The sequence below is a fragment of the Scyliorhinus canicula genome, chromosome 20 (assembly GCF_902713615.1).
Source record: "Scyliorhinus canicula chromosome 20, sScyCan1.1, whole genome shotgun sequence".
Taxonomy (NCBI): domain Eukaryota; kingdom Metazoa; phylum Chordata; class Chondrichthyes; order Carcharhiniformes; family Scyliorhinidae; genus Scyliorhinus; species Scyliorhinus canicula.
Genome location: NC_052165.1, coordinates 94,702,683 through 94,846,861, shown reverse-complemented (window position 1 = coordinate 94,846,861; position 144,179 = coordinate 94,702,683). Strand labels below are relative to the sequence as shown.

The 144,179-nt window shown below is 53.4% G+C and overlaps 2 protein-coding genes across 2 annotated transcripts; one reads left to right on the top strand and one right to left on the bottom strand.

Moving 5' to 3' along the window:
* Positions 1-41,117: 41,117 nt before the first annotated feature.
* LOC119954814 (interferon-inducible GTPase 5-like) lies at positions 41,118-44,453 on the top strand. The gene is made up of 2 exons (XM_038780356.1): positions 41,118-41,223; positions 42,658-44,453. Exons 1-2 carry the CDS (start codon positions 41,118-41,120, stop codon positions 43,821-43,823), a joined length of 1,272 nt encoding a protein of 423 aa, XP_038636284.1. The 3' UTR covers positions 43,824-44,453.
* A 27,927-nt stretch (positions 44,454-72,380) lies between these two features.
* LOC119954954 (asialoglycoprotein receptor 1-like) lies at positions 72,381-115,324 on the bottom strand. The gene is made up of 6 exons (XM_038780702.1): positions 115,106-115,324; positions 99,660-99,746; positions 87,672-88,109; positions 86,413-86,564; positions 77,672-77,775; positions 72,381-72,887 (listed from the first exon to the last, which is right to left on the bottom strand). Exons 1-6 carry the CDS (start codon positions 115,200-115,202, stop codon positions 72,704-72,706), a joined length of 1,062 nt encoding a protein of 353 aa, XP_038636630.1. The 5' UTR covers positions 115,203-115,324; the 3' UTR covers positions 72,381-72,703.
* Positions 115,325-144,179: the final 28,855 nt, after the last annotated feature.

Below are 144,179 nucleotides of genomic sequence, written 5' to 3'. Positions count from 1 at the left end.
GATGTGAAAGTATTGGCTAAGTTGTTGGCGAGGAGGATGGAGGATTGTGGCCCGGGGGTGGTTGCAGAAGATCAAACAGGTTTTGTGAAGGGCAGGCAGCTGCCAAGTAATATAAGAAGGCTGGTAAATGTGGTGATGAATCCGTTGAGGGCTCTGGGTACCGGAGGTGGTGGTGTCCATGGACGCGGAGGAAGCATTTGATCGGGTGGAGTGGCGGGTACTTGTTTGAAGTTTTGGGAAGATTTGGGTTTGGGCCGAGATTTGTGGCATGGGTACAGTTGCTGTATGTGGCACCAAGGGCGAGGGTGAGGAGGAATGATATGAGCTTACGTAGCTTTGACTTACACAGGGGTACAAGGCAGGGGTGCCCGCTGTCGCCGCTGCTGTTTGTGCTGGCCATAGAGCCATTGGCGATGGCTCTCAGGGGGTCGGCAGAGTGGCAGGGGATAATGAGGGGACAGAGGGAGCATCGGGTGTTGCTCTATGCCGATGACCTCTTGCTGTATGTTTCAGATCCGTTGGAGAGTATGGGAAGGATTATGGGCCTATTGGGGAGGTTTGGGGGGTTCCCGGGATACAAGCTGAATGTCGGGAAAAGCGAGGTATTCCCGGTGAATGAGCTGGCACAGCGGGCTAATTTAGGGGGGGTGCCATTTACGGTAGCGAGGGATAGGTTTAGGTACTTGGGGATTCAGGTAGCGAGGGAATGGACGGAGCCCCATCAGTGGAACTTGACGAAGCTGGTGGAGGAGGCCAGGGAGGATCTTAAGGAGGAGGGAGACACGGCACTTAACGTTGGCGGGGAGGGTCCAAGTGGTGAAAATGAATATTCTGCAGAGATTCTTCTTTATCTTTCAGGCTCTCCCGATCTTTATACCAAAGGCCTTTTTTTGGAAAGTGGACACGATCATCTTTCACTTTGTATGGGTGGGGGAAATGCCGAGGGTGGGGAGGACCCTGCTACAGAGGCAGAGGCAGCAGGGGGGTGGGGGGTTGGCATTGCCGAATCTGCTTCATTATTATTGGGCAGCGAATGTGGACAAGGTGCGGCGGTGGTGGGAAGGAGAAGGGGTAGAGTGGGTTAGGATGGAGGAGGAATCTGCTAAGGGGTCTAGTTTGAGGGCTATGGTGATGGCAGCATTGCCAATGGCTCCGAGTAGGTATTCAGGGAGCCCAGTGGTGCAGTCCACGGTGAAGATATGGAATCAGCTGAGGAGGCATTTTAGGGGGGAAGGGATGTCGGTGCTATCGCTGCTGTGTGAGAATTATGGGTTTGAGCCGGGGTGGGAGGGGGGGGGGAGGGGATGGATAGTGTAGACAGGAGGTGGAGGGAAGTGGGGCTGGTCAAGGTGAGGGATCTGTATTTGGAGGAAGGGTTCGCCAGTCTAGAGGAGCTAAGGGAGAGGGTAGAGCTGCCGAGGGGGAGTGAGTTCAGGTATCTACAGGTTAGGGACTTTGCGTGAAAGGTCAGGAAGGGGTTCCCTAGATTGCCAGGTTACACCCTGCTGGAGCGACTGCTGCTTCCGGATGTGGAAGGGTAGGGAAGAATTGGGGATATATATATATAAGTGGCTGGGGGAACAGGGAGGCGAGTGGGTGGTGAAGATCAAGGAGAAATGGGAAGCGGAGTTGGGAATGGCGATCAGTTGGGGAGTATAGAGTGAGCCACTACAAAGGGTAAACGGGACCTCCTCTTGTGCAAGGATGAGCCTGATACAGTTTAAGGTGGTGCACAGGGTGCATATGACTCGGGCGAGAATAAGAAGTGGGTTCTTGCATGGTAGCAGATGTCATGTGAGAGTACCTTTAAGAAATGGGGGGCTAGAAAATAGCTGTAGTGGATGTACCTTTGAGAAATGGGTGTTTATCAGTGATGTCAGAGTGTGGGTGGAGCTGGGCTGTCTGTCTGCTTTTACATTCGCTTTGGGCTGTCTGCTACAGGATGTGTTTAGTTTTGTTTTAGATTTGGAGAAGCTGCCAATCACAGCAAGATGTGTACAAATCTCTGCAGCTTATGAATGCCCATTTTGGTGATTTCAAAGTGTTCTCAGTAGTGAAGTTAAATCTGATGTTTTTCTGTAAAAAGTGTTCTTTTTATGTTATGGATGTTGCAAGGAAAGATTAAGAGTTACTTAGAGAGTACTGTATTCTTTAGGGATTTATTGGTGTTGATAGTTGTTAAGATATTTACTGTGGGTTTATAAAGTGTTAATTGGTTCCATAGAATAAACATTGTTTTACTTTTAAAAATACTTTTCCATTTCTGCTGCCCCACACCTGTAGAGTGGGCCGTGTGCTCCCCATACCACAATCTATTAAACGTTGTGGGTCAGGTGAACTCCATGATACACTTTGGGGTTCTCTAAACCCTGGCCCATAACATAGATGAGTGTGAGAGGTGTGGGCGGGGGCCAGCGAATCACACGCACATGTTTTGGAGTTGTGAAATATTGGGAAGATTCTGGGTGGGAGTGTTCGCCGTCTTAGCCAGGATAGTGGAGGAGGGAATGGACTCGGTACCTTTGGTGGTGATAATTGGGGTTTCAGAGAAGCCGAAGCTCATGGAGAGGAGGAAGGCCGATGTCGTGGTCTTCGCCTCTCTGATTGCACGGCGACGAAAAAGGGGAATACATTTGTAGAGACTGTATAGCTGATGGGTGAGAAGTATATTTCTGGGTGTTTATGTATTGTAACCTGTTTTAATCCATGTTTGTAATCAAATACATTTTTAAAATGTTACAGAGTAAAGCTCCCTCTACACTGTCCCCATCAAACACTCCCAGGACAGGGACAGCACGGGGTTAGATACAGAGTAAAGCTCCCTCTACACTGTCCCCATCAAACACTCCCAGGACAGGTACAGCAAAGGGTTAGATACAGAGTAAAGCTCCCTCTACACTGTCCCCATCAAACACTCCCAGGACAGGTACAGGAAAGGGTTAGATACAGAGTAAAGCTCCCTCTACACTGTCCCCATCAAACACTCCCAGAACAGGTACAGCACGGGGTTAGATACAGAGTAAAGCTCCCTCCACACTGTCCCCATCAAACACTCCCAGGACAAGTACAGCACAGGGTTAGATACAGAGTAAAGCTCCCTCTACACTGTCCCCATCAAACACTCACAGGACAGGGACAGCACAGGGTTAGATACAGAGTAAAGCTCCCTCTACACTGTCCCCATCAAACACTCCCAGGACAGGTACAGCAAAGGGTTAGATACAGAGTAAAGCTCCCTCTACACTGTCCCCATCAAACACTCCCAGGACAGGTACAGGAAAGGGTTAGATACAGAGTAAAGCTCCCTCTACACTGTCCCCATCAAACACTCCCAGAACAGGTACAGCACGGGGTTAGATACAGAGTAAAGCTCCCTCCACACAGTCCCCATCAAACACTCCCAGGACAAGTACAGCACAGGGTTAGATACAGAGTAAAGCTCCCTCTACACTGTCCCCATCAAACACTCCCAGGACAGGTACAGCACGGAGTCAGATACAGAGTAAAGCTCCCTCTGCACTGTCCCCATCAAACACTCCCAGGACAGGTACAGCCGGGGTTAGATACAGAGTAAAGCTCCCTCTACACTGTCCCCATCAAACACTCCCAGGACAGGTACAGCCGGGGTTAGATACAGAGTAAAGCTCCCTCCACACTGTCCCCATCAAACACTCCTAGGACAAACTATGGTGATGTTGGGACACTTTCCGTACCCCCTCTCTCTCAGCAGCCATGGGTTTTTCAAAGTACAAGTGAAGCTCGCTGTCGGGACTTCCCCCCCCCCCCCATTGGAGGTGGAGAATCGTGGAGAATACCGAGTCAGACCCGCTAACGATATACAAATGGCATTTATAGAACATGCGGAGTGGAACGCATTGACCCATCTGTCGCGGCAAATTGCGATTCGGCGTGAAACCAGCGCTGGCCATGATTTCCGCGTCAGGACCGATTCTCCGCCCAATCGCCTTCCCCAATTTCAACGTCACCCAACGGGGAATCCTGGCCCATTAATATCGACCTCTCATGGATTTCGGGGCATACAGGGAATGGGAAACCTCAAATGGCGGAGAGATTTGGGAAAAGTAAGTTTGAAAATCACCCGTGTCTCCGGAATATAATATTAGCCACAGGTCTTGTCTGCACTTTAATTGACGTACTGGGTCTGAGCGTCACTGGCTGGGTCTGCATTTATTGCCCGTCACTAATTGCCCTTGAAAAGGTGCTACTGAGCTGCATTCCTGAACCACCGCAATACTCAACGTTCGAAGTTGTGATTTTATCGAAAATGGTGCCCCAGAATCAGATTTTGCTGCTCTATCTACTTAATCCTTCCCACAGTGTCCACCTCTTCATTCTGCATTACTCAATTCAAAGGTCCCAAACTGCCCTGTCTTGGTATCAAGTTCTCATTTCCCTGACTGTTTGCGGTGCTGAAGAACAGGATAATAATTAACTCTAATGATGGGGAGCTGGATATTGTTCATTGGGAGCAGCTTGAAGTCTTATCCGATTTTCCAATCCTCACTTTCTAAATGTGTATGTTTTTCTAATTAGTCCTGAACTTTGTCCAAACCACTCCTCCCAGTTTCTACAATCCGTTTCCGAAAGGTAGTTTTCCCCAGAGGCCTGGACAGCTCACGGAGACCTGCCACCACTCTCAGACTGATTGAAGAGCACAGTCTGTAGTTCTGCCATGCCTGGGTTTGCTCAGTGTTGAACCTATTCTCCCTGATCCTTCACCCAGCCAGGACTTTACTGAATGAGGCAGCATGCTTGAGGGACCGAATGGCCAGTCCTGCCCCAGTGGTCAATGTTCTTTTGTTCTCATGCTGAGGCTGCGCATCATAAGTAACGATGGCATTGATTTGCCCATCTATAGTTGCCCGTGAGAAGTGGATGGTGAATCTCACCCTTTAATGTGTTGAACACAAGAAGGTATTTTACACGTTGACATTAAACTATCAGAAGTCCAAAATATCCACAGGAACATAAACCCCCCCCACCTCTCGGATACCAGCACCCTAACACACCCCTCCTTCCTAATTCCCCTCCCCCCCCCAGCTCCTCCATCCCCCGCCCCCCCCCCCCCCCCCCCAACCTCTCGCATACCAGCACCCTAACACACCCCTCCTTCCTAATTCCCCTCCCCCCCCCAGCTCCTCCATCCCCCGCCCCCTCCCCCCACCCCCCAACCTCTCGCATACCAGCACCCTAACACACCCCTCCTTCCTAATTCCCCTCACCCCCCCTCCCCACTGACCCCTCAATCCACCTTGAAGAAATCAATCAACAGTTTCCATCTCACTCAGTGAAGTAAACTACTTTTAAATAGTGCCCTTCTGTAAACCGACTCTATTGAAAGTGCCCGACAGTAAATCGACTCGATTGAAACGCTGCCTTGCAGTAATCAGTCTACTTATAGAATATAGAACTGTACAGGACAGTACAGGCCCTTCGGACCATGATGTTGTGCCGAATTAGTCTGAAAGTAAGATCAAATCAACATACTCCTAATCATTCTCGTCGATTCCATCTGCCTATCCAATAACCGCATGAAAGTTCATAAAGTGTCCAATTCCACTACTTTTGCTGGGAGTGCGTTCTACGCCCCACACTCTCCGAGTAAACAACTTAAATCTGACATCTCCTTTTTCTTCCACCACGAAGCTCTTAGTTATGCCCCCTTATAACAACTTCATCCATCAAAGGAAAAAGTCACTGAACGTCCACTCTATCTATCCCTCTCCTCATCTTATACATCTCAATTAAGTCAGTTCTCATCCTCCTTCGCTCCAATGAGAAAAGCCCTACTTATCTCAACCTTTCCTCAGAAAACCTACGCTCCAATCCAGGCAACATCCTGGTGAATCTACTTTGCACTGTTTTCAATGCTTCCACGTCCTACCTATAATGAGGTGGTCACAACTGCACAGAATACTCCAGATGTCGTCCAACCAAGGTCCTGAACAGTTGCAGCATAGCTCCGTGGCTCTGAAAATCAATCTCCCTTTTAATAAATGCTAACACACAATAGGATTTCTTCACGGCTCGATCCACTTGGGAGGCAACTTTCAGAGGTCTACGGACATGAACTCCGAGATCTCTCTGCTCCCCCTCATTCTTCAGAACCATACCGTTAACCCTGTGATCCGCATCATAACAAAATTAATCACCTCACACTTATCAGGGTTAAACTCCATCTGCCACTTTTCAGACCAACTCTGCATCTATCAATGTCTCTTTGCAGCCTACAACAGCCCTCCACATTATCAACAACTCCACCAATCTTGGTGTCATCATCAAATTTACTAACCCAACCTTCAACTCCATCATGTAGATCATTGATAAAAAACACAAATAGCAGAGGACCCAGCACTGATCCCTGTGGTACACCACTGGTGACTGGGCTCCAGGATGAAAATTTACCATCTACCACCACCCTTTATCTTCTATGTGATAGCCAGTTACTGATCCAATCGGCAAAATGTCCCTATATGCCATGCCTCCTTACTTTTGGGCACACATCATCAAATGCCTTACTAATGTCCATGTATCCGACATCAACTGCTCTACCTTCATCTATGTATTTAGTTACCACCTCAGAGAATACAATCAAACTTGTGAGGCAATACTTACCCCTCACAAATCCGTGCTGACTATCCTGGATTAAGCTGTATCTTTCCAAATGATTATACATCCTATCCCTCTCAGCACGGTGGCACAGTGGTTAGCATTGCTGCCTACTGTGCTGAGGACCCGGGTTCGAATCCCGGCTCTGGGTCACTGTCAATGGGTCAATGAGTTTGCTAATTCTCCCCGTGTTTGCGTGGGTTTCACCCCCACAACTCAAAAGATGTGTGGGCTAGGTGGATTGGCCATACTAAATTGTCCCTTAATTGGAAAAATAATTGGGTATTCTAAAGTTAAGAAAAATAAATAAAATAAATCCTATCCCTCAGGAGCCTTTCCAATAATTTACCTATGACCGAAGTAAGACTATCCGGGCTATAATTCCCAGGGTTATACCGATTCCCTTCCTTGAACTGCAGAGAACTGTAGTGCCGATTGGAAATTAAATACTTCAGGTACCGACAGTGTGCATTTGTGCACATAGGACAACTCGTTCAGCTCCCAGGATGACAAAAGAACCAAAGTGTAAAATGAAGCAGAAACAGGGCGATCGACATCAGCCCAACAATCAGGCAAGAAACAGGCCGAACAAAGAAAACTCAGAGGCATCGATGAAAGAAACAAGGAGGGTAAAGCGAAGCCACGAGACGAAACTGGCATCCAAACCCCCACGGAATCCAAAGACCGTCCAGGCACACACACACTCATATACACAGACACACTCATTCACACACACAGACACACACACTGCCACACTGACACACACACTTACACACATACACTTTCACACATATATGCTCTCTCACAAACAGACACACACTCACTCGTGCACACTTACACATGCACCTTCACACACATTGACGCAGACAGACACACACAAACTGGCATACACTCACACACACATACTCTCGCACACACTCACACAGACAAACACTCGCACACATTCTCATTTACACTCACATATACTAATAGATACTCAGTGTGTGTGCGCCTGTATGTGTGAGTCTGTGAATGAGTGTCTGTGTGTGTGTATGTGAGTATGTGAGAGTTTATGTCAGTGCGCGTGTGTCTATGTGTGTGCTTGTGTGATTGTCTGAGCGTGTGTGTCGATGTGAGCGTGTGTGAGTGTCTGTGTGTGTCTGTGTCATGTTTGAATGGCTGAGCAGGCTCGATGGGCCAAATGGCCTCCAGTTGCTGTCATGTTCTTTTAAGTTTGAAATACATATGCACGTGTGCGCACGCATGCACACGTCCAAACACGCACAGAAACACTCACACGCACACAAAAATGCTCAAACACAAACACTTACACACACATACAAACATAAACAAACACACACACAAATACACACAACCACAGAGACAGACACACACAAACACATATACATATACATACAAGAAAACTCACACACGCACAAACATCTACATACACAAACATACACACGCGGGCATACACACAAACACTTGTATGTGCACAGGCACGCACACACACACACAGACGCATCACACACTAACAAGCTCTCACAAGCTCACACACAGACAAGCAAACACACTCACACATGCCCAAACACTCAAACGTTTGCCACTTTATTATTAAACCACAAGCTGCAAGTCCGTTTCTTGTATTGACCAAATGACCACACAACCAGTATCAACTAAGATAACCTTGAATTGGCTTCTGGCTGACCGGATCTGTGCGGGTAGATAAGGATAGGAGATGGGGGGTCCTAGGGGAAGGGGGGTCCTAGTCTTTACTGTTCCAAATATTATGGTCCAGGCTTTAGAGAACCCCAAAGTGTATCCTGGTGTTCACCTGACCCACAACGTTTAATAGAATATGGAATGGGGAGCACACGACCCACTCTACAGGTGTGGTACAGCAGAAATGGAAAAGTATTTTTAAAGCAAATCAATGTTTATTCTATGAACTCAAGTTAACCTGTTTAAAACATACAGTCAACATCTTAGCAACCATCAATTCAAATACAATCCCCGAAGGATACAACACAATCTAATCCTTAATAACTTCCCAAATAACATCCAGAAGACAGAAGAAACACCTTTAAACAGAAGCACATCAGGTTTACATTCACTACTGAGAACATTTATAATTCTGAATTCACCAAATGATCGAGAGATAGTCTTTTAATGGCAATGAGATCTGCTGTGTCTGGCTTCAGCTCCAATACTGAAAATGAAACTAAAACACACCCTGAAGCAAACAGCCTGAAACAAAAGTAAAAAGCTGTCAGACAGCTCAGCTCCACCCACTCTCTGACGTCACAGCAGCAATATGAGCTGCCAAACATTTCTTAAAGCGACATTCACATGACAACTCCCCCGAGAAAAAAAACCCATCAACTTCAAGATGGTTTCATTTGTCACCTTGTCACTATTCGTTTAACAAATGCACAGGGGAAATATGCTTTTACATTTCAAAAAAACAACACACGCAAACAGGTATAATAATATAGTCCTTTTTGGTTTTTGTTGTTCTTCCTCCAACTTAAACTGCTTCCACGCATCACATGTGTGACAAAGCATCGGCTCTCACATTTTTGCGTCCTGCCACATGTACTATTTATAAATGAAAAGGTTGTAACAATAGACTTCAGTGAAAAGGCCTTGCATTCTTATTCCGGAATTGCTCCAAAAGCGCCAACGGATTGAGATCAGTATAAAAACTGTGTCAGACGGATTGCTGGTCATATAAATGTGAAAATGTTGCAAAACAGTACCAAACTCAAAGTCTCCTTCTCAATCATGGAATACATTTTCTTGTGAGAATTCAATTCCTTTGAAAACTAAACAATATCCACTCTCGCCCTCCGTCATTGTCTTGTAGACGCAAGGCGCCCACATCACTAGCATCAACAGCCAGTTTGAATGATTTAGTATAGTTTGGGTGGCTAACAGAGGAGCAGTGATTAACATAGCCTTCAGGCCGTCAAATGCCTGTTGACCATCCGCTGTCCATTGAAATTTATTACGGTCCTTGAGCAAGTCCATCAGTGGAGCGACCACACTGCTAAAATTGGTAACACATTTCCGGTAATATACAAACGTACGAAGAAATTGCATTATTTCCTGCTGTGTCGAGGGTATCGGGAACTACGAAAAACCTTTGTTTTTACATCCCGTGGGACGATTCGACCCTGTCCGATTGTATGGCCAAGGAAAGTGACTTGGGCCTTTCCAAATTTAGCTTTGATTAGGTTTATCACCAAACCCGCCTCCTGAAGTCGATCGAATAACTCCATCAGATGTTTTAAATGTTCTTTCCATGTCTGGATGAAAATTACCAGATAGTCAATGTATACCGCACAATTGCGTAATCCTGAATCAACATTGTGAGTTAACCGTTGAAATGTGGCTGGGGCGTTTTTCATGCCAAATGGCATAACTCTGAATTGGTGTATACCATTGTTATGCGGAGCGGCATTTTCTGAACACCAAAATGTATCATGGAGTTCAACCAACCTCTCCCTTTAATATATTGTTGTTTTTGAATCACACGGCTTGGTTTCCAGGTGAGGTATTACAGTTATGGACACGTGGGTTTTTAAACACAAAACAATGTTTATTCCATGAATTCAACTTACCCTTTTAAAATAAACATTGGATCATTTGCCATCCCTTACTTCAAAGTTAACCACGAAAATAATACAATAAATAATGCCTCAAAATGTTTCTTCAAAACTCCAAAAGACTTAACACCTTTAAAAAGAAACACAGCAGGTTAAATACATTACTATTATGAGTTTAAATCACCCAAATGATTCAGAGATAGTCTTTTATGGCAGAGATCACAGCAGATCCAGCTCACTGCAAACACAGACACACCCATGCTCTTTTCCTCTAAACTGGCTTTTCCTTTCAAACAGCTCACAGCAAACCAGTCAGGCACTTTTCAGCTGCTCTCTCTCAAACTGAAACTAAAAAATCCCAAAAAGCAGAAGAGAGCTGAACTCAGCTATCCCCATCCTGTGACATCACTTCAATAATATGCACCATTTCTTAAAGATACATTGCTTAAACATGCATTTCTTAAAGGTACTCTCACATGACACCGCCCCCCAAGAAAAAAAGAAACCATCAACTTCAAAATGGTTCCACTTTTCACTTTTGCACCATCCACGATGAAATGTACACAGTAAATATACTTCTTCATTTCACAAAAAAACAACACACGCCAACAAGCATAATAATAAAGTCCTAAAGGGTGAATCCCTCCTCCGACCCCCGCAAAGCAGCGCGGTCGCACAGTGGTTAGCACAATCGTTTCACGGCTCCAGGGTACCAGGTTCGATTCCCGGCTTGGGTCACTGTCTGTGCGGAGTCTGCAGGTTCTCCCCGTGTCTGCGTGGGTTTCCTCCGGGTGCTCCGGTTTCCTCCCACAGTCCAAAGACGTGCAGGTTAGGTGGATTGGCCATGATAAATTGCCCTTGGTGACTAAAAATGGCTCGGAGGGGTTATTGGGTTACAGGGATAGGGTGGAAGTGAGGGCTTAAGTGGGTCGGTGCAGACTCGATGGGCCGAATGGCATCCTTCTACACTGTATGTTCTATTTAAGAATCACTCGACGAGGAGGCATCACCCTCCGCAGGGCCACGGCCCAGTCCTCACCTCCCCTACCCAACCCCTCCCATTTACACAATGGGTGAGATTCTCCCAACGGGAGACTAAGTGCCGTTGCCGGATGCGCGGTTGCCGTCCTCCCTGCGGGCGCCCCGGGGTGATATCGGATTGATCTTGCGGGGCGGCGGAGGAAAGGAGGTCCTCCTTCGGAGAGGTCGGCCCGCCGATCGGTGGGCACCAAACCCGGGCCAGACCCCTTTTGAGGCCCCTCCGGTGCTGGATCCCCCTTCCCCCCCTTACAGGCCACCCCGCCCCCAGCGTTCCCGCGCTGTTCCCGCCGGCAGCGACCAGGTGTGGACGGCGCCGGCGGGAACCCGTCGTATTGGGCAGGCCGCTCGGCCCGTCCGGGCTGGAGAATCGCCGCTCACCCGTTACAAACGATTCTCCGAGCGGCCAGCCGTGAATCTCGCCGGTTTGGGGGGGGGGGGGAGAATTGCCTGCGGGTGCCGGGGCGGCGTGGCGATACTCGCCCGGTCGCCCCGACGATTCTCCAACCCGGCGTCGGTGGGGGGGGGGGGGGAGGGGAGAATTGCGCCCATAATCCCCTCCACTGGAGTGACCTTCCTTGTGGTGTTCTTTATGATCCTTGTTATCAGGGTGGATGTTGTGGCTTCACAAAGCCCACAGAAGCTCAGTTCATTAACAAAGATTACATTTATTTACACTACTTATTAAAGCTCGACCACTTACTCCGAGAGTAAAGAACAATCTCCACCCTACTAACGCTGGTCTTACACTCTGGGCTGGATTCTCCCCCAGCCAGCGGGGCGGGGGGTCCCGGCGGGATGGGGGGTCCCGGCGGGGCGGGGGGTCCCGGCGGGGCGGGGGGTCCCAGCGGGGCGGGGGGTCCCAGCAGGGCGGGGGGTCCCAGCGGGGCGGGGGTCCCGGCGGGGCGGGGGGTCCCGGCGGGGCGGGGGGTCCCAGCGGGGCAGGGGGGTCCCAGCGGGGCGGGGGGGTCCCAGCGGGGCGGGGGGTCTCAGCGGGGCGGGGGGGTCCAAGCGGGGTGGGGGGTCCCAGCGGGGCGGGGGTTCCCAGCGGGGGGGGGGTCCCGGCGGGGCGGGGGGTCCCGGCGGGGCGGGGGGGTCACAGCGGGGCGGGGGGTCCCAGCGGGGCGGGGGGTCCCGGTGAGGCGGGAGGTCCTGGCGGGCGGGGGGGTCCCAGCGGGGCGGGGGGTCCCAGCGGGGCGGGGGGTCCCAGCGGGGCGGAGTTCCCAGCGGGGCGGGGGGGTCCCAGCGCGGCGGGGGTCCCAGCGGGGCGGGGGGTCTCAGCGGGGCGGGGGTGTCCCAGCGGGGTGGGGGGTCCCTGCGGGGAGGGGGGTCCCGGCGGGGCGGGGGGTCCCGGTGAGGCGGGGTGTCCCGGCGGGGCAGGGGGTCCCAACAGGGCGGGGGGTCCCAGCGGGGCGGGGGGTCTCAGCGGGGCGGGGGGGTCCCAGCGGGGTGGGGGGTCCCAGCAGGGCGGGGGGTCCCGGCGCGGCGGGGGGTCCCGGCGGGGCGGGGGGTCCCGGTGAGGCGGGGGGTCCCGGCGGGGCAGGGGGTCCCAGCGGGGCGGGGGGTCCCGGCGGGGGGGGGGGCCCCCGGCGGGGCGGGGGGTCCCGGCGGGGCGGGGGGTCCCGGCGGGGCGGGGGTCCCAGCGGGGCGGGGTGTCCCGGCGGGGCGGGGGGGGTCCCAGTGGGGCGGGGTGTCACAGGGAGGGGGGGCTCCCGGCGGGCGGGGGTCCCAGCGGGGCGGGCGTCCCAGCGGGGCGGGGGGGTCCCGGCGGGGCGGGGGGTCCCGGCGGGGCGGGGGGGGGTCCCGGTGGGGCGGGGGGGTCCCGGCGGGGCGGGGGGGTCCCAGCGGGGCGGGGGGTCCCAGCGGGGCGGGGGATCCCGGCGGGGCGGGGGGGTCCCAGCGGGGCAGGGGTCCCAGCGGGGTGGGGGGGCCCAGCGGGATGGGGGGGTCCCAGCGGGGCGGGGGGTCCCAGCGGGATGGAGTGGAGTGATCCACTCCGGCGTCGGGCCTCCCCAAAGGTGCGGAAGTCCCGGCACCTTTAGGGGCCAAGCCCTAACATTGAGGGGCTAGGCCCGCGCCGGAGTGGTTGGCGCTCTGCCGGCCGGCATGGACGGCCTTTGGCACCCCCCCAGCCGTGGCATAAGGGATTTCGCCGGCCGGCGGAATTCCGCGCATGCGCCGGAGAATCAGCGGCTACTGACGTCATCCCCGATCACGCGCAGGGGAGGGGGTCACTTCCGCGTCGGCCATGGTGTAGGCTATGACCAACGTGGAAGGAAAAGAGTGCACCCACGGCACAGGCCCGCCCGCCGATCAGTGGGCCCCGATCACGGGCCAGACCACCATGGGGGCCACCCCCCGGGGCCAGATCGCCCCCCCCCCCCACTCCCGTGGGACCTCGGAGCCCGCCCGAGCCGCCAGTCCCGCCGGTAAGGGAGGTGGTTTGATTCACCCCGGCGGGATCGGCATTACAGCAGCAGGACTTCGGCCCATCACGGGCGAAAATCCGGTGCCTGGAGAATTCGGCGGCCAGCAGGGGCAGGATTTGCGCCGGCCCCCAGCGATTCTCCGACCTGGCGGGGGGTCGCTGAATCCAGCCCTCTGTCTATACCTGGACTGTACTCTCTATCGTTGCTCGCTCGAGCTCTCAACTCTCACCTTCTACCAGAAATCTGTGAGTCAGTGCTTCATATCGTTCTGCATCTACTTCCATCTAGTGGTTATTTATGATATGACATTAACCCTATGCATTCAGGGGCGGCACGGTGGCACAGTGATTAGCATTGCTGCCTACGGCGCTGAGGACCCGGGTTCGATTCCCGGCCCTGGGTCACTGTCTGTGAGGAGTTTGCACGTTGTCCCTGTGTCTGCGTGGGTTTCACCCCCACAACCCAAAGATGTGCAGGTTAGGTGGATTGGCCACGTTAAATTGCCCCTTAATTGGAAAAAATGAATTGGATATTCTAAATTAAAAAAAAAAAACCCTATGCATTCTGAATACTCCCATAATGTCACATCCCCCTTTCTTTGAGAAATAAAATGGTTGAAATCCTTCCTAACATTTTTTTACGTACATATTTGAAAATGCTGTTATACTTTTCATGCTTTAATGTTATTTTGCATATCATAATTTCACTTTCAGAGTTACAGTCCTTGTTGTTTCTACAAATTCAGTCTATTAGGTGGTTTCCTTTTGATCTTTATCAACAGGGGGCTTGAGTTTAAGAGCCGCGGGGTTATGCTGCAACTATACAGGACCTGGTGAGACCACATTTGGAGTGTTGCGTGCAGTTCTGGTCACCTCATTATAGGAAGGATATGGAAGCATTGGAAAGGGTGCAAAGGAGATTTACCAGGGTGCTGCCTGGTTTGGAGGGTAGGTCTAATGAGGAAAGGTTGAGGGAGCTAGGGCTTCTGTCTTCGGAGCGGAGAAGGATGAGGGGCAACTTAATAGCGATTTCTAAGATGATGACGAGGATAGATAGAGTGGACGTTCAGAGACTATTTCCTCAGGTGGATGTAGCTGTTACAAGGGGGCATAACTATAAGATTCAGGTTGGGAGATACAGGAGGGATGTCCGAGGTAGGTTCTTTACTCAGAGAGTGGTTAGAGTGTGGAATGGACTGCCTGCTGTGATAGTGGGAGTCGGACACTTTAGGAACTTTCAAGCGGTTATTGGATAGGCCCATGGAGCCCACCAGAATGACAGGGAGTGGGATAGCTTGATCTTGGTTTCGGACAATGCTCCGAATTCGAGGGCCGAAGGGCCTGTTCTGTGCTATGTTCTATGTTCTCAATGCTCTTTCAGTGTCATTGGAGTTGTCTGTTGTTTGTTCTGTATGTGTAGCCGATGACAATGCTGTTGGTGAGTCAATATTACTGAACATGGTGGTTGGCTCCGGAAACTGCAGCCATTTCTGAACTCTGAGTAATGCTGGTGAAGCATCAGTCCTGCCGCAGTCTGTACCGCATACGATCGTACTGCAACCTCATTTCACACCTTTGCAACGTCTGACCAACCACCATTTGGATGACATATCCTGACGATATCTCCTTCTTTGAGTGGTGGTAATTGTTTTGCATGCCTGTCATTAGGGATTATGTGGAGTTCAATCAGAACGGCGGTCACTTTTTTAGCAAGCGCTGAAGCCAGTGGTCCGGGGAGAAATTATTTTGTTTAAGGCTCGTGGGTATAAGGGAAGGAGGGAGGAACATGACCACCCAGTGAGCGAGATGGTGGAGGTGGACAGGGAATATTCGAGGGTGCCCACCGTGGAGGGATTGGCAAGGAGGGATTTTGCTGCATCCAGGGAAATATTGAAGATCCGGACTGGGTCTGGGGATGTGGTGTCAGAGCCAGGGAAGATAAATGAGGCATTTAGAGAGTATTACCAGGGATTTTATGAGGCTGACCCAGGAGGAGAGGAGGGGGATATGGTGTGGTTTCTGGATGAGCTGGAATTTCCCCAGGTGGAGGAAGCAAATAGGCAGGCATTGGAGGAGCCCCTGGGGCTGAGGGAGGTGCTGGAGAGTATGAGGGGTATGAAGTCGGGGAAGGCCCCTGGGCCGGATGGGTACCCGGCAGAATTTTATAAGGAATTTTCGGCGGACCAGGCATCACATCTGTTGGGGGCGTTTAATGAAGCTGGAGAAGGGGAGGGTTGCCGGAGACGATGGTGCAGACAGTCATCACACTAACCCTTCAAAAAAAGGGAAGGATCCGGTGGAATGTGGGTTGTATAGACCCATATCTCTATTGAACACGGATGTGAAAGTATTGGCTAAGTTGTTGGCGAGGAGGATGGAGGATTGTGGCCCGGGGGTGGTTGCAGAAGATCAAACAGGCTTCGTGAAGGGCAGGCAGCTGCCAAGTAATATAAGACGGCTGGTAAATGTGGTGATGAATCCGTTGAGGGCTCTGGGTACCCGAGGTGGTGGTGTCCATGGACGCGGAGGAAGCATTTGATCGGGTGGAGTGGCGGGTACTTGTTTGAAGTTTTCGGAAGGTTTGGATTTGGGCTGAGATTTGTGGCATGGGTGCAGTTGCTGTATGTGGCACCAAGGGCGAGGGTGAGGATGAATGATATGAGCTTACGTAGCTTTGACTTACACAGGGGTACGAGGCAGGGGTGCCCGCTGTCGCCGCTGCTGTTTGCGCTGGCCATAGAACCATTGGCGATGGCTCTCAGGGGGTCGGCAGAGTGGCAGGGGATAATGAGGGGACAGAGGGAGCATTGGGTGTTGCTCTATGCCGATGACCTCTTGCTGTATGTTTCAGATCCGTTGGAGAGTATGGGAAGGATTATGGGCCTGTTGGGGAGGTTTGGAGGGTTCCCGGGATACAAGCTGAATGTCGGAAAAAGCGAGGTATTCCCGGTGAATGAGCTGGCACAGCGGGCTAATTTAGGGGGGGTGCCATTTACGGTAGCGAAGGATAGGTTTAGGTACTTGGGGATTCAGGTAGCGAGGGAATGGACGGAGCCCCATCAGTGGAACTTGACGAAGCTGGTGGAGGAGGCCAGGGAGGATCTTAAGGAGGTGGGAGACACGGCACTTAACGTTGGCGGGGAGGGTCCAAGTGGTGAAAATGAATATTCTGCAGAGATTCTTCTTTATCTTTCAGGCTCTCCCGATCTTTATACCAAAGGCCTTTTTTTGGAAAGTGGACACGATCATCTTTCACTTTGTATGGGTGGGGGAAATGCCGAGGGTGGGGAGGACCCTGCTACAGAGGCAGAGGCAGCAGGGGGGTGGGGGGTTGGCATTGCCGAATCTGCTTCATTATTATTGGGCAGCGAATGTGGACAAGGTGCGGCGGTGGTGGGAAGGAGAAGGGGTAGAGTGGGTTAGGATGGAGGAGGAATCTGCTAAGGGGTCTAGTTTGAGGGCTATGGTGATGGCAGCATTGCCAATGGCTCCGAGTAGGTATTCAGGGAGCCCAGCGGTGCAGTCCACGGTGAAGATATGGAATCAGCTGAGGAGGCATTTTAGGGGGGAAGGGATGTCGGTGCTATCGCTGCTGTGTGAGAATTATGGGTTTGAGCCGGGGTGGGGGGGGGGGGGGGGAGGGGATGGATAGTGTAGACAGGAGGTGGAGGGAAGTGGGGCTGGTCAAGGTGAGGGATCTGTATTTGGAGGAAGGGTTCGCCAGTCTAGAGGAGCTAAGGGAGAGGGTAGAGCTGCCGAGGGGGAGTGAGTTCAGGTATCTACAGGTTAGGGACTTTGCGTGAAAGGTCTGGAAGGGGTTCCCTAGATTGCCGGGATACACCCTGCTGGAGCGACTGCTGATTCCGGATGTGGAAGGGTAGGGATGAATTGGGGATATATATATAAGTGGCTGGAGGAGCAGGGAGGCGAGCGCGTGGTGAAGGTCAAAGAGAAATGGGAAGCGGAGTTGGGAATGGCGATCAGTTGGGGAGTATGGAGTGAGCCACTACAAAGGGTAAACGGGACTTCCTCTTGTGCAAGGATGAGCCTGATACAGTTTAAGGTGGTGCACAGGGTGCATATGACTCGGGCGAGAATAAGAAGTGGGTTCTTGCATGGTAGCAGATGTCATGTGAGAGTACCTTTAAGAAATGGGGGGCTAGAAAATAGCTGTAGTGGATGTACCTTTGAGAAATGGGTGTTTATCAGTGATGTCAGAGTGTGGGTGGAGCTGGGCTGTCCGTCTGCTTTTACATTCGCTTTGGGCTGTCTGCCACAGGATGTGTTTAGTTTTGTTTTAGATTTGGAGAAGCTGCCAATCACAGCAAGATGTGTACAAATCTCTGCAGCTTATAAATGCCCATTTTGGTGATTTCAAAGTGTTCTCAGTAGTGAAGTTAAATCTGATGTTTTTCTGTAAAAAGTGTTCTTTTTATCTTATGGATGTTGCAAGGAAAGATTAAGAGTTACTTAGAGAGTACTGTATTCTTTAGGGATTTATTGGTGTTGATAGTTGTTAAGATGTTTACTGTGGGTTTATAAAGTGTTAATTGGTTCCATAGAATAAACATTGTTTTACTTTTAAAAATACTTTTCCATTTCTGCTGTCCCACACCTGTAGAGTGGGCTGTGTGCTCCCCATAACCACAATCTAGTAAAAGTTGTGGGTCAGGTGAACTCCATGATACACTTTGGGGTTCTGTAAACACTGGCCCATAACATAGATGAGTGTGAGAGGTGTGGGCGGGGGCCAGCGAATCACACGCACATGTTTTGGAGTTGTGAAATATTGGGAAGATTCTGGGTGGGAGTGTTCGCCCTCTTAGCCAGGATAGTGGAGGAGGGAGTGGACTTGGTACCTTTGGTGGTGATAATTGGGGTTTCAGAGAAGCCGGAGCTCATGGAGAGGAGGAAGGCCGATGTCATGGTCTTCGCCTCTCTGATTGCACGGCGACGCAAAAGGGGAATAAATTTGTGCAGACTGTATAGCTGATGGGTGAGAAGTATGTTTCTGGGTGTTTATGTGTTGTAACCTGTTTTAATCCATGTTTGTAATCAAATACATTTTTAAAATGTTACAGAGTAAAGCTCCCTCTACACTGTCCCCATCAAACACTCCCAGGACAGGGACAGCACGGTGTTAGATAGAGTAAAGCTCCCTCCACACTGTTCCCATCAAACACTCCCAGGACAGGTACAGCACGGGGTTAGATACAGAGTAAAGCTCCCTCCACACTGTCCCCATCAAACACTCCCAGGACAGGTACAGCACGGGGTTAGATACAGAGTAAAGCTCCCTCTACACTGTCCCATCAAACACTCCCAGGACAGGTACAGCACGGGGTTAGATACAGAGTAAAGCTCCCTCTACACTGTCCCCATCAAACACTCCCAGGACAGGTACAGCACGGGGTTAGATACAGAGTAAAGCTCCCCCTACACTGTCCCCATCAAACAGTCCCAGGACAGGTACAGCACGGGGTTAGATACAGAGTAAAGCTCCCTCTACACTGTCCCCATCAAACACTCCCAGGACAGGTACAGCACGGGGTTAGATACAGAGTAAAGCTCCCTCCACACTGTCCCCATCAAACACTCCCAGGACAAACTATGGTGATGTTGGGACACTTTCCGTACCCCCTCTCTCTCAGCAGCCATGGGTTTTTCAAAGTACAAGTGAAGCTCGCTGTCGGGACTTCCCCCCCCCCCCCCCCCCCCCATTGGAGGTGGAGAATCGTGGAGAATACCGAGTCAGACCCGCTAACGATATACAAACGGCATTTATAGAACATGCGGAGTGGAACGCATTGACCCATCTGTCGCGGCAAATTGCGATTCGGCGTGAAACCAGCGCTGGCCATGATTTCGGCGTCAGAACCGATTCTTCGCCCAATCGCCTTCCCCGATTTCAAAGTCGCCCAACGGGGAATCCTGGCCCATTAATATCGACCTCTCATGGATTTCGGGGCATACAGGGAATGGGAAACCTCAAATGGCGGAGAGATTTGGGAAAAGTAAGTTTGAAAATCACCCGTGTCTCCGGAATATAATATTAGCCACAGGTCTTGTCTGCACTTTAATTGACGTACTGGGTCTGAGCGTCACTGGCTGGGTCTGCATTTATTGCCCGTCACTAATTGCCCTTGAAAAGGTGCTACTGAGCTGCATTCTTGAACCACCGCAATACTCAACGTTCGAAGTTGTGATTTTATCGAAAATGGTGCCCCAGAATCAGATTTTGCTGCTCTATCTACTTAATCCTTCCCACGGTGTCCACCTCTTCATTCTGCGTTACTCAATTCAAAGGTCCCAAACTGCCCTGTCTTAGTATCAAGTTCTCATTTCCCTGACTGTTTGCGGTGCTGAAGAACAGGATAATAATTAACTCTAATGATGGGGAGCTGGACATTGTTCATTGGGAGCAGCTTGAAGTCTTATCCGATTTTCCAATCCTCACTTTCTAAATGTGTATGTTTTTCTAATTAGTCCTGAACTTTGTCCAAACCACTCCTCCCAGTTTCTACAATCCGTTTCCGAAAGGTAGTTTTCCCCAGAGGCCTGGACAGCTCACGGAGACCTGCCACCACTCTCACTGATTGAAGAGCACAGTCTGTAGTTCTGCCATGCCTGGGTTTGCTCAGTGTTGAACCTATTCTCCCAGATCCTTTACCCAGCCAAGACTTTACTGAATGAGGCAGCATGCTTGAGGGACCGAATGGCCAGTCCTGCCCCAGTGGTCAATGTTCTTTTGTTCTCATGCTGAGGATGCGCATCATAAGTAAGGATGGCATTGATTTGCCCATCTATAGTTGCCCGTGAGAAGTGGATGGTGAATCTCACCCTTTAATGTGTTGAACACAAGAAGGTATTTTACATGTTGACATTAAACTATCAGAAGTCCAAAATATCCACAGGAACATAAACCCCCCCAACCTCTCGCATACCAGCACCCTAACACGCCCCTCCTTCCTAATTCCCCTCCCCCCCAGCTCCTCCCTCCCCCGCCCCCTCCTCCCACCCCCCCAACCTCTCGCATACCAGCACCCTAACACGCCCCTCCTTCCTAATTCCCCTCCCCCAGCTTCTCCCTCCCCCGCCCCCTCCTCCCACCCCCCCAACCTCTCGCATACCAGCACCCTAACATGCCCCTCCTTCCTAATTCCCCTCCCCCAGCTACTCCGACCCCCGCAAAGCAGCACAGTCGCACAGTGGTTAGCACAGTTGATTCACAGCTCCAGGGTCCCAGGTTCGATTCCCCGCTTGGGTCACTGTCTGTGCGGAGTCTGCAGGTTCTCCCCGTGTGTGCGTGGGTTTCTTCCGGGTGCTCCGGTTTCCTCCCACAGTCCAAAGACGTGCAGGTTAGGTGGATTGGCCGTGATAAATTGCCCTTAGTGACTAAAAATAGTTAGGAGGGGTTATTGGGTTACGGGGATAGGGTGGAAGTGAGGGCTTAAGTGGGTCGGTGCAGACTCGATGGGCCGAATGGCCTCCTTCTACACTGTATGTTCTATGTAAGAATCACTCGACGAGGAGGCATCACCCTCCGCAGGGCCACGGCCCAGTCCTCACCTCCCCTACCCAACCCCTCCCATTTACACAATGGCCGAGATTCTCCCAACGGGAGACTAAGTGCCGACGCCGGAGTGAAAACCGGAATGTTTCATTCCGGCGTCAGAGGCCACTCCTCGCCCTCTATTCTCCCGCCCCCGGGGGGTAGGAGCGGCGCCGCACCATTTACGCGTGCCGGGCCTTGGCGCCGCGTAAATGACATCACCCGCGCATACGCGGTTACCGTCCTCCCTGCGGGCGCCCCGGAGTGATATCGGATGGATCTTGCGGGGTGGCGGAGGAAAGGAGGTCCTCCTTCGGAGAGGCCGGCCCGCCGATCGGTGGGCACCGATCGTGGGCCAGACCCCTTTTGAGGCCCCTCCGGTGCTGGATCCCCCTTCCCCCCCCTCACAGGCCCCCCCCCCCCCCCCCCCCCCCAGCGTTCCAGCGCTGTTCCCACCGGCAGCGACCAGGTGTGGACGGCGCCGGCGGGAACCCGTCGTATTGGGCAGGCCGCTCGGCCCATCCGGGCTGGAGAATCGCCGCTCGCCCGTTGCAAACAGCGAGCGGCGATTCTCCGAGCAGCCAGCCGTGAATCTCGCCGCGCCGGTTTGGGGGGGAGGGGGGGGGGGGGGGGAGAATTGCCTGCGGGTGCCGGGGTGGCGTGGCGGACTCGCCCGGTGCCCCGACGATTCTCCAACCCGGCGTGGGGGGGGAGGGGAGAATTGCGCCCATAATCCCCTCCACTGGAGTGACCTTCCTTGTGGTGTTCTTTATGATCCTTGTTACCAGGGTGGACGTTGTGGCTTCACAAAGCCCACAGAAGCTCAGTTCATTAACAAAGATTACATTTATTTACGCTACCTATTAAAGCTCGACCACTTACTCCGAGAGTAAAGAACAATCTACAATCTACACCCTACTAACGCTGGTCTTACACTCTGGGCTGGATTCTCCCCCAGCCAGCGGGGCGGGGGGTCCCAGCGGGGCGGGGGGTTCCAGCAGGGCGGGGGGTCCCAGCGGGGCGGGGGGTCCTAGCGGGGCGGGGGGGGTCCCAGCAGGGCGGGGGGGGTCCCAGCGGGGTGGGGGGTCCCAGCGGGGCGGGGGGTCGCAGTGGGGCGGGGGGGGGTCCCAGCGGGGAGGGGGGTCGCAGCGGGGCGGGGTGTCCCAGCGGGGCGGGGGGGGTCCCAGCGGGGCGGGGGGTCGCAGCGGGGCGGGGGGTCCCGGCGGGCGGGGGGTCCCAGCGGGGTGGGGGGGTCCCAGCGGGGCGGGGGGGCGTCCCAGCGGGGCGGGGGGGTCCCAGCGGGGCGGGGGGTGTCCCAGCGGGGCGGGGGGTCCAGGCGGGGCGGGGGGTCCCGGCGGGCGGGGGGTCCTGGCGGGCGGGGGGTCCGAGCGGGCGGGGGGTCCCAGCGGGGCGGGGGGTCCCAGCGGGGCGGGGGTCCCAGCGGGGCGGGGGGTCCCGGCGTGTGGAGGGTCCCAGCGGGGCGGGGGTCCCGGCGGGTGGGGGATCCCGGCGGGGCGGGGGGTCCCAGCGGGGCAGGGGGCCCTGGCGGGGCGGGGGTCCCAGCGGGATGGAGTGGCGTGATCCACTCCGGCATTGGGCCTCCCCAAAGGTGCGGAAGTCCCGGCACCTTTAGGGGCCAAGCCCTAACATTGAGGGGCTAGGCCTGCGCCGGAGTGGTTGGCGCTCTGCCGCTGGCGTGGATGGCCTTTGGCACCCCGCCATCCGTGGCATAAGGGATTGCGCCGGCCGGCAGAACTCCGCGCATGCGCCGGGGAGGGGGTCACTTCCGCGTCAGCCATCATGTAGGCTATGGCCAACGTGGAAGGAAAAGAGTGCCCCCGCGGCACAGGCCCGCCCGCCGATCGGTGGGCCCCGATCATGGGCCAGACCACCATGGGGCCACCCCCCGGGGCCAGATCGCCCCCCCCCCCTCTCCCGTGGGACCTCGGAGCCCGCCCGCACCGCCAGTCCCGCCGGTAATGGAGGTGGTTTGATTCACCCCGGCGGGACTGGCATTATAGCAGCAGGACTTCGGCCCATCGCGGGCCGCAGAATCACCGGGGAGGGGCCCGCCAATCGGCGCGGTGCGATTCCCGTCCCAGCCGAATATCCAGTGCCTGGAGAATTCGGCGGCCGGCGGGGGCGGGATTCGCGCCGGCCCCCAGCGATTCTCCGACCCGGCGGGGGGTCGGTGAATCCAGCCCTTTATCTATACCTGGTCTGTACTCTCTATCATTGCTCGCTCTAGCTCTCAACTCTCACCTTCTACCAGAAATCTGTGAGTCAGTGCTTCATATCGTTCTGCATCTACTTCCATCTAGCGGTTATTTATGATATGACATTAACCCTATGCATTCTGAATACTCCCATAATGTCACATCCCCCTTTCTTTGAGATATAAAATGGTTGAAATCCTTTCTAACTTTTTTTACGGACATATTTGAGAATGCTGTTATACATTTCAGGCTTTAATGTTATTTTGCATATCATAATTTCACTTTCAGAGTTACAGTCCTTTGTGTTTCTACAAATTCAGTCTATTAGGTGGTTTCCTTTTGATCTTTATCAACAGGGGGCTTGAGTTTAAGAGCCGCGGGGTTATGCTGCAACTATACAGGACCTGGTGAGACCACATTTGGAGTCTTGCGTGCAGTTCTGGTCACCTCATTATAGGAAGGATGTGGAAGCATTGGAAAGGGTGCAAAGGAGATTTACCAGGGTGCTGCCTGGTTTGGAGGGTAGGTCTAATGAGGAAAGGTTGAGGGAGCTAGGGCTTTTCTCTTCGGAGCGGAGAAGGATGAGGGGCAACTTAATAGCGATTTCTAAGATGATGACGAGGATAGATAGAGTGGACGTTCAGAGACTATTTCCTCAGGTGGATGTAGCTGTTACAAGGGGGCATAACTATAAGATTCAGGGTGGGAGATACAGGAGGGATGTCCGAGGTAGGTTCTTTACTCAGAGAGTGGTTAGAGTGTGGAATGGACTGCCTGCTGTGATAGTGGGAGTCGGACACTTTAGGAACTTTCAAGCGGTTATTGGATAGGCCCATGGAGCCCACCAGAATGACAGGGAGTGGGATAGCTTGATCTTGGTTTCGGACAATGCTCCGACATCGAGGGCCGAAGGGCCTGTTCTGTGCTCTGTTCTATGTTCTCAATGCTCTTTCAGTGTCATTGGAGTTGTCTGTTGTTTGTTCTGTATGTGTAGCCGATGACAATGCTGTTGGTGAGTCAATATTACTGAACATGGTGGTTGGCTCCGGAAACTGCAGCCATTTCTGAACTCTGAGTAATGCTGGTGAAGCATCAGTCCTGCCGCAGTCTGTACCGCATACGATCGTACTGTAACCTCATTTCACACCTTTGCAACGTCTGACCAACCACCATTTGGATGACATATCCTGACGATATCTCCTTCTTTGAGTGGCGGTAATTGTTTTGCATGCCTGTCATTAGGGATTATGTGGAGTTCAATCAGAACGGCGGTCACTTTTTTAGCAAGCGCTGAAGGCAGTGGTCCGGGGAGAAATTATTTTGTTTAAGGCTCGTGGGTATAAGGGAAGGAGGGAGGAACATGACCGTCTCGTGAGCGAGATGGTGGAGGTGGACAGGGAATATTCGAGGGTGCCCACCGTGGAGGGATTGGCAAGGAGGGATTTTGCTGCATCCAGGGAAATATTGAAGATCCGGACTGGTTCTGGGGATGTGGTGTCAGAGCCAGGGAAGATAAATGAGGCATTTAGAGAGTATTACCAGGGACTTTATGAGGCAGACCCAGGAGGAGAGGAGGGGGATATGGTGTGGTTTCTGGATGAGCTGGAATTTCCCCAGGTGGAGGAAGCAAAGAGGCAGGAGTTGGAGGAGCCCCTGGGGCTGAGGGAGGTGCTGGAGAGTATGAGGGGTATGAAGTCGGGGAAGGCCCCTGGGCCGGATGGGTACCCGGCAGAATTTTATAAGGAATTTTCGGCGGACCAGGCATCACATCTGTTGGGGGCGTTTAATGAAGCTGGAGAAGGGGAGGGTTGCCGGAGACGATGAAGCAGGCAGTCATCGCACTAACCCCCCCAAAAAAGGGAAGGGTCCGGTGGAATGTGGGTTGTATAGACCCATATCACTATTGAACACAGATGTGAAAGTATTGGCTTAGTTGTTGGCGAGGAGGATGGAGGATTGTGGCCCGGGGGTGGTTGCAGAAGATTAAACAGGCTTCGTGAAGGGCAGGCAGCTGCCGAGTAATATAAGACGGCTGGTAAATTTGGTGTTGAATCCGTTGAGGGCTCTGGGTACCGGAGGTGGTGGTGTCCATGGACGCGGAGGAAGCATTTGATCGGGTGGAGTGTCGGGTACTTGTTTGAAGTTTTCGGAAGGTTTGGATTTGGCTGAGATTTGTGGCATGGGTGCGGTTGCTGTATGTGTCACCAAGGGCGAGGGTGAGGATGAATAATATGAGCTCACGAAGCTTTGACTTACACAGGGGTACGAGGCAGGGGTGCCCGCTGTCGCCGCTGCTGTTTGCGCTGACCACAGGGCCATTGGCGATGGCTCTCAGGGGGTCGGCAGAGTGGCAGGAGATAATGAGGGGACAGAGGGAGCGTCGGGTGTCGCTCTATGCCGATGACCTCTTGCTGTATGTTTCGGATCCGTTGGAGAGTATGGGAAGGATTATGGGCCTGTTGGGGAGGTTTGGAGGTTTCCCGGGATACAAGCTGAATTTAGGGAAAAGCGAAATATTCCCGGTGAATGAGCTGGCACAGCGGGCTAATTTAAGGGGAATGCCCTTTACAGTAGCGAGGGATAGGTTTAGGTATTTGGGGATTCAGGTAGTGAGGGAATGGACGGGGCTCCATCAGTGGAACTTAACAAAGCTGGTGGAGGAGGCCAGGGAGGATCTTAAGAGGTGGGATACACGGCACTTAACGTTGGCGGGGAGGGTCCAAGTGGTGAAAATGAAGATTCTGCCGAGGCTCTTGTTTATCTTTCAGGCTCTCCCGATCTTTATACCAAAGGCCTTTTTTTGGAAAGTGGACATGATCATCTCGGACTTTGTATGGGCAGGGGCGATGCCGAGGGTGGGGAGGACCCTGCTACAGAGGCAAAGGCAGCAGGGGGTGTGGGGGGGGGGGGGGGGGGGTGATTTGGCATTGCCAATCTCGCTTCATTATTATTGGGCGGAGAATGTGGACAAGGTGCGGCGGTGGTGGGAAGGAGAAGGGGTAGAGTGGGTTAGGATGGAGGAGGAATCTTGTAAGGGGTCTAGTTTGAGGGCTATGGTGACGGCAGCATTGCCAATGGCTCCGAGTAGGTATTCAAGGTGGTGCAGTCCACGGTGAAGATATGGAATCAGTTGAGGAGACATTTTAGAGTTGGTGCTAACGGCGCTGTGTGAGAATTAAAGGTTTGAGGACGGTGGGGGATGGATAGTGTATACAGGAGGTGGAGGGAAGTGGGGCTGCTCAAGGTGAGGGATCTGTATTTGGAGGAAGGAATCGCCAGTCTGGAGGAGCTAAGGGGGAGGGTAGAGCTGCCGAGGGGGAGTGAGTTCAGGTATCTACAGGTTAGTGACTTTGCATGAAAGGTTTGGAAGGGGTTCCCTAGATTGCCAGGATACACCCTGCTGGAGCGACCTGCTTCCGGGTGTGGAAGGGGAGGGAAGAATTGGGGATATATATAAGTGGCTGGGGGAGCAGGGAGGCGAGTGGGTGGTGAAGATTAAGGACAAATGGGAAGCGGAGTTGGGAATGGCGATCAGTTGGGGAGTATGGAGTGAGCCACTACAAAGGGTAAATGGGACCTACTCTTGTGCAAGGATGAGCCTGATACAGTTTAAGGTGGTGCACAGGGTGCATATGACTCGGGCGAGAATAAGAAGTGGGTTCTTTCAGGGTAGCAGATGTCATGTGAGAGTACCTTTAAGAAATGATGGTTTAGAAAATAGCTGTAGCGGATGTACCTTTAAGAAATGGGTGTTTATCAGTGATGTCAGAGTGTGGGTGGAGCTGGGCTGTCCGTCTGCTTTTACATTCGCTTTGGGCTGTCTGCTACAGGATGTGTTTAGTTTTGTTTTAGGTTTGGAGAAGCTTCAATCACAGCAAGGTGTGTACAAATCTCTGCAGCTTATGCAGTAGTGAAGTTAAACCTGATGTCTTTCTGTAAAAAGTGTTCTTTTTATGTTATGGATGTTGCAAGGAAAGATTAAGAGTTACTTAGAGAGTACTGTATTCTTTGGGGATTTATTGGTGTTGATAGTTGTTAAGATATTTACTGTGGGTTTATAAAGTGTTAATTGGTTTCATAGAATAAACATTATTTTACTTTAAAAAATACTTTTCCATTTCTGCTGCCCCACACCTGTAGAGTGGGCTGTGTGCTCCACATAACCACAATCTAGTAAAAGTTGTGGGTCAGGTAAACTCCATGATACACTTTGGGGTTCTCTAAACCCTGGCCCATAACACAGATGAGTGTGAGAGGTGTGGGCGGGGGCCAGCGAATCACACGCACATGTTTTGGAGTTGTGAAATATTGGGAAGATTCTGGGTGGGAGTGTTCGCCGTCTTAGCCAGGATAGTGGAGGAGGGAATGGACTCGGTACCTTTGGTGGTGATAATTGGGGTTTCAGAGAAGCCGGAGCTCATGGAGAGGAGAAGGCCGATGTCATGGTCTTCATCTCTCTGATTGCACGGCGACGCAAAAGGGGAATAAATTTGTACAGACTGTATATCTGATGGGTGAGAATTATGTTTCTGGGTGTTTTTGTGTTGTAACCTGTTTTAATCCATGTTTGTAATCAAATACATTTTTAAAATGTTACAGAGCAAAGCTCCCTCTACACTGTCCCCATGAAACACTCCCAGGACAGGTACAGCACGGGGTTAGATACAGAGTAAAGCTCCCTCAACACTGTCCCCATGAAACACTCCCAGGACAGGTACAGCATGGGGTTAGATACAGAGTAAAGCACCCTCCACACTGTCCCCATCAAACACTCCCAGGACAGGTACAGCACGGGGTTAGTTACAGAGTAAAGCTCCCGCTACACTGTCCCCATCAAACACTCCCAGGACAGGTACAGCACGGGGTTAGATACAGAGAAAAGCTCCCTCTACACTTTCCCCATCAAACACTCCCAGGACAGGTACAGCACGGGGTTAGATACAGAGTAAAGCTCCCTCTACACTGTCCCCATCAAACACGGGGTTAGATACAGAGAAAAGCTCCTTCTACACTTTCCCCATCAAACACTCCCAGGACAGGTACAGCACGGAGTTAGATACAGAGTAAAGCTCCCTCCACACTGTCCCCATCAAACACACCCAGGACAGGTAGAGCACGGGGTTAGATGCAGAGAAAAGCTCCCTCTACACTGTCCCCATCAAACACTCCCAGGACAGCTACAGCACGGGGTTAGATACAGAGTAAAGCTCCCTCTACACTGTCCCCATCAAACACTCCCAGGACAGGTACAGCACGGAGTTAGATACAGAGTAAAGCTCCCTCTACACTGTCCCCATCAAACACTCCCAGGACAGGTAGAGCACGGGGTTAGATACAGAGTAAAGCTCCCTCTACACTGTCCCCATCAAACACTCCCAGGACAGGTACAGCACGGGGTTACATACAGAGTAAAGCTCCCTCTACACTGTCCCCATCAAACACTCCCAGGACAGGTACAGCACGGGGTTAGATACAGAGTAAAGCTCCCTCTACACTGTCCCCATCAAACACTCCCAGGACAGGTACAGCACGGGGTTAGATACAGAGTAAAGCTCCCTCTACACTGTCCCCATCAAACACTCCCAGGACAGGTACAGCACGGGGTTAGATACAGAGTAACGCTCCCTCTTCACTGTCCCCATCAAACACTCCCAGGACAGGTACAGCACAGGGTTAGATACAGAGTAAAGCTCCCTCCACACTGTCCCCAACAAACACTCCCAGGACAGGTACTGCACAGGGTTAGATACAGAGTAAAGCTCCCTCTACACTATCCTTATCAAACACTCCCAGGACAGGTACAGCACGGGGTTAGATACAGAGTAAATCTCCCTCTTCACTGTCCCCATCAAACACTCCCAGGACAGGTACAGCACGGGGTTAGATACAGAGTAAAGCTCCCTCTACACTGTCCCCATCAAACTGTCCCAGGTCAGTGTGGAGTCCTGCTTTAGGTGTCTGCAAGTTGGAATTTAAACCGCAGACTAACTTGGCAGTCTAAGAATATAATATTAAATCTATCCAAAGGTAAGAATCTTAAGTCGTGTAATATTGCCCATTCATGAGTTAAGTGGCAGGTTACCAAGCAGTGGCTGTGTCTCAGGTCAAAATTCACTGTTGGAGAGCTGGATGGTGGGTGTTAAAGCCTCTGCGGGTATAACGAGTTTCAATGTTTCTCCTTTTGTTTTGGACCAGGCTAAGTGAACAGGTGACCTAATGGCCCCTGCTGTCCTTGATCGTACAGTGTCCTCGCAATGAGATTTGGGATTCAACCTGATTGAGGCTTACGCTGTTGTCCTGTAACTGCTGTCGGAAGCTTCCAGAAATTATTCTTCAGCAATGTGAAACGTACAGCTCGATGGGAATTTGCCATTGAAAATTAACATCAATTTAATTGAGTAATACTGATTGAAAAGTTAAAAACTGTGGAAGGTATGAACTGCAAAAGAGAAATTTAAATCCAGACAAATTGTCAGTGCATTAACAACTTTGACCAAAGGGATTTAGAATCAGAGAGGTTTAGTAACTCTTTCAGGGAGCAGGGGGTAAACTTTAATGGTGAGTTGCCTCCCTCATACTCACGGGCTGCAGACTGGGGAAAGTGTAATTAAACTCGTTCATAAAACCGATACCCTGATTGGAGATTGCTAGAACTCAGATTTTGTATCCTCTACAGCAGAGACCAGAGGATACAATCACCTGTTCTTCCCGACTATCCTGGGTGGGATTTTCCGTTCTCCGGAGAATTTCATAATTGGCGATCGGGCGGAGAATCCCTTTTGATGATGGAATCGGGGGCGGGACCTGGTTTCGGACACTCCGCCCCCTCCGAAACGGCGTCATCGAGGATCGCAGCGCACACCATTGGGGCAGCCTCAGGACGTCACCTGAAGGCCCTCCCCCGATGTTCCGCTCCCGATGGGCCGAGTTCCCGATGGCACAGTTGAGTCATGGTCTCTGCGGTCAGGGACCCGGTGTGACGGGTGAGGACTGTGTCCTGCACAGCCACAGGTGGCCAGGAGCCATGTTGCTGGTTGGGGAAGGGGTGGGGCTTCGGCGAGGGCTGGGGGGAGACTGGTGTGGGTGTAGCAAGCGGGTGGCAATGGGGTATCCAGGTGGACACTATCTGGCAGGTCAGGTCCCCGCATGGCCAGCGCCATGTTGTACTGTGCCACCGCTGCAGGTCACCGACTTGCGCATGCGCAGCCACGGACCCGGCAATCGTCCGGTCGGTATTGTCGTGGAGTCCTGCGTTTTACACGGCGCAGATGCTGGCTCCTAACCGGATCGGTGCCAGGGCAGCACCAATTTCTCCCACGTAAAACGCCACGGCTCTTGCGGACATCGCCTCCAAATCGGAGAATCCCATACATTTACCACAGAACATGTGAGACAGGATTCTCCGTCCCCAGTGACGCCGGAATCACAGAGCACGATCGAGCGGAGAATTGCCTTGACGGAATGCCATGCTCCGGGGCCTCGAATGCAGCGTGAAGGCGTTCTACACCGCACGTGAACGCCGTTGGCGTATCGTTATCTGGGTATTCTCTGGGACCTCCCGTGATTCACCGTCTCCGACAGGAGGAACTACCGACTGCGAGGTTCACTTGTGGTTTTAAAAGTCGGGGAAGGAGGTGCCATGGCTGTTGTGGGAGAGCGAGGGGGTCGGTCATGTTACCATATGGGTGGCCGTGGACTGGCAGCCCAGCCACTGGCAGGGTTGGCTCGGGACCGAGGCCGGGCGGAGTAGCGGGGTTGACCAGGGGATGGGCCGCGGGGTTGGGGCACCTTCCGTGGTACTGGGGTGCCCTGTCACGGACTGTCATTGCTGCAGCCTGCTGCTCAACCCATTGAACACCCACGTTGCCCATCCAAGGGGGAAGGCCACAGTTGCCTCTACCCTCTCCCATGTCCACACTCCCTGCACCTAACCCCCCCCCCCCCCCACTCCACTCCACACCTACAACCCTTTGCGTGACTCCATCACACGCTCCCATCAAACCCTTGGGGTTGCGGAGGTGGGGACGGTGTGGTGTGGGGTGAGGGTGGAGAGGGAAGGGGTACTGGGGCGATGTGCAGTGGCTCACCTGGGGGGGCTCCTGACACGGGCCCACCTCCAACAGCTGCTCCTCCCCACCTACCTCCCCCCCACCTCCAGCACCCCTCTGCAGCCCAGCCCAGCCCGTCCCTCACACCCTCCTGACAGGGCACCAAGGCAGCTTGGAACATCTGTGAACAGCTGTTTATTGTGAAGAGGTGAACATTCCGATAGGTTTGTGCCCTAACCCCTAAGGCTATCCTGTCTGCTGCACCATTGCCAACTTAGGGCAGCATAGTGGTTAGCACAGTTGCTTCACAGCTCCAGGGTCCCAGGTTCCATTCCCGGCTCTGGGTCACTCTCTGTGCGGAGTCTGCACATCCTCCCCGTGTGTGCGTGGGTTTCCTCCGGGTGCTCCGGTTTCCTCTCACAGTCCAAAGATGTGCAGGTTAGGTGGATTGGCCATGATAAATTGCCCTTAGTGTTGGGTGGTGTTACTGGGTTACGGGGATAGGGTGGAGGAGTTGACCTCGGGTAGGATGCTCTTTCCAAGAGCCGGTGCAGACTCGATGGGCCGAATGGCCTCCTTCTGCACTGTAAATTCTATGATTCTTAACTGATGTTTAATTTCTGGCCTCAGGGTCCCTAACGGTCCGTCAAGGTGGTCCCTCAGGTGTATCAGGCATGGAGGCAGCCTGGGGCTGTTCCTACCCTGTGGCCTGCTTCCCTTTGGTAACCGTCCCTGGATGGGCCCGCCAGTCTCTCGAGTGTTTCAGGTGGCGTGGTGCCAACCTGTTCTGCCCGCCACCCATGCGCCAGGGATGGGGGGGTGACGAGGGGAGTCCAAGGCACTGTAGTGTTGCGGCACCTCACCTGCGTGGGTCACTGGCACGGACCCCAACACCTCCTCCTCCCTCAGGGTGCCGAATGGCCCCTGATGTACCGCCGCACGTGGGCACCAGATAGTGTCCCAGGAGCCTCTTCACTAACACCACCCAACCAAGGTGAGTGTCTCTGGGAGGGGCTGTGCTGGAAAGCTGGCGTCATCCACGGTCTGGTGCCCCGGCGAGTCGCGGGCTCGCGGTGAGTGGCTCAGATCGCATCAGGCCCGGCCTCATCGCTAGTCGGGCTCTGGGGTTGTGGCCGGGGTGGGGAGTGGGGAGGGGGGGGGGGCACCAGAAGGTCCTGCCTCGTCGCCAGGTGATCCTTAAAGATACAAGACGTGATGCTTGATTGGGTTGTGGGTTGGGGTGGTGGAGGGGTGATGGGGTGGGGGATGTAGGGAGGTGGTGGGGTGGGGGGGGTGGAGTGGTGTGGGGGGGTGGTGTGGGGGTGAGGTGGGGGGTGGGGGGGTGGTGGAGTGGTGTGGGGGGGTGGGGTGGGGGTGGGGGGGTGGTGGAGTGGTGTGGGGGGGGGTGGGGTGGTGTGGGGTATGGTGGGGTGGTGGAGTGGTGTGGGGTGGTGGAGTGGTGTGGGGGGGTGGAGTGGTGTGGGGGATGGTGGGGTGGTGGAGTGGTGTGGGGGGGTGGGGTGGTGTGGGGGATGGTGTGCAGGTGGTGGAGGGGTGTGGGGGGTGGTGGCTTGGTGTGGGGGGGTGGGGTGGTGTGGGGTATGGTGGAGTGGTGTGGGGTGGTGGAGTGGTGTGGGGGGGTGGAGTGGTGTGGGGGATGGTGGGGTGGTGGAGTGGTGTGGGGGGGTGGGGTGGTGTGGGGGATGGTATGCAGGTGGTGGAGTGGTGTGGGGGTGTGGGGGGTGGTGGCTTGGTGTGGGGGGGTGGGGGGGTGGCGCGGTGTAGGGGGGTGGGGAGTGGTGTGGGGTGGTGGAGTGGTGTGGGGGGGTGGAGTGGTGTGGGGGATGGTGGGGTGGTGGAGTGGTGTGGGGGGGTGGGGTGGTGTGGGGGATGGTGTGCAGGTGGTGGAGTGGTGTGGGGGTGTGGGGGGTGGTGGCTTGGTGTGGGGGGGTGGGGGGGTGGCGCGGTGTAGGGGGGTGGTGGAGTGGTGTGGGGTGGTGGAGTGGTGTGGGGGGGTGGAGTGGTGTGGGGGATGGTGGGGTGGTGGAGTGGTGTGGGGGGGTGGGGTGGTGTGGGGGATGGTGTGCAGGTGGTGGAGTGGTGTGGGGGTGTGGGGGGTGGTGGCTTGGTGAGGGGGGGTGGGGGGGTGGCGCGGTGTAGGGGGGTGGGGAGTGGTGTGGGGGATGGTGTGGGGGGGTGGAGTGGTGTGGGGGGGTGGGGTGGGGGGTGGGGGGGTGGTGGAGTGGTGTGGGGGGGTGGGGTGGTGTGGGGTATGGTGGGGTGGTGGAGTGGTGTGGGGGGGTGGAGTGGTGTGGGGGATGGTGGGGTGGTGGAGTGGTGTGGGGGGGTGGGGTGGTGTGGGGGATGGTGCGCAGGTGGTGGAGTGGTGTGGGGGTGTGGGGGGTGGTGGCTTGGTGTGGGGGGGTGGGGGGGTGGCGCGGTGCAGGGGGGTGGGGAGTGGTGGGGGGGTGGTGTGGGGGATGGTGTGGGGGGGTGGAGAGGGGGGTGGTGGAGTGGGGGGGTGGTGGAGGGGTGTGGGGGGGTGGTGTGGGGGGTGGTGGAGTGGGGGGGGTGGTGGGGTGGGGTGGTGTGGGGGATGGTGTGGGGGGTGGTGTGGTGTAGGAGAGGTGGGGGGGGTGGGGTGGTGTGGGGTGGGGGAGGTGGGGGGGTGGTGGGGTGGTGTGGGGTGGGGTGGTGTGGGGGGATGGAGTGGTGTGGAGGATGGTGTGGGGGGGTGGTGGAGTGGTGTGGGGGGTGGTGGAGTGGTGTGGGTGGGTGGTGGAGTGGTGTGAGTGGGTGGTGGGGTGTGGGTGGGTGGTGGGGTGTGGGGGATGGTGGGGGGTGGTGTGGGGGGGTGGTGGAGTGGTGTGGGGGGGGCTGGGGGGGGTATGGGGGGGGTAGTGTGTGGGGGGGGGGGTCCTACACCCCATAAGGACGCCACAACTCAGCGGGGGCTCCCTTGATTTCCCGATGCTGCCCTCCACCTTGTTGACTGCCTGCTCTCCGAGCCCACCGACCAGGTTCAATGCCCGCTTGCTCCACGATGCCGAGGGGCCGCAGGTCTGACGACCCCGTCCAGTCTTCTCTCTCCCCCTGCCTTGTCCGAGGGGGGGGGGGAAACAGAAAATGCACAGTGTTCGGCAGTCGGACACGAGCAGGTGGCAGAGCACCCGGCCATGGCTGGTGTATGGGTGCTGGCTCACTGTGCAGGGTGGGGTGTGAGCAGACTACCGGAATGGGGGATTTGGTCGACCACTGGGTATCGGGGGAGGGGGGGGGGGGGGGTACGGATGTGTGAGACAAGAGTTGGTGCCAGGGGCATAGTGCTGGTCGTGCAGCTGTTTCTGGGACTGCTGGCCGGTCCACATGCTGGAGCCCACGGCACACACAGCATCCCCCAACTGCGCCCAGGCCCGATGTACGGCGGTGGGTGGCAGCCCCCTTCCTGCCTTGGGAAACAGGGTGCTGCACGGCATCCAGCAGGGGCTGGAGCTCTCTATCTGCAAACTGCGGTCTCGCTCTTCGAGCTTCCATCTTGTCAGCTGGAATAATTGCGTGTGGCGTTAGGAGACTGTGATAAAGCCATTGTCTGTTCTGTGTTTCCTTATTCATTCCTGTCCTGGCTGCCTTGAATCTACAATCTTCTTGTTAGCTGCTGCAAACCGAAACACCCCTGGTCTAATGGACTAGCCCAGGACTTACCTCTCGGTTCTGTGGCAGAGCGCACGATGTCTTGGTAAGCAGCCAATCAGGAAGGCTGAAATTCTAAGCCATCCCCTGTTGTGGTTTGCGATTGGTGGAGCCATTGAGAATCCTCATGAAGAGAGGTGGGTCATGGGAACATTGTCTTGAGTTGAAGGGGTTCAGTTTGGAGGCAGTTGGAAAGCACACTCTCTTTCTGCCCTCTCTCTCTCTCTCTCTGCCAGACGTGTAAAGACACTCTGATTTAAAAGACAGACAGGAATCACAACAGCAAAGGAAACCTCGAGAGTGAAAGTTTGCAAGCAATTTCCCGTCAGGTCTGTGATTTTTTAAATTCTCTGTCTGAATGGCTGGGAAGAACCCAAACTGAGAACGTTCTTCAGTGTTTCTGCTCAAGGATCAGGTGAAAGGAAAAATCCTCAGGTGCAAAGTACCAGCAATATCTCAGAGAGATAGCGCTCCATCTGGTGGTCGAAGGTCAGCATTGCATTAACCTGAATACCTCCTGCGGATAGCTCCGTCTGGTGGTCAGAGGTCAGATTTGCACCAATCTCAATCTCTGATAGCACGGTAGCATAGTGGTTAGCACAAATGCTTCCCTGAACAGGCGCCGGAATGTGGCGACTAGGGGCTTTTCACAGTAACTCCATTTGAGCCCTACTCGTGACAATAAGCGATTTTCATTTCATTTCATACAGAGCAGAAGGAGGCCATTCGACCCACCAGGTCTGCACCGACCCACTTAAGCCCTCACTTCCACCCTATTCCCGTAACTCAATAACCCCTCCTAACCTTTTTGGACACTCAGGGCAATTTAGCATGGCCAATCCACCTAACCTGCACGACTTTGAACTGTGGGAGGAAACCGGAGCACCCGGAGGAAACCCACACAGACACGGGGAGAACGTGCAGACTCCGCACAGACAGTGACCCAAGTTGGGAATTGAACCTGGGACCCTGGAGCTGTGAAGCCACAGTGCTAACCACTGTGCTACTGTGCTGCCTGAATTTGCACGGAAAAGGTTCTCCCGGATGGAACTTATAAGGCAAAGGCCAGGCTTGTGGTAAGGGGATTTGAAGAAAACCTAGAAGATCAGGATTTAAGGGTAGATTCACCTTCAGCAGGAAAGGTTATTTTAAAGATCTTCGTGGCTCTATTAGCCACAAAGGCATGGGAATGCAAATCTATAGATATAAAAGCTGCCTTTTTGCAGGGGCATCAGCTCCAAAGAGACATTTTTCTCCGTCCTTTGAAAGAGGCAGCTAACACAGAAGGGGTACTCTGGAAGTTGAACAAATGTGTATGTGGAGTGAATGATGCATCTAGAGTCTGGTACTTTTCAGTAAGGTCAGTCTTGTTAAAGTTAGGCTGTTGCCAGTTGAAAGCAGATCCTGCAATGTTTTACTGGCATTATTTTTTTTTTTTTTTTTTTTTTTATAAATTTAGAGTACCCAATTAATTTTTTCCAATTAAGGGGCAATTTAGCGTGTTCAATCCACCTACCTTGCACATCTTTGGGTTGTGGGGGCGAAACCCACGCAAACACGGGGAGAATGTGCAAACTCCACACGGACAGTGACCCAGAGCCGGGATCGAACCTGGGACCTCAGCGCCGTGAGACTGCAGTGCTAACCTACTGAGCCACCGTGCTGCCCATTTACTGGCATTATAAAGGAAATCTTTCTGGCATCTTTATGATGCATGTCGATGATTTTTTGTGGGGTGGGACTAGTGATTTTGAAGCTATTGTAATCTCTGGTTTGAGAAAAGTATTCAGGGTTGGAAGTCAGGCTTCCGGTGCATTTAAATATATTGGACTGGAAATCGGACAGACTAAGTTAGGGGCAACTTTGTGTCAGCAATCTTACTTGGAAAGCATCAGTCCAATAGCAATTAGTCGTGGCCGGGTTTCACAAAAAGACGCAATGGTTTTGAAGATGGAAAAAGAGCAATTGCGAAGTTTAATTGGGCAGCTGGATTGGTTAGGTAGACAGACTAGACCGGACGTGAGTTTTGATGTCTTAGAGTTGAATACAAAAATGAATGATCCCAAAGTGGAAGACATAATAAGAGCAAATAAAGCGTTGGCCAAACTAAAAATGCAGGTTTGTGTTTTGAAGTTCCCGGTTTTAGGTGACCTTAGGCAAATTAAACTCGTAGCTTACAGTGATGCGTCCGATGCAAATTTATGTGATGGGGCTTCAAGCGCAGGAGGTTTTATAATTTTCCTTTTGGGGAACAATGGTAAATGTTGCCCTCTTGTGTGGGAAACAAAGAAAACAAGGAGAGGGTCAAAAGCACTTTGGCTGCTGAGACGTTAAGCCTTGTAGAGGCGGGGGATATGGCCTTTTATATATCTCAGATATTGACAGAAATATTGGGATTAGGGGATTTGGGAAATATACCTATTGACTGTCACATTGACAATAAACCCGTATGGGAAAATGTGCACTCTAACAAAAAGTGTAAATGAGAAAAGATGAAGAATAGACATCGTAAGTTTGAAGCAGATGTTGGACAGAGGGGAAATAGCAAAAATTAAATGGGTCGACACCTAGCTATCAACTGTCAGACTGTTTTACGAAAAGAGGGGCGAGTACACAGAAACTTTTGGATATTATTAATGAAGGGCGCCTGTTTCTGTGACTGTTTCAAAAAAAAGGGGGAGTAAATTGCGTGTGGTTTTGAGTTTCTTGTATTTTTGTTTTTCCGGGGGAAACTAACATTTACAAAATTATTTATTTCTGCAAGGAAGGGGAGACTGTTAAGGGATGGGTTGAGAGACATTCCAATCAGTTGTCCCATTTATGTTAAGTATCCAATAATTGACACTGATATGTAAAAGGGTCACAGGTGGCTCTTGTGGCATGTGATGTGGTGATAGTTTTGTACAGAGTGTGTTCAAGGAAAATAAAGGTGTTTGTGAAAAGGAGAAGAACTCTTGACTCTTCACTCAACAGCAGCCAGCAGCTAACACCTGCCCGGGATCTCACAGACCTCGGTGCACAGGTGTATCCGCGGATCACAGGGAGTGGCCCATCTCCGTCTGGGATTGTGCCACATCACGCTGCGCCTGTACCACCATCCTGAGGGTCTGTGCCACGCCGGCTAGTGACTGGGCCGCCTCCCTCTAGGACTGGTCCCTCTGGGACTGGGCCACCTCCTTCTGGGACTGGGCTACCTCCTTCTGGGACTGGGCCACCTCCTTCTGGGACTGGGCCACCTCCCTCTGGGACTAAGCCGCCTCCTTCTGGGACTGGGCCACCTCCCTCTGGGACTGGGCCACCTCCCTCTGGGACTGGGCCGCCTCCCTCTGGGACTGGGCCACCTCCTTCTGGGACTGGGCCACCTCCTTCTGGACTGGGCCACCTCCCTCTGGGACTGAGCCACCTCCCTCTGGGACTGAGCCACCTCCCTCTGGGACTGGGCCACCTCCCTCTGGGACTGAGCCACCTCCCTCTGGGACTGAGCCACTTCCCCCTGGGACTGGGCCACCTCCCTCTGGGACTGGGCCACCTCCCTCTGGGACTGAGCCGCCGCCTTCTGGGACTGGGCCACCTCCCTCTGGGACTGGGCCTCCCTCTGGGACTGGGCCTCCCTCTGGGACAGGGCCACCTCCCTCTGGGACTGGACCTCCCTCTGGGACTGGGCCCTCTGGGACTGGGCCTCCCTCTGGGATTGGGCCACCCTCTGGGACTGGGCCGCCTCCCTCTGGGACTGGGCCTCCCTCTGGGACTGGGTCCCCTCCCTCTGGGACTGGGTCCCCTCCCTCTGGGACTGGGTCCCCTCCCTCTGGGACTGGGCCTCCCTCTGGGACTGGGTCCCCTCCCTCTGGGACTGGGCCTCCCTCTGGGACTGGGCCTCCCTCTGGGACTGGGTCCCCTCCCTCTGGGACTGGGCCTCCCTCTGGGACTGGGCCTCCCTCTGGGACTGGGTCCCCTCCCTCTGGGACTGGGTCCCCTCCCTCTGGGACTGGGCCTCCCTCTGGGACTGGGTCCCCTCCCTCTGGGACTGGGCCTCCCTCTGGGACTGGGCCTCCCTCTGGGACTGGGTCCCCTCCCTCTGGGACTGGGCCTCCCTCTGGGACTGGGCCTCCCTCTGGGACTGGGTCCCCTCCCTCTGGGACTGGGCCGCCCTCTGGGACTGGGCCACCCTCTGGGACTGGGTCCCCTCCCTCTGGGACTGGGCCACCCTCTGGGACTGGGTCCCCTCCCTCTGGGATTGGACCGCCTCCCTCTGGGACTGGGCCTCCCTCTGGGAGTGGGTCACCTCCCTCTGGGACTGGGTCACCTCCCTCTGGGACTGGGTCACCTCCCTCTGGGACTGGGTCACCTCCCTCTGGGACTGGGCCTCCCTCTGGGACTGGGCCTCCCTCTGGCACTGGGCCTCCCTCTGGGACTGGGCTTCCCTCTGGGACTGGGCCGCTTCCCTCTGGGACTGGGCCTCCCTCTGGGACTGGGCCTCCCTCTGGGACTGGGCTTCCCTCTGGGACTGGGCCGCCTCCCTCTGGGACTGGGCCTCCCTCTGGGACTGGGCCTCCCTCTGGGACTGGGCCTCCCTCTGGGACTGGGCCTCCCTCTGGGACTGGGCCTCCCTCTGGGACTGGGTCCCCTCCCTCTGGGACTGGGCCGCTTCCCTCTGGGTCTGCGAACGCCGGCCTCCGCCTAGGAAATGCCGCCAACGTTCCCAGCCACGGCCCGCTGTGACTGGGCCAGACTGCGGAGCGCCGCTGCGATGTCCAGGTGGCTCTGGGACATGGCTGCCTGTGAGAGGGCAGCGCTGTCCTGAGTCTCGGGCAGAGGGCTGGTGTTTGGGCTGCTCTCCCCGTCAGTGCTCGGCCCTCTGGGAGGCACCGGCCCTGGCACTGGCTGGGAGGGGGGGCTCCCGATGGACCCACCCATCTCCCGCAGGTCCTGCAAGAGACAAGACGGCATGTATGGTTAGACCGTGGAGGGGTGGGGGTGTTGGAGGTGGAGGTGTGGGGAGGGTCATGGGCAACCGCAACTCAGCAGGGTCTCACAACCCATGACCCCACTCCACCCCGGTGACCTCCCTTTCCTCTGGGCCACCGGCCACGCTCAGTGCCCTCTGCTCGGGCACGGTGAGGGGACGCAGGTCTGGTGGTGCCCCTCGGGTCATCTCCCGCTCCCGGTGGTTGTGCGCGGCCTTTTCCGGGGGGTGGGTGGGTGAAAACACATGCAACAAAACGTTTAGATGGTCAAACGCTTGCAGCCTGGGGGTTGGGTAGATGGCGGCCTCAATGGCCAGGGTACCCGGCCATGGCGGATGGCATGGATGCGGGCATGTGGGGCAGGGTGGGGGGGGGGGGGGTCGGCTGTCCCCCACCCTCAGGATGTCGTGAAGTTTGTTTCCTGCACTGCATGCCAGTCCGGACGATGTTACCCACGGCGCTGACCACCTCAACCACCTGCGCCCAGGTACGGCGAACGGCGGCGCCTGGCGGCTTTCCTCCCGGGACGGGGTACAGGGTCACCCGCCTCTCCTCTGCGGCGTCCAGGAGGGTTTCCAGCTCAGCGTCCCTGATCCATGGCGCTGCTCTCCTCCCCGCCATCTTGTTGATCAGGACAGTGTGTGTGGGGGGATGGACCGTTTAAGTGCGGCTGCGGCGTGTGAGACTCACGTGCGCCAGTCACGAACACGACGAATCCGGCACCTTTTCTCGTGGAATTGATCGTGTTCCACGTGGCGATGGTGCAGGTGTTGCGCTGATTCTTTTGTTGCAAAACTCCACACGTCCTCCGCTGGCTCCAACACTCAGTCTCAGAAACAGAGAATCCAGCCCATTGTGTTTCTCTGCCTGAACCTGGCCTTTCAATGATACAGCTGTGTCCTTGTTATATCTTTCCACTTGTCAGAACACAGTCTGACTTGAACAATTCAACTTGCTCTGTAAAATGGTGGAACTGCGGGTTTTCAAATGGTTGCAGTCTGCTATCTCAGAACTGAGGATGCCCAAATTGTCGTCTTCAATGCATTTTTGCAAGAACAAAGAGAACTCCAGTGAGCAGTGTGGTGATGTGCATCGCTGTAGATACACAAGGGGTTAATGTAAGTACACGTAGACCAGCTAGACACTAGAGGGAGCACCGACACACAGACACTCAACCAATAGATCAGTAAGATAGGACACAACCAATGGGCATTCACGATACAGAGGTGACACTACCACAGGGGGGCATTACACCAACCCATATATAAAAGACACAACACACATGATCTTCCTCTTTCCAGTGGAGACACTCAGTGAGTACAGACACAGGGTTGATTGAACATCACACCCACCACGTGGATTGTAGCAGACTGGTTTGTCAGCCTGAGTAACTATAGAAGGATTAACAGTAGAGGCAAATCCGAGTAGGAGAATTGTTAATAGTTTAATAAACGTGTTGAAGTTATCTCCACGTCTGAACCTTCCTTTGTCAGAATGAACATCAAGGAAGCAGCTTGTGCTACGCCAAGAGCAGAACAAAACAAACAAATGTCAATATTTTGGCCATTTGGTTAAAGCTGAAAAGATTCTTCGGGAGGCAATGTGGAGGGCAACAAAGCGATGGGGGACCCAGACTTAATTGGCTGTCAATCGGCACAGGGCGAATTTCGACGAGCGACATTGGATCTCCATAGGATCCATATAATCCCGACAGAGCAGATAGAGGCCATTCAGCCTATCGATTCTGCACCGACCCTCTGAAACTGCCTGGTCTCTCTCCCCCACACATTGATCATGGTCAATCCACCAAACCTGTGCTACCGTGCCACCCCTGCGTACCCGGGAATTGAACCCACGCTGTTGGTGTCATTCCGCATCACGAATCAGCCGTCCAGCCAACTGAGCTAACCGGCCCCATGTGAGGGGCCACGGCGACACAATGGTTATTTAGCACTGCTGCCTCACAGCACGAGGGACCCGGGTTCAATTCCGGGCTCGGGACACTGTCTGTGCGGAGTCTGCACGTTCTCTCCGTGTCGGCGTGGATTTCCTCCGGGTGCTCCGGTTTCCTCCCACAGTCCAGAGATGTGCTGTTAGGTGGGGTTACGGAGTTGGGACGGGGTGTGGGCTGAGTGAGGGTGCCCTTTCGGAGGATCAGAGACTGGCGAGCCGAACGGACCCCTTCTACACTGTCGGGATTCGATTCTATTCTAGGATCCCGCAAGACAGATGAGTGCGACAGACCAACACAAATCTCCGAGTAGGAGTATCTAGTAGCAGCAACACATTTAATCCAGGAGGTTAGCACACAAACATACCCGGATCAGGCAAATTTAGTGTGTATGAGCCTCACCCCAGGATAGATAAGAGGCCCATTCAGGCTGCCGGCTCGTGTGTTTTTGAGTGGCTTATTTGCCTGTTCATTCTAGCGCTGTGAAGCAATGCAAGTTAAGAAAATGGAAGGTAACCGTTTTTGGTTTTTTTGCTGCTGTCCCCTCTTACAGATACACAAATGGACCGCGCCAGTGAAGAAAGGAAGTTGAGGGATCTGTACACGAGCGGTGGACTGGAGGTGATCATTCAGAAAATGCAGTCAGGGCTTAATAATTCAGAGAGTGCCACACTTCACATTGCAATAACGGGAGGGCCAGGCAGTGGCAAATCAGCCTTTATCAATGCTTTACGGGGAGTTAGTGATGATGATACAGATGCAGCTCCAACATGCGTAACGAAAATAACAAGGGAACCGAAGATGTATAAATATCGGAACAATGACGCGGTCACGATCTGGGACCTCCCTGGAATTGGAAACCCAAATTATGAAGCCAGTAAATATTTGGAGCAGGTGCAGTTTGACAAATACGATTTCTTCATTATCCTCAGCGCTACTCGCTTTACAGAGAATGACTTGTTCCTGGCCAAGGAGATTCAGGCCAGGAAGCAGAAATTTTATTTTGTCCGAAGCAAAGTGGATCATGACCTGGATGCGAGCAAACGCCGCGAGAAGTCCCAGTATGATGAAAGCCGAACGCTGCAGGAACTCCGCAACGTCTGTGTTGAGGGTTTGGGGGAGGCGAAGATAGTATCTCCACAGGTCTTCCTGATTTCCAGTTGGGATCTGGACAGGTTTGATTTTGGGAAACTGCAGGAAGTCCTGGAAGGGGATCTCCCTGCTCTGAAGAGACGGAGCTTTTTGTTGTCCCTCCACAAGATCGCCTTGTCAGTCATCGAGAAGAGGAAAGAAGACTTGATGGGTGCAATTTGGAAGTTTGCCGGCGCATCGGCTGCTGCTTCCATAGTGGTGCCAATCCCAGGATTATCCCTTGCATCTGACATTCCCATGTTGGTCACCATGCTCTCCTCCTACCGCAAAGACCTTGGTCTGGAAGACAATTCCCTTGGCAGAGTGGCGAAGAGCATTGGGAAGACAATGGAAGAGCTGAAAACTGAGGTAAAGTCCAGTTTTGGACTGGAGGTGTCAGCGATCACCGTCTTCCAGGCGCTGGTGAAGACTACAATGACGGAATTCACGTTTACTGACATTCTGAAGGTCGGCAAGTTGCCCTATAAAGTTACCTACACAGTGCTGGAGACGGCTGTGAAGGAGATGACAGAAGATGGGAAGAGGATACTGCAGAAAGCCCTCTCAATAGACGAGATGGATAAATGACTGATTCAAACCCCAGTTTCTCATTGTCCTGAACACAGGAATACTCACTCGTATATAAAAAATCCTATCACAACACTTAATGTGAAATACATACACAGACACTAACAAACACTGACGGACATAAAGGGTGTGATTCTCTGGTGCTACACTGCGTGTTTCTCGATGAGGTGTCATTCACTAGTGACGGGATTCGCTCTTCCTGTCGCTTGTCAATGACATTTCCCATTGAATCCACCCCACGCTGGCAGGAATCCCGCTGCCAGGGGAAAAAGGGAATGAGGGACAACTGGCAAATTCTGGCCAAATACACACCCATCTACCAACCTACTGACTGGTCAACACAGGATGAAAAATATTGATATGTATCTCCGTCAGCCAATAATCTTTTCTCTGTTTTTCTAAACGGACAATTACTGGGGTGACAAGATGGCTCCAGCTGGTCACATGCTGGCTTCTGGAAGTTTCTGAGCAGTTTGAAAGCAGACAAAGGCTAACACCTCAAATGACCGGGAGTGGGAGTCCCTGCACCGTATAACTATTCCAGCAAAGCCAACACGATGGCTCGGCAGACGAGACTGCTACACCAACCAGCTATGAACAAAGGCAGCGGATTGCAATGCTTCACCTCCAATCCAGTGCTCAGAGAACAAAGAACAAAAGAACAAAGGAAAGTACAGCACAGGAACAGGCCCTTCGGCCCTCCAAGCCCGTGCCGACCATGCTGCCTGTCTAAACTAAAATCTTCTACACTTCCTGGTGTCCGTATCCCTCTATTCCCATCCTATTCATGTATTTGTCAAGATGCCCCTTAAACGTCACTATCGTCCCTGCTTCCACCACCTCCTCCGGCAGCGAGTTCCAGGCACCCACTACCCCCTCTGTGTAAAAAACTTGCCTCGTACATCTCCTCTAAACCTCGCCCCTCGCACCTTAAACCTATGCCCCCTAGTAATTGACCCCTCTACCCTGGGAAAAGGCCTCTGACTATCCACTCTGTCTATGCCGCTCATAATCATGTAGACCTCTATCAGGTCGCCCCTCAACCTCCGTCGTTCCAGTGAGAACAAACCGAGTTTATTCAACCGCTCCTCCTAGCTAATGCCTGATGTGTTCAACGCACAATGGTTTTCAACCAGGGAGGCCTTGTTTAACAAACTCAATCCAGTACCACATGGCCGAGACTGGAGCTGACTGAACTCCTTTATACAGCTCTTGGACCTTCCAATCAGTCATTGTTTGACCGCCAAAGGAAACAGTAGCTCCAGGCAAGCAGCATCTTTGTCTTGTCATTCATACTCACAGACTGAGTGTGGTGGTATGACTATGAGGTTTACGGTACCTCAGAGGAGCGCTGCCATTGCTGCAGAGGACTCGCTGCCCATTGGCTCAGGCAGGTCATGTGTCTCTCTGCCAATTGGCTGAGGCTAGTCATGCGACTGCTCGCCGATTGGCCGAGAGGCCGGTAGCCCCTCCTACGAGGCGGGGTATAAGAACCCATACCATGTGGCAGTCGGACATTCTCTGTAAGTCGATGAACTGCCCATTCATTTGGAACTTCATTAAAGCCCGATATTTGGAACTTCTTCACGACTCGAGTCCGATTGATGGTGCATCAATTTAATGAACTAGAATTTGGAAATGGAGCTTCGGATCAAACCAGACTGCCTCCGTGTCAGCCCGCATGCTACAAACGCGTCAGCAACTTTTAAACATTGGCTAGCGTGCTTCAATAGTTACCTCACCACCACAGACAATCAACCAACAAAGCAGCAGAAACTCCACATCCGCCACTCGTGCGTGGGCACCGCCATTTATTCGATGATAGAGGATCAACAGGACTATGACGCAGCCATGGATCTTCTAAAAGGACATTTTCTCAGGCCAATAAACCAAGTCTACACACAGCACCTCCTGGCAACAAGGCAATAGTTCCCCGGTGAGTCCCCTGACGAATTCTATCGGGCCCTCGTTGTCCTGGGAAGAAATTGCGCCTGCCCGCAAGTTACTGCGGCGGAGCACACTGAACTGCTAATCCGGGATGCCTTTGTCCCGGGCATGCAATCCTCTCAGATACGCCAGCGGCTGCTAGAGAAGGACACTTTGAGCCTCATTGAGGCACGGACCCTCGCATCCTCTCTGGAGGTTGCCGACCGAAACGCCCGCGCATATGCCCCCGGCCGCGCGGCGGCCCCTTGGGCAACTTGGCACGCGACTCCCCCTGTCCCCCGCCAACTCAGACCCCTCCCCAGGACTGCGCTGTGGGACGCCCCGATAAGCCCACGGGACTCCGCTGTTATTTCTGTGGCCAGGCCAAGCACCCCCGCCCGCGCTGTCCGGCCCGCTCCGCAGTCTGCAAAAGCTGCGGCAAAAAGGGCCACTACTCCGTGGTCTGCCAGTGAAAGTCAGTCGCTGCCGTTCCATGCAGCGACCGCGGATCGTCCCCCCCCGTGCTCCCCCAGGGCCCCGTGCGGCCCACGGACCTCCCTGCCCCCGCTCCCAGCCACCACGAGTGACCCCCGGACGCCACCATTTTGGGGCTCCGACTCCACGTGCGGCCGAAGGGCGCCACCATTTTGGGTCGGCATGGAGGACCCCACCAGTGAATACTCCATGGAAGAAGATGACTCAGAAATCCTGCCACGACTCGCTGCTGTGACACTGGACGGAGCTCTCCACGAGCTGCCTACTAGACTCCAGGAGCACAGAGAGTTTCGACCACCCCGGCACGGTAAGACGCTGCGCGCTCCCCGTTCACCCCGGCACGGTAAGACACTGCGCGCTCCCCGTCCACCCCGGCACGGTAAGACGCTGCGCGCTCCCCGTCCACCCCGACACGGTAAGACGCTGCGCGCTCCCCGTCCACCCCGACACGGTAAGACGCTGCGCGCTCCCCGTCCACCCCGGCACGGTAAGACGCTGCGCGCTCCCCGTTCACCCCGGCACGGTAAGACGCTGCGCGCTCCCCGTCCACCCCGGCACGGTAAGACACTGCGCGCTCCCCGTCCACCCCGGCACGGTAAGACACTGCGCGCTCCCCGTCCACCCCGGCACGGTAAGACACTGCGCGCTCCCTGTTCACCCCGACACGGTAAGACGCTGCGCGCTCCCCGTTCACCCCGGCACGGTAAGACACTGCGCGCTCCCCGTTCACCCCGGCACGGTAAGATGCTGCGCGCTCCCCGTTCACCCCAACACGGTAAGACGCTGCGCGCTCCCTGTTCACCCCGGCACGGTAAGACACTGCGCGCTCCCCGTCCACCCCGGCACGGTAAGACGCTGCGCGCTCCCCGTTCACCCCGACACGGTAAGACGCTGCGCTCTCCCCGTCCACCGCGGCACGGTAAGACACTGGCGCTCCCCGTTCACCCCGACACGGTAAGACGCTGCGCGCTCCCTGTCCACCCCGACACGGTAAGACACTGCGCGCTCCCCGTTCACCCCGACACGGTAAGACACTGCGCGCTCCCTGTCCACCCCGGCACGGTAAGACACTGCGCGCTCCCCGTCCACCCCGGCACGGTAAGACGCTGCGCGCTCCCTGTTCACCCCGGCACGGTAAGACACTGCGCGCTCCCCGTCCACCCCGGCACGGTAAGACGCTGCGCGCTCCCCGTCCACCCCGGCACGGTAAGACGCTGCGCGCTCCCCGTCCACCCCGGCACGGTAAGACACTGCGCGCTCCCCGTCCACCCCGGCACGGTAAGACACTGCGCGCTCCCCGTTCACCCCGACACGGTAAGACACTGCGCGCTCCCTGTTCACCCCGGCACGGTAAGACGCTGCGCGCTCCCTGTTCACCCCGGCACGGTAAGACACTGCGCGCTCCCCGTCCACCCCGGCACGGTAAGACGCTGCGCGCTCCCCGTTCACCCCGACACGGTAAGACGCTGCGCTCTCCCCGTCCACCGCGGCACGGTAAGACACTGCGCGCTCCCCGTTCACCCCGACACGGTAAGACGCTGCGCGCTCCCTGTCCACCCCGACACGGTAAGACACTGCGCGCTCCCCGTTCACCCCGACACGGTAAGACGCTGCGCGCTCCCTGTCCACCCCGGCACGGTAAGACACTGCGCGCTCCCCGTCCACCCCGGCACGGTAAGACGCTGCGCGCTCCCTGTTCACCCCGACACGGTAAGACACTGCGCGCTCCCCGTTCACCCCGGCACGGTAAGACACTGCGCGCCCCCCGTCCACCCCGGCACGGTAAGACGCTGCGCGCTCCCTGTTCACCCCGGCACGGTAAGATGCTGCGCGCTCCCCGTTCACCCCGACACGGTAAGACACTGCGCGCTCCCCGTTCACCCCGACACGGTAAGACACTGCGCGCTCCCCGTTCACCCCGACACGGTAAGACGCTGCGCGCTCCCTGTTCACCCCGGCACGGTAAGACACTGCGCGCTCCCCGTCCACCCCGGCACGGTAAGACGCTGCGCGCTCCCCGTTCACCCCGACACGGTAAGACGCTGCGCTCTCCCCGTCCACCGCGGCACGGTAAGACACTGCGCGCTCCCCGTCCACCCCGGCACGGTAAGACACTGCGCGCTCCCCGTTCACCCCGACACGGTAAGACACTGCGCGCTCCCCGTCCACCCTGGCACGGTAAGACACTGCGCTCTCCCCGTCCACCCCGGCACGGTAAGACACTGCGCGCTCCCCGTTCACCCCGACACGGTAAGACGCTGCGCGCTCCCTGTCCACCCCGACACGGTAAGACACTGCGCGCTCCCCGTTCACCCCGACACGGTAAGACGCTGCGCGCTCCCCGTCCACCCCGGCACGGTAAGACACTGCGCGCTCCCCGTCCACCCCGGCACGGTAAGACGCTGCGCGCTCCCTGTTCACCCCGACACGGTAAGACACTGCGCGCTCCCCGTTCACCCCGGCACGGGTAAGACACTGCGCGCCCCCCGTCCACCCCGGCACGGTAAGACGCTGCGCGCTCCCTGTTCACCCCGGCACGGTAAGATGCTGCGCGCTCCCCGTTCACCCCGACACGGTAAGACACTGCGCGCTCCCCGTTCACCCCGACACGGTAAGACACTGCGCGCTCCCCGTTCACCCCGACACGGTAAGACGCTGCGCGCTCCCTGTTCACCCCGGCACGGTAAGACACTGCGCGCTCCCCGTCCACCCCGGCACGGTAAGACGCTGCGCGCTCCCCGTTCACCCCGACACGGTAAGACGCTGCGCTCTCCCCGTCCACCGCGGCACGGTAAGACACTGCGCGCTCCCCGTTCACCCCGACACGGTAAGACGCTGCGCGCTCCCTGTCCACCCCGACACGGTAAGACACTGCGCGCTCCCCGTTCACCCCGACACGGTAAGACGCTGCACGCTCCCTGTCCACCCCGGCACGGTAAGACACTGCGCGCTCCCCGTCCACCCCGGCACGGTAAGACGCTGCGCGCTCCCTGTTCACCCCGACACGGTAAGACACTGCGCGCTCCCCGTTCACCCCGGCACGGTAAGACACTGCGCGCCCCCCGTCCACCCCGGCACGGTAAGACGCTGCGCGCTCCCTGTTCACCCCGGCACGGTAAGATGCTGCGCGCTCCCCGTTCACCCCGACACGGTACGACACTGCGCGCTCCCCGTTCACCCCGACACGGTAAGACACTGCGCGCTCCCCGTTCACCCCGACACGGTAAGACGCTGCGCGCTCCCTGTTCACCCCGGCACGGTAAGACACTGCGCGCTCCCCGTCCACCGCGGCACGGTAAGACACTGCGCGCTCCCCGTTCACCCCGACACGGTAAGACGCTGCGCGCTCCCCGTCCACCCCGGCACGGTAAGACACTGCGCGCTCCCCGTTCACCCCGGCACGGTAAGACACTGCGCGCTCCCCGTCCACCCCGGCACGGTAAGACGCTGCGCGCTCCCCGTTCACCCCGACACGGTAAGACACTGCGCGCTCCCCGTCCACCCCGGCACGGTAAGACACTGCGCTCTCCCCGTCCACCCCGGCACGGTAAGACACTGCGCGCTCCCCGTTCACCCCGGCACGGTAAGACGCTGCGCGCTCCCCGTTCACCCCGACACGGTAAGACACTGCGCGCTCCCCGTCCACCCCGACACGGTAAGACACTGCGCGCTCCCCGTCCACCCCGGTTAAGCACAAAATCGCTCTGGCATCTGGTTCGCACTCCGTCCAAATCACCGGGTGCTGCGTAGCGGACCTCACGGTCCAGGGGAGGGTTTTTAAAAATTACAAACTCTTCGTCCTCCCCCGCCTCTGCACACCGGCACTTCTTGGGCCTGGATTTTCAATGCAACCTACAGAGCTTAACCTTTAAATTCGGCGGCCCTATTCCCCCCCTTACTGTCTGCAGCCTCGCGTCCCTCAAGGTCGACCCCCCTTCCCTGTTTGCGAACCTCACCCCGGATTGCAAACCGTCGCCACTAGGAGCAGACGGTACAGTGCCCAGGACCGGACCTTCATCAGGTCCGAGGTCCAGAGGCTCCTGTAGGAAGGAGTCATAGCGGCTAGCAACAGTCCCTGGCGAGCACAAGTGCTGGTAGTTCGGACTGGGGAGAAAAACCGGATGGTCATCGATTACAGTCAGACCATCAACAGGTTTACGCAGCTGGACGCGTATCCTCTCCCCCGTATCTCCGACCTGGTTAACAGGATCGCGCAGTACAAAGTCTTCTCCACGGTGGACCTTAAGTCCGCCTATCAGCAGCTCCCTATTCGCTCGAGTGACCGCAAGTACATCGCGTTTGAGGCAGATGGGCACCTCTACCACTTCCTCAGGGTTCCATTCGGTGTCTTCCGACGGGAGATGGACCGAATGGTTGACCAATACGATTTACGAGCCACCTTCCCGTATCTCGACAATGTCACCATCTGCGGCCACGACCAGCAGGACCACGACATCAACCTCCAAAAATTCCTCTGTACCCCAAAACTCCTTAACCTCACATACAATAAGGATAAGTGCGTGTTTAGCACCGGCCGTCTAGCCATCCTCGGCTACGTAGTGCGTAACGGAGTGATAGGCCCTGATCCCGAACGCATGCCCCCCTAATGGAACTCCCCCTTCCCAACTCCCTCAAATCCCTCAAACGGAGTCTGGGTTTCTTTTTTTATTATGCCCAGTGGGTCCCCAACTACGCCGACCCCTCATCCAATCCACCACGTTCCCCCTGTCGATGGAGGCCCGCCAGGCCTTTAGCCGAATCAGAACTCACATTGCGAAGGCCACGATGCGCGCTATCAACGAGTCCCTCCCATTCCAGGTCGAGAGCGACTCGTCCGATGTTGCTCTGGCGGCCACCCTGAACCAAGCCGGCAGACCCGTGGCCTTCTTCTCCAGAACTCTCCAGGCTTCCGAACTCTGCCACCCCTCTGTGGAAAAGGAAGCCCAGGCCATAGTCGAAGCTGTGCGACATTGGAGGCACTATCTGGCCGGCAGGAGGTTTACCCTCCTCACAGACCAACGGTCAGTAGCCTTCATGTTTGATAATGCACAGAGGGGCAAGATCAAGAACGACAAGATCTTGCGATGGCGGATCGAGTTGTCCACGTACAACTACGATACCTTGTATCGTCCTGGGAAGCTCAACGAGCCTCCCGATGCCCTGTCCCACGGTACCTGCGCCAGCTCACAGACAGACCACCTCCGCTCCCTCCACACGGACCTCTGCCATCCAGGGGTAACCCGCTTTTATCACTTTATCGAGACCCGCAATCTGCCCTACTCCATCGAGGAGGTCAGGACCGTGACCAGGGACTGCCACATTTGTGCAGAGTGTGAACCGCACTTTTACCGCCCCGAGCAGGCGCATCTGGTAAAGGCTTCCCGCCCCTTTCGAACGTCTTAGTATGGACTTCAAGGGTCCCCTCCCCTCCAACAACCACAACATATACTTTCTAAGTGTGATTGACGAGTACTCCCGTTTCCCTTTGCCATTCCCTGTCCCGACATGACCACAACAACCGTCATTAAGGCCCTCCTATCCATCTTCTCCCTGTTCGGCTACCCCGCGTACATCCACAGCGACCGGGGGTCCTCCTTTATGAGCGACGAACTGCGTCAATTCCTGCTCAGCAGGGGCATAGCCTCTAGCAGGACGACCAGCTATAACCCCCAGGGTAACGGTCAGGTCGAGCGGGAGAATGGTACGGTCTGGAAGACCGTCCTGCTGGCCCTGCGGTCCAGGTGTCTCCCAGTCTCCCACTGGCAAGAGGTCCTCCCAGACGCCCTCCACTCGATTTGGTCTCTCCTCTGCACTGCCGCGAATCAAACACCTCATGAACAGCTTCTAGTTTTCCCCAGAAAGTAGTCCTCAGGATCCCCGCTCCCGACCTGGCTGGCCACCCCCAGGCCCATCTTGTTCCGGAAGCACGTGCGGGTGCACAAGTCCAACCCGTTGGTTGAGCGAGTCCAGTTACTCCACGCGAACCCGCAATACGCGTACGTGGAGTATCCCGATGGACGACAGGACATGGTCTCCCTTCGGGACGTGGCACCCGCCGGCGTGCGGCTACAGCCCCCAGCACCAACACCCTTCCCCCAGTCCCAACCGCCCCCCAGCGCTCCCGCAACCCAGCGCACAGGAACCCCTCCCCCGGCCAGAGCTTCGTTAGCACCAACCAGGGGTACGGACACAGGACGTGGACCGCCGCTCCCGGAGTCACGGACGACCACCGATCCGACGACACCGGCATCGCTGCAACGATCCAGCAGAACATTGAGGCCGCCCGTCAGACTGATCGAGTCGATTTGATGTTCCACTGGACCTTATCGGACTCTTCATGTTGTTCAGTGTTCCCTTGTACAATGTTGCTTGTTCCTTTTCGGTTTTTTTTGGTTTTGCTTTGTTCCTCGTTGTTCTTAAGTGCATTGTGCGCGGTATCGTTGTTATCCTTTGGCACATTCATCGCGGGCCAGTGGGCAGACACCAGAATCTCGGTACGCCTCGGTCTCTCGAGTCATACTACCAGTTTGACGGCCCCCCCCTTTTCCTCCTCTCTTCTCTCCCCCCTCCCCCGGCTTCTTTCTCCACAAGGGGTGAATGTGGACTAGGAGGTTTACGGTGCCTCAGAGTAGTGCTGCCATTGGAGAGGAGGACTCGCTGCCCATTGGCTCAGGCAGGTCATGTGCCTCTCTGCCAATTGGCTGAGGTTAGTCATGTGACTGCTCGCCGATTGGCCGAGAGGCAGGTAGCCCCTCCTACGAGGCGGGGTATAAGGACCCGTAGCAGCCGGCAGTCGGCCATTCTCTGTAAGTCGACTGCCTGGCACACAACTAGTTAATTAAAGCCTGATATTTGGAACTTCTTCACGACTCGAGTCCAATTGATGGTGCATCAATGAGTGAAAGGGTTAATAAATCAAGTCATGCAAGTTTATGTATAAAACCTATACTGGTTTAAAATGTAACCGAAGCACTGACATGGACTGCTTGGGAAGTTTGAATTTCCCACAGCCAGAACAAGCTAACAGAAGGCTGTAGCCACAACAACTGATAAGTCTCAAGGAGTTTTGTAAATTATAGTATGGATATACAACGGGATGGAAGTAAGGAACTCCACAGATAATGAACACTTTAATTTTACGTGTGTCTAAAAATAATAGAAAGGAGCACACAGCGACGTACTCAGCAATATTATAACATGTACACATTTTAAATATGTTTGGAAATCATACTCATATATCAGGCATCATGTCCGAGTTGTTAGTTGTGAATGGATTTAGATCATTTCTAAACAAATGTATTCTTTTGATTTGTGTATGTTAATTACTGGAGGTAACAGAGGAAAGTATAATTGAACTATTTTCTATGCCTATGGAGTAGGAAAGCCACATAGTGGATGCTATAATCACCTGCTACAGCTTCAATAAAGCAGTTCATGAACCAAACTCAACCCCTGAGTATTGTCTAGTTAGTTATAGAATGAAGAACGTTACAGTTGAATAACTCCTGGTGAAACTCCCACAACACTGAGATACACACACTCATTCACACTCACACACACTGAGATACACACACTCATTCACATTGATACACACACACTGAGATACACACACTCATTCACGTTGATACACACACACTGAGATACACACACTCATTCACATTGATACACACACACTGAGATACACACACTCATTCACATTGACACACTCATACTGAGATACACACACTCATTCACATTGATACTCATACTGAGATACACACACTCATTCACATTGATACACACACAATGAGATACACACACTCATTCACATTGATACACACACATACTGAGATACACACACTCATTCACATTGACACACACACATACTGAGATACATACACTCATTCACATTGATACACAAACATACTGAGAGACACACACTCAGTCATATTGATACACAAACATTCTGAGAGACACACACTCATTCACATTGATACACACTGAGATACACGCACTCATTCACATTGACACACTCATACTGAGATACACACACTCATTCACATTGATACATACACACTGAGATACACACACTCATTCACTTTGATACACACACATACTGAGATACACACACTCATTCACATTGACACACACACTGAGATACACACACTCATTCACATTGATACACACACACTGAGATACACACACTCATTCACATTCATACACACACTGAGATACACACACTCATTCACATTGATACACTCATACTGAGATACACACACTCATTCACATTCATACACACACTGAGATACACACACTCATTCACATTCATACACACACTGAAATACATACACTTATTCACATTCATACACAAACATACTGAGATACACACACTCAGTCATATTGATACACAAACATACTGAGAGACACACACTCATTCACATTGATACACACACACTGAGATACACACACTCATTCACATTGATACACACACACTGAGATACACACACTCATTCACATTGATACACACACACTGAGATACACACACTCATTCACATTGATACACACACACACTGAGATACACACACTCATTCACATTGATACACACACACACTGAGATACACACACTCATTCACATTGATACACACACATACTGAGATACACACACTCATTCACATTGATACACACACATACTGAGAGACACACACTCATTCACATTGATACACACACACACTGAGATACACACTCATTCACATTGATACACTCATACTGAGATACACACACTCATTCACATTGATACACACACATACTGAGATACACACACTCATTCACATTGATACACACACACTGAGATACACACACTCATTCACATTCACACACACTGAGATACACACACTCATTCACATTGATACACACACACTGAGATACACACACTCATTCACATTGACACACAAACATACTGAGATACACACACTCATTCACATTGACACACTCATACTGAGATACACACACTCATTCACATTGATACACACACTGAGATACACAGACTCATTCACATTGACACACACACATACTGAGATACACACACTCATTCACATTGATACACTCACACACAGATACACACTCTCATTCACATTGATACAAACACTGAGATACACACACTCATTCACATTGATACACACACTGAGATACACACACTCATTCACATTGATACACACACACATACTGAGATACACACACTCATTCACATTGATACACACACTGAGATACACACACTCATTCACATTGATACACACACACACTGAGATACACACACTCATTCACATTCACACACACACACTGAGATACACACACTCATTCACATTGATACACACACACACTGAGATACACACACTCATTCACATTCACACACACACACTGTGATACACACACTCATTCACATTGATACACACACACACACTGAGATACACACACTCATTCACATTGATACACACACACACTGAGATACACACACTCATTCACATTCACACACACTGTGATACACACACTCATTCACATTGATACACACACACACACTGAGATACACACACTCATTCACATTGATACACACTGAGATACACACACTCATTCACATTGATACACACACACACTGAGATACACACACTCATTCACATTGATACACACTGAGATACACACACTCCGTCAAATGACACACACACACACTGAGATACAGGGTGCAGGTGATCAAAATGAACGTACTGCCCAGGTATTTCTTCCTACTGAGATAATAATAATAATCTTTATTGTCACAAGTTGGCTTTCATTAACACTGCAGTGAAGTTACTGTGAAAATCCCCTAGTCACCACTTTGGGTACACAGAGGGAGAATTCAGAATGTCCAATTCACCTCACAGCACATCTTTTGGGTCTTGTGGGAGGAAACCGGAGCACCCGGAGGAAACGCACGCAGACACGGGGAGAACGTGCAGACTCCGCACAGACAGTGACCCAAGCGGAAATCGAACTCGGGACCTGGCACTGTGAAGCAACAGTGCTAACCACTGGGCTACAGTGCCACCTATCCCGACCTCCATCCCAATCTGCAAAGCCTTTTTCAACTCACTGGACAAACTAATTATGGCGTTCGTGTGGGGTGGGGGGAAAGGGGATCTCCCCCCGGACCGTTGCTACGGCGGAATTCCCATCCCCACCCAAGAAGCACTCAACCAGCCCAGTGGTGGTGGCAACACTCCAGTCGTGGAATCAACCGCAACATTTCAGCCTAACGGAAATGTCCGACAAAGCCCCCATCTGCAACAACCACAGGTTCGCTCCTGCGCTCACAGGCGCGTCCTTCAAAAGGTGGAGGCAGGATGGAGGACGCTGACAGTTAGGGATCTGTACACTGACAGTAGGGTAACAACACTGGACGAGCTGACGGACAGATTCGAAATAACGGGGCAACAAATTCAGGTACCTGCAGCTTAAAAACCTTCTAAGAAAAGGAACAAGGACATACCCACAACCGCCATGACAGTCACTACTGGAGGAATTGCTGGACGCAGAAATTTAGGCAAAGGGAACTGTGGTGACATGTACAGACGACTGATAGGCGGGACCGGCACCCAACTGGACAAGACAAGGGAGAAGTGGGAGGAAGACTTGGGGATTGAAATAGGGTGGGGACTCTGGGTCAACTCCACCTCCACGTTCGCAAGGCTCAGCCTGACGCAGCTAAAAGTGGTACATAGAGCCCACTTAACAAGAACCCAAATAAGCAGGTTCTTCCCGGAGGTGGAGGATAGATGTGAACGGTGCCAAGGAGGCCCGGCCAACCACGCCCACATGTTCTGGTCTTGCCCCAGACTTGCGGGGTACTGGACAGCCTTCTTCGAGGCTCTGTCCAAAGTGGTGGGGATGAGGGTGGAGCCATGCCCAAAAGTGGTGGTCTTCGGGGTTTCAGACCAGCCAGATCTATTCCGGGGGAGGAGGGCGGACGCCCTTGCCTTTGCCTCCCTGATCGCCTGCCGTAGAATCCTGTTTGGCTGGCGGTCAGCAGCACCACCCAGAGCTGCAGACTGGCTGTCCGACCTCTCGGAATCTCTCCAAATGGAGAAAATTAAATTAGCCATCCAAGGGTCGGAAGAGGAGTTCCTCAAAAATTGGGAGCCATTCACTCGGTTGTATCAGGGCCTGCTTGTGGCCAACAACAAGGTAGCCAAGGACAAAGGGAGAGTTGCCACAACACAGAAGGGAAGAAGGGGTGAGGGGGGGAAGGGGGAGGGTCCGGGAAATAGGAAGGTACAACAAAACCAAATAGGACAGCCAGGGAAGACAGAGGGGAGGGGGGGTGGGCAGCAGGGCCAACAACAATGGCAGCCAAGAGGGAGAAATGAGAGGGAAAAGGCAGCAAGGAGTGATACAGAGGGGACCACAATGGCCACAGCAAACGCTGCAAGTAAAGGACAGAAGAACGGAAAGAAGAGACTGTGTAAAATCTATGTAAATAGTTAAAACCAATGTCGATTTAAATAACTTTTGTAAACCACAAATACTAATAAAAACATTTTAAAAATGAAAATTAATGGGAGGAGCCAGGTCTGTCTGTCGTTTTGCAGTCTGCTCTAAGATTTCAAGTTGGCCAGCAGTTTGCTATAGGATCTGAGTTTAAAACGAAGGATGTTCAAGTTCCTGAAAGGGTCTCTCTCCAAAGGTCTCCAGAGAAAAGCAAGAAACCCTGATTGTTAACTTTATTTATAAGAGGCATTTGAACTGTATCGGGTTTCAGAATTTGAATCTATCCTGGTAGGTGTATACAGCGAGTTAAAGTTTTTTGCTCCCTTTTATTTAAGAACTTTTTTAACTGTTGTTTGGAAAGCTAATTCTGTATGTGATTCTACGGAAAATAAATCAATGTCCAGTTTTGGGCACATTTAGCGGGATATTTCTCGGTGGCTGCAGCACCGAGAAACATCTCGCTATTGCCTTTTTCTAGCTTCAGTTCCTCTCTGCCGAGGCCGCACTTGAGTAACTACCTGCTGGCGAGCCCAGCACGAATGGCTCCTCACTGATCAGAGGGCCATTTTGGGAGGCTGCCCCAATTGTCAGCCCCCCCTCATGTCGCCCCTCTTTATATCCCCCCCTACTCCCCCATAACCTTGGAGAGGCCCCTGGAAACATGCCCTCACGCCCGTCTCCCTGGGCCCGATCCTTGGCAGTGCCAACTTGGCACTGGGGCACCATGGTCCTCTTGTGCCAGTTCCCCTGCCACCCTGGATGTGCCAGGGTGGGACTACCAGGGTGCCAGGCTGGCAGGGCCAAGGTGCCCAGGTACCAGAGGAAGTGCTATTACACGGGCGCTGGGAGAATCCCACAAATACATATTTAAATTAGCCTAACGGGTGACTGTTTTGCAATGTGATCGATTCTGTGTTTAAATTATAGTTTGTTTGAAAATAAAAGATACCTATTGGTCAGTGTAATCCCTGGTATGGTTTGGTAGTCTTCCCTCACAGTCTTCCAAATTGTAAATTGTTGGGAATTCTATACGAGAGTACGAACACTTTCTTGGGCTGCTGCAGTCCATGTGGTGTAGGTACACCCATTGTGCTGTTAGGGAGGGAGTTCCAGGATGTTGCCCCAGCGACAGTGAAGGAACGGCCGATATATTTCCCAGTCAGGATGGTGTGACTTGGAGGGGAAACCTCCAGGTGGTGGGGTTCCCAGGTACCTGCTGCTCTTGCCCTTCTAGATGGAGGTAGTCGTGGGTTTGGAAGGTGCTGTCTAAGGAGCCTTGGTGAGTTACTGCAGTGCATCTTATAGATGGTACATACGGCTGCCACTGTGCGTCGGTGGGGGAGGGATTGATTGTAGAAGGAGCAGCAATCGCGGGCTACTTTGTCCTGGATGGTGTTGAGCTTCTTGAGTGTTGTTGGAGCTGCCTCATCCAGGCAAGTGGAGCATATTCCATCACTCCTGACTTGTGTCTTATAGATGGTGGACAGGATTTGATTTCGATTTGGGTTTCTTGTCATTGTTCTGCATACAGTCCAGACAGATCATTCCGTACATGAAAAAACATAGGGCATACATAAATACACAATGTAAATACATAGACACAGACACTGGGTGGAGCATATGGAGTGTAGTACTACTCACTCGGGAAGATGCGTGGAGAGATCAGTTCAGTCCATAAGAGGGTCATTCAGGAGTCTGGTAACAGCAGAGGAGAATTTGTTTTTGAATCTGTTAGTGCGTGTTTTCAGACTTTTGTATCTCCTGCCCGATGGAAGAAGTTGGAAGAGTGAGTAAGCCGGGTGGGAGGGGTCTTGGATTATGCTGCCCACTTTCCCCAGGCAGCGGGAGGTGTAGATGGAGTCAATGGATGGGAGGCAGATTCGTGTGATGGACTGGGCTGTGTTCACGACTCTCTGTAGTTTCTTGCGGTCTTCGGCTGAGCAGTTGCCATACCCAGGCTGTGATGCAGCCAGATAGGATGCTTTCTACGGTGCATCATTAAAAATTGCTAAGGGTCAATGTGGACATGCCGAATTCCCTTAATTTCTTGAGGAAGTATAGGCACTGTTGTGCTTTTTTGGTGGTAGCGTCAACGTGTGTGGACCAGGACAGATTGTTGGTGATGTGCACACCTAAGATATTGAAGCTGTCAATCATCTCCACCTCGGCCCCGTTGATGCTGACGGGGTGTGTACAGTACTTTGCTTCCTGAAGCCAATGAACAGCTCTCTAGTTTTGCTGGCATTGAGGGACAGATTGTTGTCGCTGCACCACTCCACTAGGTTCTTTGTCTCCCTTCTGTATTCTGACTCGACGTTATTCGAGATCCGACCCACAATGGTCCTATAATCAGCAAACTTGTAGACGGAGTTGGAGCCAAAGTTTGCCACACAGTCATGTGTGTACAGGGAGTAGAGTAGGGGGCTAAGTACACAGCCTTGCGGGGCCCCAGTATTGAGGACTATTGTGGAGGAAGTGTTATTGTTTATTCTTACTGATTGTGGTCTATGGGTCAGAAAGATGAGGATCTAGTTGCAGAGGGAGGAGCCAAGTCCTAGGCTTTGGAGCTTTTATATGAGCTTATTCAGGTATTCAGTGATGGGGTAATGTCAGTAATGTCAAGGGACGATGGTTTGAATTTCTCTTGTTGGAGATGGTCATTACCTGGCACCTGTGGGGCGTGAATGTAACTTGCCACACGTCAGCCCCAAGCCTGGATATTGTCCAGGTCTTGCTGCATTTGGACATGGAAAGCTTCATTATCTGAGGAGTTGCAAATGGTGCTGAACATTGTGCAGTCATCCGCAAACATCCCCACTTCTGACCTTATGATGGAAGGGAGGTCATTGATGAAGCAGCTGAAGATGGTTGGAGCCGAGGACACTACCTTGAGGAACTCCTGCAGTGATGTCCTGGAGCTGAGATGATTGACCTCCAACCACCACAACCATCTTCCTTTGTGCCGGGAATGACTCCAACCAGCGGAGAGATTTCCCCCTGATTCCCATCGACTCCAGTTTAGCTCGGGCTCCTTGATGTCACACTCAGTCAAATGCTGCCTTGATGTCAAAGGGCAGTCACTCTCCCCTCCCCTCTGGCATTCAGCTCTTTGTCAATGTTTTTGTTCTTTAGACTGAGGTGGGTGTCGCTGCCAGGGAAAGTAGTGGTTGTTCATCTTTAGTTGTCCTGGAACTGATTGATTTACTCAGCCAGTTCAGAGGGGCAGTTAAGAGTCAACCACATTGCTGTGGGTCTGGAGTCACATGTAGGCCAGACCGGGTAAGGATGGCAGATTTCCATCACTGACACTTCCTCCTGCCTTCTCTGGACAATGACTCCACCACCATACATCAAACCATTGCTCCCAAGACTGACGGCGATCTCTTGTCCATTGGAGATATTCTCTCCACAGCTTCCTGACTTATTGTTTCCCCAACCCCATCTGGCTGTTTCTACCTCCTTCTCAAAATCCACAAACAGGACTGTCCCGCTGGGTAAACCAACCATTTTAGCTCATTCCTGCACTGCTGTGTGGCCCTGTAGCAAAGCCTGCTGGGAAATATGGTCAAGTGAAAGGGACACCACGCCTGCTGGGAAATGTGGCCAAGTGAAAGGGACGCTAAGTCTGCTGGGAAATGTGGCCAACTAAAAGGGACATTAAGCCTGCTGGGTAATGTGGCCAAGTTAAAAGGATGCTAAGTCTTCTGGGAAATGTGGCCAAGTGAAAGAAGCACTAAGCCTTCTGGGAAATGTGGCCAAGTTAAAGGGACGCTAAGTTTGCTGGGAAATGTGGCCAAGTGAAAGAAGCCCTAATCCTGCTGGGAAATGTGTGCAAATAACAGAGACACTGCGAAACAAAAAGAGCAGAGAGTGCAGACTCTGAAACAGGAAACAGGGCAGCAGAGGTTGCCCCCCACCCCCACCCTGATCGGACTCTCACTCCCAAGAAGGACAGAAACATCAATGCAGAAGTGACCAAGGTGTGTGAAACTCCTAGGATAACAATCGCTGAAGGCCTAAAGCCTCCGGTTTGAAGAGCGAGTCCATCCCAGCTTGTGCCTGGCTGGTGCTATTGGGTGGTGACGTCGGCCCAAATCCACAAAATGGTACGAGATAATATTGAACAGTCGAAGTTGTGTTTATGACCCTATAGTGGTTGTACAGGAAGCTAGAATCACTTGTGTGCTTTTGATACAGTGACGATAGAACCTCTCTTGTAGCAGTGATAAGCTTTGGGATTTTATATTGTGACTAATAAAGAAATGATTTGATGCAAAGTTAAAGAAGCATCTATCAATCGACTGGAGTGAGGGGCTAACAACTGAATGGATTTCTTCCAATCACAACTCTATTGTTCTCTCCTGGGGTGGGATTCTCCGACCCCCCGCCGGGTCGGCGAATCGCCGGGGGCCGGCGTCAATCCCGCCCCCGTCGTGGCCCGAATTCTCCGGCACCAGAGATTCGGCGTGGCCGGGAATCGCTCCGCACCGTTCGGCATGTCCCCGCCCCCGGCGATTCTCCGGCCCGCGATGGGCCGAAGTCCCGCCGCAGTCAACCCTCTCCCGCCGGCGTGGATCAAACCTTACTGGCGGGAGCAGACGGCGCGGGCAGGCTCCGGGGTCCTGGGCGGGGGTGGGGGGGGGGGGGGGCGCGGGGCGGTCTGGCCCCGGGGGATGCCCCCATGGTGGCCTGGCCCCGATCGGGGTCCACCGATCGGCAAGGGGGGCCTGTGCCGTGGGGGCAGTCTTTTCCTTCCGTCTTCACCATCGTCTTCACCATTGCGGAGGCTGAAGTGACCCCCTCCCCTGCGCATGCGCGGGGATGACGTCAGCAGCCGCTGATGCTCCGGCACATGCGTGGATTTCCGCCGGCCGGTGAAGTCCCTTCGGCCCTGGCTGGCGTGGCGCCAAGGGCCTTCCACGCCAGCCGGTGGAGTGCCAACCATTCCGGCGCGGGCCTAGCCCCTCAATGTTAGGGCTTGGCCCCTAAAGGTGTGGAGACTTCCGCGCCTTTGGGGCAGCCCGACGCCAGAGTGGATCACGCCATTCCATCATGCCGGGACCACCCCGCCCCGCCGGGTAGGGGAGAATCCTGGCCCTTGTCCTTGGAATTCCACCTTGGAATTTGGTGAAATTTAAATCCAAGGAACGAATCTGGTAATGGAGGCCGCTCTCACTCCTGGTGAGCACGAAAACATTAGTGGGGAATTTGTCCTGGGGGGACACCTATGTGACCCGTGACCCTTAGTTCACAGTGGGCGGTTAGCAGTGTGCGCAGCTGCATAGCTGCCTTGCCGGTGCGGCAATGGTGTTCCATGCCCGTCCACCCCGACCTCACAGCCCACCTCCTGGCCCCCGCCCCCTGCTACTCCCCCCTGCCCCGGCAGAAACCCCCCCCCCCGGCCAGCGGTACAACTCTCAGCAAGCTATGGCGAAGTTGGACACTTTCCATACCCCCTTTCCTTCCCTCAGCAGCCACGGTTTTTAAAATCACAAGTGAACCGCACTATCGGGAACTCGGCCCATCGGAGACGAAGAATCGGCAAGGCTCCGGAGAATATCAGGTTGGACCCGTGAATGATATGCAAACAGTGTTTACTGTGTGTGCATTCCCGAACTCATTGACGCCGCTGGCGAGGCACCAGAGAATTGCAATTTGACGTGAAATCAGCGCTTGCCACCGCCTTGGCGTCAGAACTGATTCCCAGCCAATCGCGTTTCCTGATTCTGGCATCAGCTGAAGGAGAATCTCGCCCCACATCTTCCCCGTTCTCCCCCTTCAGCATTCCGAAGGGTCCGTTCCCCCCGTGACGGCCTGGCCTACTCCAACTCAATACCCCCTCTCCTCACTTTTCCAGGTCTCCTGAACACTCAAAAGAATGAACAAAGAAAATTACAGCACAGGAACAGGCCCTTCGGCCCTCCCAGCCTGCGCCAATCCAGATCCTTTATCTAAACCTGTTGCATTTCTACTTCCCTCTGTTCCCCGCCCGTTCATATATCTGTCCAGGTGCATCTTAAATGATGCTATCATGCCCGCCTCTACCACCTCCGCTGGTAAAGCGTTCCAGGCACCCACCACCCTCTGCGTAAAAAACGTTCCACGCACATCTCCCTTAAACTTTTCCCCTCTCATCTTGAAATCGTGACTCCTTGTAACTGACACCCCCAATCTTGGGAAAAGCTTGTTGCGATCCACCCTGTCCATACCTCTCATAATTTTGTAGACTTCAATCAGGTCCCCCCTCAACCTCCGTCTTTCCAACGAAAACAATCCTAATCTACTCAATCTTTCTTCATAGATAGCACCCTCCATACCAGGCAACATCCTGGTGAACCTACTCTGCACCCTCTCCAAAGCATCCACATCCTTCTGGTAATGTGGCGACCAGAGCTGTACGCAGTATTCCAAATGTGGCCGAACCAAAGTCATATACAACTGTAACATGACCTGCCTACTCTTGTACTCAATACCCCGTCCGATGAAGGCAAGCATGCTGTATGCCTTCTTGACCACTCTATCGACCTGCGTTGCCACCTTCTGTGTACAATGGACCTGAACTCCCAGATCTCTCTGTACATCAATTCACTCCTTCCGGCTAAAGCAGCCATTTCTGTCAACTGTGTTCAAATTGCCCGACTACATTCGCTGCTGACAATGGCGTCTGCTTCACCATTGTTGGTGCCTTTTTGCTGTTCAGACTCAATCCAGGATTTAAACTCTTGGATGATTTTACTTGCTCGATGATATTTTGTGGGCCTCCTCCTCTGTCTCTGGTTGGGTTGTGACCACCAGGTGGTGCTGTTGTTCAGTCAGTTCAACACAGATTCTCAAAGTGTTGCCACACTTGCTGCATCTGGACATTGAGCACAGTCGCCACCGACTAAAACCCCTTCTTGTGTCAACTGGGGTTTGGAGGCCTGTGGGCTCAAAGTGTCTCACTGTGTCAGGGGCATCATCTCGGTCAGGGTGCCCTGCGGCAGGGGGCGAGCCTCCGTTAACACCACCACCCACCCCTAAATTATTGAGAAAGAGTGAGAGAGAGGCAGGGAAACAGAGAGAGAGAGAGAGGGAAACAGAGGGCGAGAGTAAGAGAAAATGACAGCGAGAGAGAGAGAGACAGAGACCGATAGAGTGACAGAGACAGAGAGAGAGAGACAAAGGCCGAGGGAGATGGAGAGAGAGGTAGAGAAAGAGAACATAGAACATATAACATACAGTGCAGAAGGAGGCCATTCTGCCCATCGAGTCTGCACCGACCCACTTAAACCTTCACTTCCACGCTATCCCCGTAACCCAATAACCTCTCCCAATCTTTCCGGATACTAAGGGCAATTTATCATGGCCAATCCACCTAACCTGCACGTCTTTGGACTGTGGGAGGAAACCGGAGCACCCGGAGGAAACCCACGCAGACACGGGGAGAACATGCAGACTCCGCACAGACAGTGACCCAGCGGGAATCGAACCTGCGACCCTGGCGCTGTGAAGACACATGCTAGCCACTTGTGCTACCGGGCTGCCCTCGGCAAAGAGATAGTGAGCGACAGAGACGGAGCGCAAGAGAGGGAGTGGCAGAGACAGCAAGCGTGTGTGAGACAAAGACCTAGGGAGAGAGAAAAACAGAGAGAATGACAGAGAGAGGCAGAGAGAGAGAGGAGCAGATGACCAAGAGAGAGGGACAGAAAGAGAGGGGAGGGGGGAAGAGACAGAGATAGTTACAGAGAGACAGTGACAGAGACTGTCATAACCCACAAGTATCTTACTTATAATTAAATTCCCAGAGAACGTTGCAGAATATGTGTCCCCTGTTAAGGGGGCAGGGAACCGCTAAGCAATGTATGATATATAAAGCCAGCCATTTAGGCATAGGCAAGGCAGACCCAGCTGGGATCTACCATGTACGATATATAACAGTGATTGGAAATAAACTATGCTGCTTTGAACTACTGCAAGCATAGTCCACTAGTGTGGACTGCATCATGGCCTTATAAAAGAGATAGAACAGAGAGATAGAGAAACACAGAGAGAGATAGGGAGTAACACAGGATAGAAGGAGAGAGAGAACCAGAGAGAGAGACTGCGAGATAGAGAGGGAGGCAGATTAAGAGACAGAGAGTGAGAAAGAGAGGGACAGAGAGGCGGGGACAGTGAGAAGCAGAGAGGGAGTAAGACTTAAAGGGAGAGACAGATATGACGATTGCAGACCAGACCCTAACAGTGGCAATGATACTGACTGAAACCCCAATATTTTAGTTTATTTTGTAAAACTGTGCGGAAAGAGTGATTCGCTGCAGGAGTGATTGCTTGAAGAAATAGGATTTGCATATTTTTAAAACAAAACTTTATCATGAGTGCAATATCAAACTCTCTATCTTCACACCCGAAAAGAAATTACACCTCCATTAACCCGACTCAATTCCCCATTAAACAGCAAAAGAACGTGCAAGAGGAATGGAAAGGAAGCAGAGTCTGCACTCGGAATCCCACTTGTAATAAATGTCGGAATTTCTGATATATTATGTATCTTTGTTGAAGTGAGGGTTAAAAGCCTGGGTTAGTGTGTATAACTGCCGCAGTAGTGTTTTTAAAAATCCAAGTTTGCAAGCTAGGGCCTTTCGAGAACTAGAGGTGCAATTATAGCACCGTAAAAGCTTGGGCTAATGGATTATTCTTTGGGTTAAGAGGGTTCCCAGTGGGATCTTTAATTAGAGAATTGGCCAGAATTCTACAGTAGTTGCGACTCACTTTTACCGCTGGCAACGTATCCCCACCCGTGGGTTTCCAGCAGCATGGGGTGGTTACAATGGGGAAAATCCCATTGACAAGAGGCAGGAAGATAGAATCCCGCTACCAGAGAATGGCAGGCGGCTGGAGAACCGGCGAATCCCTCTCGCTGTGTTTCAGCTTGGTACGGTGATGTAACTAATGTGGGGAGGTAAAGTACCATGCAGGTTGCAGGAAAGCAGGCAGTGCAGTTGGTCCCTGGTTGTCAAACTATGAAGACAGTTTCTGAAGACGTCAGTGAGAGATCGTGCATTATTCTCACAGGGTTAGGTCTCTGTCTTGAAAACAATCTCAAGATATTTCTCTTTTCCAAAGTGGAGTTTCAATTGTTTCTGAGTGCTAACTATATTTGAGAGTGGATTAAGCTAGTTTTGTTGTTTGAGTGGGAATAAAGATAGCAGTTAAGTGTTATTGTGTCACCGTATTGATTAGCATTGTTTAAGGTGTAATCTAAGGCATTTTCTTTATGACGTTAAAGATATTTTAATAATGTGTTCGAAATAAAGTTTGTTTTAATCTACACATCCCTCTTTCTTTGTGAAATTACTCCTGGATCGAGGAATCCTTCCCTCACAGTCTGAGAAAATTAAAATTAAATATTGGGGTTAGGATCTGGTATTAATCCACTGCCTGGTGGGCCATCCTGTGAAATATATTGATATAGGATCAGCCTGTTCAATCACGTGAGGGGCCCCTGTGACAGAAAAGCGTCACCCTGGTCAAATTGAGGGCCAGCTGACAGTGACGAGAGAGCAAGGCAGAGATCTGTTATCCTCGCTCTGACCTGGGAGGAATACCACTGTCTGTCCTTCAGCCAATCTTTTCCCACCCAAATTGACACTGAACCCCCCCCCCCCCCCCCCCCCCTCCACCCTCCCGTCCCATGTGCCCCAATCTTGTTGAGCAGCCTTTTATGTGACACTTCATCAGATGGTTTGTCGGAATCCAGATAGACAACATGGAGCGCGTTTCCATCATCGACCTTCTGTTATCTCATCTGTTCAATTAATCAAGTACGATCTGCCTTTTATAAACCTGCAATGTCTCTCTGTCGTCAACTCAAACCTCTCTAAGTACTGACTGATAATTTCCTTCATTATTAATCCTCACCACCACTGTTGTTAAACTGGTCGCCTATAGTTACCAGAACTGTTGTTTGCACATTTCTTGAATAAGACTGTCACATTTTCCACTCTCCTCCAATCCTCTGGCATGGCCCCAGTAATGAGGGAAGATTCTCAAAGGGTGGAACTCCCCTTTAGCCTTAAACGTTTCCCAACTCAGCCACTGTCTCATTTCCTGTTGAAAGTTCTCATTGAATCAGCTGTCCTTGCCCTTCCAGCAGCTCCTTAAACATCACTACAGCTCTCTGTGTAAAACAATATTTCCCCACTTCACCTTTGCCCAGAATGGTTACAGCACAGGGGGCGAGGCCATTCCACCCATCCTGTCTGTGTTGACCATCAGTGCCTCCCTGCTTACTGACCTTCCTGAAACTCTCCTGATTAACACGCGGAAAACTTGTTCTGATTTTAACATGTCCGTGAACCATAGATCATGGAATTTTTTTTACAGTGCTGAAGGAGGCCATTCGGCCCATCGAGTCTGCACCGGCCCTTGGAAAGAGCACCTTACCCAAGCCCACACACCCCCACCCTATCCCTGTAATCCAGTAACCCCACTTAACCTTTTTGGACACTAAGGGCAATTTATCATGGCCAATCCACCTAACCTGCACATCTTTGGACTGTGGAAGGAAACCGGAGCACCCGGAGGAAACCCACGCACACACAGGGAGGACGTGCAGACTCGGCACAGACAGTGACCCAAGCCGGAATCGAACCTGGGACCCTGGAGCTGTGAAGCAGCAGTGCTAACTACTGTGCTGCCGTTCTGCCCTAAGTTTCCACGTAGCTCCCTCTGCTTCATGGAAAGTGTCACTGCGCAGGATAGGAGTGACAGCAGTGGCTCGATTGACATCACTCTCTGAACCACAAGGTCATCTGTTCACGTCCCGCTCCAGGGCTTGAGTGTGTGGGTCGAGTACTGAGGGAGCACTGCGCTGTCGGAGGTACTGTCTGTACGGATGGATGGGAAAGATCTTGTGGCACCATTTTGATGAAAGAGCAATATCCTGGTCACATCAATACCTCAATCAATGTTGTGCAGGCGTGCTGGGGGGGAGACTATTTGCGAATTATCGCATTCGGAACCACATTCAGAAAAATGTCAGTCAGTCTGCACTGCTGACACAGTCAAAGCAGTAAATGGGGGTTTGGGGGGGGACATGGGTCTTTGATTGGTCACTGGGCTGTGTCCACACTTTACTGCTCCTTCCTTCAACACTCAATGCAAAGAAGATTTGCAATCAGTCCAACATGGAGGGTGCTGGGAGTTAGACCACAGCTGGAGCACTGCTTACAGTTCCCGTGCTTGCTCGAGAGGGAATGCACAGGAGATTTGTCAGAATGCTGCTGGGTGTGAGGAAAAGCATTTTAATATTTGTGGGATTTATGACTGTGTTATTCTGGGAAACAGGCCTGTGGCTGAGTCTGTGTTTGTGTGTGTGTGCGACTAATTTAATTCAGCTGGGGATTGAGTGGCAACAAAGTTAAGGACATCTCGGGACGAGGGAGTGAAAGCTAAGCACTTGACGTAAATATGGCCAAGTTGGATGTTTGACAACTAAATATGACACAGACATAAATTTGCATTTGGAGATAAAGTACAGTTGTTTTGTTCTGTTGTTAATCCTCAAAAGGGAAGTAAAGGGTGGTTTACAACTTGGAAAAAGGTTATAAATAAGTAAAGTAAATTCTTCTCATTTATTTTACCCGAAAGTGGTGCCCGTCAAGAGGACAGATCAAAGTTTTTATATTCTGGGAAAGGTACATTTCAAAGTAGGATGAGGACGATGGGAAAAGACGAAAGAGGAATAAAATGTTTAAAGAGAGTTTGGGAGCTGTGTTGGGATTGGCCAGGCAAGGCCTCCTGGAATGTATTCTGTGCTGGGAGACAGAAGTGAAAAGAAGCAAAAGTGAAGCAGGTTTCCCAGAAACCCAGAAACTGTCTCAATGTGTTTCAGAAAACAGGGTTTTGTTTTCAACTATCTTGGAATTCCACAGCAAAGTGGGAGAGTGAGACAGAAATCCTTTGCCATCCCACCCCTACGGCAACACTGGTAACATTACTAGAGTTTAAAAAATATATATGAAATATCTGTCAGGGGCTGTTGCCGAAAGAGGTGTTCATTTGTGAGTCTAACCAAGTAGGAATATTTTCAGATGAATATTCCGTAAGGATCATTTTACCTGTGTAAATGTGATCTTGTATGTTTAAATTTTCTTTCCTTAATTGATATTTTGATTTCATGTTTAAAATCTCCAAAATTCGTCCTGAAATTCGGAATTTAGTACACATATCGTCTCGTGGTAAAATACAAAAAGTAGAGTTGTGGGCGCATAATGGCACTGATCCTCCATTTAGCTGGGGCTAGCAGGAAGGCAGTGTAGAGCACCCGGCTCTAGCTGCCGGTACGCCCAGAAAATTACTGGGTCCATGGCTGTGCCTGCGCACTGCGCCCCCTCTGTGGCCGGCCCACGAGCCCCCGACTAAGCTCCGACAGTGCCCCCCCCCAGCCTCTGCCAAAGTCCCCCCTTCCCGCGGATCGGCCTCTACAGACTGTGGCGGCGCTGGACAGATCCTGCAGCCGCTATGGCGAGTTCTCGACAATGACTAGCACACACGACCGACGCCACCGGGAACTCGGCTGGTTGGGGACGGAGCATCGGGGGAAGGGAGGGCCTCAGGCAACGTCCTGAGGCCAACGATACGGCATACCCCTAGAGTATGTCGCTTTGGAGGGGGCGGAACATTGCAAAAGGATTTTGCCCCCAATTCCGTCGGAAACGAGTATTCTCCGGCCGAACGCGTTTTCGGCACCAGCTCCTGGAGAATACCGCCTATGCTACCTCACCCTTTGGTGGTGGCACTCACCACCAGCCGAATCAGAAGACTGGGGCTGGAGAGTTTAACGAAAAGAGGAAATGTTGGATAAGCTGAGGTTGCTTTCTTTGGAAAAGAGGAGGCTGACTGGAGACATAATTGTTGTTATGAGGAGTCTCGGCAGGCATGGATTGGCCGGATCTGTTCCCATGGCCGAGGTGGTCCAAAACCAGGGGCCCTGTGGTCAGAGGGAAAAGGTTTGAAGGAGATTTGAGAAGATGTATTTTCACTTCAGTAGGCCATGGTTTTACTGACATAGATGATCTGAGACTGAAACCAATCAGACAATAACTATTATACCCTCCTCAATAGTGCAAACTCATCTGCTAGTTTGATACTGAAGGTCGAGGTCAGACATCACAAAGAATCTTAACAAGAAAATTATGTTTTCATAAAAGGATATCAGTGATCCAGAACACACACACATATTCAAAGAACAGGAAATATGAAGACATTGGATAAATACAATATTCACAATCAGGACATCAAGTGGAATCAATAAATGGTGTTCAATTTGTGTCAACCTCAGTTAGACCACACTGGGAGCACTGTGCACAGTTCTGGTCTCCATATCCCTCAGTTAGACCACACTGGGAGCACTGTGCACAGTTCTGATCTCCATATCCCTCAGTTAGACCACACTGGGAGCACGGTGCACAGTTCTGGTCTCCATATCCCTCAGTTAGACCCCAGTGGGAGCACTTTGCACCGTTCTAGTCTTCAAATCCCTCGGTTAGACCACACTGGGAGCACTGTGCACAGTTCTGATCTCCATATCCCTCAGTTAGACCACACTGGGAGCACTGTGCACAGTTCTGATCTCCATATCCCTCAGTTAGACCACACTGGGAGCACTGTGCACAGTTCTGATCTCCATATCCCTCAGTTAGACCACACTGGGAGCACTGTGCACAGTTCTGATCTCCATATCCCTCAGTTAGACCACACTGGGAGCACGGTGCAGAGTTCTGGTCTCCATATCCCTCGGTTAGACCACACTGGGAGCACTGTGCACAGTTCTGGTCTCCATATCCCTCAGTTAGACCACACTGGGAGCATTGTGCACAGTTCTGGTCTCCAGATCCCTCAGTTAGACCCCACTGGGATAACTGTGCACACTTCTGGTCTCCATATCCCTCAGTTAGACCACACTGGGAGCACTGTGTACAGTTCTGGGTCTCCATATCCCTCGATTAGACCACACTGGGAGCACGGTGCAGAGTTCTGGTCTCCATATCCCTCGGTTAGACCACACTGGGAGCACTGTGTACAGTTCTGGTCTCCATATCCCTCGGTTAGACCACACTGGGAGCACTGTGCACAGTTCCAGTCTCCATATCCCTCAGTTAGACCACACTGGGAGCACTGTGCACAGTTCTGGTCTCCATTTCCCCAGGTTAGACCAAACTGGGAGCACTGTGCACAGTTCTGATCTCCATATCCCTCAGTTAGGCCACACTGGGAGCACTGTGCACAGTTCTGGTCTCCATATCCCTCTGTTAGACCACACTGGGAGCACTGTGCACAGTTCTGGTCGCCATATCCATCGGTTAGACCATACTGGGTGCACTGTGCACAGTTCTGGTCTGCATATCCCCCAGTTAGACCACACTGGGAGCACTGTGCACAGTTCTGGGTCTCCATATCCCTCGGTTAGACCACACTGGGAACACTGTGTACAGTTCTGGTCTCCATATCCCTCGGTTAGACCACACTGGGAGCACTGTGCACAGTTCTGATCTCCATATCCCTCAGTTAGACCACACTGGGAGCACTGTGCACAGTTCTGGTCTCCATATCCCTCAGTTAGACCACACTGGGAGCACTGTGCACAGTTCTGGTCTCCATATCCCTCGGTTAGACCACACTGGGAGCACTGTGCACAGTTCTGGTCACCATGTCCTTCGGTTAGACCACACTGGGAGCACTGTGCACAGTTCTAGCCACGACTGTAAAAGGAATTGAGATATTGTATGAGCAACAAAAGATTCTAAGACTAATTGCAGAAATGCGAGGTTATACCTATCATCTTCCTCTCTGAGTTTCTGCAGTTTCATTTTTGGGGCCAATCAGTGGAGCAGCTCGAGTGTGAAAACAGGAAGTGATGGCGCCCAAACAGTCAGGAGCGACTCTGCAAGCAGAAAGTCAAGCCTTTTGTTTCCGATTTCACCGGCCTATTGATTAAGCACTACTTCCAGTCCAAATTGCCGCGCTACATAGTCAAAGCGGGTGATTTGACAAATCCACTGGTGAACGGTGGTGCAGACATCATTGTTCCATTTGTTGGGGTCGTAGCGCGCCCCCTTAGTGACGCATCGCTCCACTCCAGCATTGTTCGGCTCGTCTCTGGCCCAGAACCTGTGGGGAAAGAGCAGCTAATGAGAAACTGTCAATGGGTTCGCTGCCATGGGAATGGCAGAAATCCTTTCCTGGTGGATTATTCATCAAGATATTTCAGACATATTGTACTAAATATATTCGGTGCAGCAGGGGTTAAAAGCCGGAGTCAGTGTGTGACTGCTGCAATAGTATTTCTATACAATCCTCGTTTGAAAGGCAGCTGGGCTTTTGGAGACATTGGTATAATTAAAGCATCGTAAAAGTAAGATCAGAATTCTCTCCAGCTGTGGAATTTGTTTGCCGAAGTTGGGCTCATGGAATTTTGTTTATAATAAGAGGGTTCCCTGGTGAGTTGACAATTGGAGACATTGCCGCCGCACCAGATTTCTGTTGTGGTGTGCCCCCGGAATTCTCCGTCTCGCCAGCCGACCAATTGAGTTTCCTGTTGTGGGAAGCCCCACGCCATCGGAAAATCCCCGGGCTGCCGGCGGTACGTAGAATCCAGACAGTGGAGAATCCAGCCCACTTTATTTACTTTTAGTAAGGTGATGTAGTTAATGGGAGGAGTCGGGGCTCAAGCAGCCAGGTGTTGAGTTTCCAGTTAAAAAGTTTAGTTTTAGATTTGGATCTGACAGTTTCTGTCAAAACAGTTCAGTGAAAGATTTGCCTGTGTACAGGTCAGGAGAAATATCTCAGACTGGCAACCTAGACAGTACTTTGAGACAGGCAAGAATCTGCAGCTGGTTCTTGAAGGATATCACTGTCTGAAAGTGGGGTGTCCAAGACATCTCTTTCCAGCAAGTCGTTCTCAGTCGGCTAACTGTATTTAAAAGTGGATTGCGACCGGGGATGGGTTTTGTTTGAGTGGAGATAAAGATAACAGTTCGGGATTTTGCATTGTGATGTTCAGTATTGTTTGATAATTGGAAGATATCTTTCTTCATGAGGTTAATATTAGTGATAACATTTGGTTTAATCGACCCAGTTTGCATGAAATCACTTTTGGAGCGAAATAGTCTTTCCTCACACTCTGACAATTAAATAAAATGTTGGGTTTTTGTCCGGTAACCTAGCAACTGTTAGGATCTGGTCCGGGATAGTAATAGGTGCTGGAGAGGTACCACTTCAGCCCAAATCTTGGGAACACCGTTACCCCTGAGGATTTATTTTTCTGACACACCATGTGAGAAGACAAGACCTTTGCACTAAAAGTGGTGTCAATTTGGCCGAAAATTCAGAAACCTGACCAAATTTACCAGCATACTTTGCAAGTCCTAAAGGGACTTATCAAAGTGTCACGATGATGGAGGGAAACCCTGATTTCCACAAGGATATGCTGATTTTTTAAATAATGTTTTTAAAAATGTTCATATATGTCAAAGGTGGCTGAGGATGTAAGTTCTGTCACTGGTTAAATTGCTGGTCGGTGATACCAAGAGACAGAGATGAGAGAAAATGGAATCATACCCTGTCTCCAGACAATTATATATCAAAAACCCAAAAGCCATACAGAAACTAATTACTGACAAAGAGTACGGACTCAAAACGTTAACTCTGTTTCCCTCCTGATAGACGCTGGCAAACCTGCTGAGTTTTACCAGCGTCCTCTGTTCTTGTTTCAGAAACTAATTGCAATCTCCTGTGGAGATAATGGGAGCTGATTGTCATCTCAGCAGGAATGATCCTGCGAGAGACGTCCCGTACTGGATTACGGATTTTCACCTTCCAGGAATAAGCAGAGACTGCCATAAAAGCCAGTTGAAAGTCAGTGTAGAATAGTTGTTGGGACTGTCAGAGCGTGTCTGTGAGACGAGAGGAAAGACAGCAGCCGACTCCTGAAAGTTGTGAGGGTCACAGTATCTGCTGAAACAAGCTCTGTCGGCAAAGACAAAGCTGATAGGGAATCTGGGCACCTTCTCAACTAAACCGTGGAAAGCTGGAATCTCGAAACGGACCATTCAGCTGCTGAAGTTAGTCTTTTAGGATCATGACCACAATGGCCACGAGGTTTGTCATGAGACTGTCACTTAAAGAAATGTTTGGCTGCTCATGTTACGGCAGTGATATCAGAGCGTGGGTGGAGCTGAGCTCTGGCTCTGCTTTTTAGTTTCGCTTTGAGAAAAGCTTGGCTGTGTCTGTTTTTTTTGGTTTTGTTTTCAGTGTTGGAGCTGAAGCCAGACAAAGCAGGTGTACTGCTGTTCTCTCTGCTATGAAAAGACTATCTCTTGATCAATTGTTGAATTCAGAGTGATAACTGTTCTCAGTGGTGAATTTAAACCTGATGCGCTTCTGTTAAAAGGTGTTTCTTTTGTCTTCTGGATGTTGTTTGGGAAGTTATTAAGGATTACTGAGTGTTGTATTCTTTGGGGGTTGTATTTGAATTGATGGTTGCTAAGATGTTCACTGTATGTTTCAAAAAGGTTAACTTGAGGTCATAATAAACATTGTTTTGCTTTAAAAAATACTTTTCCATTTCTGCTGTACCACACCTGTAGAGTGGGCCATGTGCTCCCCATACCACTATCTATTAAAAGTTGTGGGTCAGGTGAACTCCATGATACACCTTGGGGTTCTCTAAACCCTGGCCCATAACAGGTTCGATCATCTTCTCCTTTTAGATTCAACTCTCAGTTCTAATCTGTGTGAATGAAAATGCGTGTGCTTTATCATTTTCCTTGCATTCAGCAGGTGAATAAACTCCCTCTTTCTACAACTCAGGAAAGTCTGTTTAAATTGTGTCATGTGAGAGTACCTTTAAGAAATGGGTGTTTATAAATGGGTGTGCGTATAAATATCTGTAGTGAGAGTACATTTAAGAAATGGGTGTTTACTACTGAAGTGATGTCAGAGAGTGGGTGGAGCTGGGCTGTCTGTCAGCTTTTTACTTTCGCTTTAGGCTTTTTTGCTGCAGGGTGGATTTGGTTTCATTTTAGTTTTGGAGAAGCTGCAGTCACGGCAGGATGTGTGTGAATCTCTGTAAGCTTATGAATGTTCATTTGCTGATTTCAACGTGTGAACAGCCCTGAGTGCAATCAAGCTGGTGGAGGGCTGGGTTCAAGGCCAAGAACAGTAAAATATGAACAATCATAAAAACAGATTGTGATACAGAATTCCTGCAGTGCAGAAGGAGGCCATTCGGCCCATCGAGTCTGTACCTCTGAGTGAACACCTTACCCAGGTCCAATCCCCAGCCTGTCCTTAGAGTGTAACCTGTACATTTATGGTCACTGAGGGGCAATTTAGCACGGCCAATCCAACTAACCTGCACATCTTTGGACTGTGGGAGGAAACCGGAGCACCCGAAGGAAACCCACCCAGACACGGGGAGAACGTGCAGACTCCACACAGACTGTCACCCGAGGCTGGAATTGAACAGGGTCCCTGGAGCTGTGAGGCAGCAGTGCTAACCACTGTGCCACCATGCATGGAATAAGATGAGGAAAGAACTAAGTATGGTCCTATGTCAGAGGCTGGGAATCCTGCCGAGAGTAACTCACCTCCTGACTCCCCCCAAAGCCTGTCCACCATCTACAAGGACACAAGTCAGGAGTGTGATGGGACCCTCTCCACTTGCCTGGATGGTTGCGGCTCCCAACAACACTCGAGAAGCTCCACACCATCCAGGACAAAGCAGCTCCCGTTCGATCGACACGCTAACCCCCCACCTTCCACATCCGCTCCCTCCCCCACCGACGCACAGCAGCAGCCGTGTGTCCCGTCTACAAGATGCACGGCAGCCACTCGCCGAGGCTCCTTCGACAGCAGCTTCCAAACCCACCACCTCTCCCACCGAGAGGGACAAGGGGCAGCAGGGGCACGGGGAACACCCACCGCCTGCAAGTCCCCCCCTCCAAGCACCACCCCCCCCCCCTCCCCCCACGCACCCCACACACACACCATCCTGACTGGGAAATATATCGGCCGTTCCTTCACTGTTGCTGGGTCAGAATCCCGGAACTCCCTTAGTGGGCTGCACAGAGGCACAGTGGCTAGCACTGCTGCCTCACAGCTCCAGGGACCCGGGTTCAATTCCAGCCTCGGGTCACTGTCTGTGCGGAGTCTGCACGTTCTCCCTGTCTCTGCGTTGGTTTCCTCCGGGTGCTCTGGTTTCTTCCCACAGTTCAAAGATGTGCAGGTTGGGTGGATAAATTGCCCCTTCGTGTCCAGGGAGGTGTTGGTTAGGTTAAGTGGGTTACTGGGTTAGGGCAGGTAAGTGGATTTGGGTCGGGTGCTCTTTCATAGGGTCAATGCAGACTAGATGGGCTGAATGGCCTGATTCTGCACTGTAGGGATTCTACGGCTGCAGCGAGTCAAGATTGCGGCTCACCCACCACCTTCTCAAGGGGCATTTAGGAATGGGGTATAAATGCTGGGTCCATCTGCGAGGCCCACCTTCCAAGATAAAATTAAAAGACAAACTCACAGAATGTTGGTAACGTCAAGACGGGCTTTAACCCCATGGTTTAAACAAAGAACATGGAACCCTCTGTGATCAAACCTCAGACGAGGATATTTCCAATGTGTCTCTGCCAGGAAAGTTGCTATTTATTGTCCATTCCTTGTTGGTGATGGTGTTGGAGTTGGGGGGATGATGGAGAGGTGGGGGGTGGGGGATGGGGCAGTATCTTGGAACCCGCCGGCAGATTGGTACAACGACTTGGCATGTTCAGGGGGGCAGGTAATCCAGAATATTCCACCCACGGTGCCGTTGACTGTAGTTAGTCACCAGTTCACACAGCACTACAGGCCGGGAATGCAGCCTGGGGTTTTCCTGCCCTCACTGCAGGCCATTGGGAACTCACCCCATCACTAACTGATCGCCATTCACCCAGCGGTAGACACCAACTTGTTCCAGGTCAGTCAGCCCAATCCACCGTTTATCACGGTCGTGAGTCTCTATGAAGTTCTGGAAAAGGAAAAGAAAAGGGGTTGAAAACTGAGCGAGACCATGAGCAGTACATCTCTGCCCACAACGGGGGCTCCGAGTGTCCGCTGCCATCCAGAGGTGATCGCCAAGGAGACTTCCGGTTTTGTCAAAACAGTCTTTAATTCCATCTCAAATTGTTCACGGTCAAAGTGTCATGATACGTAGACACACACAATAATGATATAAAGGCAGGCACAGACAAGCAGCTAATGGACACAGAGAACAGGATGTGACCAATAAGCAGGCAGGACACTCAGGGGTGGTATCTGACTATAAAAGACACGAGGCATTCACACTCCGCCTCTTTCCACTGATGAACATCTAGAGAGTCAGTCAGAGTTTATGTTACAATCCACACCTTCACCAAGTGGCTAAGAGCTAGTCTGGTTCTGTCAGACAGAGTAACCAGAGTAGCAGAGAGTCGAACTCACAGAGAACTGTGCTAACTGTGCTATTAGTTCAATAAACCTGATTGAACTAACTTCAAGGTCTGCAGTATCTTTCTGATCTAAGCTGCATCCAGTTGCAGCCAGTGTTAGACCAGTGTACCTAACACGACAAAAAAGACTTTGGATCTTCAATCAGTTTCAAAGGCATTTCGGTAAACCTTCCTCTCTCTCTCTCTCTCTCACACACACTCCTGTACCTGGGGAGGTCTCTCTAACCCTCTCTCTCTCTCTCTCTCTCACACACACTCCTGTGTCTGGGAGGGTCTCTCTAACCCTCTCTCTCTCTCTCTCTCTCTCACACATTCCTGTGTCTGGGAGGGTCTCTCTAACCCTCTCTCTCTCTCTCTCTCTCTCTCTCACACACACTCCTGTGTCTGGGAGGGTCTCTCTAACCCTCTCTCTCTCTCTCTCTCTCTCTCACACACACTCCTGTGTCTGGGAGGGTCTCTCTAACCCTCTCTCTCTCTCTCTCTCACACACACTCCTGTGTCTGGGAGGGTCTCTCTAACCCTCTCTCTCTCTCACACACACACTCCTGTATCTGGGGAGGTCTCTCTAACCCTCTCTCTCTCTCTCACACACACTCCTGTATCTGGGGAGGTCTCTCTAACCCTCTCTCTCTCTCTCACACATTCCTGTATCTGGGGAGGTCTCTCTAACCCTCTCTCTCTCTCACACACACTCCTGTATCTGGGGAGGTCTCTCTAACCCTCTCCCTCTGTCTCTCTCTCACACACTCCTGTATCTGGGGAGGTCTCTCTAACCTTCTCTCTCTCTCTCTCTCTCTCTCTCACACATTCCTGTATCTGGGGAGGTCTCTCTAACCCTCTCTCTCTCACACACACTCCTGTATCTGGGGAGGTCTCTCTAACCTTCTCTCTCTCTCTCACACACACTCCTGTATCTGGGGAGGTCTCTCTAACCCTCTCCCTCTCTCTCTCACACACACTCCTCTATCTGGGGAGGTCTCTAACCCTCTCTCTCTCTCTCTCACACACACTCCTGTATCTGGGGAGGTCTCTCTAACCCTCTCCCTCTCTCTCTCACACACACTCCTGTATCTGGGGAGGTCTCTCTAACCCTCTCTCTCTCTCTCTCTCACACACACTCCTGTGTCTGGGAGGGTCTCTCTAACCCTCTCTCTCTCTCTCTCTCTCTCACACACACTCCTGTGTCTGGGAGGGTCTCTCTAACCCTCTCTCTCTCTCTCTCTCTCTCTCACACACACTCCTGTGTCTGGGAGGGTCTCTCTAACCCTCTCTCTCTCTCACACACACACTCCTGTATCTGGGGAGGTCTCTCTAACCCTCTCTCTCTCTCTCACACACACTCCTGTATCTGGGGAGGTCTCTCTAACCCTCTCTCTCTCTCTCACACACTCCTGTATCTGGGGAGGTCTCTCTAACCCTCTCTCTCTCTCACACACACTCCTGTATCTGGGGAGGTCTCTCTAACCCTCTCCCTCTGTCTCTCTCTCACACACTCCTGTATCTGGGGAGGTCTCTCTAACCTTCTCTCTCTCTCTCTCTCTCTCTCACACATTCCTGTATCTGGGGAGGTCTCTCTAACCCTCTCTCTCTCTCACACACACTCCTGTATCTGGGGAGGTCTCTCTAACCTTCTCTCTCTCTCTCACACACACTCCTGTATCTGGGGAGGTCTCTCTAACCCTCTCTCTCTCTCACACACACTCCTCTATCTGGGGAGGTCTCTCTAACCCTCTCTCTCTCTCTCTCACACACACTCCTGTATCTGGGGAGGTCTCTCTAACCCTCTCTCTCTCTCTCTCACACACACTCCTGTATCTGGGGAGGTCTCTCTAACCCTCTCTCTCTCTCTCTCACACACACTCCTGTATCTGGGGAGGTCTCTCTAACCCTCTCTCTCTCTCTCTCTCTCACACACTCCTGTATCTGGGGAGGTCTATAACCCTCTCTCTCTTTCTTTCTCTCTCTCTCCACACTCTCCTGTATCTGGGGTGGTCTCGCTAACCCTCTCTCTCTCTCTTTCACACACATACACTCCTGTATCTGGGGAGGTCTCTCCAACCCTCTCTCTCTCTCTCTCTCTCACACACTCCTGTATCTGGGGAGGTCTCTCTAACCCTCTCTCTCTCTCTCTCTCTCACACACTCCTGTATCTGGGGAGGACTCTCCAACCTTCTCTCTCTCTCTATCTTTCAGACACACTCCTGTATCTGGGGAGGTCTCTAACCCTCTCTCTCTCTCTCTCTCTCACACACTCCTGTATCTGGGGAAGTCTCTCTAACCCTCTCTCTCTCTCACACACTCCTGTATCTGGGGAGGTCTCTCTAACCTTCTCTCTCTCTCTCTCTCTTTCACACACACTCCTGTATCTGGGGAGGTCTCTCTAACCCTCTCTCTCTCTCTCACACACTCCTGTATCTGGGGAGGTCTCTAACCCTCTCTCTCTCTCTCACACACACTCCTGTATCTGGGGAGGTCTCTCTAACCCTCTCTCTCTCTCTCGCTCTCACACACTCCTGTATCTGGGGAGGTCTCTCAAACCCTCTCTCTCTCTCTCACACACACTCCTGTATCTGGGGAGGTCTCTCTAACCCTCTCTCTCTCTCACACACACTCCTGTATCTGGGGAGGTCTCTCCAACCCTCTCTCTCTCACACACTCCTGTATCGGGGGAGGTCTCTCTAACCCTCTCTCTCTCTCTCACACACACTCCTGTATCTGGGGAGGTCTCTCTCTCTCTCTCTCTCTCTCTCTCACACTCACTCCTGTATCTGGGGAGGTCTCTCTAACACTCTCTCTCTCTCTCATACACACTCCTGTATCTGGGGAGGTCTCTCTAACCCTCTCTCTCTCTCTCTCACAGACTCCTGTATCTGGGGAGGTCTCTCTAACCCTCTCTCTCTCACACACACTCCTGTATCTGGGGAGGTCTCTCTAACCCTCTCTCTCTCACACACTCCTGTATCTGGGGAGGTCTCTCAAACCCTCTCTCTCTCTCACACACACACTCCTGTATCTGGGGAGGTCTCTCTAACCCTCTCTCTCTCTCTCACACACACTCCTGTATCTGGGGAGGTCTCTCCAACCCTCTCTATCTCTCTCACACACACTCCTGTATCTGGGGAGGTCTCTCTCTCTCTCTCTCTCTCACACTCACTCCTGTATCTGGGGAGGTCTCTCTAACCCTCTCTCTCTCTCTCTCATACACACTCCTGTATCTGGGGAGGTCTCTCTAACCCTCTCTCTCTCTCTCTCACAGACTCCTGTATCTGGGGGGTCTCTCTAACCCTCTCTCTCTCACACACACTCCTGTATCTGGGGAGGTCTCTCTAACCCTCTCTCTCTCACACACACTCCTGTATCTGGGGAGGTCTCTCTAACCCTCTCTCTCTCACACATACTCCTGTATCTGGGGAGGTCTCTCTCTCTCTCTCTCTCACACGCTCCTGTATCTGGGGAGGTCTCTCTCTCTCTCTCTCTCTCTCTCTCAGGCACACACACTCCTGTATCTGGGGAGGTCTCTCTAACCTCTCTCTCCCTCTCTCTCACACACTCCTGTATCTGGGGAGGTCTCTCTAACCCTCTCTCTCTCTCACACACACTCCTGTATCTGGGGAGGTCTCTCTAACCCCCTCTCTCTCTCTCACACCTCCTGTATCTGGGGAGGTCTCTCTAACCCTCTCTCATTCTCTCTCTCTCCACCTCCTGTATCTGGGGAGGTCTCTCTACCCTCTCTCTCCTCTACTCATCACCCAGCCTCCTGTATCTGGGGAGGTCTCTTCTAACCCTCTCTCTCTTCAACACTACAGTCCCTGTATCTGGGGAGGTCCGCTCTAACCCTCGCTCTCTCTCACAATAACTCCGGTAATCTGGGGAGATCTCTCGTAACCTCTCTCGCTCTCTCTCTCAAGGAAAAAAAACAAACTCTGTAATCTGGGGAGGATCTCTTGTAACCCTCTGCTCTCTCTCGCTCTCACACACTCCTGTATCTTGGGGAGGTCTCGCTAACCCTGCATCGTCTCCCGCTCTCTTCACACACACTCTGTATCCTGGGGAGGTCGCCTCTAACCCTCTCTCTCCCTCTATCTCACACACACTCTGTATCTGGGAGGTCTCTCTAACCCTCTCTCTCTCTCTCTCACACACTCCTGTATCTGGGGAGGTCTCTCTAACCCTCTCTCTCTCTCTCACACTCCTGTATCTGGGGAGGTCTCTCTAAACCCTCTCTCTCTCTCTCTCTCTCTCTAACACACTCCTGTATCTGGGGAGGTCTCTCTAACCCTCTCTCTCTCTCTCACACACACTCCTGTATCTGGAGAGGTCTCTCTTACCCTCTCTCTCTCTCTCTCTAACACACTCCTGTATCTGGGGAGGTCTCTCTAACCCTCTCTCTCTCTCCCTCTCACACACACACTCCTATATCTGGGGAGATCTCTCCACATTCTGGGAGGTGCTGAAGGTGGTGATTAGGGGGGTAGATTATTGCATACAAAGCACACAAAGACAGGGACTGGGCGGCCAGGCAAGAGCTGGTCGACTCCATTCTGGAGGTGGATTGGTGATACTCCAGGGCCCAAACCATGGGTCTTCTGGCGGAAAGGAAAAAATTGCACTTGGACTTCAACCTCAACTGAAAAAGCAATGCACTCGCTCAGGGGGACCTTTTCTGAACAAGGAGAGAAGGCCAGCCGGCAGCTGACTCACCAGCTGAGAAAGCAGGCAGCGAGATAATAATAATAATCTTTATTGTCCCAAGTAGGCTTATATTAACACTGCAATGAAGTTCCTGTGAAAAACCGCTAGTCGCCACACTCCGGCGCCTGTTCAGGTACACGGAGGGAGAATTCAGAATGTCCAATTCAACGAACACACGTCTTTCGGAATTTGTGGGAGGAAACCGGAGCACCCGGAGGAAACCCGAGCACCCGGAGGAAACCCACGCAGACACGGGGAGAACGTGCAGACTCCGCACAGACTGTGACCCAAGCCGGGAATCGAACCTGGGACCCTGGCGCTGTGAAGCTACAGGCTACCCACTGTGCTACTGTAACAGCTCCGGTTAAAGACAGAAGCTACAGGCTACCCACTGTGCTACTGTAACAGCTCCGGTTAAAGACAGAAGCTACAGGCTAGCCGCTGTGTCAGGAAAGATCAATCTGCTGCCGAGGGCTGTATACCTCCAAACCCCGGGGGAAGGGGACTTGAAGGTGAAGCTGTTTCTCGATGGACTGGATAGGCCAGTCGTCGGGGACAATAAGACACGGGGCCCGGGAGCACCCAACATCCTGGTGGATGTTATGGAGAGAATCAGCTCCATGCAGGCGAGGAAGGCACCGGAGCCAGCTGGATTCACGGCGGATAAATAATCTGTGCCAGCACTGGCCCTGTACTTGTGGGAGATTTTCCCGGACCCGCTAATAAGGGGCACTCTGCCACCAACACTGGCACAAGTCTCAATATCACTGATACCCAAAAAAGACAACAACCCGACTGAGTGCAGGTCCCACAGGCCCATCTCACTACATAACATAGACGCAAAACGGCTGGACAGCTACGCACCAGAGGGAGTCGCAGAGGACCAGATCAGCTTTATCAAGGGTAGGCAGCGAACATCAGGCACCTGCTGAACGTGATCGTGACCCCACCCAGGGAGGGAACACCAGAAGTGATCATCTCCCTGGATTCAGTAAAGGTCTTCGACAGAGTCGAGCGGAAATACCTCATAGAGGTGCTGGAGCGGTCTGAGCGAGGGACAGGGTTCACCCCCTGGGTGCAACTCCTGAACAATATACCCAAGGCGGACAAACACCACCGGTTCTAGATACATCTGTCTGCACAGAGCCACGAGGCAGGGGTGCCCCCTATCCCCGCTATCTCCGCTGCTAGGAACTGGCAATCGAGCCACTGACAATTGCCCACAGAGCAGCGGAGGGGTGGAGAGGTGTTGAAAGTTGGGGAAAGAGAGAATCGAGTCTCACTCTACCCGGGTGAACTGCTTCTCTACATTCGGAACCCTCGGAACAGCATGGAAGGGAGAATGAAACTCCGAAAGGGGTTCGGAGCCTTCTCAGGTTACAAACCTAACTTCAGCAAGAGCGGGATCTTCCCTGTGAACCCGCAGAGGGGAGGGGCAGAGCTGGGGGGGTAACTGCTGTTCAAACATGCCCAGACCAAATTCCACTGCCTGGGGATCCAAATAACCCCCAACTGGACACGGATCCACAAATGGAACCTGACACATCTGGTGGAGGAAGTCAAAAAGGACCTGCAGAGGTGGGGCCCACTCGCAGTGAGAATACAGATGTTCAATGTGAACGTACTGCCCAGGTTCCTCTTCCTGTTCATCCCGGGATGAAACGTGGGAGACCTGGCCCTCCCGGACCTACAGTTCTACCACTGGGCAGCCACCGCAGAAAGAGCAGGTGAATGGGAGAAGGATCCGGCAGCAGGTGGGTGGATAAAGAGCAGATTTCTATTCGAACCTTAACAACAGCCCCCCCCCCCCCCCCCCCCCCCCCCCCGCCCAGAGTTCCTTCCGAACCCTAACCACAGCCGCTCTCCCATCCCCCCCCCCCCCCCTCCCCAACTGTACAGGCCGAACCCTAACCACAGCCGCTCTCCCATCCCCCCCCCCCCCCCAGAGTTCCTTCCGAACCCTAACCACAGCTGCTCTCCCATTTCCCCCCCCCCCCCACCCCCCCTGGCCAAATACTCGAGTCCAGAGGGAGGAGCCACGCTCTGGACATGGTACCAAATGTGGCAACACTTCGGCCTAACCACAATGTCCACCATGGCCCCATCTGCCACAATCACAGTGTCACTCCCACAATATTGGACGGCACCTTTAAAAGGTGGAACTCGGACAAGGAGATTCCGACGGTTAGGGACATGTACACAGATGATACAGTAGACCCTGGGGGAACTCACGGAGTGGTTGCAGTTACCAAGAGGGAACTCCCTGAGATACATTCAGGTCAAAAACTTACTCTGCAAAGAAATAGCGACGTTCCTCCCCCCCCCCCCCCCCCGGCCCAACCTCTCTCTCTCCCCCCCCCCCCCCGCCCAGGTAGCAGGACTGGTTAGTAGAAGGACTGCTGGACGTGGGTGTCCTAGGGAAGGTGCGGACTTGTACGGACACCTGTTGGAGGAGATACTCTCGCCCCTGGACAAGACAAGGAAAATATGGGAGGAGGAACTAGGCCGAGAGATAGGGGGAGGACTCTGGATTGAAGCACTGTACAGGGCGAACTTTACCTCCACGTGCTCAGGGCTGAGCCCAACGCAGCTAAAGGTGGTGCACAGAGCGCATCTACACAGGACTCAAATGTGGAGGTGGAGGACCATGGAGGCCCGGCCAACCGCACCCATGTGTTCTGGGCCTGTCCCAGGCTTAGCAGGTCCTGGATGACCATCTCTGAGGCCCTGTCCAGGGTTGTGGGAGTGAGGGTGGAGCCTGGCCCAAAGGTGGCAGGTATCAGACCAGCCAGATCTCGTCACGGGGTAGGGGCTGATGCCCTGGCCTTTGCCTCCCGAGTCGCCCGCTGAAGAATCCTGCTCGGCTGGCGATCGGCAGCACCACCCAAAGGTGCAGACCTTCGGAATTCCTCAGGCTCGGAAGTCGGAAGAGGATTTCCACAGAATGTGGAATCCATTCATCAACCTATCCCAAGACCTATTCGTAGCCAACAAGCAGGAGAGCAAGGGGGAGGGGGTGGGGGAGGGGGGGGGGGGGGGGGGGGAGGGGGGGGGACACGAGCAAGACACGGGACAGATAGAAAAAGGAAAAAGGGGGGTATGGGGGAGGAGGGGAGGGAAGGGGTGGCAAAGGCAGACAAAAGGAAAGTGAGGGAAGCGACACGATGGAGGGGCCAAATGGCAGGGCAAGCTGAGGCCCAAATTAAATTGTAAATAAAAGCTTGTAAATACAAGTTTTGGCCATACGTAAGCCGACTAAAGAGGGGGTCACGGCCACAGTTGATAATTCCTTGTGAATATATGTGTTGTTTTTTTTGGCACGGTTCTGCAATTTCTAAATTGTTTGGATATAAAATGCGAAAACTCAATAAAAACATTTTCAGAAAAATAACGCGAGGTTGGAGTGATTGGGCAGGCAAGCATTCGAGGGCGGTGGGGGGGGGGGGGGGGGGGAAACGACCTGAGAGGTCATACATTGACCCTACCTGTTGGCCTTGGCTGGTCACTATGGCGAGAGTGGTATTCTTGGCGACGCAGGAACTGTTGGCATTGTGCCAATGCCCTCTCTCCGCTGAGAAGTGATAGCAGGTCTTGTTGAACTCTTGCCACCCAACGGGGCAAGTGCTGCTGATCCCGTCTGTAATCAGGACAAACAAAAAGCCGGGTTTGACCTCAATGGTGGCCCAGGAGCAGCAAACTGACAAACAAAAGCCTGAACTCGGTGAAGGCCCTCAATCACCTCAAACATCTCCATCAGATCACCCCCCTCAATTCTCTAAACCCAAGGGGGTCACCTCATCCTCATGGTTTAACCCTTTAAGCCACAGCCCCATCCTGACTGGCTGGATGAAGTTAGTTTCTTTCAGAAGGTGAGATGATTTCAGCTGATTGGCTGATTAAGGACATGAGGATGCTTTGGGAGGTGGATTTGTTTCGGGTCAAGGGAAGGTGGGGTAGGGGGATGGGGGGGACTGTGATTCTCCGCCCCACACAAATATTCAGGTGACCTACCCGATATCGGATCCACAGACATTCACTCCCTCCCCCACCGACGCACAGCGGCAGCCGTGTGTCCCGTCTACAAGATGCACGGCAGCCACTCGCTGAGGCTCCTTCAACAGCACCTTCCAAACCCGCCACCTCTCCCACCGAGAGGGACAAGGGGGCAGCAGGGGCACGGGGAACACCAACCACCTGCAAGCCCCCCTCTGAGGCCCCCCCCCACCATCCTGACTGGGAAATATATCGGCCGTTCCTTCACTGTCGCTGGGTCAAAATCCCCGAACTCCCTACCTAACAGCGCTCTGGGTGTACCTTCACCCCAGGGACGTCAGTGGATGAAGATGGCGGCTCACCCACCACCTTGTCAAGGGGCAATTGGGGATGGATAATAAATGCTGGGCCGAGTGTTCTCAACATTGAAACCCAGGCACTGGATTGAGAGCTGTTTCCAAGGAAGGCCAGGCGATGGGAGGATGGCAATCTGAAGGCCAACCCCATCAAACAGAGATAGATCCTCGAACTGAAAAACAAAAATCGCTTATTGTCACGAGTAGGCTTCAAATTAGGTTACTGTGAAAAGCCCCTAGTCGCCACATTTCGGTGCCTGTTCGGGGAGGCTGGTACGGGAATTGAACCGTGCTGCTGGCCTACCTTGGTCTGCTTTAAAAGCCAGCGATTTAGCCCAGTGTGCTAAACCAGCCCCTAACTTGTGAGGATCTCGAAACAAACCTCTTGTACTTACTGTCAATCACAGCGTTCAACAACACACGTACGCGATCCAATGTTTGGACAGACACTTCCTTCAATTGGCTGCAATTGGTGTGTAGATGATTGTACCTTTGTTCCAATTGGCTGTAGTTGGTGTGTAAACGATTGTAGCTTTGTTCCAATTGGCTGTTGTTGGTTTGTAGATGATTGTAGCTTTGTTCCAATTGGCTGTAGTTGGTGTGTAAGTGATTGTAGCTTTGTTCCAATTGGCTGTAGTTGGTGTGTAGATGATTGTAGCTTTGTTGCAATTGGCTGTTGTTGGTTTGTAGATGATTGTAGCTTTGTTCCAATTGGCTGTAGTTGGTGTGTAGATGATTGTACCTTTGTTCCAATTGGCTGTAGTTGGTTTGTAGACAATTGTGGCTTTGTTCCAATTGGCTGTATTTAACCTTGAATTGTTTATAGTCTCGGCCTAGAGTTCAGAGGGTAAAGTTCAAGGTCAGCAATGAGGTTACACGATCAAAACTGATATCAGCGACCAGCATACTGATGGTTGGACAATACAGACCAGAACCACAGCGGGGGGAGATGGGCTGATGTTTGAAAATGACGGACAGCCCATAAATCCCTCACCGTCCGAAAACTCCTGGTGACTGTCTCAAACTTACCCCAGGAAAATCACTGGAATTCCATCACCCAACTTCCAATTCCCACAATCCCTCCTGTGCAATACTGAGGGAGTGTCCCACTGTCTGAGGGTCAGTACTGAGGGAGTGCCGCACTGTCAGAGGGTCAGTACTGAGGGAGCGCCACACTGTCAGAGGGTCAGTACTGAGCGCGTGCTGCACTGTCAGAGGGTCAGTACTGAGGGAATGCTGCACTGTCAGAGGGTCAGTACTGAGGGAGCGCCGCACTGTCAGAGGGTCAGTACTGAGGGAGCGCCGCACTGTCAGAGGGTCAGTACTGAGAGAGAGCCGCAAGGTCAGAGGGTCAGTACTGAGGGAGTGCTGCACTGTCAGAGGGTCAGTACTGAGGGAGTGCCGCACTGTCAGAGGGTCAGTACTGGTGGAGTGCCGCACTGTCAGAGGGTCAGTACTGAGGGAGTGCTGCACTGTCGGAGGGTCAGTACTGAGGGTGTGCTGCACTGTCGGAGGGTCAGTACTGAGGGAGTGCTGCACTGTCAGAGGGTCAGTACTGAGGGGGCGCCGCACTGTCAGAGGGTCAGTACTGAGTGAGTGCTGCACTGTCAGAGGGTCAGTACTGAGTGAGTGCTGCACTGTCAGAGGGTCAGTACTGAGGGAGTGCTGCACTGTCAGAGGGTCAGTACTGAGGGAGTGCCGCACTGCCAGAGGGTCAGTACTGAGTGAATGCCGCACTGTCGGAGGGTCAGTCCTGAGGGAGTGCTGCACTGTCAGTGGGTCAGTACTGAGGGAGTGCCGCACTTTCAGAGGGTCAGTACTGAGGGAGTGCCGCACTGTCAGAGGGTCAGTACTGAGGGAGTGCCGCACTGTCAGAGGGTCAGTACTGAGAGAGAGCCGCAAGGTCAGAGGGTCAGTACTGAGGGAGTGCTGCACTGTCAGAGGGTCAGTACTGAGGGAGTGCTGCACTGTCAGAGGGTCAGTACTGAGGGAGTGCTGCACTGTCAGAGGGTCAGTACTGAGGGAGTGCTGCACTGTCAGAGGGTCAGTACTGAGGGAGTGCTGCACTGTCAGAGGGTCCGTACTGAGGGAGTGCCGCACTGTCAGAGGGTCAGTACTGAGGGAGTGCTGCGCTGTCAGGGTCAGTACTGAGGGAGTGCCGCACTGTCAGAGGGTCAGGACTGAGGGAATGCTGCCCTGTCAGAGGGTCAGTACTGAGGGAGTGCCGCACTGTCAGAGGGTCAGTACTGAGTGAGTGCCGCACTGTCAGACGGTCAGTACTGAGGGAGTGCTGCACTGTCACAGGGTCAGTACTGAGGGAGTGCGGCACTGTCAGAAGGTCAGTACTGAGGGAGTGCGGCACTGTCACAGGGTCAGTACTGAGGGAGTGCTGCACTGTCAGAGGGTCAGTACTGAGAGAGTGCCGCACTGTCAGAGGGTCAGTACTGAGAGAGTGCCGCACTGTCAGACGGTCAGTACTGAGGGAGTGCCGCACTGTCAGAGGGTCAGTACTGAGTGAGTGCCGCACTGTCAGACGGTCAGTACTGAGGGAGCGCTGCACTGTCACAGGGTCAGTACTGAGGGAGTGCGGCACTGTCAGAAGGTCAGTACTGAGGGAGTGCGGCACTGTCAGAGGGTCAGTACTGAGGGAGTGCTGCACTGTCAGAGAGTCAGTACTAAGGGAGTGCTGCACTGTCTGAGGGTTAGTACTGAGGGAGTGCCGCACTGTCAGAGGGTCAGTACTGAGGGAGCGCCGCATTGTCAGACGGTCAGTACTGAGGGAGTGCTGCACTGCCAGAGGGTCAGTACTGAGTGAATGCCGCACTGTCGGAGGGTCAGTACTGAGGGAGTGCTGCACTGTCAGTGGGTCAGTACTGAGGGAGTGCCGCACTTTCAGAGGGTCAGTACTGAGGGAGTGCTGCACTGTCAGAGGGTCCGTACTGAGGGAGTGCCGCACTGTCAGAGGGTCAGTACTGAGGGAGTGCTGCGCTGTCAGGGTCAGTACTGAGGGAGTGCCGCACTGTCAGAGGGTCAGGACTGAGGGAATGCTGCACTGTCAGAGGGTCAGTACTGAGGGAGTGCCGCACTGTCAGAGGGTCAGTACTGAGGGAGTGCGGCACTGTCAGAGGGTCAGTACTGAGGGAGTGCTGCACTGTCAGTGGGTCAGTACTGAGGGAGTGCCGCACATTCAGAGGGTCAGTACTGAGGGAGTGCCGCACTGTCAGAGGGTCAGTACTGAGGGAGTGCCGCAATGTCAGAGGGTCAGAACTGAGGGAGTGCTGCACTGTCAGAGGGTCAGTACTGAGGGAGTGCTGCCCTGTCAGAGGGTCAGTACTGAGGGAGTGCTGCACTGTCAGAGGGTCAGTACTGAGGGAGTGCTGCACTGTCAGAGGGTCCGTACTGAGGGAGTGCCGCACTGTCAGAGGGTCAGTACTGAGGGAGTGCTGCGCTGTCAGGGTCAGTACTGAGGGAGTGCCGCACTGTCAGAGGGTCAGGACTGAGGGAATGCTGCACTGTCAGAGGGTCAGTACTGAGGGAGTGCCGCACTGTCAGAGGGTCAGTACTGAGGGAATGCGGCACTGTCAGAAGGTCAGTACTGAGGGAGTGCGGCACTGTCACAGGGTCAGTACTGAGGGAGTGCTGCACTGTCAGAGGGTCAGTACTGAGAGAGTGCCGCACTGTCAGAGGGTCAGTACTGAGGGAGTGCCGCACTGTCAGACGGTCAGTACTGAGGGAGTGCCGCACTGTCAGAGGGTCAGTACTGAGTGAGTGCCGCACTGTCAGACGGTCAGTACTGAGGGAGTGCTGCACTGTCACAGGGTCAGTACTGAGGGAGTGCGGCACTGTCAGAAGGTCAGTACTGAGGGAGTGCGGCACTGTCAGAGGGTCAGTACTGAGGGAGTGCTGCACTGTCAGAGAGTCAGTACTGAGGGAGTGCTGCACTGTCTGAGGGTTAGTACTGAGGGAGTGCTGCACTGTCAGAGGGTCAGTACTGAGGGAGTGCCGCACTGTCAGAGGGTCAGTACTGGTGGAGTGCCGCACTGTCAGAGGGTCAGTACTGAGGGAGTGCTGCACTGTCGGAGGGTCAGTACTGAGGGTGTGCTGCACTGTCGGAGGGTCAGTACTGAGGGAGTGCTGCACTGTCAGAGGGTCAGTACTGAGGGGGCGCCGCACTGTCAGAGGGTCAGTACTGAGTGAGTGCTGCACTGTCAGAGGGTCAGTACTGAGTGAGTGCTGCACTGTCAGAGGGTCAGTACTGAGGGAGTGCTGCACTGTCAGAGGGTCAGTACTGAGGGAGTGCCGCACTGCCAGAGGGTCAGTACTGAGTGAATGCCGCACTGTCGGAGGGTCAGTCCTGAGGGAGTGCTGCACTGTCAGTGGGTCAGTACTGAGGGAGTGCCGCACTTTCAGAGGGTCAGTACTGAGGGAGTGCCGCACTGTCAGAGGGTCAGTACTGAGGGAGTGCCGCAATGTCAGAGGGTCAGAACTGAGGGAGTGCTGCACTGTCAGAGGGTCAGTACTGAGGGAGTGCTGCACTGTCAGAGGGTCAGTACTGAGGGAGTGCTGCACTGTCAGAGGGTCAGTACTGAGGGAGTGCTGCACTGTCAGAGGGTCCGTACTGAGGGAGTGCCGCACTGTCAGAGGGTCAGTACTGAGGGAGTGCTGCGCTGTCAGGGTCAGTACTGAGGGAGTGCCGCACTGTCAGAGGGTCAGGACTGAGGGAATGCTGCCCTGTCAGAGGGTCAGTACTGAGGGAGTGCCGCACTGTCAGAGGGTCAGTACTGAGTGAGTGCCGCACTGTCAGACGGTCAGTACTGAGGGAGTGCTGCACTGTCACAGGGTCAGTACTGAGGGAGTGCGGCACTGTCCGAAGGTCAGTCTTGAGGGAGTGCGGCACTGTCACAGGGTCAGTACTGAGGGAGTGCTGCACTGTCAGAGGGTCAGTACTGAGAGAGTGCCGCACTGTCAGAGGGTCAGTACTGAGGGAGTGCCGCACTGTCAGAGGGTCAGTACTGAGTGAGTGCCGCACTGTCAGACGGTCAGTACTGAGGGAGCGCTGCACTGTCACAGGGTCAGTACTGAGGGAGTGCGGCACTGTCAGAAGGTCAGTACTGAGGGAGTGCGGCACTGTCAGAGGGTCAGTACTGAGGGAGTGCTGCACTGTCAGAGAGTCAGTACTGAGGGAGTGCTGCACTGTCTGAGGGTTAGTACTGAGGGAGTGCCGCACTGTCAGAGGGTCAGTACTGAGGGAGCGCCGCATTGTCAGACGGTCAGTACTGAGGGAGTGCTGCACTGCCAGAGGGTCAGTACTGAGTGAATGCCGCACTGTCGGAGGGTCAGTACTGAGGGAGTGCTGCGCTGTCAGGGTCAGTACTGAGGGAGTGCCGCACTGTCAGAGGGTCAGGACTGAGGGAATGCTGCCCTGTCAGAGGGTCAGTACTGAGGGAGTGCCGCACTGTCAGAGGGTCAGTACTGAGTGAGTGCCGCACTGTCAGACGGTCAGTACTGAGGGAGTGCTGCACTGTCACAGGGTCAGTACTGAGGGAGTGCGGCACTGTCAGAAGGTCAGTACTGAGGGAGTGCGGCACTGTCACAGGGTCAGTACTGAGGGAGTGCTGCACTGTCAGAGGGTCAGTACTGAGAGAGTGCCGCACTGTCAGAGGGTCAGTACTGAGAGAGTGCCGCACTGTCAGACGGTCAGTACTGAGGGAGTGCCGCACTGTCAGAGGGTCAGTACTGAGTGAGTGCCGCACTGTCAGACGGTCAGTACTGAGGGAGCGCTGCACTGTCACAGGGTCAGTACTGAGGGAGTGCGGCACTGTCAGAAGGTCAGTACTGAGGGAGTGCGGCACTGTCAGAGGGTCAGTACTGAGGGAGTGCTGCACTGTCAGAGAGTCAGTACTAAGGGAGTGCTGCACTGTCTGAGGGTTAGTACTGAGGGAGTGCCGCACTGTCAGAGGGTCAGTACTGAGGGAGCGCCGCATTGTCAGACGGTCAGTACTGAGGGAGTGCTGCACTGCCAGAGGGTCAGTACTGAGTGAATGCCGCACTGTCGGAGGGTCAGTACTGAGGGAGTGCTGCACTGTCAGTGGGTCAGTACTGAGGGAGTGCCGCACTTTCAGAGGGTCAGTACTGAGGGAGTGCTGCACTGTCAGAGGGTCCGTACTGAGGGAGTGCCGCACTGTCAGAGGGTCAGTACTGAGGGAGTGCTGCGCTGTCAGGGTCAGTACTGAGGGAGTGCCGCACTGTCAGAGGGTCAGGACTGAGGGAATGCTGCACTGTCAGAGGGTCAGTACTGAGGGAGTGCCGCACTGTCAGAGGGTCAGTACTGAGGGAGTGCGGCACTGTCAGAGGGTCAGTACTGAGGGAGTGCTGCACTGTCAGTGGGTCAGTACTGAGGGAGTGCCGCACATTCAGAGGGTCAGTACTGAGGGAGTGCCGCACTGTCAGAGGGTCAGTACTGAGGGAGTGCCGCAATGTCAGAGGGTCAGAACTGAGGGAGTGCTGCACTGTCAGAGGGTCAGTACTGAGGGAGTGCTGCCCTGTCAGAGGGTCAGTACTGAGGGAGTGCTGCACTGTCAGAGGGTCAGTACTGAGGGAGTGCTGCACTGTCAGAGGGTCCGTACTGAGGGAGTGCCGCACTGTCAGAGGGTCAGTACTGAGGGAGTGCTGCGCTGTCAGGGTCAGTACTGAGGGAGTGCCGCACTGTCAGAGGGTCAGGACTGAGGGAATGCTGCACTGTCAGAGGGTCAGTACTGAGGGAGTGCCGCACTGTCAGAGGGTCAGTACTGAGGGAATGCGGCACTGTCAGAAGGTCAGTACTGAGGGAGTGCGGCACTGTCACAGGGTCAGTACTGAGGGAGTGCTGCACTGTCAGAGGGTCAGTACTGAGAGAGTGCCGCACTGTCAGAGGGTCAGTACTGAGGGAGTGCCGCACTGTCAGACGGTCAGTACTGAGGGAGTGCCGCACTGTCAGAGGGTCAGTACTGAGTGAGTGCCGCACTGTCAGACGGTCAGTACTGAGGGAGTGCTGCACTGTCACAGGGTCAGTACTGAGGGAGTGCGGCACTGTCAGAAGGTCAGTACTGAGGGAGTGCGGCACTGTCAGAGGGTCAGTACTGAGGGAGTGCTGCACTGTCAGAGAGTCAGTACTGAGGGAGTGCTGCACTGTCTGAGGGTTAGTACTGAGGGAGTGCTGCACTGTCAGAGGGTCAGTACTGAGGGAGTGCCGCACTGTCAGAGGGTCAGTACTGGGGGAGTGCCGCACTGTCAGAGGGTCAGTACTGAGGGAGTGCTGCACTGTCGGAGGGTCAGTACTGAGGGTGTGCTGCACTGTCGGAGGGTCAGTACTGAGGGAGTGCTGCACTGTCAGAGGGTCAGTACTGAGGGGGCGCCGCACTGTCAGAGGGTCAGTACTGAGTGAGTGCTGCACTGTCAGAGGGTCAGTACTGAGTGAGTGCTGCACTGTCAGAGGGTCAGTACTGAGGGAGTGCTGCACTGTCAGAGGGTCAGTACTGAGGGAGTGCCGCACTGCCAGAGGGTCAGTACTGAGTGAATGCCGCACTGTCGGAGGGTCAGTCCTGAGGGAGTGCTGCACTGTCAGTGGGTCAGTACTGAGGGAGTGCCGCACTTTCAGAGGGTCAGTACTGAGGGAGTGCCGCACTGTCAGAGGGTCAGTACTGAGGGAGTGCCGCAATGTCAGAGGGTCAGAACTGAGGGAGTGCTGCACTGTCAGAGGGTCAGTACTGAGGGAGTGCTGCACTGTCAGAGGGTCAGTACTGAGGGAGTGCTGCACTGTCAGAGGGTCAGTACTGAGGGAGTGCTGCACTGTCAGAGGGTCCGTACTGAGGGAGTGCCGCACTGTCAGAGGGTCAGTACTGAGGGAGTGCTGCGCTGTCAGGGTCAGTACTGAGGGAGTGCCGCACTGTCAGAGGGTCAGGACTGAGGGAATGCTGCCCTGTCAGAGGGTCAGTACTGAGGGAGTGCCGCACTGTCAGAGGGTCAGTACTGAGTGAGTGCCGCACTGTCAGACGGTCAGTACTGAGGGAGTGCTGCACTGTCACAGGGTCAGTACTGAGGGAGTGCGGCACTGTCCGAAGGTCAGTCTTGAGGGAGTGCGGCACTGTCACAGGGTCAGTACTGAGGGAGTGCTGCACTGTCAGAGGGTCAGTACTGAGAGAGTGCCGCACTGTCAGAGGGTCAGTACTGAGGGAGTGCCGCACTGTCAGAGGGTCAGTACTGAGTGAGTGCCGCACTGTCAGACGGTCAGTACTGAGGGAGCGCTGCACTGTCACAGGGTCAGTACTGAGGGAGTGCGGCACTGTCAGAAGGTCAGTACTGAGGGAGTGCGGCACTGTCAGAGGGTCAGTACTGAGGGAGTGCTGCACTGTCAGAGAGTCAGTACTGAGGGAGTGCTGCACTGTCTGAGGGTTAGTACTGAGGGAGTGCCGCACTGTCAGAGGGTCAGTACTGAGGGAGCGCCGCATTGTCAGACGGTCAGTACTGAGGGAGTGCTGCACTGCCAGAGGGTCAGTACTGAGTGAATGCCGCACTGTCGGAGGGTCAGTACTGAGGGAGTGCTGCACTGTCAGTGGGTCAGTACTGAGGGAGTGCCGCACTTTCAGAGGGTCAGTACTGAGGGAGTGCTGCACTGTCAGAGGGTCCGTACTGAGGGAGTGCCGCACTGTCAGAGGGTCAGTACTGAGGGAGTGCTGCGCTGTCAGGGTCAGTACTGAGGGAGTGCCGCACTGTCAGAGGGTCAGGACTGAGGGAATGCTGCACTGTCAGAGGGTCAGTACTGAGGGAGTGCCGCACTGTCAGAGGGTCAGTACTGAGGGAGTGCGGCACTGTCAGAGGGTCAGTACTGAGGGAGTGCTGCACTGTCAGTGGGTCAGTACTGAGGGAGTGCCGCACATTCAGAGGGTCAGTACTGAGGGAGTGCCGCACTGTCAGAGGGTCAGTACTGAGGGAGTGCCGCAATGTCAGAGGGTCAGAACTGAGGGAGTGCTGCACTGTCAGAGGGTCAGTACTGAGGGAGTGCTGCCCTGTCAGAGGGTCAGTACTGAGGGAGTGCTGCACTGTCAGAGGGTCAGTACTGAGGGAGTGCTGCACTGTCAGAGGGTCAGTACTGAGGGAGTGCTGCGCTGTCAGGGTCAGTACTGAGGGAGTGCCGCACTGTCAGAGGGTCAGGACTGAGGGAATGCTGCACTGTCAGAGGGTCAGTACTGAGGGAGTGCCGCACTGTCAGAGGGTCAGTACTGAGGGAATGCGGCACTGTCAGAAGGTCAGTACTGAGGGAGTGCGGCACTGTCACAGGGTCAGTACTGAGGGAGTGCTGCACTGTCAGAGGGTCAGTACTGAGAGAGTGCCGCACTGTCAGAGGGTCAGTACTGAGGGAGTGCCGCACTGTCAGACGGTCAGTACTGAGGGAGTGCCGCACTGTCAGGGGGTCAGTACTGAGTGAGTGCCGCACTGTCAGACGGTCAGTACTGAGGGAGTGCTGCACTGTCACAGGGTCAGTACTGAGGGAGTGCGGCACTGTCAGAAGGTCAGTACTGAGGGAGTGCGGCACTGTCAGAGGGTCAGTACTGAGGGAGTGCTGCACTGTCAGAGAGTCAGTACTGAGGGAGTGCTGCACTGTCTGAGGGTTAGTACTGAGGGAGTGCCGCACTGTCAGAGGGTCAGTACTGAGGGAGCGCCGCATTGTCAGACGGTCAGTACTGAGGGAGTGCTGCACTGTCACAGGGTCAGTACTGAGTGAATGCCGCACTGTCGGAGGGTCAGTACTGAGGGAGTGCTGCACTGTCAGTGGGTCAGTACTGAGGGAGTGCCGCACTTTCAGAGGGTCAGTACTGAGGGAGTGCTGCACTGTCAGAGGGTCCGTACTGAGGGAGTGCCGCACTGTCAGAGGGTCAGGACTGAGGGAATGAGGCACTGTCAGAGGGTCAGTACTGAGGGAGTGCCGCACTGTCAGAGGGTCAGTACTGAGGGAGTGCGGCACTGTCAGAGGGTCAGTACTGAGGGAGTGCTGCACTGTCAGAGAGTCAGTACTAAGGGAGTGCTGCACTGTCTGAGGGTTAGTACTGAGGGAGTGCCGCACTGTCAGAGGGTCAGCACTGAGGGAGCGCCGCATTGTCAGACGGTCAGTACTGAGGGAGTGCTGCACTGTCACAGGGTCAGTACTGAGGGAGTGCTGCACTGTCTGAGGGTTAGTACTGAGGGAGTGCCGCACAGTCACAGGGTCAGTACTGAGGGAGCACCGCACTGTCAGAGGGTCAGAACTGAGGGAGCACCGCAGTGTCAGAGGGTCAGTACTGAGGGAGTGCTGCACTGTCAGAGGGTCAGTACTGAGGGAGTGCCGCACTGTCAGAGGGTCAGTACTGAGTGAGTGCTGCACTGTCAGAGGGTCAGTACTGAGTGAGTGCTGCACTGTCAGAGGGTCAGTACTGAGTGAGTGCTGCACTGTCAGAGGGTCAGTACTGAGGGAGTGCCGCACTGCCAGAGGGTCAGTACTGAGGGAGTGCCGCACTGTCAGAGGGTCAGGACTGAGGGAATGCTGCACTGTCAGAGGGTCAGTACTGAGGGAGTGCCGCACTGTCAGACGGTCAGTACTGAGGGAGTGCCGCACTGTCAGAGGGTCAGTACTGAGTGAGTGCCGCACTGCCAGACGGTCAGTACTGAGGGAGTGCTGCACTGTCACAGGGTCAGTACTGAGGGAGTGCGGCACTGTCAGAAGGTCAGTACTGAGGGAGTGCGGCACTGTCAGAGGGTCAGTACTGAGGGAGTGCTGCACTGTCAGAGAGTCAGTACTGAGGGAGTGCTGCACTGTCTGAGGGTTAGTACTGAGGGAGTGCCGCACTGTCAGAGGGTCAGTACTGAGGGAGCGCCGCATTGTCAGACGGTCAGTACTGAGGGAGTGCTGCACTGCCAGAGGGTCAGTACTGAGTGAATGCCGCACTGTCGGAGGGTCAGTACTGAGGGAGTGCTGCACTGTCAGTGGGTCAGTACTGAGGGAGTGCCGCACTTTCAGAGGGTCAGTACTGAGGGAGTGCTACGCTGTCAGAGGGTCCATACTGAGGGAGTGCCGCACTGTCAGAGGGTCAGTACTGAGGGAGTGCTGCGCTGTCAGGGTCAGTACTGAGGGAGTGCCGCACTGTCAGAGGGTCAGGACTGAGGGAATGCTGCACTGTCAGAGGGTCAGTACTGAGGGAGTGCCGCACTGTCAGAGGGTCAGTACTGAGGGAGTGCGGCACTGTCAGAGGGTCAGTACTGAGGGAGTGCTGCACTGTCAGAGAGTCAGTACTGAGGGAGTGCTGCACTGTCTGAGGGTTAGTACTGAGGGAGTGCCGCACTGTCAGAGGGTCAGCACTGAGGGAGCGCCGCATTGTCAGACGGTCAGTACTGAGGGAGTGCTGCACTGTCACAGGGTCAGTACTGAGGGAGTGCTGCACTGTCTGAGGGTTAGTACTGAGGGAGTGCCGCACAGTCACAGGGTCAGTACTGAGGGAGCACCGCACTGTCAGAGGGTCAGAACTGAGGGAGCACCGCAGTGTCAGAGGGTCAGTACTGAGGGAGTGCTGCACTGTCAGAGGGTCAGTACTGAGGGAGTGCCGCACTGTCGGAGGATCAGTACTGAGGGAGTGCTGCACTGTCAGAGGGTCAGTACTGAGGGAGTGCCGCACTGTCAGAGGGTCAGTACTGAGGGAATGCCGCACTGTCAGAGGGTCAGTACTGAGGGAGTGCCGCACTGTCAGAGGGTCAGTACTGAGGGAGTGCCGCACTGTCAGAGGGTCAGTACTGAGGGAGTGCCGCACTGTCAGAGGGTCAGTACTGAGGGAGTGCCGCACTGTAAGAGGGTCAGCACTGAGGGAGCGCCGCATTGTCAGACGGTCAGTACCGAGGGAGTGCTGCACTGTCACTGGGTCAGTACTGAGGGAGTGCTGCACTGTCTGAGGGTTAGTACTGAGGGAGTGCCGCACATTCACAGGGTCAGTACTGAGGGAGCACCGCACTGTCCGAGGGTCAGAACTGAGGGAGCACCGCAGTGTCAGAGGGTCAGTACTGAGGGAGTGCTGCACTGTCAGAGGGTCAGTACTGAGGGAGTGCCGCACTGTCGGAGGATCAGTACTGAGGGAGTGCTGCACTGTCAGAGGGTCAGTACTGAGGGAATGCCGCACTGTCAGAGGGTCAGTACTGAGGGAGTGCCGCACTGTCAGAGGGTCAGTACTGAGGGAGCGCCGCATTGTCAGAGGGTCAGTACTGAGGGAGTGCCGCACTGTCAGAGGGTCAGTACTGAGGGAGTGCCGCACTGTCAGAGGGTCAGTACTGAGGGAGTGCCGCGCTGTCAGTGAGTTACTGAACAGGTAAGAAAATGAAACACTTACAAGTCAGAGCCAGAATAACAACGACAATCACGCAGACAATAAAATGAATCACTGCCAATATTTTGTAGAAGTGACGGCATCGGATATCTGTAAAAAAGGAGGGGACCGTTAACAGGAATCTTATCGAACAAATCTGAACATGAAAGCTCTCTTTGAAATCCTTTACATTATTTCCAGTTCTGCTCTTTGGTCGACTGTATTCGCTGCTCCTAAAGCCGACTCCTCTACACCTGGGAGACTAAACACAGACCGGGTGAACGCTTTGTCGAACACCTTCGCTCACACCCCAAGCATTCCCCAAACTCTGAGCCGCTTGCCATTTGAATCAGCACCTTCCTCTCACGTGTACATATCTGCCCCTCGGCCTGCTGCGATGTTCCAGTGAAGCGCAACACAAACTGGAGGAACGACATCCCGTCTTCCCATCCCGTCTTCCCATTCGGAATGTCGCAGCCCTCACACTATGTTCACCGACTTTACACCGTCACCTTTTCCCTTCACCTTGAGCCCTTTGTTAAATACCGTCCATACATTTATTGTCTGGATACAAAACCCCTCCCTTCACCACCAGCTCTCCCTTCCCCCCCCCCCCCCCCCCCCACACTGGGCCATCTGTCACTTCTTCTTTAGGTTGCACCATCTTGTTGCAATCTCTCCCAGCTGAGGCTTTATGTCAGACACATTCTCCCGCTCTGTCGTTCTGATGAAGGACCACATTGACTCGACATGGTCACTGTTTACTCTCTCCCTACAGATGCTGCCAGTTCTCCTCCATTTGTCCCTGTCCTTGATTCAGATTCCTGCATCGGCAGCATTTTGCTCACTTTAACCAAGGTACTCTGCAGTGGAAAGGGGAAACCATGGCTTGTTACGAGCTCTGAAATATATTGATGCATATATCCGACACGGATGTCCGACACGGACAGAGGGAGATACTGGTCTCTTCTGATTGTAACAAACCCCTCGTGCTGATTGGGCTGTGGGTTAACTAGCACTAGTATCACAGGTCAGCGGCTGCAGCACTGACAGAAATCAGTGAGCAAATGCTTCGGAAAACAGAGGCACAAAGGGACTTGGGAGTCCTTGTTCACAATTCTCTTAAGTTTAATGTGCAGGTTCAGTCAGCAGTTAAGAACAAAGAACAAAGAAAATTACAGCACAGGAACAGGCCCTTCGGCCCTCCCAGCCTGCACGGATCCAGATCCTTTATCTAAACCTGTCTCCTATTTTCCAAGGTCTACTTCCCTCTGTTGCCGCCCGTTCATATACCTGTCTAGATGCTTCTTAAATGATGCTATCGTGCCCGCCTCTACCACCTCCGCTGGTAAAGTGTTCCAGGTACCCACCACCCTCTGCGTAAAAACCTTTCCACGCACATCTCCCTTAAACTTTCCCCCTCTCACCTTGAAATCGTGACCCCTTGTAATTGACACCCCCACTCTTGGGAAAAGCTTGTTGCTATCCACCCTGTCCATACCTCTCATAATTTTGTAGACCTCAATCAGGTCCCCCCTCAACCTCCGTCTTTCCAACGAAAACAATCCTAATCTACTCAACCTTTCTTCATAGCTAGCACCCTCCATACCAGGCAACATCCTGGTGAACCTCCTCTGCACCCTCTCTAAAGCATCCACATCCTTCTGGTAATGTGGCGACCAGAACTGCACGCAGTATTCCAAATGTGGCCTAACAAAAGTCCTATACAACTGTAACATGACCTGCCAACTCTTGTACTCAATACCCCGTCCGATGAAGGCAAGCATGCTGTATGCCTTCTTGACCACTCTATCGACCTGCGTTGCCACCTTCAGGGTACAATGGACCTGAACTCACAGATTTCTCTGTACATCAATTTTCCCCAGGACTCTTCCATTGACCATATAGTCCGCTCTTGAATTTGATCTTCCAAAATGCATCACCTCGCATTTGCCTGGATTGAACTCCATCTGCCATTTCTCTGCCCAACTCTCCAATCTATCTATATTTTGTTGTATTCTCTGACAGTCCTCCTTGCTATCTGCAACTCCACCAATCTTAGTATCATCTGCAAACTTGCTAATCAGACCACCTATACCTTCCTCCAGGTCATTTATGTAGATCACAAACAACAGTGGTCCGAGCACGGATCCCTGTGGAACACCACTAGTCACCCTTCTCCATTTTGAGACACTCCCTTCCATCACTACTCTCTGTCTCCTGTTACCCAGCCAGTTCTTTATCCATCTAGCTAGTACACCCTGAACCCCATACGACTTCACTTTTTCCATCAACCTGCCATGGGAAACCTTATCAAACGCCTTACTAAAGTTCATGTATATGACATCTACAACCCTTCCCTAAGAAGGCAAATGCAATGTTAGCATTGTTATGGGCCAGGGTTTATAAAACCCCAAAGTGTATCATGGAGTTCACCTGACCTACAACTTTTAATAGCTTGTGAACAAAGAACAAGGAAAAGTACAGCACAGGAACAGGCCCTTCGGCCCTCCAAGCCCGTGCCGACCATGCTGCCCGACTAAACTACAATATTCTACACTTCCTGGGTCCGTATCCCTCTATTCCCTTCCTATTCATGGTATGGGGAGCACACGGCCCACTCTACAGGTGTGGTACAGCAGAAATGGAAAAGTATTTTTTAAAGCAAAACAATGTTTATTGTGTGAACTTAAGTTAACCTTTTTGAAACATACAGTGAACATCTTAGCAACCATCAATTCAAATACAACCCCCAAAGAATACAACACTAAGTAATCCTTTAAGCTTTCCTTTTGACATCCATAAGACTTTAAAAAAAACCTTTAACAGAAGCACATCAGGTTAAAGTCACTACTGAGAACATTTATAATTCTGAATTTACCAAATGTTCAAGAGATAGTCTTTTGATGGCAGAGAGAACAGCAGTAAACCTGCTCTGTCTGGCTTCAGCTCCAACACTGAAAATGAAACCGAAAAAACAAAGTCACACCCAAGCTTTTCTCAAACTGAAACTAAAAGACAGAGCCAGAGCTCAGCTCCACCCACACTCTGACATCGCTGCAGCCGGAGCTCAGCTCCACCCACACTCTGACATCACTGCGGCCAGAGCTCAGCTCCACCCACACTCTGACATCACTGCAGCCAGAGCTCAGCTCCACCCACACTCTGACATCACTGCAGCCAGAGCTCAGCTTCACCCACACTCTGACATCACTGCAGCCAGAGCTCAGCTCCACCCACACTCTGACATCACTGCAGCCAGAGCTCAGCTCCACCCACACTCTGACATCACTGCGGCCAGAGCTCAGCTCCACCCACACTCTGACATCACTGCAGCCAGAGCTCAGCTCCACCCACACTCTGACATCACAGCAGCCAGAGCTCAGCTCCACCCACACTCTGACATCACTGCAGCCAGACCTCAGCTCCACCCACACTCTGACATCACTGCAGCCAGAGCTCAGCTCCACCCACACTCTGACATCACTGCAGCCAGAACTCAGCTCCACCCACACTCTGACATCACTGCAGCCAGAGCTCAGCTCCACCCACACTCTGACATCACTGCAGCCAGAGCTCAGCTCCACCCACACTCTGACATCACTGCAGCCAGAGCTCAGCTCCACCCACACTCTGACATCACTGCAGCCAGAGCTCAGCTCCACCCACACTCTGACATCACTGCAGCCAGAGCTCAGCTCCACCCACACTCTGACATCACTGCGGCCAGAGCTCAGCTCCACCCACACTCTGACATCACTGCGGCCAGAGCTCAGCTCCACCCACACTCTGACATCACTGCAGCCAGAGCCCAGCTCCACCCACACTCTGACATCACTGCAGCCAGAGCTCAGCTCCACCCACACTCTGACATCACTGCAGCCAGAGCTCAGCTCCACCCACACTCTGACATCACTGCAGCCAGAGCTCAGCTCCACCCACACTCTGACATCACTGCAGCCAGAGCTCAGCTCCACCCACACTCTGACATCACTGCAGTAACATCAGCAGCCAAACATTTCTTAAAGTGACATTCTCATGACAGCATTCATGTGAAGAGGGTTAGAATACAAGACCAGGGATGTACTTCTGAGGCTGGATAAGGCTCTGGCCTGACCCCATTTGGAGTATTGCGAGTAGTTTTGGGCCCAGTATCTAAGGAAGGATGTGCTGGCCTTGGAAAGGGTCCAGAGGAGGTTCACAAGAATGATCCCTGGAATGTAGTGCTTGCCGTATGAGGAACGGTTGAGGACTCTGGGTCTGTACTCGTTAGAGTTTAGAAGGATAAGGGGGCATCTTATTGAAACTTACAGGATACTGTGAGGCCTGGATAGAGTGGACGTGGTGAGGCACTCTCAATTACGACGCGAAAGCGAGGTCAGTAATCAAAGGCTTTACTAAACAGAGAACAGGACTGCATCCGAGAGAAGTGTGCTCGCAAAATGGAGTCTCATTTTATATCCTGTTTCCTGGGGGCGTAGCCAGAGGCGGAGTCCCCCAGGGTTCCAAGCTTCTTAAAGGGGCAAGGTATTAAAGGTAAATACCGATCATCACATTCACCCCCTGTTTAAAAAAAAAAACATAGTCCGTCGGGGTTGAAGTGTTTTAAATTAGAAGTTCAGTCTTTGTGGTGGTCTGATAGTCCGTGCTGACTTTCGCCGCTCCGGTGGTGGCGCCGTGGATGCGGTCGGTTCCGATGGTGGTCTATCCGGGAGCACGGTTGACTGAGCTTTTGCCCGCCTTGGAGAGGGGGGGTATCAGGAGTGATTAGGGTGGTCAGTGCCGGTGCCGGCTGGGGGGCAGGGGGCGCAATGGGGGGGGGGGGGGCGCTGTCGAAGTCGGCGGTCGGTGCGGGGCCGGGAGCGTCGGTAATAGGGGGGGTCGGTGGGGAAAAAGTCGGGGTCGGTGGGAGGGTCGGTGGGGTTGGTGGGGTCGGTGGGAGAGCCAGCAGGTGCCAGGTCTCGCAGGGATACAGTATCCTGCCTGCCGTTGGGGTGCTCGGCGTAGGCATATTGAGGGTTTGCGTGCAGCAGGTGGACCCTCTCGACTATGGGATCCGTTTTATGGCTGCTCACATGCCTCCGGAGTAGGACTGGACCCGGAGCCGTCAGCCAGGGTGGAAGCGAGACCCCAGAGGTGGACTTCTTGGGGAAGACAAACAAACGATTGTGAGGGGTCTCGTTCATGGCCGTACAGAGGAGCGACCTAATGGAGTGCAGGGCATCGGGTAGGACCTCCTGACAGCGGGCGATAGGGAGACTCCTTGACCGTAGGGCTAGAAGGACAGCCTTCCAAACTGTCGCGTTCTCCCTCTCCACTTGCCCGTTTCCCCGCGGGTTATAGCTCGCCGTCCTGCTCGAGGCGATGCCCTTGCTGAGCAGGTACCGACGCAGCTCATCGCTCATGAACGATGTACCCCGGTCGCTGTGGATATAAGCGGGGAAACCAAACAGTGCGAAGATGCTGCGCAGTGCCTTGATCACGGAGGCCGAGATAGTATCGGGGCAGGGGACAGCAAAAGGGAAGCGGGAGAATTCGTCAATGACGGTGAGGAAATAGATGTTGCGGTTGTTGGATGGGAGAGGCCCTTTGAAGTCCACGCTTAGTCGCTCAAAGGGCCCAAAGGCCTTTATCAGGCGGGCCTTGTCTGGTCGATAGAACTGCGGTTTGCATTCCACACAGATCTGGCATGCCTTAGTCATGGCCTTGACCTCTCCTGTGGAGTAGGGAAGGTTGCGGGACTTGATGAAGTGGGCAAGCCAGGTGACCCCCGGGTGGCAGAGGTCGTCGTGGATGGCTCTCAGGCGGTCCAATTGCGCGTTGGCGCACGTGCCGCGAGACAGGGCATCTGGGGACTCGTTGAGCTTCCCCGGGCGATATTTAATATCGTACGTATAGGTGGAGAGCTCTATTCTCCACCTCAGAATCTTGTTGTTCTTTATTTTGCCCCGTTGTGCGTTATCGAACATAAAGGCGACCGACCGTTGGTCGGTGACGAGGGTGAACCTCCTACCGGCTAGGTAGTGCCTCCAGTGCCGCACGGCCTCCACTATGGCTTGTGCCTCCTTCTCGACTGCAGAGTGTCGAATTTCCGAGGCGTTGAGGGTTCGGGAGAAGAACGCTACCGGTCTGCCCGCTTGATTGAGGGTAGCAGCCAGGGTGACGTCTGATGCATCGCTTTCTACTTGGAAGGGAATGGCTTTGCCCACCGCGTGCATGGCGGCCTTGATGATGCCGGCCTTGATACGGTTGAAAGCCGACTGGGCCTCATCCGGCAGGGGAAAAACAGTGGCCGGGCTTTGTCCGCATATCTGGGGACCCACTGGGCGTAATAGGAGAAAAGCCCCAAGCACCGTTTGAGTGCCTTGAGGCTACGGGGGAGGGGGAGTTCCTTAAGGGGACGCATGCGGTCGGGGTCCGGGCCTAGGACCCCGTTCTCCACGACGTAGCCGAGGATGGCGAGCCGGGTTGTGTGGAACACGCATTTCTCTTTGTTGTAGGTGAGGTTGAGGGCCCGGGCAGTCTGGAGGAACTTCCTCAGGTTTGCGTCCTGGTCCTGCTGGTCATGGCCGCAGATGGTGACGTTGTCCAAGTACGGGAAGGTCGCCCGTAAGCCGTACTGGTCCACCATTTGATCCAGCGCCCTCTGGAAAACGGAGACTCCGTTTGTAACACCAAAGGGGACCCTGAGGAAGTGAAACAGCCGACCGGCTGCTTCAAAAGCCGTGTAGGGGCGGTCCTCTGAGCGAATAGGGAGTTGGTGGTAGGCCGATTTGAGGTCAACAGTGGAGAATACCCAATACTGGGCGATTTAAGTCACCATTTCAGCTATGCGGGGAAGCATCGAGTTGTGTGAAGCGGTTTATTGTCTGGCTATAATCCACTACCATTCGTTGCTTTTCCCCGGAGCGGACTACCAATACCTGGGCCCTCCAAGGGCTGTTGCTGGCCTCTATGACCCCCTCTTTTAGTAGCCGCTGAACCTCTGACTTGGGTACTGTACCGGCGACTCTTGGTGGCGATGGGCTTACAGTCTGGAGTGAGGTTCGCGAAGAGGCGGGGTGGCGCAACTTTGAGTGTCGCCAGGCTGCACACCGTGAGTTGGGGCAGGGGTCCGCCGAACTGCAGTTTCAGGCTCCGGTGGCTGCACTGAAAGTCGAGGCCGAGCAGCAGGGGGCGCAGAGTTGAGGAAAGATGTAAAGTTTAAAACGGGAGTATTTAGCGCCTTGAATTGCGAGGTCCGCGACACAATACCCCGTGATTTGAACCAAATGGGACCCTGAGGCGAGGGCGATAGTTTGGGAGGCGGGGTGGATGCGCAGGGAGCAGCGCCTTACCGTGTCTGGAAGGATAAAGCTCTCCGTGCTCCCGGAGTCGAATAGGCAGGGAGTGTCGTGGCCGTTGATTCGCACCCGCATCATCGAGTTTCGCAGGTGTTTCGGCCGTGATTGATCGAGCGTGATCGCTCCTAGTTGCGGGCCGTCAGAGTCGAACTCACAAAATGGCCGCCCGGAGTCACAAGATGGCCGCCCCCGCCGGTCGCACGTGTCGGGTATCGAAGATGGCCACCGCCAAGATGGCCGCTCCCATGATTCGCATGAGGTCGATGACGCGTAAGAAGTGGGCGTGTCCGGCCACAGCGCAGCCGCGTTGCGGGGTCTGTGAGGCCGGGAGTTTGATTTCTGGGCCTGATGAGGGTTTCGTTTGTGGCCTTTGGGCCCAGCCAGGCAGACTTTCGCGAAGTTCCCTTTCTTCCCGCAGTCGTTGCAGATCGCGGATCGGGCCGGGCAACGCTGGTGTGGGTGCTGGCCTTGCCCACAGAAATAGCATGGGGAGCCCCCGGAGTGAGTGGATCGACGCGTGGCACAGGCCTGTAGCGTGGCCGAGTCTGGAGGGGATCGAGAGGGATTCGTAAGGTCCGCGGAGTACGTACGGAGGTTACGGTGGGCCGTTTCGAGAGAAGAGGCGAGCGTTACCGTGCCTTGGAGATCCTTCGCCCCGTCTTCTAGGAGCCGCTGCCGGATATACGATGACCTGATGCCAGACACAAGGGCGTCGTGGATATGTAAGTTCTTGTGTTCTTCAGCCGTCACTGCTTTGTGGTCGCAGTTCCTCGCGAGCGCGGTGAGTCTTTCCACGAACTCGTCCAGCGTTTCCCCGGAACGCTGGCTGCAGGTTGAGAGCAAATGTCTGGCGTGTACCTCGTTAGTAGTTTTTATGAAGCGTTTCTTCAATATTTCGATCGCCGCCTCATAGGTCGTAGCGGTTTCGATCATAGCGGAGAGTCGGTGGCTCACCCGGCCATGTAGTAAGCGCAGCTTGCGAGCGCTGTCGACGCCAGACGGTGAGGAGTCCAGATAGTCCTCGAAGCACCGGAGCCAATGTTTAAACATTTCCGGGGCTTCCGGCGACCTGGCGTCCAGGTTGAGTTTCTCCGGTTTCAGACCGCTGTCCATCTTGATGTGTTCTGTTTATTAAATTAAGCCACTCTCAATTACGACGCGAAAGCGAGGTCAGTAATCAAAGGCTTTAATAAACAGAGAACAGGACCGCATCCAAGAGAAGTGTGCTCGCAAAATGGAGTCTCATCTTATATCCTGTTTCCTGGGGGCGTAGCCAGAGGCGGAGTCCCCCAGGGTTCCAAGCCTCTTAAAGGGGCATGGTATTAAAGGTAAATACCGATCATCACACGTGGAGAGGATGTTTCCAATTGTAGGAGAAGCTAGAAGCAGAGGACACAATCTCAGACTAAAGGGACGATCCTTTAAAAAAGAGATGAGGAGGAATTTCTTCAGCCAGTGGGCAGCAGGGTAGCATGGTGGTTAGCATAAATGCTTCACAGCTCCAGGGTCCCAGGTTCGATTCCCAGCTGGGGCACTGTCTGTGTAGAGTCTGCACGTCCTCCCCGTGTGTGCGTGGGTTTCCTCCGGGTGCTCCGGTTTCCTCCCACAGTCCAAAGATGTGCGGGTTAGGTGGATTGGCCATGCTAAATTGCCCGTAGTATCCTAATAAAAGTAAGGTTAAGGGGGGGGTTGTTGGGTTGCGGGTATAGGGTGGATACGTGGGTTTGAGTGGGGTGATCGTGGCTCGGCGCAACATTGAGGGCCGAAGGGCCTGTTCTGTGCTGTTATGTTCTATGTTCTAGAGGGTGGTGAATCTGTGGAACTCTTTGCCGCAGAAGGCTTTGGAGGTCAAATCACTGAGTGTCTTTAAAACAGAGATGGATAGGTTCTTGATTAATAAGGGGGTCAGGGGTTATGGGGAGAAGGCAGGAGAATGGGGATGAGAAAATATCAGAAAGCCAATTGAATGGTGGAGAAGACTCGATGGACCGAAGGGCTAATTCTGCTCCTATGGCTTATGGTCTTATGTGTAACCGGGTCCTGTGTAAATATTGCTGTTATGCTGAATAAACGTCTTTTTTAAAAACTCTTCAACTCCCCTCTGCCAATTACTTCACCTGTATTTCCCCTTTCCTGTATATTTGCCATTACATTTTTGCTCTATGGATGATTTATGGGCCTGTGTCTTGAAGCCAGCTTGTTTCTTTAATTCAATAGAAGAAAGCAGTGGCCTGTTCCTTTAATTCCAACAGAGGATTTTGGCAGGAGAGATCACTTTCTTAGTCTGCGTTGGTTCAATCAGGTGCTGTAGACTAAGCAGCAATAGTGGCAGAGACTGGCTGTAACTCAGTTTGATTGATGTTGCTGACGGCCAATGAATTGACCCAAAGGGCTGTGCTCTGCCTGGTAACAGGTGGTGGTTGCACGTCATTCCACTGGAAGACTTTTCAGTGCGCCGAGGTTCTAGTTTGGCTTCAATGTTGATGCTAAATAACCCGCTCCAAAAAAGATCCCATTAATTCTCTTGAGAAAGCCAATGTGAGGGCTGGCTCTCTCTCCAGCCAGTCGTTGTGCCTCTCGCTTGTGACTGCAGAGTCCCAAATCAAACCACCAGCTGGGAACCAGGTTTGGTATTCAATAACTACAGAAAGACGTAGGCCTGAAAGCCAACCTCGAGCTGAAGGCCACGTTTGATGAGAAACAAAGTGGGTGGGATTCTCCATCCCGCTGCACCCATTTCTGGTGAGGCGCACCCCCGTCGGCAGTGGTACCCTCCACCCTGCCAGCCAGCCAATGGGGTATTCCATTGTGGGCACCCTGCACCTTCGCGAAGTCAAGCAGGCTGAGTGCACTGCCAGCGATGGGAAGGATCACGCTAATGGATACTCCAGCCCAGTGCCTCTCCGCAAACCCAGCTTCCTGTCAAAACTTCATTATCTAATTTGCAGGGTTAGATACAGTGTAAAGTTCTATCCACACTGTCCCCATCAAACAATCCCAGGACAGGTACAGCACGGGGTTAGATACAGAGTAAAGCTCCCTCTACACTATCCCCATCAAACACTCCCAGGACAGGTGCAGCACGGGGTTAGATACAGAGTAAAGCCCCGTCTACACTGTCCCCATCAAACACTCCCAGGACAGGTACAGCACGGGGTTAGATACAGAGTAAAGCTCCCTCTACACTGTCCCCATCAAACACTCCCAGGACAAGTAAACCACGGGGTTAGATACAGAGTAAAGCTCCCTCTACACTATCCCCATCAAACACTCCCAGGACAGGTACAGCACGGGGTTAGATACAGAGTAAAGCTCCCTCTACACTGTCCCCATCAAACACTCCCAGGACAGGTACAGCACGGGGTTAGATACAGAGTAAAGCTCCCGCTACACTGTCCCCATCAAACACTCCCAGGACAGGTACAGCACGGGGTTAGATACAGAGTAAAGCTCGCTCTACAGTGTCCCCATCAAACACTCCCAGGACAGGTAAACCACGGGGTTAGATACAGAGTAAAGCTCCCACTACACTCTTCCATCACACTCCCAGGACAGGTACAGCACGGGGTTAGATACAGAATAAAGCTCGCTCTACACTGTCCCCATCAAACACTCCCAGGACAGGTAAACCACGGGGTTAGATACAGAGTAAAGCTCGCTCTACACTGTCCCCATCAAACACTCCCAGGACAGGTACAGCACGGGGTTAGATACAGAGTAAAGCTCCCTCTACACTGTCCCCATCAAACACTCCCAGGACAGGTACAGCACGGGGTTAGATACAGAGTAAACTATCTCTACACTGTCCCCTTCAAACACTCCAGGACAGGTACAGCACAGGGTCAGATACAGAGTAAAGCTCCCTCTACACTGTCCCCATCAAACATTCCCAGGACAGGTGCAGCATGGGTTTAGATACAGAGTAAAGCTCCCTCCACACTGTCCCCATCAAACACTCCCAGGACAGGTACAGCACGGGGTTAGTTACAGAGTAAAGCTCCCTCTACACTGTCCCCATCAAACACGCCCAGGACAGGGACAGCACGGGGTTGGATCCAGAGTAAAGCTCCCTCCACACTGTCCCCATCAAACACTCCCAGGACAGGTACAGCACAGGGTTAGATACAGAGTAAAGCTCCCTCTACACTGTCCACATCAAACACTCCCAGGACAGGGACAGCATGGGGTTAGATACAGAGTAAAGCTCCCTCTATACTGTCCCCATGAAACACTCCCAGGGCAGGTACAGCATGGGGTTAGATACAGAGTAAAGCTCCCTCTGCACGTCCCCATCAAACACACCCAGGACAGGTGCAGCACGGGGTTAGATACGGTGTAATGTTCTATCCACACTGTCCCCATCAGACACTCCCAGGATAGGTACAGCACGGGGTTAGATACAGAGTAAAGCTCCCTCTACACTGTCCCGATAAAGCACTCCCAGGATAGGTACAGCACGGGGTTAGATACAGAGTAAAGCTCCGTGTACACAGTCTCCATCAAACACTCCCAGGGCAGGTACAGCATGGGGTTAGATACAGAGTAAAGCTCCCTCTGCACGTTCCCATCAAACGCTCCCAGGACAGGTACAGCACAGGGTTAGTTACAGAGTAAAGCTCCCTCTACACTGTCCCCATCAGACACTCCCAGGATAGGTACAGCACGGGGTTAGATACAGAGTAAAGCTCCCTCTACACTGTCCCCATCAAACACTCCAAGGACAGGTGCAGCACGGGGTTAGATACAGAGTAAAGCTCCCTCTACACTTACGGAAAGTCAGTGCTGAGCGTGTATTGCACTGTTGGGGGTGATTCTTGAGGGAGCACCGCAATGTTGGAGCTGGAGATTGCAGATCCTATCAGGAGGGTGTAAAATATCCCTTGGCACTATCCTGAATCCTGAAGCACTGTCCTCAGTCTCTGGGCCAATATCTAATTCTCAATCAATAGCACAACAGCAGTTAATCTGTCTGTTGATCACATTGCTATTTTCTGTGTGGTGTTTCCTGCATTACTGCAATCACTACGTTTCCCTGAGTACTTCATTGTCTGTTTACTGCTTTGAGAAGTGCGGAGCCCCCGTGAGAGTTACTTGTCTATATTTATGTTGATGCTTCCCTCAATGACACTGTCTGGGGAAGCCGGTGTTGAGCTGTGTGTGAGATTCAGACTCACTCTCTCCAAACATGTGATAAACAGAATGTGTTTCAGATAACGACTTGGCTGCTGAACCTCCTCAATGCATCAGTGAGCAGAGAGCCAGATCAAAGGGCAGTTTACTCTGGAAAGATCGAACTCTGTCCGGGGGGGCAGGTGTACAACAGCATGAAAGGACAGGTGTGGGGAACAAGTTACTCCAGGAAATGGATTAAAGGAAAAATAAACATTGAACTTCCACAAACACTGAACATCTCAAATACTTCAGAGACACATCGGGAACACAGGAACAGGAGTACGCCATTCAGCCCCTCGAGCCTGTCGCAGCATTGAAGGAGATCATGGTTCATATGTGCCCGAACATCATGGGTTGGATTCTCCGATCCCCGACGCTAAAATCGCGTTCGGCGACGGGTCGGGAATCCACGATGACGACAAAAATCAGGCTTTCACGATGCTCTGCCCCCTTAAAACGGGCGTATTCTCGGACTACACAGCATGCCGTAGCCACAGCCTCAGGCCATTGCCTGCGGCCCGCCCCCCAATGCTCCGTTCCCGAGTTCCCAATAGCGTTGGACACGTGTGGTCACACCCGTCAGGAAGTCCGCATGGCGGCGGCGGACTCAGTCCACCTCCGCCACAGTCGGGGGAGGGCCGATCTGTGGGCAGGGGGGAACTTCACTCGGAGCTGGGGACACAGTGGGGGGTGGGGGGGCGGTCCGGGGCACGCAAGCCTAGCCGAAGTGGCGAATATTTTTGCGGTCCAGGTCCGCAGGCTGCGACTGCCATAAAGCTGGGAGCTCTACACTGCCTGACTGCTAGCAACCACCCGACGGAGGAGGGAATCAGTGGCCGTTTTGCGTTGGTTTCCCAGCGTAAAACACCAACGTATTCACGCCGACGTGGGGACTTTGTCTCCTAAACGGTAAATCCAGCCACATATACCTGTCTTTGACACATAACCCTTCATGTTTTTGCTCAACAAAAGTCTATCTCAGATTACAATGAACAACTGATCTCGCTTCAACTGCTGTCTGTGGGAGAGTACTGACCTTCTGACAGTGCAGCACTCCCTCAGTACTGACCCTCTGACAGTGCAGCACTCCCTCAGTACTGACCCTCTGACAGTGCAGCAGTCCCTCAGTACTGACCCTCTGACAGTGTGGCGCTCCCTCAGTACTGACCCTATGACAGTACAGCACTCCCTCAGTACTGACCCTCTGACAGTGCGGCACTCCCTCAGTACTGACCCTCTGACAGTGCGGCACTCCCTCAGTACTGACCCTCTGACAGTGCGGCACTCCCTCAGTACTGACCCTCCGACAGTGCGGCACTCCCTCAGTACTGACCCTCCGACAGTGCAGCACTCTCTCAGTACTGACCCTCCGACAGTGCGGCACTCCCTCAGTACTGACCCTCTGACAGTGCGGCACTCCCTCAGTACTGACCCTCTGACAGTGCGGCACTCCCTCAGTACTGACCCTCTGACAGTGCGGCACTCCCTCAGCACTGAACCTCTGACAGTGCAGCACTCCCTCAGTACTGTCCCTCCCACAGTGCGGCACTCCCTCAGTACTGACCCTCTGACAGTGCGGCACTCCCTCAGTACTGACCCTCCGACAGTGCGGCACTCCCTCAGTACTGACCCTCTGACAGTGCAGCACTCCCTCAGTACTGACCCTCTGACAGTGCGGCGCTCCCTCAGTACTGACCCTCTGACAGTGCGGCACCCCCTCAGTACTGACCCGCTGACAGTGTAGCACTCCCTCTGTATGACCCTCGGACATTGCAGCACTCCCTCAGTGCTGACCCTCTGACAGTGCGGCACTCCCTCAGTACTGACCCTCCGACAGTGCGGCACTCCCTCAGTACTGACCCTCTGACAGTGCAGCACTCCCTCAGTACTAACCCTCTGACAGTTCAGCACTCCCTCAGTACTGACCCTCCGACAGTGCGGCACTCCCTCAGTACTGACCCTCTGACAGTGCAGCACTCCCTCAGTACTAACCCTCTGACAGTTCAGCACTCCCTCAGTACTGACCCTCCGACAGTGCGGCACTCCCTCAGTACTGACCCTCTGACAGTGCAGCACTCCCTCAGTACTAACCCTCTGGCAGTTCAGCACTCCCTCAGTACTGACCCTCCCTCAGTACTGACCCTCTGACAGTGCAGCACTCCCTCAGTACTGACCCTCTGACAGTGCAGCACTCCCTCAGTACTAACCCTCTGACAGTGCGGCACTCCCTCAGTACTGACGCTCTGACAATGCGGCTCTCCCTCAGTACTGACCCTCTGACAGTGCAGCTCTCCCTCAGTACTGACCCTATGACAGTGTGACACTCCCTCAGTACTGACCCTCAGACAGTGCGGCATTCTCTCAGTACTGACCCTCTGACAGTGCGGCACTCCCTCAGTACTGACCCTCTGACAGTGTGGCACTCCCTCAGTACTGACCCTCTGACAGTGCAGCGCTCCCTCAGTACTGACCCTCAGACAGTGTGACACTCCCTCAGTACTGACCCTCTGACAGTGCGGCGCTCCCTCAGTACTGACCCTATGACAGTGCAGCACTCCCTCAGTACTGACCCTCTGACTGTGCGGCACTCCCTCAGTACTGACCCTCAGACAGTGCCGCACTCCCTCAGTACTGACCCTCTGACAGTGCGGCACTCCATCAGTACTGACCCTCAGACAGTGCCGCACTCCCTCAGTACTGACCCTCTGACAGTGCGGCGCTCCCTCAGTACTGACCCTCAAACAGTGCGGTACTCCCTCAGTACTGACCCTCAGACAGTGCGGCACTCCCTCAGTATTGCACTGCAGTGTCAGCAGTGTGTGGGGAGGTGCTGGGCTGTATCTTTAACACAGACGCTGGTGTATGAGCCGGCTGAGATCAGGCAGTAAATGTGTTCGCAGGGACTGGCTTTGAGGACAGTGACAGTGAGTTAGAAAGTTGCTCTCGCACACGTACCTCTCCCCGGCTGCCAGCTCCTTCCTTCCCAGTTCTGGTCCATCTGGTGTCCCGTTTGGGAGCAGCAAGCGGACTTTGGACACGGCAACCTGGCCATTCACCGCTGGACACTGGATCGCTGCAGCCTCTGGACACTGGATCTCTGCAGCCTCTGGACACTGGATCTCTGCAGCCTCTGGACACTGGCTGTGTGCAGATGTTTTGGGGACTCTCTCTCCCTCTGATCATCCCACAGCCCCTGCGGCTGTTTTAGCGCAAACTTCCGGGGGTGTGAGCTGGAGGAAGCTGCCCTGGACTCAGATAGACAGCAGAGCCCCACCCCCCCCGGGACTGTAACACCCCCACCCCGGGACTGTAACACCCCACCCCCCGGGACTGTAAGACCCCACCCCGGGACTGTAACACCCCCACCCCGGGACTGTATCACCCCACCCCCCGGGACTGTAAGACCCCACCCCGGGACTGTAATAACCCCCACCCCGGGACTGTAACACCCCCACCCCCCCCCCCCCCACCGGGACTGTAATAACCCCCACCCCGGAACTGTAACACCCCACCCCCCGGGACTGTAACACCCCCACCCCCCCCCCCCCCGGGACTGTAACACCCCCACCCCCCCCCCCGGGACTGTAACACCCCCACCCCCCCCCCCTGGGACTATAACACCCCCACCCCGGGACTGTAATAACCCCCACCCCGGGACTGTAACACCCCCACCCCGGGACTGTAACACCCCACCCCCCGGGACTGTAACACCCCCCCCCCCCCCCGGGACTGTAACACCCCACCCCCCGGGACTGTAACACCCCCCCGGGACTGTAACACCCCACCCCCCCGGGACTGTAACACCCCACCCCCCGGGACTGTAATAACCCCCACCCCGGGACTGTAACACCCCACCCCCCCGGGACTGTAACACCCCACCCCCCCGGGACTGTAACACCCTCCCCCTCGGGACTGTAACACCCCCCCCCCCCGGGACTGTAACACCCCCCCCCCCCCGGGACTGTAATAACCCACACACCGGGACTGGAACACCCCACCCCCCCCCCCCCCCCCCCCGGGACTGTAATAACCCCCACCCCGGGCCTCTAACACGCCCCCCCCCCGGGACTGTAACACCCCCCCCCCGGGACTGTAACACCCCCCCCCCCCCGGACTGTAACACCCCCCCCCCGGGACTGTAATAACCCCCACCCTGGAACTCAAACACCCCCCCCCAGGACTGTAACACCCCACCCCCCCCCCCCCCGGGACTGTAATACCCCCCCGGGACTGTAACACCCCCACCCCCCGGGACTGTAATACCCCCCCGGGACTGTAACACCCCCCCTCCGGACTGTAATACCCCCCCCCCCCGGACTGTAACACACCCCCCCCGGACTGTAACACCCCTCCCGGGACAGTAACACCCCCCCACCCCGGGACTGTAATACCCCCCCCTGGACTGTAACACCCTCCCCCCCGGGACTGTAACACCCCACCCCCCCGGGACTGTAACACCCCCACCCCCGGGACTGTAATACACTCCCCTGGACTGTAACACCCCCCCCCCGGGTCTGTAACACCCCAGCCCCCCCCGGGATAGTAACACACCCCCGGGACTGTAATACCCCCCAGCCCCCCCGGGACTGTAACACCCAACCCCCCCGGGACTGTAACACCCACCCCCGGACTGTAATACCCCCTTCCCCGGGACTGTAATACCCCACCCTGGACTGTAATACCCCCTTCCCCCGGGACTGTAATACCCCCTTCCCCCGGGACTGTAATACCCCCCCCGGGACTGTAATACCCTCCCCCCCCGGGACTGTATTACCCCAAACTGGACTGTAACACCCCACCCCCCCCGGACTGTAATACCCCCCCGGGACTGTAATACCCCCCGGGACTGTAATACCCCCTCCCCGGGACTGTAACACCCCCCCACCGGGACTGTAACAACCCACCACCCCGGGACTGTAACACCCCCCACACCCGGGACTGTAATACCCACCCCGCCGGGACTGTAACACCCCCCCATGGGACTGTAACACCCCCCCCGGACTGAAACAACCCCCCGGGACTGTAACACCCCCCCGGGACTGTAATACCCCCCACCCCCCGGGACTGTAACACCCAACCCCCCCGGGACTGTAACACCCACCCCCCCGGAACTGTAATACCCCCCACCCCAAGATTGTAATACCCCCCAGGACTGTAATACTCCCTTCCCCCGGGACTGTAATACCCCCCCCCGGGACTGTAATACCCCCTTCCCCGGGACTGTAATACCCCCACCCCGGACTGTAATACCCCCTTCCCCCGGGACTGTAATACCCCCCCGGGACTGTAATACCCCCCCCGGTACTGTATTACCCCAAACTGGACTGTAACACCCCACCCCTCCGGACTGTAATACCGCCCCCCGGGACTGTAATACCCCCCCCCCCCGGGACTGTAATACCCCCTCCCCGGGACTGTAACACCCCCCCCCCGCCGGGACTGTAACAACCCACCACCCCGGGACTGTAACACACACCCCCCGGGACTGTAACACCCCCCACACCCGGGACTGTAATACCCCACCCCGCCGGGACTGTAATACCCACCCCGCCGGGACTGTAACACCCCCCCCACGGGACTGTAACACCCCCCCGGGACTGAAACAACCCCCCTCCCCCCGGGACTGTAACACCCCACTGCCCCGGTACTGCAACACCCCCCCCCCGGGACTGTAATACCCCCCCCACGGGACTGTAACACACCCCCAGGACTGAAACAACCCCCTCCCCCCGGGACTGTAATAACCCCACCCCCCCGGGACTGAAACACCCCCCCCAGATGGTAATACCCCCCCGGGACTGTAATAACCCCCCCCCCCGGGACTGTAATACCCCCCCAGGACTGTAGAACCCCTCCCCCGGGACTGCAAAACCCCCCCAGGACTGTAACAGCCCCCCCGGAACTGTAACGCCCCCCCCGGGACTGTAACACCCCAACCCGGGACTGTAATACCCCCCCGGGACAGTAATATCCGCCCTCCCGGGACTGTAACACCCCCCCCGGAGTGTGACACCCCCTCCCCCGGGACTGTAACACCCCCCCGGGACTGTAATTCCCCCCCGGGACAGTAATATCCGCCCTCCCGGGACTGTAACACCCCCCCCGGAGTGTGACACCCCCCCCCAGGGAATGTAATACCCCCCCAGGACAGTAATACCCCCCCGGACTGTAATACCTCCCCCGGACTGTAATACCCGCCCCCCCCGGGACTGTAATACCCCCCACGGACTGTAATACTCCCCCGGGACTGTAATACCCCCCCGGGACTGTAATACCCCCCCCCGGGACTGTAACACCCCCCCGGGACTGTAACACCCCCCCTGGGAATGTAATACCCCCGGGACAGTAATACCCCCCGGACTGTAATACCTGCCCCCGGTCTGTAATACAGCCCCCCCGGTACTGTAATACCTCCCCCCCCCGAGACTGTAATACCCCCAAGGACTGTAACACTCCCCCCGGGATTGTAATACCCCCCAGGACTGTAACAGCCCCCCCGGAACTGTAATACCCCACCCGGGACTGTAATATCCGCCACCCTGGGACTGTAACGCCGCCACCCTGGGACTGTAACGCCACCCCCGGGACTGTAACACCCGCCCCCCCCCCCGGAGTGTGACACTCCCCCGGGACTGTAATACCCCCTCCCCGGGACTGTAATACCCCCAAGGACTGTAACACTCCCCCCGGGATTGTAATACCCCCCAGGACTGTAACAGCCCCCCCGGAACTGTAATACCCCACCCGGGACTGTAATATCCGCCACCCTGGGACTGTAACGCCACCCCCGGGACTGTAACACCCCCCCCCCCCCGGAGTGTGACACTCCCCCGGGACTGTAATACCCCCTCCCCGGGACTGTAACACCCCCCCCGCCGGGACTGTAACAACCCACCACCCCGGGACTGTAACACACACCCCCCCCGGGACTGTAACACCCCCCACACCCGGGACTGTAATACCCACCCCGCCGGGACTGTAACACTCCCCCACGGGACTGTAACACCCCACCGGGACTGAAACAACCCCCCTCCCCCCGAGACTGTAACACCCCCCCGGGACTGTAAAACCCCACTGCCCCGGTACTGCAACACCCCCCCCCCCCCGTGACTGTAATACCCCCCCCCCACGGGACTGTAACACACCCCCAGGGCTGAAACAACCCCCCTCCCCCCGGGACTGTAATAACCCCACCCCCCCGGGACTGAAACACCCCCCCCCCAGACTGTAATACCCCCCGGGACTGTAATACCCCCCCCCGGGACTGTAATACCCCCCGAGACTGTAGAACCCCTCCCCCGGGACTGTAATACCCCCCCCGGGACTGTAACAGCCCCCCCGGGACTGTAATACCCCCCGGGACAGTAATATCCACCCTCCCGGGACTGTAACACCCCCCCGGAGTGTGACAACACCCCCCAGGGAATGTAATACCCCCCGGGACAGTAATACCCCCCCCCGGACTGTAATACCCGCCCCCCGGGACTGTAATACCTCACCCCGAGACTGTACTAACCCCCACGGACTGTAATACTCCCCCGGGACTGTAATACCCCCCCCCCGGGACTGTAAACCCCCCCCGGGACTGTAACACCCCCCCGGGACAGTAATACACCCCCCCCCCCCCCGGGAATGTAATACCCCCCGGGACAGTAATACCCCCCCCGGACTGTAATACCTGCCCCCCGTCTGTAATACAGCCCCCCCGGTACTGTAATACCTCCCCCCCGAGACTGTAATACCCCCAAGGACTGTAATACTCCCCCCGGGACTGTAATACTCACCCGGGACTGTAATACCCCCCCCAGAACTGTAACAGCCCCCCCCGGAACTGTAACCCCCCCCCCCCTGGGAATGTAACACCCCCCCCCCTTCTGGGACTGTAATACCCCCCCGGGACTGTAATATCCACCACCCTGGGACTGTAACGCCACCCCTGGGACTGTAACACACCCCCCCCGGAGTGTGACACCCCCCCCCCCCCGGGACTGTAACACCCAACCCCCGGGACTGTAACACCCCCCCCCCCGGGAATGTAATACCCTCCGGGACAGTAATAAACCCCCCGGACTGTAATACCTCCCCCCAGACTGTAATACCCGCCCCCCCGGGACTGTAATACCTCCCCACGAGACTGTAATATCCCCCCCCCCCGGACTGTATTACTCCCCCCAGGACTGTAATACCCCCCCAGGACTGTAACACCCCCCACCCCGGGACTGTAACACCCCCCCAGCACTGTAACACCACCCCCCCCCCCCCCCCGGGACTATAACACCCCCCCTCGAGACTGTAACCCCCTGGGACTGTAACAACCCCCCGGGACTGTAACACCCCCCCCCCCCGGGACTGTAACACCCCCAACCCGGGACTGTAACACCCCCTCCCCCCGGGACTGTAACCCCCCCTGGAATGTAATACCCTCCGGGACAGTAATACCCCCCCCCCCCCCCGGGACTATAACACCCCCCCCTCGAGACTGTAACCCCCCGGGACTGTAACAACCCCCCCGGGACTGTAACACCCCCCCCCCCCCGGGACTGTAACACCCCCAACCCGGGACTGTAACTCACCCCCGGGACTGTAAGCCCCCCCCCCCGGGACTGTAACACCCCCCCCTCCCCGGGGACTGTAACACCTCCCCCCAGGACTGTAACACCCCCCCGGGACTGTAACACACTCCTCTGGGACTGTAACACCCCCTCCAGGCCTGTAACACCCCCCCCCACTGACCCCCCAACCCCCAGCCCCCTACCCCCCCAGCCCCCGACCCTCCCAGCCCCCAGCCCCTGACTCCCCCAACCCCCAGCCACTGACCCCCCCAACCCCCAGCCCCCAGCCACAGACCCCCCCAACCCCCAGCCCCCAGCCACCGACGCCCCCAGCCCCCCAGCCCCCGACCCCCAAACCCCGACCCCCCAGGCCCCAGCTACCAAACCCCCCAACACCCAGCCCCCAACCCCCCAACCCCCAGCCACCGACCCCCCCAAACCCCAGCCCCCAGCCCCCCGCTCACTGACAGGCAACGCCTCAGTTTTAAAATCACTCAATGGCCTCACTCCTGCAGCCCGGATAATCCTACCTCTGCTCAAAAAAAAATTCTTGTTATGCTGTCCCATTTCAGTTTTGGGAGCTGGTTTAGCACACTGGGCTAAATCGCTGGCTTTTAAAGTAGAACAAGCAGGCCAGCAGCACGGTTCGATTCCCGTACCAGCCTTCCCGAACAGGCCGCGGAATGTGGAGACAGGGGGCTTTTCACAGCAACTTCATTTGAAGCCTACTCGTGACAATAAGCGATTTTCATTTTCATTCAACCTCCTCCAGTCTCTTCAACCCTGCCTATCTCTGTAACCTCCTCCAGCCCCTACAACCCTCCCTCTCTCTGTAACCTCCTCCAGCCCCTACAACCCTCCCTATCTCTGTAACCTCCTCCAGCCCCTACAACCCTCCCTCTCTCTGTAACCTCCTCCAGCCCCTACAACCCTCCCTATCTCTGTAACCTCCTCCAGCCCCTACAACCCTCCCTCTCTCTGTAACCTCCTCCAGCCCCTACAACCCTCCCTATCTCTGTAACCTCCTCCAGCCCCTACAACCCTCCCTATCTCTGTAACCACCTCCAGCCCCTATCCCTTCCCTATCTCTGTAACCTCCTCCAGCCCATACACCCCTCCATATCTCTGTAACCTCCTCCAGCCCCTACAACCCTCCCTATCTCTGTAACCTCCTCCAGCCCCTACAACCTTCCCTATCTCTGTAATCTCCAGCCCCTACAACCCTCCCTATCTCTGTAACGTCCTCCAGCCCCTACAACCCTACCTATCTCTGTAACCTCCTCCAGCCCCTACAGCCCTCCCTATCTTTCTAACCTCCTCCAGCCCCTACAACCCTCCCTATCTCTGTAACCTCCTCCAGCCCCTACAACCCTCCCTATGTCTGTAACCTCCTCCAGCCCCTACACCCCTCCCTGTCTCTGTAACCTCCTCCACCCCGACAACCCTCCATATATCTGTAACCACCTCCAGCCCCTACAACCCTCCCTATCTCTGTAACCTCCTCCAGCCCCAACACCCCTCCCTATCTCTGTAACTTCCTCCAACCCTACACCCCTCCCTGTCTCTTTAACCTCCTCCAGCCCCTACAACCCTCCATATCTCTGTAACCTCCTCCAGCCCCTACAACCCTCCATATCTCTGTAACCTCCTCCAGCCCCTACGACCCGCCCTATCTCTGTAACCTCCTCCATCCCGGACACCCTCCCTATCTCTGTAACCACCTCCAGCCCCTTCAACCCTCCCTATCTCTGTAACCTCCTCCAGCCCCTACAACCCTCCCTATCTCTGTGACCTCCTTCAGCCCGACAACCCTCCCTATCTCTGTAATTTCCTACAACCCTCCCTATCTCTGTAACCTCCTCCAGTCCCTACAACCCTCCCTCTCCCTCTGTAACCTCCTCCAGACACTACAACCCTCCCTATCTCTGTAACCTCCTCCAGCCCCTACAACCCTCCCTACCTCTGTAACCTCCTCCAATCCCTACAACCCTCCCTACTTCTGTAATCATCTCCAATCCCTACAACCCTCCATATCTCTGTAACCTCCTCCAATCCTTACAACAGTCCCTATCTCTGTAACCTCCTCCAGCCCCTACAACCCTCCCTATCTGTGTAACCTCCTCCAACCCCTACAACCCTCCCTATCTCTGTAACCTCCTCCAGCCCCTACAGCCCTCCCTATCTCTGTAACCTGCTCCAATCCCTACAACCCACGTTGTTCCTTTCTCTCAAAGTTGTTTAGCTGACCATTCCACCAGGCTGTTGCACTGTGGGTATCAGCGTCGACTCGCGAGAGGCTCAAAGTCCATCTGCGTATACAGTTCATCAATTCAGCAGACATGATTTGGTAAGCGTTGTCTGCTATCAGTCTGTAAGGAACCACGTGAATGGCAAACTCTCTGTGAAGCTAGATGACGCCTGTGTTACTCATCATGTTTGGCAGGTAATCAAGTTCGAACCGCCCAGAACACGAATCAACTCATACCAACCTTTCTTTCTTGCAAAGTCCAAAGCGTCCTCAGGCGACTCAAAGTAAAAGTGCTGATTCTCATGTGCGACCCAGAGACGGGCTGGGTATAACAGTCCGAACTTCCCCTTTTTCTTGAAAAGGATCGCCCTGATCTGATTGAAGCTGCTCTCCTCCTGGCCATCTTCACGCTCAGGTGTTGGTAAACCCACAGGATGCTATTGTCCCACTTCCAGCTCCGTGTGTGCTTGGCCCACTGCAGAATACGCTCCTTATCCAAGAAGCTGTGGAATCTCACCAGCATAGCCCTCGGGGGAGTCTCCCGTTAGCGCCTTCTTCACAGGTGCTCTGTGAGCCCTGTCCACCTCCAAGGGTCGGGAGAATGCCCCATCCCCCAGCTGCTTCTCAAACATGTCTGCGATGTATGCTCCAGTGTCCGCTCCTTCGGACCCCTCCAGGAGCCCGACAATTCTTAAGTTCTGTTAGCAGGACCAATTCTCTAGGTCCTCCACCTTCTCCAGGAGCTTCTTCTGCTGGTCCCTCAGCATCCCCACCTCCAGCTCCACCGCAGTTTGATGTTCCTCCTGCTCAGCCAGCGCCTTCTCCACCTTCTGGATCGCCCAATCCTGGGCATCCAATCTGAGCTCCAGCCGCTCAATCGACAATTTTATCGGGTCCAAGCAGTCCCGTTTCTGCATAGCAAAGCCTTCCTGGATGACTTGTATCAGCTGCTCCGTTGCCCGCTGGGTTGACAAGCCAGAGGTTCGCCCCTCCGCCATGCTGTCCCCTGTAGCAGCTACAGCCCAAGCCTTCTCTGTCTTCCTGTTTCTGCCCTTACACCTCTAGTCCTTTTCTCCATGCACCAAAGTGGGAGTTCAGTAGAGAATTGCCACTAACATCCATTCTACAATTCAAGTCTGGTAGAAAGTCGGGGGAAAAGGTCCAAAAGACCAACCTGAGCGGGAGCCACTAAATGTGCGACTTACTCCTTCATAGCCGCCACCAGAAGAGCTCCAGTTCTCCTCTGATACAGCTCGGATAGCTCCAGCTCTGCTCTGATACAGTTCTCACACCTTTCACATAGCTTTAGCTCTGCTCTGAGACAGCTCTCACACCTCTCACACAGCTCGAGCTCTGCTCTGATACAGGTCGCACACCTTTCACATAGCTTTAGCTCTGCTCTGAGACAGATCTCACACCTCTCACACAGCTCGAGCTCTGCTCTGATACAGTTCGCACACCTCTCACACAGCTCGAGCTCTGATCTGATACAGTTCGCACATAGCTTTAATACAACAATCACACAGAGAACATTCTAATACAGCTCTCTGCTCCAAGCCAAAGGTACAAGTTGCTTGTGCAGTTAGTCAGTACACAGAACATTGTATTAAAATTGAGACCTTGCCTATATAGGCTTGTTATGAAACCATCACCCAAAAGCTTGTCTGTAATTTTTGTATTAGAAAACTGCCGATTCTTCTAAAAAGCAACAACCTTGCTGACAAGTCCTGCTGGTATTGGGAACTTGAGGTCGAGCATTTGACCAGCATGTAATTTTAATTCAGATGTTTTGGAAAGTTCAAATTGTATTGCTGCCAAACTACAGACTTATCTTCATGTTTAGGTACAAACTGACCTTCACAATTCGCACTTTGTGCAGCTGAATTTCGAACTTAAACACGATCCTTTCCAATTAAATACGAAGACGGCTGATCTCATCGCAGCCTCATCACCAGCTTCCTGCCTGCTCCCCATAACCCTTCCTCCGCTCATGATTAAAAACCTTTCTATCTCCTCTTTAAGTTTGTTTACTGCTCCCACACCCACCCTGGGGGCGCGATTCCACACATTCACCATCCTTTGAGTCAAGTAATTCCTCCTCATTCCTGTTTTCAATCTGGCGCCCCTTAGCCTCAAACTATGACCTCCCATTCTCCAATGTCCAACAGGGAGAAACATCCACTTTCCATCTATCCTCTTGACCCCCTTTAGCATCTTACATTTCTCTAATTCTTCTAACTCAAGAGAGTATCGGCCTAAACTGCTGGGGAAAAGAAGATGACTCAGGCAGTGGATGTATCGATAAGGGACAGTGTTGGGTTTCTCGAGTGTTGTTGGGAGCCGCACCCATCCCGGCAAGTGGAGCGTGTCCCATCACATTCCTGACTTGTGATGTTGTAGATGGTGGACAGACTTTGGAGCGGGGAGGGGCAGTCAGGAAGTGAGTTACTCTGCACAGGATCCACAGCCTCTGCTATTTATTGTTGGTTATTGTGGTAAATGATGCAAGAAGCTGGTCTCCTTGGTAACAACCACAAATGGGAGGAAGTTTTTCACATTTACAAAGAACATAGAACTGCATAGCACAGTACAGGCCCACGATGTTGTGCCGAACTAGTCTGAAACTAAGATCAAATCAACCTACTCCCAATCATTCTAGTGCACTCCATGTGCTTATCCAATAACCGCTTGAATGTTCCTAAAGTGTCCGACTCCACTACCATAGCTGGGAGTGCGTTCCACGCCCTAACCACTCTCTGAGTAAAGAACCTACCTCGGACATCCCTCCTATATCTTCAACCATGAACCTTATAGTTATGCCCCCTTCTAACAACTACATCCACCCGAGGAAATAGTCGCTGAATGTCCACTCTATCTATTCCTCTCATCGTCTTATACACCTCAATTAAGTCACCTCTCATCCTCCTTCGCTCTAATGAAAAAAGCCCTCGCTCCCTCAACCTTTCCTCATAAGGCCTACCCTCCAATCCAGGCAGCATCCTGGTAAATCTCCTTTGCACCCTTTCCAATGCTTCCACATCCTTCCTATAATGAGGTGACCAGAACTGCACACAATACCCAAATGTGGTCTCACCAGGGTCATGTACAGTTGCAGCATAACCCCGCGGCTCTTAAACTCAAGCCCCCTGTTAATAAACGCTAACACACTATAGGCCTTCTTCACGGCTCTGTCCACTTGAGTGGCAACCTTCAGAGATCTATGGACATGAACCCCAAGATCTCTCTGCTCCTCCACATTCTTCAGAACCCTGCCGTTGACCCTGTAATCCACATTCAAATTTGTCCAACCAAAATGAATCACCTCACACTTATCAGGGTTAAATTCCATCTGCCACTTTTCAGCCCAGCTCTGCATCCTATCAATGTCTCTTTGCAGCCTACAACAGCCCTCTACGTTATCCACTACTCCACCAATCTTGGTGTCATCAGCAAATTTACTAACCCAACCTTCAACTCCATCATCCAAGTCATTGATAAAAATCACAAATAGCAGAGGACCCAGCACTGATCCCTGTGGTACATCGCTGGTGACTGGGCTCCAGGATGAAAATTTACCATCTACCACCACCCTCTATCTTCCAGGTGACAGCCAGTTACTGATCCAATCGGCCAAATTTCCCTCTATGCCATACCTCCTTACTTTCTGCATGAGCCGACCATATGGCACCTTATCAACCGCCTTACTAAAATCCATGCATACAACATCAACTGCTCTACCTTCATCTATGTACTCCTCAAATTGTACAATCAAACTTGTGAGGCAAGACGTACCTCTCACAAATCCGTGCGGACTATCCTGGATTAAGCTGTATCTTTCCTAATGATCATAAATCCTATCCCTTAGGACCCTTCCCAATAATTTACCTATGACAGAAGTGAGGGCGTGGAACGCACTCCCAGCTATGGTGATGGAGTCGGTCACTTTAGGAACTTTCATGCGGTTATTGGATGGGCATATGGAGTGCACTAGAATGATTGGGAGTAGGTTGATTTGATCTTAGTTTCAGACTAGTTCAGCACAACATTGTGGGCCGAAGGGTCTTTATTGTGCTGCACAGTTCTATGTTCTATGTTCTACTAATAATGATTATATATTATATAGTGAAAAGAGGGAGAGATGGAGCAAAAAAGAGAGTCAGAAATAGTGAGTGTGTGAGAAAAAGGGAGCGACAGGGTGAGAGATAGAGATAGAGAGAGACAGAGAGAAAGACTCAAAACTAATGAGTGTTGTGGTGATATGCCTGTCAATAATATTACATGTACTCAGCAGTGTGACCTCCTACCAGCAGGTGTCAGTCATGTGACATCTGGCAGTTGCACATAGGGGTAGTTCCATGTGAGTCTAGGTGACTCAGTCAGTAATTGATTGTTAGTTTACCACGTGTACATCAATAAATCATCATTCTAGTTAAATCGCCAGCAGTTCACTAGATTCATTGCAAAGACAAGGGCCGGGATTCTCCCCTACCCGGCGGGGCGGGGGGTCCCGGCAGGACGGAGTGGCGTGAACCACTCCGGTGTCGGGCCGGAATTCTCCGCACCTTTAGGGGCTAGGCCCGTGCCAGAGTGGCTCCCGCTCCCGCTGGCCGGCGCAAACGGCCTTCGGCGCCCCGCCAGCCGGGGCCGAAAGGCTTACGCCGGCCAGCGGAAGTCCGCGCCGGTGCATCAGCGGCTGCTGACGTCATACTGCCGCATGCGCAGCGGAAGGGGTTCTCTTCCGCCCCCACCATGGTGAAGGCCATAGTGGTCAGAAGAAAAAGAGAGCCCCCATGGCACAGGCCCGCCCGCCGATCCTGGGCCCCGATCGCAGGCCAGGCCACCGTGGCGACACCCCCCAGAGCCAGATCACCCCACGCCCCCCCCAGGACCTCAGCGCCCGCCCGCGCCGCCAATCCCGCCGGCACCAGACGTGCTTTGATTCCCGCCGGCGGGAATGGCCTGTTAGCGGCAGGACTTCGGTCCATCGCAGGCCGGAGAATAGCCGCGGAGGTCCCGCCAACCAGCGAGGTGCGATTCCCGCCCCCGCCGATTCCCGGGTGGCGGAGAATTCAGTCCACAGCGGGGGCGGGATTGACGCTGGCCCCGGGCGATTCTCCGATCTCCCGTGGGGTTGGAGAATTCCACCCCAGGTCACGGAACATAACATGGTACCAGGAGTGATGAAGATTTTGAGGGCAACAGCAGAAAAAGGTGAAGTTAAATAGGCCGAAATTGGAAAAAGAAAGTATTCTTTGACCAACCTAGCGAACTGCAATCATTGGCAACTCAACACAATAAACAACATTGAAGTTCGAGATGGAAAGTTTAAAGGCAGCTCAACTTTAAGTTAAAAACCCACCGTTTTCAAGCAGCGGTTGTCATGTGAGGGTACCTTTAAGAAATGGGTGTTTTTGTGGTATAACTCTAGTGGGTATACTTTTAAGAAATTGGTGTTTATTACTACAGTGATGTCAGAGAGTGGGTGGAGTTGGGCTGTCTGTCTGCTTTACATTCGTTTTTGAGCAGGCTGTGAGAGAGTGAGTTTTTAGTTTCGATTTCAGAGAGAAGAGCTGCAGTGAAAGCCAGCAGATGTGCATGGGTCTCTCTACAAGATCAACAGTGTTCATTTGGATTATTTCAAAGGGATAACTGCTCTCATTAGAGAATTTAAACCTGATCACTGTGTTAAAACGTTCTTTTGCCTTCTGGATGTTGTTTGGGAAGTTATTAAGGATTCCTTCGTGTTGTATTCTTTGGGGGTTGTATTTGAATTAATGGTTGCTAATATATTCACTGTATGTTTTAAAAAAGGTTAACTTGAGTTCATAGAATAAACACTGTTTGCTTAAAAAAATATTTTTTGATTTCTGCTGAAAAAAACACCTGTAGAGTGGGCCGTGTGCTCCCCATACCACAATCTATTAAGAGTTGTGGGTCAGGTGAACTCCATGATACACTTTGGGGTTCTCTAAACCCTGGCCCATAACAAATTGGGGGCTCGAGGGGATAAAGTCTATCGATTGGATTGGCTTAGTGAACTTAAAGACAGTGAGGGGTGAGCATATTGTGGTTGCTTTTCAAGTGTGGTATTTCAGTTTAAGTAGGGAGTGTGTTGTGGATAATGGCTCTTTCAGAGGCTCTGAAGTGTCTGGGGGTGGAGACGGTTACACGCAGTACCTTACGGACAGAGACTAAAAGCAGACTGTTAGATTTGGTAAAAACATTGCAGTTAACATTACCTGACAAAATGCGAAAAGATGAGGTAATTGTGTTGGTGGCTAAGAATTTAAAGTTGCCTGAGATAGAGTCTGACTCATTGGAAATGGCAAAATTTCAGTTACAAATGAAGCAAGTGGAACATGAGAAAGAATTAAAGCAGCTTGAATATGAAAGAGAGGAAACATAAAGAGAGAGAGAAAGAGCGCAGAAAAAGAAAGAGAAAGAGGTAGAGCAGAAAGAGAAAGAGAGAGAGAGGACAAAGAAAAGGAGAGAGAAGAAAGGAGAAAAGAAAGAATAGCCTGAGCAGAACAAAAACAAAGAGAGATACAGATCAGGAAAAAAGATAAAGGCAGAGAGTTTGAGCTTCAGAAAATGGCCACAGTCAGTTCAAATTGGCAGTGATAAAGGGAAACGTACAGTTGGATGATAGTGATGAGGATAGTGAGAAAGAGCGTCATAATTGAAGGCTTGGTAGGGATCTATTTAAATATGTCCAAGCATTGCCAAGGTTTGATGAGAAGGAGGTAGAAGCCCTTTTCATTTCATTTGAGAAGGTAGCTAACCAAATGAAATAGCCACAGGACATGTGGGTATTACTGAATCAAACAAAGCTGGTAGGTTGGGTGAGTGAAGTGTTTGCATCACTACCGGAGGAGGTATCTGGGATGTATGAGGAGGTGAAAAAATCCATCTTAGGTGCATATGAACTAGTGCCTGAAGCACACAGACAAAGGCTTAGAAATGTAAGGAAATAATTTGGTCAAACATACATGGAGTTTGAAAGGCTCAAACAGTAATTTTGATAGGTGGATAAGGGCTTTGAAAATAGACCAAATGTATGAAACTCTCAGAGAAATTATGGCTTTGGAGGAGTTTTAAAATTCAATTCCTAATGTAGTGAGAACTCATGTGGAAGAGCAGAGGGTTAAAACTGCGAGGTTAGCAGCAGAAATGGCAGATGGTTATGAATTAGTTCAAAAATCAAAGCTTGGTTTCAGACATCAGTTTCAGCCTGTGAGGGATAGAAACTGGGGACATGAGAAATACTCAAGTGGTAAAGGTAAAGGTGATCTGATGGGAGATAATAAAGATTGTGTACCTCAGATTAAAAAATAAATCCAGGAGGATGGAAAAGAAATGAAAAGTTTCAAATGTTTTCACTGTAATAAACAAGGCCATGTAAAGTCACAGTGTTGGTGGTTGAAGAAAAGCACTGGGAAGGCCAATGTGGTGAAACAGGATAAGGCAGTGGGATTTGTTAAAGTGGGAAAGGAAAGCCCAAGTGAGGTGAAGGAGGTGCAAAAGATTGAACATCCTGATCAAGAGGTGATCGATAAGAAGGTGCCAGGTCTCTTTAAAGAAATTACTCTTGCGGGTAAAGTGTATCAGGAGGAGCAGGTAAAGAAGTCATAATTTTAAGAGGTACAGGGGCTAGTCAATCTTTAACGGTAAGAGATGAGGAATTATGTAGTTTGGGAAGAATATTGCCAGAAAAGGTGGTGATCACTGCAGCCATTTAATGAAACATACTTTTCTTAAAGGGACTCTAGCATGACACGTGTCAGATGTTCTACTGCAAAGAACAAAGCAAAGAGCCGATGCATGTGGAAGACATCATTGCTAGTCCCTGGCAGAAACTGGTACGGACTTGCTCCATTTTAATGGAAGTGACTACCTAGTTGCAATTGATGACTTTTCCAACTATTCAGAGGCGGCACAGTTGGTTTTCTCAACTGCCCACTGTGTAATACAGTATGTCAAAGAGATATTTGCCCAGCATGGCATGCCATCTATTGTCATGTCGGACAATGGGTTGTGTTTCAATAATCATGAATGGAGGAACTTCCGGTTGCGACTATGCAGAGCTAAGTCGCACGTTCGGCACCTCCCGCTTAGAACGGACTTTTGGGCTCTTTTCAGCGCCCCCAACGGCAATGTTTCTACATTTTCCGGTGTGGGAAATGGTTTGCAGCATTCCCCAGACAGTGTATGGCTTGGACCAGGAGCGGGGCAACTAAAAAAGTGGTGGTGAAGCCAAAGAAAGTGCGAGGGAAGAAAAGCAAGATGGCGGTGGGCGGAGACCAGGCAGCGTGGATGCAGTGGGCGGGGGAGCAACAGAAGGCTCTCCAGCGCTGCTTTAGGGAGCTTAAAGCGGACCTGCTGGAGCCGATGAAGGCTTCCATTGATAAGTTGCTGGAGACCCAGGCGGCACAGGGGGTGACGATCCGCGAGGTCCGACAGAAGGTCTCGGAGCACGAAGACGAGATCTTGGGCCGAGCGGTAAAGGTGGAGACGCACGAGGCGCTCCACAAGAAATGGCAGGAGCGGTTCGAGAAGATGGAGAATCGGTCGAGGTGGAAGAATTTGCAGATCCTGGGCCTCCCGGAGGGGCTGGAGGGGTCGGATGTGGGGGCCTATGTGGTCACTATGTTAAACTCGCTGATGGGAGTGGGGTCCTTTCAGGGGCCCCTGGAGCTGGAAGGGGTCCATAGAGTGCTGGCGAGGAGGCCCAAGGCTAACGTGCCGCCACAGGCGGTGCTGGTGCGGTTTCACCGATTCGCTGATCGGGAATGTGTCCTCAGGTGGGCCAAGAGACAGCGGAGCAGCAGGTGGGAGAATGCAGAGGACTGGAGTGCGGATGTGGCGAAGACGCGAGCCGGGTACAACTGGACGAAGGTGGTGCTGCACAGGAAGGGGCTGAAGTTTGGCATGTTGCAGCCGTCTGTGGGTCACCTACAAGGACCAACATCATAATTTTGAGTCCCCAGAGGAGGCGCAGGCCTTTGTTCAGGCCGAGAAGTTGGACACAAACTGAGGGTCAGGGTGGGGGCCGTGCATTGGGTTGGTCGGGGTGCTGACCATCCCGCTTCGAGTGGGGGTTCTTTTTGTTCGTTCTCTGTTCTTGTTTCTTCACGATTTAGGGTGGATGGTGGGGGTGAGTGGGACACTGATTTGGTTAGATCCATCGGGTGGGTTAGTGAAGGGAGGCAAATAAATGGAGTGGGGGGGTGGAGCGTCCGTAGGGGGGACGGGTCCCCCGTGGGGGAGGGGAAGGCCCGGGGTGGGGGTGAGAGGACTGGGCCTGTGAATAGGAGCTGTGTCAGAGGAGGCGGGGCCGGGCAGGTGGAAAGCGTGGGCTTTTTTCCCGGTCTGAAGGCTGGAAGGGGCAGGGCCAGAGCAGGGAAGCGCGGGCTTTTTACCGCGCTTGGGATGAAGGGGGAGGCGGGGACCCTGTGGGTGGGCAACGGAGGGGGAGGGGACGTCCCAAAAGGGGAGGAGTCAAAGGAGGGGCGGGAACGGCCGGTGTCAGCAGGAGTCGGCTGAATTGCGGGAGAGCAATGGGAGGAGCAACGCAGCTCGGAGGGGTCCTAGCTGGGAGGGGGCTGGGGGGGTGGGAGGGAGGGGTACCGGGTTGCTGCTGGTATGATCAAGGGGGAGATGGAGCGAGTAGAGGGGGTCGGGACGGGGGTCTGCCGCCGTGGGGAACAGGCCGAGTGTGGGGTGTGGGCACGTAAGGGGACTGAATGGGCCGATTAAGCGGCCCCGGGTTTTGCGCACCTGAAGGGGGTGAAGGCGGATGTAGTCATGCTCCAGGAGACGCACCTGAAGGTGGCAGACCAGGTAAGATTGAGGAAGGGGTGGGTAGGCCAAGTGTTCCATTCAGGGCTAGATGCAAAAAATCGGGGGCTGGCGATTCTGGTGGGAAATAGGGTTTCGTTCGAGGCATCGAATGTGGTGGCAGATAATGGCGGTAGGTAGGTAATGGTAAGTGGTAAGTTGCAAGGGGAGAGGGTGGTACTGGTTAATGTTTACGCCCCAAACTGGGACGATGCGGGTTTTATGCGGCGCATGCTGGGCTGAATCCCGGACCTGGAAGTGGGGGGCCTAATAATGGGGGGAGACTTCAACACGGTGTTGGATCCGACACTGGATCGCTCCAGATCCAGGATGGGCATGTGGTGAATGTGATTCACACTATATATAGTTGCCAATATCACTCCATGTATATATGTTCGTTATCTACCCATTGTAAGTGCAGTTGCACTATCCGACCACCAGGGGGAGTCGCTCTGGGAGTACGCAAGAGTTTGTACTGGGCTCCTCCCTTGGCTCCACCCAGGACTCCTCCCCCGGGACCGATGTATAAAGATCAGTGCCTCAGAGCCAGTCTGCCATTTCACCTGAAGTTCAACGACGAATAGGCTGGCTCTGTTGTAAGTGTATTAAAGCCTCTGTTCAGATCCAACTACACGTGTTCGCTGAATTGATAGTTCCATCAGGGCAGGAGGCAGCTAGAGTACTGAGGGGGTTTATGGATCAGATGGAAGGGGTAGGGCAAGGCCGAGGGCTAGGGAATTCTCATTCTTCTCACATGTCCATAAGGCCTATTCCCGGATCGATTTCTTCGTTATGAGTCGGGCGCTGATCACGAGAGTAGAAGATACCGAGTACTCGGCGATAGTCATTTCGGATCACGCCCCACATTGGGTAGACTTGGAGCTGGGGGGGGAAGAGAGACCAGCACCCGCTGTGGTGCTTGGATGTGGGACTGTTGGCAGATGAGGTGGTGAGTGAGCGGGTTCCCGGCAGCATAGAGAGATACCTGGAGGCTAACGACAACGGGGAGGTTCGAGTGGGGACGGTCTGGGAGGCGCTGAAGGCGGTGGTCAGGGGAGAGCTATCTCCATTAGGGCCCATAAGGAGAGGAGAGAGCAGAGGGAGAGAGAGAGAGGCTGGTGGGGGAGATGGTGAGGGTGGACAGGAGGTACGCGGAGGATCCGGAGGAGGGACTGTTGAGGGAGAGGCACAGCCTCCAGGCCAAATTCGACCTGTTGACCACCAGGAAGGCGGAGGCGCAGTGGAGGCCCAGGGGGTGATCTATGAGTATGGGGAAAAGGCAAGCCGGATGCTGGCGCATCAGCTTCGGAAGCGGGATGCAACTAGGGAGATTAGGGGAGTTAAGGACAGGAGGGGGAGTGTGGCGCGAAGTGGGGTTGGCATCAATGGGGTCTTCAGGGACTTTTATGAGGAACTGTATCGGTCTGAACCCCCACAGAAGGAGAGAGGAACGGGCCGCTTTCTGGACCAACTGAGCCGAAGGTGGAGGAGGGACTGGTGGTGGGTCTGGGGGCTCCGATTGGGCTGGAGGAGCTGGCCAAAGGGATAGAGAGCATGCAGGGGGGGAAGGCACCTGGGCCGGATGGTTTCCCGGCTGAATTTTACAAAAAGTATGTGGATTTGCTGAGCCCGTTGTTGATTAGGACCTTCAATGAGGCAAGGGAGGGTGGGGCTTTGCCCCTGATGATGTCCAGGGCACTTATTTCCCTGATCTTGAAGCGGGACAAGGACCCCCTGCAGTGTGGGTCTTACAGGCCAATTTTGTTGTTAAATATGGATGCCAAGGTGCTGGCAAAGGTCTTAGCTTCGAGAATTGAGGATTGTGTACCGCAGGTCATTCACGAAGACCAGACGGGGTTTGTGAATGGGAGGCAATTGAATGTGAATGTGCGGAGGCTCCTGAACGTCATTATGATGCCAGCAAGTGAGGGGGAGGCGGAGATAGTGACAGCGATGGACACCAAGAAGGCCTTTGATCGGGTAGAGTGGGGGTACTTGTGAGAGGTGGGAGGTGCTGAAGAGGTTCGGGTTTGGGGAGTAGTTCATCAGGTGGGTCAGGTTGTTGTATGAGGCACCGGTGGCGAGTGTGGCCACGAACAACAGGAGGTCTGAGTACTTTCGGCTGTATCGAGGGACGAGGCAGGGGGGTCCCCTGTCCCCCCTACTCTTTGCACAGGCGATTGAACCCCTGGCTATGGCACTGAGGGAGTCGAGGAACTGGAGGGGGCTGGTGCGGGGCGGGGAGGAGCATAGGGTATCGCTCTATGCGGACGACCTGCTACTTTATGTCGCGGACCCGGTGGGGGGGATGCCAGAGATAATGAGGATCCTCAGGGAATTTTCAGGGTATAAGCTCAACATGGGGAAGAGCGAGCTGTTCGTGGTTCACCCAGGAGAGGGGGAATGGTGAGCTCCCACTAAAAAGGGCGGAGAGGAGCTTTAGATATTTGGGAGTCGAGGTGGCCAGGATCTGGGGGGCCCTGCATAGACAATTTCAAGAGGTTGGTGGAGCAGATGGAGGAGGAGTTTAAGAGGTGGGATGCGGTGCCGCTGTCCCTGGTGGGTAGGGTGCAGTCAGTCAAGATGATGGTGCTCCTGAGGTTTTTGTTCCTGTTCCAGTGCCTCCCCATTTTTATCCCAAAGGCCTTTTTTAGACGGGTTAATAGGAGCATAACGGGGTTTGTATGGGCACGAGGGACTCCGAGGGTGAGAAGGGTGTTCCTGGAGCGGAGCAGGGATAGGGGGGGGGGCTGGTGCTGCCCAACCTCTGTGTGTACTACTGGGCCGCTAATGTAGCGATAGTGCGCAAGTGGGTGATGGAGGGTGAGGGGCAGCATGGAGACGGTGTCTTGTGAGGGTACGAGCCTGGAGGCGCTGGTAACGGCGCCGCTGCCGCTCTCTCCAACGAGGTATACCATGAGCCCGGTGGTGGTGGCTACCCTCAAACTTTGGGGCAGTGGAGACGGCACAGGGGGGAGTTGGGGGCCTCGGTGTGGACCCCGATAAGGGGAAACCATCGGTTTGTCCTGGGGAGAATGGATGGAGGGTTTGCGGGGTGGCACAGGGCAGGGATAAAGAGGCCGGGGGACCTGTTTGTAGATGGGAAGTTCGTGAGCCTGGGTGAGCTGGAGGAGAGGTACGGGCTCCCCCGGGAACCGCCTTTAGGTACCGCATTTGTTAGGCGGCAAGTGGTGGAGTTTCCGCTGCTGCCGCCACGCGCGGTACAGGACAGGGTGCTCTCGGGGGTGTGGGTTGGAGAGGGGAAGATTTTGGCAATATACCAGGCGATGCAGGAGGAGGATGAGGCCTCAGTGGAGGAGCTGAAAGGTAAGTGGGAGGAGGAGCTAGGGGAGGTGGTCGAGCAGGGGACTTGGGCAGATACCCTAGGGGGAGTCAACTCTTCCTCTTCGTGTGCGAGGCTCTGCCTCATACAGTTCAAGGTGTTGCATGAGGCTCACATGACCGGGACAAGGATGAGCCGGTTTTTTGGGGGTGAGGACAGGTGTGCTGGGTGCTCGGGGAGCCCAGCGAACCATGCCCATATGTTTTGGGCGTGCCCAGCACTGGAGGAATTTTGGAAGGGTGTAGCAAGGACGGTGTCGAGGGTGGTGGGATCCAGGGTCGAGCCAGGCTGGGGACTCGCAATATTTGGGGTTGGGGTGGAGCCGGGAGTGCAGGAGGCGAAAGAGGCCGGCATTCTGGCCTTTGCGTCCCTAGTAGCCCGGCGGAGGATCCTGCTCCAATGGAAGGATGCGAGGCCCCCAAGCGTGGAGGCCTGGATCAATGACATGGCGGGGTTCATCAAATTGGAAAGGGTGAAATTTGCTCTGAGGGGGTCGGTACAGGGATTTTTCAAGCGGTGGCAACCGTTCCAAGACTTCCTGGCAGAACGGTAGACAATGATCAGTGGCAGCAGCAACCCCGGGGGGGGGGGGGGGGGTTATTTCAGTTTTGTTTCTATATATTGGAGGTTCTGTCTGGGTGTATATATTTGCTATGTGTTTGGGCGGGTATTACTTTATTATTTTTGTTACTGAGTTTCCTTTACATTTTTTGCATTTTGTACTTTATATTTTTGTTGTTGCTATTTTGTGAAAACTTTAATAAAAATTACTATTTTTAAAAAAATCATGAATGGACTGTGTTTGCCCGCCTCTATGACTTCAGACATATTAGCTCCAGCCCAATATATCTCCAATCGAATAGGATGGCGGAAAAGGAAACATTGTGAAGTAGTTACTGACTAAGGCCCTTGACAGGAAGATATGTATCTGGCATTACTCAGTTATCGCTCGGCCCCACTTGTAAATGGCCTTTCGCCAGCACAGCTCATTAACAGGAAGCTGCAGACAACCCTGCTCTCCATGGTGGCTCCCGCTGTCAATTGGCGACTCAAAAGGAAGTTAATTTTTCAGAAGGAAAAGCAGCCGGAGGTTTACGATAGGTCTACAAGAATGCTCCGGCCGCTGCAGATAGGGGACTCCTCAGAATCGAGGACCTCAATGGCAATGGTTGGGTGAAACAGGCAGGTCCGCACTCATTCACAGTGATCGCTGAGGATGGTTCACTCCTGCACTGGAACAGACAAGCGCTACTAAAAGTGTAACCGCCCTTTGTGCTGAACTCAATGGAAGCGTTTGGATGTAATCCTAAACCTGAGGAAGACGCAGACTGTCCAGCACAGCTCGGAGTTAATCATAGATCATAGAATTTACAGTACAGAAGGAGGCCATTCGGCCCATCCAGTCTGCACCGGCTCTTGGAAAGAGCACCCTACCCAGGCCCACATCTCCACCCTATCCCCATAACCCAGTAACCCCACCGAACACTAAGGGCAATTTTGGACACTAAGGGCAATTTATCATGGCCAATCCACCCTAACCTGCACATCTTTGGACTGTGGGAGGAAACCGGAGCACCCGGAGGAAACCCACGCACACACGGGGAGGATGTGCACTCTGCACAGACAGTGACCCAGCAGGGAATCAAACCTGGGACCCTGGAGCTGTGAAGCATTTGTGCTAACCACTATGCTACCGTGCTGCCCATGCTGCCCACCATTAATGGTGCATCCACAGTGGTACATGTGGAAAGACCTGCAACTGATGAAGGTGGGGCACGTTCACCAACACAGTCATTGCTCAGAAGGTCGACCAGAGTGAGGCGTAAGCCTGACAGACTGAACTTATTGCAAAATGTCTATTATACGTGTTTCTAAACATCTATATTTCCAAAGGAAGGAAGATGTGGTGACATGCATATCTGCAGATAGTTCTATAAATGTATAAAGCTGTTTATCAATATATGTAACCATAGGGATGACCTCCTGCCAGTGGGTGTTGCCAGACTTGCATCACGTGACTGACAGGACTGGACAGTTGGTAGTAGCATGGACAGTATGACAGTCGCTCCCTCGGAACTTGAATAACTGTGTTTTCGCATAGTTCTATTATTTATCTTCCCATGTGTTTGACAATAAATCATTGTTCTGGTTGAACACATTTAAGTTCTGTATGTGTCCTCATCATCAGGGGAGCCATGGAACACAACAGTCGGGAGGGGGATTTGAAGCCAAGAAAAGATCAGCCAGGATCTGATTCAATGGTGGAGCAGGCCCGAGGGGCAGTATTGCCAATTCTGCTCCTGATTCCCATGTTTCTATGTTCTTATATCCAGACTTCGGCTGAATAGTGGTAACTGTTCTGGCACTGTTATGATCCCTTTCTCTGCTCCTTGTTTCCTTTTTCTTTCAATTCCTTTCCTGCCTTTATTCCACGATCTTCTTGCTAGCTGCTGCAATATTGGGATTTCTGTTTAAACTACAGATTTTGGGCCCATTGAAACACCCATGTTCTAATGGACCAGGTCAAGACGTCCCCTTTGGGTTGTATGGCAGAATCTGTGATGTTGATTCGATAAGACTTGGCAAGCACCCAATCAGTGAATGTAGACATCTTAGCCATCTACTATTGTAACTGGGATCAATGGAGCTTTCCAAAAACTTCTGGAGCAGGAGAAGTCAAGGCCATGTTGTCAATTCTGTAAAGGATTCAGCCAGGTCGCATTTGGAAAGCACTCTCTCTCTCTGCTCACCCTGCCAGGCAATTTTAGAAGCTGCCATTTCGACCTGTGAAGACTCTCTTGTTTAAAAGACACAGAGAGAAAATAGATCTGTGTAAGAGATCTCTGGAATGAGAAAATGTCAGCCGTTTTTCCACAGGTCTGTAACATTCTAACTCTATGTCTCAGGCGCTGGGAAGAGCTCACATTGAAAATTAAACTGAGAACATTCCTTAAACTACAGCTAAAGTTTCTGTGCAGAGTTCAAAGGGGTTAAAAGCGGGCGGCATGGTAGCACAGTGGTTAGCACTATGGCTTCACAGTGCCAGGGTCCCAGGTTCGATTCCCGCTTGGATCACTGTCTGTGCGGAGTCAGCACACTCTCCCCGTATCTGCGTGGGTTTCCTCCGGGTGCTCCGGTTTCCTCCCACAAGTCCCGAAAGACGTGCTGTTAGGTGAATTGGACGTTCTGAATTCTCCCTCCGTGTACCCGAACAGGCGCCGGAATGTGGCGACGAGGGGATTTTCACAGCAACTTCATTGCAGTGATAATGTCAGCCTACTTGTGTCAATAAAGATTATTATTAAAAGATTATTATTGTTTACTCAGGAAGGAAGCCATCCTTCCCGTACCATCCTCCCCTAACAGGCGCCGGAATGTGGCGACTAGGGGCTTTTCACAGTAACTTCATTGAAGCCTACTTGTGACAATAAGCGATTTTCATTTCATTACATTTCATCCGGGCGACGGAGCTCCATCTGGTGACCAAAGATCAGAATTGCGTTGACCGGGAACGCTTGTGTGAAATGCCACCTGGTGGTCAAAGGACGGAACTGTGCCAACCTGAAACTCTTGAATGCATCTATTTCTCAATGGCCACAACTGCAGCAGCCAAGAGTAATCTCGAAGCATTTCCTTTAGTTCCTGTGAGCCTGTGTGTGTGAAATAGAGTGTGAGTCTGTGTGAGAGAGTGAGAGTTTATGAGCCTGTGTGTATGTGGTGTGAGGTCCAAGTGTGTGGGTGAGAGAGAGTGAGAGAATGTGGGTCTGTATGTGTGTAGGGCAAGGTCTATCTGTGTGTGTGCGTGGGAGAGAGAGTGAGCATGTGTGTAGGGCAAGGTCTATCTGTGTGTGTGAGAGAGTGAGCCTGTATGTGTGTCACACACACACACACATTCACATGCATACAATCACATACGCACTCTCACTGAATCACTCACAGACAAACACACTCACACTCAAATTCAGACACACATGGACATGCTCAGTCTACCCAGATTCTAATTAAAACACACACACTGACAAACACACACACACTATCACACACGCAATCGCAAATAAACACACAAATACTTCCCCTTTTTACACAAAAACACTCATACACACTAACATTCCTGCACAATCATTCTCTCATACACACAGATGCACACACAAATACACTCACAAACATACACAGTCACTCACTCATTCACACCCTCACAAATCCAAACACACACCGAGACAAGTCGCACACAGTCACAGACACACACACACACGCACGCTCACACAGTAGCACAATCACACACACAAAAATCACACACACGTACCCAGAGACACAATCACTCACACACACACGCACCCAGAGACACAATCACTCACACACACACCCACACACAAGCAAACACAGACACAGACACACACACAGACATTCCAACAGTTACACATACACTCAAACACACTCACACATACACACGGACTCAGACACACGCCGTTCTTTCCAGAATACAATACAACCCAAACGTATTTCAAGAAATAACATACATTCTCACACTAGAACAAAGAACAAAGAAAATTACAGCACAGGAACAGGCCCTTCGGCCCTCCCAGCCTGCGCCGATCCAGATCCTTTATCTAAACCTGTCTCCTATTTTCCAAGGTCTACTTCCCTCTGTTCCCGCCCGTTCATATACCTGTCTAGATGCCTCTTAAATGATGCTATCGTGCCCGCCTCTACCACCTCCGCTGATAAAGCGTTCCAGGCACCCACCACCCTCTGCGTAAAAAACTTTCCACGCACATCTCCCTTAAACTTTCCCCCTCTCACCTTGAAATCGTGACCCCTTGTAACTGACACCCCCACTCTTGGGAAAAGCTTGTTGCTATCCACCCTGTCCATACCTCTCATAATTTTGTAGTCCTCAATCGGGTCCCCCCTCAACCTCCGTCTTTCCAACGAAAACAATCCTAATCTACTCAACCTTTCTTCATAGCTAGCACCCTCCATACCAGGCAACATCCTGGTGAACCTCCTCTGCACCCTCTCCAAAGCATCCACATCATTCTGGTAATGTGGCGACCAGAACTGCACGCAGTATTCCAAATGTGGCCGAACCAAAGTCCTATACAACTGTAACATGACCTGCCAACTCTTGTACTCAAGACCCCTTCCGATGAAGGCAAGAATGCTGTATGCCTTCTTGACCACTCTATCAACCTGCGTTGCCACCTTCAGGGTACAATGGACCTGAACTCCCAGATCTCTCTGTACATCAATTTTCCCCAAGACCCTTCCATTGACCATATAGTCCGCTCTTGAATTTGATCTTCCAAAATGCATCACCTCGCATTTGCCTGGATTGAACTCCATCTGCCATTTCTCTGCCCAACTCTCCAATCTACCTATATTTTGTTGTATTCTCTGACAGTCCTCCTCGCTATCTGTAACTCCACCAATCTTAGTATCAGGAACCAATTTCCTCCTTGGAAAGGATTTGTCTAACAGGTAGTGAAATAAGAGGCCAAGGTCAACCAGCGGGAATCTGCACAGAGCTGAGGAATGCCTGCATCCAAAAGGGTGAATTGAGCCTATTGGCATTGAGTGAGAGCTGCTTATATGGAATCAGACCAAAAGCAGCCTGGGCGGTACAGTTATAGGAAGCCCAGAGGGTTATTAGAGTTTGAAATACTCACAGAATATCCCAAACACTAGAGAGATCCCAGAACAAGGAATGAGATAAGGAGGAGGATGCCCTGCATAGTTGAACAGCCCGAAAGAAGGCAAGCTAATAAAACAGGAAGTGAAAAGGTGAAGGAACTGCCTGAGGAATGGCTGGCAGAAACCTTCCTTCCAAATGCTTTACTCAGTTGAAAAGCCGCAAGGGAGTTTAGCGAGAGCTGCACTTCCACTTGAAGGCAGAAGGGTTCCAGGGCGGTCATGAAACAAGAAACTCCTCGCTATCTGCAACTCCACCAATCTTCGTATCATCTGCAAACTTGCTAATCAGACCACCTATACCTTCCTCCAGGTCATTTATGTAGATCACAAACAACAGTGGTCCGAGCACGGATCCCTGTGAAACACCACTAGTCACCCTTCTCCATTTTGAGACACTCCCTTCCACCACTACTCTCTGTCTCCTGTTGCCCAGCCAGTTCTTTATCCATCCAGCTAGTACACCCTGAACCCCATACGACTTCACTTTTTCCATCAACCTGCCATGGGAAACCTTATCAAACACCTTACTAAAGTCCATGTATACGACATCTACAGCCCTTCCCTCATCAATTATCTTTGTCACTTCCTCAAAGAATTCTATTAGGTTTGTAAGACATGACCTTCCCTGCACAAAACCATGCTGCCTATCACTGATAAGTCTATTTTCTTCCAGATGTGAATAGATCCTATCCCTCAGTATCTTCTCCAACAGTTTGCCTACCACTGACGTCAAGCTCACAGGTCTATAATTCCCTGGATTATCCCTGCTACCTTTCTTCAACAAAGGGACAACATTAGCAATTCTCCAGTCCTCCGGGACCTCACCCGTGCTCAAGGGTGCTGCAAAGATATCTGTTAAAGCCTCAGCTATTTCGACCCTCGCTTCCCTCAGTAACCTGGGATAGATCCCATCCGGTCCTGGGGACTTAGAACATAGAACATAGAACGATACAGCGCAGTACAGGCCCTTCGGCCCTCGATGTTGCACCGACATGGAAAAAAAAACTAAAGGCCATCTAACCTACACTATGCCCTTATCATCCATATGCTTATCCAATAAACTTTTAAATGCCCTCAATGTTGGCGAGTTCACTACTGTTGCAGGTAGGGCATTCCACGGCCTCACCACTCTTTGCGTAAAAAACCCACCTCTGACCTCTGTCCTATATCTATTACCCCTCAATTTAAGGCTATGTCCCCTCGTGCTAGCCAACCCCATCCGCGGGAGAAAGCTCTCGCTGTCCACCCTATCTAACCCTCTGATCATTTTGTATGCCTCTATTAAGTCACCTCTTAACCTTCTTCTCTCTAACGAAAACAACCTCAAGTCCATCAGCCTTTCCTCATAAGATTTTCCCTCCATACCAGGCAACATCCTGGTAAATCTCCTCTGCACCCGTTCCAAAGCTTCCACGTCCTTCCTATAATGAGGCGACCAGAACTGTACGCAATACTCCAAATGCGGCCGTACTAGATTTGTACAACTGCAACATGACCTCATGGCTCCGGAACTCAATCCCTCTACCAATAAAGGCCAACACACCATAGGCCTTCACAACCTTATCAACCTGGGTGGCAACTTTCAGGGATCTATGTACATGGACACCGAGATCCCTCTGCTCATCCACACTACCAAGAATTTTACCATTAGCCAAATATTCCGCATTCTTGTTATTCTTTCCAAAGTGAATCACCTCACACTTCTCCACATTAAACTCCATTTGCCACCTCTCAGCCCAGCTCTGCAGCTTATCTATGTCCCTCTGTAACCTGCAACATCCTTCCGCACTGTCTACAACTCCACTGACTTTAGTGTCGTCTGCAAATTTACTCACCCATCCTTCTGCGCCCTCCTCTAGGTCATTTAGAAAAATGACAAACAGCAACGGCCCCAGAACAGATCCTTGTGGTACGCCACTCGTAACTGAACTCCATTCTGAACATTTCCCATCAACTACCACTCTCTGTCTTCTTTCAACTAGCCAATTTCTGATCCACATCTCTAAATCACCCTCAATCCCCAGCCTCCGTATTTTCTGCAATAGCCGACCGTGGGGAACCTTATCGAACGCTTTACTGAAATCCATATACACCACATCAACTGCTCTACCCTCGTCTACCTGTTCAGTCACCTTCTCAAAGAACTCGATAAGGTTTGTGAGGCATGACCTACCCTTCACAAAACCATGCTGGCTATCCCTAATCATATTATTCCTATCTAGATGATTATAAATCGTATCTTTTATAATCCTCTCCAAGACCTTACCCACCACAGACGTTAGGCTCACCGGCCTATAGTTACCGGGGTTATCTCTACTTCCCTTCTTGAACAAAGGGACCACATTTGCTATCCTTTAG

What these genes read in the sequence shown, in the direction of transcription:
- LOC119954814 (XM_038780356.1), top strand. Translation starts at nt 41,118, where the DNA reads ATGGTGGAACTGCGGGTTTTCAAATGGTTGCAGTCTGCTATCTCAGAA. An exon ending in CAAGAACAAAGAGAACTCCA is followed by an intron (nt 41,224 to 42,657) that starts GTGAGCAGTGTG and finishes CCCCTCTTACAG; the next exon opens with ATACACAAATGGACCGCGCC.
- LOC119954954 (XM_038780702.1), bottom strand. Translation starts at nt 115,202, where the DNA reads ATGGCCAGGTTGCCGTGTCCAAAGTCCGCTTGCTGCTCCCAAACGGGA. An exon ending in TGACCAGCCAAGGCCAACAG is followed by an intron (nt 77,776 to 86,412) that starts GTAGGGTCAATG and finishes TTCCTTTTCCAG; the next exon opens with AACTTCATAGAGACTCACGA. An exon ending in GGCGATCAGTTAGTGATGGG is followed by an intron (nt 72,888 to 77,671) that starts GTGAGTTCCCAA and finishes CTTTCCCCACAG; the next exon opens with GTTCTGGGCCAGAGACGAGC.